At 44.2% G+C, this 144,179-nt stretch overlaps 1 protein-coding gene across 6 annotated transcripts; it reads left to right on the top strand.

Annotated features, from left to right (window-relative positions):
• Nucleotides 1-38,687: 38,687 nt before the first annotated feature.
• On the top strand, nucleotides 38,688-128,637 carry TPPP3 (tubulin polymerization promoting protein family member 3). Of its 6 annotated transcripts, none has more exons than XM_029608789.1 (4): nucleotides 38,688-38,962; nucleotides 113,009-113,206; nucleotides 122,005-122,158; nucleotides 125,849-128,637. In XM_029608789.1, exons 2-4 carry the CDS (start codon nucleotides 113,019-113,021, stop codon nucleotides 126,035-126,037), a joined length of 531 nt encoding a protein of 176 aa, XP_029464649.1. In that variant the 5' UTR covers nucleotides 38,688-38,962; nucleotides 113,009-113,018; the 3' UTR covers nucleotides 126,038-128,637. The 6 variants fall into 6 exon arrangements, with proteins under 6 accessions (XP_029464649.1, XP_029464648.1, XP_029464653.1 ...); XM_029608788.1 differs by having other exon boundaries at nucleotides 38,689-38,962; nucleotides 113,012-113,206; XM_029608793.1 differs by lacking the exon at nucleotides 38,688-38,962 and adding an exon at nucleotides 39,294-39,435 and having other exon boundaries at nucleotides 113,012-113,206.
• The last annotated feature ends 15,542 nt before the right edge of the window (nucleotides 128,638-144,179 follow it).

Here is a 144,179-nt window from a genome sequence, read left to right as displayed (position 1 = left end):
CTGGACCACCAGGTACCTGTAAAAAGTTTTTTGGGGGGTCGGGAGGGTTGGGGAAGCTAAGGAATTAGTTTTAAAGGGTCGGGGTGGGTTTAGGGGTTATTTTTGTGTGCCATTTTTCCCACCCTCCCCCAAAACGATAAGAGAACCCCACGATCAATATCGTGGGGTTTTCCTATCGTTTTGGGGGAGGCCCCCAATTTCTGATGATTTTGAAAATATCAACGATATTTTCAATCGTCCGAAGCCTGATTCATATCCCTATTGGAAACAGGATACTGGGCTTGATGGCCCCTTGGTCTGACCCAGTATGGCAATTCTTATGTTCTTATGTTGATCATGTTTATGGTTTTCTATCTTAAAAAGTACTTATCAGATTTTTCTGAAACCTGTCAGACTAAAAGGGATTGAAATTCCTACCCATCTGGCAAATTTCAGGGAAAAAACCCCAAACAAACAAGTAAACCCCTGTGAATGAATAAGCAGATGACAAACTGAGAATGAGGACCTGTTGGACAGTTCTTGCCTCCGTGGACCTTGTGGACTCCCTGCGCTGTGGCCTGCTCCCGAGACACTCTGGTGAATCCTCAGCTCTATGATCTCTCCCTCCTCCTGGTGGTCATGCTGTTCGGGTTTGGACTCAGATATGTTCCAGCCTCCATGTCAGAACCTTTCCAGAGCTTGGTCCTTGTCTAAGTCTCACATTTTATCTTCATTCTTGTGTCTTTTGACTCTGGTCCATGACCCTAATTTGTGGCCTTATGTTCGCCCCTCTCTTGGGCCTACATATTCTGGGTTCCTGTTTTGATGTAGTTTGTTCCTGTCTTCTGGACTGGTCTTAATTTGTTTTGAGTGTCTTGTTTCTGCTGTGGCTCTGTATTGCTTCCATGGGCGCCTTACTGTTCCTTGGTTTCTGCAGGGGTGCGTTTTTCCTCATCTCCATGCATCTTCTGCTGTTTAAGTCCCACCAACCATTAGGGACCAACATGAGGGGAAGGTGGCCAGTGCAGGCAGAAGATATCCTGTTCCTGTCTTGTTCCAGCCTGCCTTGTCTGGGTCCAGCCCCACTCCTCTTCCTTGGGACACAACCCCAGTGCTATGACCGCCGGCCGCGGCCGGCCGTGACAGGCTCAACTCACGTCATGTCATGTCTGGTTCTCTACCCCTGGTACACTCGCGGCGGTGGCCAGCCGCTGCGCTCCTTCTGACTCCCTGCACTCCACGTGGCTGCTGGGACGCCGCTGACCAGTGTTCCGATCCTGGGCCTCTCTAGGCACGTGCGCACGCCATCTGTCTGCCCTTTAAAGGGCCAATGGCGGGAACTCCGGGCTCGCCCCTGGCTGATGACATTACTGGCCCGGAGTACTTAAGCTTCACCTCCAGCCACCACTAACCGACTGGGCAACGAGTTCCTTGGTTCCTTCTTGGTGCCATTATCTATCTACGGACCAGTTGTTCCTGTCGTCGGATCTCTGCGCTTCTCCTTCTGGGTTCCTGCCTCTGCGCTCCCTGCTCCGCGGGTCCTGGCTCAGCGCTATTCCACTTGGACTCTCTCAGCGCTTCCCGCTCCTTGGGGGCCAGGCTCAGTGCAACTTCACCCGGACTCCCTCTCAGCGCATCTTCATCAGGACTCTCTCTCTCTCTCTCTCTCTCTCTCAACGCTTCCCGTTCTGCGGGCCCTGGCTCAGTGCTACTCCATTGGGACTCTCTCTCAGTGCTTCCTGCTCCTCGGGGCCAGGCTCAGCGCAACCTCATCTGGACCCTCTCGTAGCTCCTCCCGCCCCATGGGCCCTGGCTCAGCGCCTCTTAACCTGGACTCTCTCTCTCTGCGCTTCCTGCTCCTCGGGGCCAGGCTCAGCGCTACTTCCCTTGCGAGTCCCTACCACAGGGCCGGTTGCTCCTTGGGATCCCCACGGCACTTCTCCTTGAGGACTTGCTACAGTGCCTTCTCTCTTCAAGAGTCGGCTCAGGGCAGTACTCCACCAGACTGTGTCTCGGTGCCCCGCTCCTCGGGGCACCACACTGCGCTACAACTACAGAAGGATCTGTCACCAGGCCTGCCGTGTCCCAGGCAGTACTTCTGCACTACTACTCTTCAGACACCTGCTACAGCGGGTCTCCCGCTCTAGCCCTTTTCCAGCGTGCTACAGTTCGTGTCTCTGCATCTGCACCTCCTCTCCTCGAGGCCACTCCCACCTGGTCCTGCTCTACTCCCTTCAGAGCTGCAATGGCCTTGCACCCCCCCCCCGAGACTCCTTCACCTCTTCCCTGCGAGAGTGCGCCTGTCTCGCACTGTGCCTAACCTCTCTACCACTCTCTGCACTCACTCGCCTACTCTCTCCGGGACCAGCCACACAGGGGCACCGCTGAGTCCTGCCAGCCCCGGCACCCAAGGGCTCAACCTGCTGGGAGCGAGGATCGGCACAGGTGAAGCTCCAGCGCCTCTGTTCCTGGCCAGCCTCGCCTCCCGACAGTGGGGACCTGCGGGGCCCAACCCCTCAGGTAGTATCAACCCCCACCTCGGGCCAAGGGTCCACAATTCCTAACCCCCAGCAGTATGGCCTGACACCTGGTATGTTAGTAGTACCAGCATATCACCCCAGTTTTTTTACTACAGTGCAGAAGGAGAAGAAAAAGATGTATGCAAAGTGTTTAGATTATAGATTGCCGAATCCTCACTTCTTTTCTTAACAGGGACCACATTATGCATGTTTTTCTATGTCAGCTCCACACAAAATCAAATAAATGCTAGGGGGTTTCTTTCATGAGGTGGCTAGGAGAAAAAAAAATGCTAAATCTGTCCTAGTATTTCTAAAACAGCTTTCACAAAAAGAAATGCAACAATGGAAGCACTAAACAGCACGGGTCAGATTCAAGGGAGGAGGAAAAGAGATTGCAAAGCAAACGCATAAATATGTGGGATTTTTTTTTTTCATGCACAATTCATTTTGCCCTCGAGTGAAATGAAAGTTAAAAAAAAAATAAAAACAGCACTTACTAACAGGAGGCAATTTTAAAACTGTGCAAAGATGCCCAAATTACAGTTTGATAAATTTGCATTGCAACACCCCCCAGTCCTTAAATCTGGTCTTGTCTTTCTGCTGTCTCAGTGAAACTTTGACAGGCAGCAGTCACTCCAAGACGTACTCAGCCTCTCTCTCTCGCTGGCTTGTTCTGGGAGCAGAAGAGCCTCTTCAGATAACAATCGTGTGTGTGTGTTCATGGAGTGGAGTGGGAGGTTACAGTATCCAGTGCGCCTTGTTTAATAACAAAATGAGAAGGATCCTAGCAACACTTGCTTTGTTTTCTTAGCCGCTGCAGCAAGACACTGTGCTTCCTTATTATTATTTTCTTTTTTGTTTGTTGATGTTGTTTTATGAATTGAAGAGATTTTGGAGAGATTTGTAATAGTGATTTGTTAACTACCAAATGAACAAACAACCATTCTGCTAATGCACAATAGAAAAGTTGGTAAAACAACATGAAACAAAGGATGCCTTCTCTTCCCGAGCCTTGAATACACAGTAGCCTGCCTGATGCTCTGCGTAGCACCCACTGTGGATCACTTGCCTCACTGCCCGGGCCTTATCTGGGTGATACAACTCCGCGTATAACAGCCTAGAGCAAGCAAAGTTTGAGCTTCCCAGCTGAAACAGGCCAAGCAACACTAGGGCTGCTACCATTTCAATCCCCCTTTGCAGCAGCTTTGTAACTTTGCATTCCCGCTCCTCGTGCTGTCCCGCTGTCTGTCTGTTCTGTGCAAGGGGCGTTTGCATGCACTGCTGGCTGCTGCTCATTTACCTGTTGTGTGTGGGAAGCCTTCACTGCAACTGCCCTTGCAGAAGCTGAAATAAAGAAATAAAGACCTACACAACAACGTTTCTCGGTCACGCTCCTCCTTCACATAATCCTGTACCACTCTCTTCTGCAATTGCCTCGGTCCTCTCCTTCATGTGACCCCCTCAGTAACGTTTGCTTCTCTGTTATCCTCTTCGTTACTCTTTATTCCCATTAACCCCCCTTGTTTGCTTCTCCCCTGTCCCTTGAACCCCCTTCTAGTCATTTTCTCTTGCAAGCTTCCTCCACAGACCCCTCACAACAGCAAATGTACATTTTTTTTTTCAGCAAACAGCTCACAATCCTGTTTTTTGTAGGCTTTGCAGAATAATTAAAAATGTATGTCAGCAAGTTATAAATCAGCCTGCTTACAGTACTATGGGCAGACGAGACCAGCAAAGCAATAACGGATACGGCTAAGGCGAGGGTCAACTAGTGACCAGATTTTTCCACGCCAGCCTTTTAGGGAAGGAACGGAAGGCTTGTTACAGAAGCAGCTTCCTCACATTCAGCTAAAAAAAAATCTACCTTTTCTCCCCTTCCCCTAAACCTTCCCTGACAGCAAAGTATTTGAATGACACCGGAGACCTCTTTTATTTTCTCCCACAAACCTCCTTCTTCAGAGAGTTCACATGTTGGCATATATATGAATATACAGTAACCAGACATATGATAGGACCCAGCTTTTGGAGGTAAACTTTTGTCTAGTTCTAGGTTTTGAACATGTCTCACAATGCATATTGTAGCATTTGTAGTCCTTTTTGGAATCTCTTCCCATGGCACTATAAGTGCCATGGGAAGAGATTCAAAAACTCCAGAGCCGGCTAAAAATCTCCTTCAGATTGGATGATGTTATATATCTAAGCGAATGACCTGGCTAAATCCTCTAGAAATGTACAAAAGCTGGCAAGCCTTTCCTAATATACTGTCTCTGGGATGCAAGAACATAACAAGTGACTGTGAAGCCTATGTGTAGGCTTTAAAAATCATTAGGTACCCCAGTGTTGGAATGCAAACTTTTGTAGTGCTCACTGTCCACTGTGCAATTGTTGCTGAAATGATCACGTGGATACTGTTGCAATATTCACTTATCTCAAAATTGTAGTCGGTCTTGCCTCAGCCGACATCCTGATGTTTCGGAGGCTGGCTCCTTCTTCAAGGGCTGGATATGCGCAAGAGAGACCGGTATTCCAGTGAAACATTAGATGTTGTGACAGTGAATTTGATTACTGTGCCAGCAATGTTCAACTTGTTAAGTTTGTTTAGCGGTCTGTGAAGCTCCGTGAAAAACAAGCGGCTGCTCCCACGACTCTGTGCTGGCCAGCACAGAGTCGTGGGAGCAGCCGACTACAATTTTGAGATAAGTGAATATTGCAACAGTATCCACGTGATCATTTCAGCAACAATTGCACAGTGGACAGTGAGCACTACAAAAGTTTGCATTCCAACACTGGGGTACCTAATGATTTTTAAAGCCTACACATAGGCTTCACAGTCACGATAGCCGTATTTTTTTACAGCATCGTATGAAGGTACACTCAGATTATTGACATCCATATAACAGGTCTCTTTTTGAATTCATAATTTTTTCATGTTATATTGTTTGGGTTTATAAATTTAGAACATAACAAGTGTCATGTTGGGTCAGACCAAGGTCCACCAAGCCCAGCATCCTATCTCCGACAGTGGCCAGTCCAGGTCCCAAATACTTGTCACAATCCCAGTAGCTGGACTATTTCTTGTTATCTCACTCCCAGGGATAAGTGCTGGCTTTCCCAAGTTTATTAGGATAATAAGGGGTAGATTTTTAAAAATATGCCCACGCGTACTTTTGTTCGCGCACCAGGCGCAAACAAGAGTACGCCGGATTTAATAGAAATTGGAGCGGCCTCAGAGGGAACTTTCCTTCCCCCCTCCCCACCTCGCACCTTTCTCTCCCCCCCAGCCCTATCTAACACCCCCCGCGCCGTCCCTATGCCAGTCGCGCGATTCCCCGGCCCGGGAGCAGTTTTGGAGGCCTCAGCCACGCCCCTGAAACGCCCCCGGGCTGGAACCACCCCCATGACCCCGCCCCGGATGACGCGCGGCCACAACATGCCCTCTACATGCCCCTGACACGCCCCCTAGGAAAGCCCCGGGACTTACGCGCATCCCGGGGCTTACGCGCGCCGCCGAGCCTATTTAACAAAGGCTCGGCGCGCGCAGGGGGAACTTGAGGCAGGTTTTCGGGGGGGAACGTGCGTACCCCTTTGAAAATCTGCTCCTAACTGTTTAGGAACTTCCTTCAGGAACTTGTCCTCTTTTGAATCCCACTATGTTAGTTGCTTTGACCACGTCCTTGGTCAACAGATTCCATAAATTTACTGTGCACTGAGTGATAAAATACATCCAATAATTTGTATATCTGCTGGTTGCTACTTTTGTGGAGCATCCCCTAGTCTTAGTGTTATTTGTGTAGCAGAAGTGGACCCTTGAAACAAGGTGGAGTTGGAGCTACTTGCAGGGAAAAGCCCTGTAAGTCCCCACCATCGGCAGGTGGAGTTGGCTGACCAGGGGCCCAACTGGAGCTTCACCAATACCAGCCCTTGTTCTCTTAGGTTGAGCCCTCTGGGTGGGGCCAGCTGGACTTAGGCGCAGGCCCCTGTAGAAATGAAGATCCGAAGAAGAGAGGACATGGCAGGCCAGCGATGAAGAGCGAGTCAGGTCAGGCAGGCAGCAGGCAACAGAGTCATAAATGGGCATGGGTCAGAGGCAGGCGGAATCCAGTCAGTAACGAGGCTCAGGCAGAAGATCAGGGCAGACAGAGTTCAATCGGAGTGGGAGTACAGGCACGTGGTCAGGGCAGGCAGAAGTCAAGCAGCATCGAGGCCCAATCCAAGGTCAAGCCAGAAGTCCAATCCAGGGAGGAAAGCAGGTAGAGGACTAAGGAGGCAAGACAAGATGCTGAAGACAGACAAGGGAGAAGTGATCATGAAAACAAAGACTTGGAACAACCAGACTGCCAGGAACCCAGGACCACGACACAGAGACACAGGAGCAACACACAATGAAACAGGAGGCAGGCACTTCTCAGACGAGACAACCTATTGGCGAGGTGCTGGAGACCTCAACCCTTTATAGAGCAGAGCTTTTGACGTCATCGGGAAGCGCTACCAGGCACTTTCCTCCACTGGCCCAATAAAGGCGGTGCTGTTGGCGCATGCCTGCCCTAAGGGGGGCTGGACTCCGCGGCTTCAGTAGCATCCCGCCACACAGGAAGAGGGTGGCCTGCAGGAGTGGCACCGCGCGACCTCCCACCGCACGCGGAAGAGACAGTCCGGTGCCAGGGACATGCGGCGGGTGCCTGGAGACAGATGCTGTGACCAACTGTACCTGCACGTGGAGACCGGCCTTGACGCCAGGAGCGCACTTGGTTGGGCCCGGGCTGGAGGTAAGAATGAAAGGCCAAGGGATAGGTCTGTGGTCCGCCAATCACTACAATTTGAAAGATTCCCTATTTACCCATTCCACCCCACTCATGATTTCATAAATCTCAATCATATTCCTGCTTCTCCAAGCAGAAGAGCTCCATAAGGGAGCTTTTCCATCCCCTGTTTCATTTTTGTTACACTTCCCTGTGCATTTTCTATGTCTTTTTAATGTGATTTTATTTTCCACTGTTACTTTTTGCTTACCAATGTGCAAAAAGGAGACTGGAGGAAGGAGCTTTATTATTCTGTGAGGAAGAGAAGGGAGACAAAGCAAGACTGATGAAAATGGGCACAGTTCTGGCACGTTGCTGAGGAACTAAAAAGTCAGCGATTTGTAGAAAGAATGGTAAATGGGTGAAACATTCTGTGGCCAATACTGTGTCTGCCTTTCCTTGGAGATTACTGCATGTTTGTGTTGCTAATACACAACACAGCCTTGATGTCAGTTTTTTGTATGGTGTGGAGCACAACAACAGTAAAGCTTGGTGTCAGCATGTGATTAGGGTGGAGTAAGTATCATAAAAGAGGGATTAATTTACTTCTAATTTAGATTTAAAAGAAAACCTTGGCTGCAAAAATATAAAAAAAAATACAAGTATTAGACATGCACAGTATTTCTGAAATTGTTATAAACGTGTTCTAAAGTGTGCTATTTTTTTATCACTCACAAATGCAATTTACCAAATGTTGCAATATAATATAAAACTAGATAAACCTTGTTTTTGTGATGCAATAATAGGCTGGGATTGCTGTAGAGCTTTTCCTCTTTCCCTATACTGCATGGCTCTAAAAATCGTACATTTCAGGGCCATGCAGTATAGTCTTCCTGCCAGCAGATGACACTGTGGGAAGAAAAGACAATAGAGGTGGGGAAACCCTGTGCTGCCTCCCTACACTATCAGTTTTGCTGCTATTGAAAGCTGCAAATATGGCTGTGGCTTCTCAGCACTAATGTGGTTGCCCTGCAACGTAAAGGACAGTAAAGGAGGACAATTTGCAGAAGTAGGTGCAAATACATGCCCTTGCCAGTTTGAATCTTCAAAGGGCAACTCTGCGGAAAGTTTCCCTTGGAAACTCAGCTTGCAGGCCCATGGAAACAATATTTACAAACTGACCTCTATAAGTTAATAAATCTAGAGAAGAAAAAAAGTAAGGGATCCTAATAGCATGACCAATGGAAATGAAGTAAATCCTTCAGATAATGTCATTCCTCTAATTCAGTTCATTATTAGCTGCAGATAGAGCAGCTTAGAGATAGGATGCTGTTGAGTGCCCTTTGCTTAGGCAAAATTTGGTATGGATAAGGGTTACAGCATAGCTCTCTGCTTCAACGGCAGGGGAGAAGAAAAACAACCAATAAGGGCTGTATAACATAGTCTGGGTTAAAACAAATAAGCATGGGTGTAGCTTGCTTATTGCGGCGGTTACTACCCCTACTACCCCCTAACTAATCAAGCTTGATATTTCACTTGGATGCAGCTCCATCACTGCTCTCTACATTAATGGTGGGGGAGGAAGGGAAATAGAACCAAGAGCTAAAAGAAACAGATAAGTATGAGAGAAAAAATGTGTGAAGCTTGCTGGGCAGACTGGATGGGCCGTTTGGTCTTCTTCTGCCGTCATTTCTATGTTTCTATGTTTCTATGTAAGCACGGACGGGTGCTTGAGAGCATGAGCCCCTGTGCCACAACGTGACCTGCACAACCTGGGGCTAGCCGTGGTCCATGCCACTGGCGGGAGAAAGCATCTGGGCCTTTTCGGACTGCCGCTTGGAAGCGGTTTGAGTGTGAAGACAGATGAGCCAAAGGACTCTGAAGATGACTCTGGAGATGTGGACAAGACACTGAAGATTTTGACATGATGAAGACTCAGGACTTGGAACTGGTGCTTTTCAATATATTATAAATGATCTGGAAAGAAATGCAAAAAGCAAGGTAATCAAATTTGCAGATGATACTGAATTATTCAGAGTAGTTAAATCACAAGCGGATTGTGATAAATTGCAGGAGGACCTTCCAAGACTGGAAGATTGGGCATCCAAATGGCAGATGAAATTTAATGTGGACAAGTGCAAGGGGATGCATATAGGGAAAAATAACCCATGCTATAGTTACACAATGTTAGGTTCCATATTAGGTGCTACCACCCAGGAAAGAGATCTAGGTGTCATAGTGGATAACACATTGAAATCGTCGGCTCAGTGTGCTGCGGCAGTCAAAAAAGCAAACAGAATGTTAGGAATTATTAGGAAGGGAATGGTTAATAGAACGGAAAATGTCATAAAGTCTCTGTATTGCTCCATGGTAAGACCGCACCTAGAATACTGTGTACAATTCTGGTCGCCGCATCTCAAAAAAGATATAATTGCGATGGAGAAGGTACAGAGAAGGGCGATGAAATGATAAGGGGATGGAACAGCTCTCCTATGAAGAAAGGCTAAAGAGGTTAGGGCTGTTCAGCTTGGAAAAGAGACGGCTGAGGGGGGATATGATAGAGGTCTTTAAAATCAAGAGAGGTCTAGAATGGGTAAATATGAATTTGTTATTTACTCTTTCGGATAATAGAAGGATTAGGGGGCACTCCATGAAGTTAGCAAGTACACATTTATTTATTTATTTGTTAGTTTTATATACCGTCATTCAGGATGAACCATCACAATGGTTTACAATTAAAATCAAAGACAAACAAATGGAAACATGATAAAATAAAAATAAAAAGTTACATTAAGTTACAGATACATAATAGCAAAAATTAAAATAATTAAAAGTCATGATAGTAAAACAGGAAGAGTAGAAGGAACTAGTTTGCTGAGAAGTTAGGCAGGTTCCTCATAGGCCTTCATAAATAGCCAGGTCTTAAGCCTGAACGAAATAATTTTATATCAGCTTGTGTGCGCAGTGATACTGGTAAGAGATTCCAGATTCTGGGGTCTACGAGGGATATGGTTTTTGTTCTAACATCCCTAAGATGAGCAGATCTTATCGAAGGAATGGTTAGAAGACCCTTGCCTGCAGATCTGAGGTTTCACTGTGGGACATGTAAACATATCACTGTATTTAACTAATCAGAGAAAATCCTTTTTCACTCAATGCACAGTTAAGCTCTGGAATTTGTTGCCAGAGGATGTGGTTAGTGCAGTTAGTGTACCTGGGTATAAAAAAAGGTTTGGATAAGTTCTTGGAGGAGAAGTCCATTAACTGTTATTAATCAAGTTGACTTAGGGAATAGCCACTGCTATTAATTGTATCAGTAGCATGGGATCTGCTTAGTGTTTGGGTACTTGCCAGGTACTTGTAGCCTGGATTGGCCCCTGTGGGAAACAGGATGCTGGGCTTGATGGACTCTGGGTTTGACCCAGAATGGCAGTTTCTTATGTTCTTATGAAAGAAGCTCAGGACTTGGGACATGAAGAAGGCTCTGAGAGAGTCTGGCACTACTACACATCCATCACACCAAAAAAACCCACATACACCAACGGTGTATTCCAGTACACACCAATGTAAACAATCAAAAAACAACAAGTGTCCTGGTACTAAATTTTAAATAGCACCTAATACGCCAAACTACTTATGTATGACCCTCTATTCACGGGCAGAAATTATCAGTACTGCTCGTTTCGCATAGGGGTCACTAATCCTTTAATCGAATATAATTTTTTTTTGTTGATTTTCAAAAAATTTTTAAGCAATTGCAATCGAGAGTAAAAAACGGATACTTATCCGCACTCGGAACCCAAACCCGACATGGCCATGTTTCGGACTTCTGTCCTGCTTCAGGGGAAAATATTCAGAAAGCCAATTCAGGTGGTAGAGAACGTCTTCTTCTTTCGGCGAATTTACTCCGTGCCGGTCCTGTTTGTCAACGCGGGCTGCATTTCACCCCGCTGAGTGGGGTGAAATGCAGCCCGCGTTGACAAACAGGACCGGCACGGAGTAAATTCGCCGAAAGAAGAAGACGTTCTCTACCACCTGAATTGGCTTTCTGAATATTTTCCCCTGAAGCAGGACAGAAGTCCGAAACATGGCCATGTCGGGTTTGGGTTCCGAGTGCGGATAAGTATCCGTTTTTTACTCTCGATTGCAATTGCTTAAAAATTTTTTGAAAATCAACAAAAAAAAATTATATTCGATTAAAGGATTAGTGACCCCTATGCGAAACGAGCAGTACTGATAATTTCTGCCCGTGAATAGAGGGTCATACATAAGTAGTTTGGCGTATTAGGTGCTATTTAAAATTTAGTACCAGGACACTTGTTGTTTTTTGATTGACTACTACACATCCTACACAAACCCAGGGCTGGCCATGGACCATGCCAATAGCATAGGCACTGGACTCAAAGACTTGGAACAAGACGGAAGCTGGAACAAGAACTCCAAAGACCAGGGTCAGACTTAGGACTTTGGGCACAGACTTTAAAACCAAGGAAGGACTTCTGAAGACTTGAACCAGCAATGATTACTCTGAAGACTCTCGACAGAATGACGGTTTGGAACCAGGAACAAGGTAAGAACTTGGATTCAGGAACAAGGCAAAGACTTGGATTCAGGAACAAGACAAGGAAACCACAGGAACCAGAAGCCCAGAAACAGGAAACACGGAGGACCTTGAAAGCGCTAGCAGACCTTTGCGAAGGCAAAGAAGAACTGAATGAAGAGCCCTTTTATAGACCTGCAGGAAAGACGTCATCAGGAGTGGCTGCAGGGCTTTTCCCACCATGGTCCCTTTAAATTCTAAGCAGAGGCATGCACCATGATGGTAAATTTCAGTGGCATTTCATGCCACAGAGAAGTTGGCAGTGGTGGTGGCTTACAGCCACATGGCAGACTGGCAACATCTCTCCAGCTGCTTGGCTCATGGAGGCAAGGGCGCACAGGGGAACAGAACCAGCAGAAGCGAGCATAGGTGGAGTTGGAAGGAGAGTGAAGCCACTCGTGGGGCCCTCCTGTGAATGGATTTGCAACAGTACCCCATCCTCAAAACCCCTCCCTCCAGCTTCTTTTCTTGGCTATGGAGGGAACCTAGGTAATCCCTTACCAACAGGGGCTCAAGGGGCAGACATAGAATCTGAAGATACTTGGTTTCAGAAACTAAAGCAAGGAACCATACTGGACAGCTGGACGAAGACATGGTTGCAGTACTTGGATGAAGACAAGACTTGAACTCGCTGAAGGCTAGAACCAATGCTGAATCTGAACAACTTGAACAAACATATGGGTGCAGGCGCCTCCTGCAGATCATAGGCAAGAACAAAAACTCAGGCAGCAACAAGAGACAAGGCAAGGAAAGGCCCATCATGGGGACACGTTCACCGAATTCATGGCCTTCACAATCTGTTACAAGCACAGATGGGTACTTGAGAGTGTGAGCCCCTGTGCTGCGACTCAACCTCCACAACCCCACAGCTGGCCATGGTCCATGCTGTGGCAAGTGAACACATCTGTGCATGGGCTGGCTAAAATAGGAACATTCTTGTTTGGAAACAGGAATACACTTGTCTTGGAAACAGGAAGATGTTTGGCTTGGAAACAGGAACACTTGGAAGGCCAATACATTCCAAGAACTGACAACCAGCAACCCCTGCTGGTCTCTGGTGTACTCCAGCCACTTGAAAGCCCTTTAGGACTGCCACTTGGAATCAGTTTGAGCGTGAGGACAGACGAAGGCAAAGGACTCTGAAGATGACTCTGGAAACATGGACCAGATGCTGAAGACTTGGGACATGGTGAAGGCTCTGAGAGAGTCCGGGGTCACTGTGTGCCCTACACAACCCTGGGGCTGGCCGCGGATCACACTTTAAGTAGTAGGATAAATGGGAACCTCTGCAGCAATTTCCCTTAGGACTTTATAAAGTTGTGTTCAAAAGTTTGGAGGGGAAATTCAGCTGGAGACATCAGGAGGATGATGGAGATCAAGTGTGCCTTTCCTCCTGGAGGGAGTTTTTCCCTTCAAGGGGTTCACTCTCAAGGGGAAATTCCAAGGAGTAGGACAGCTGGTGACAGCCTGGAAGAAACTATGCTATTTCCAGTTATTGGTCACTGGTGGCAATAAATATTTACAATTTTCAGGTGCACACACACGCTTGTTATCACAATTTGCCATTAACACAATTTGTGAGGATTAAAAAAGTGTGTTCTACTACTGATGACTATAGGAAACAGTCAAGGGTATTGTCTACAGATTTTTTAAAGAGAGGATATCCGATGACCACGGTACATAAGGCTTTTAAAAGGGAATTATATTACTCTAGGGAAGAGCTCTTAAAAGGTTCCAACAAAGCATCAAAAGAGGAAGATGTTTTCACATGTGTAATACAATATATGGTGGGTATCACTGATCTTTGCAAGATCTTTAGAAAGAATTAGGATATTTTTAGGCTTAATCGCTTATTTGCAAACCAGAGTCTACGATTTGCATTTACCCGAGGAAAGAGAAATTGAGTCCAGCTTGTTCAAAAGAAGAAGTGAAACCCAGATGAGAAACAATCACAGGTCATTCAAGTGTGGATTTTGCCATGCTTGTGAATTCTCATTCACCGTGAAGAAATGTATCCATCCTATTACGCAGAAGGCGTATCTATTATAGCACTTCACCACTTGAACATCCACTTTTGTTATTTATATGGCCCATGCTACAAAGATATATGTAGGCAAGACCAAGAGATGTCTGAGGACATGGATTTCGGAACACTGAAGCTGTTTCAAGTATGGTTGAGTTGAAGCACCACTGATGACACATTCTTTGGAGGAGCAACACAAGTTTTCACAGCTTCGGTTTTTTGCAATTGATGCTGCCCAAAAACATCCGCACAGCAGAAACCATAAAAAGGTTTTAATACAGCATGATCAAAAATGGATATATGAGTTGGAGTGCCTTGAGCCAAGAGGGCTTAATCTATGTATTGAATGGGGGCACTTTTATATGAGGAACCCGTTTTTTTGTACATTTATTCGTGCTTCTTCCACAGCAGTTTCAGATGCAATTGACATTTTTCATGTACACACAAGAGGTTCTATACATACAAATGGTCTACATCAATTGTTTATCTGAGGTGGTTGATTACATGTCATTTTTTGATTGGATACTCACTGCCATTTAAACTAAAGTGTGCTGCTTGGCTGCATCCATTTTCATTTCAAGCAGTAGACGGTTTTCATCACTTTAAATGTTTGACGCATTAGAATGAGCACAGTCTGGTGAGTAATTTGAAGTTATGCTGTATCTCTTTGAAATATTGGTTTATTGATTTTTATTTATTGTTCACAGAAAAATTATAGCATTGCAGTTTTCCCTGATGCAGTCTTCACAGGCGAAACGCTGACAGCATCGGAATGGAATAAGAATAAAATGCATTGGGATGTGGCGACTTGGAATTCCTTGCTAAAGGTAAGAGGTTTTTTTTGTTTGTTGCTTTATAGAGTTCATGCTAAAGTTTTAAGGAGCTCATTTATATTATTCTTGGTTGTTCTGGACACATCACATTGAAAACTTTAAAAAATGGAAGTTTCTTAACCCGTGATGGTGCTATAAAAAAAACATTTCAAAGGCTTTCATGGCTTGAGATCTGACATCTGAAATTTTTCCTCCAAGATAAAATATATTCTATGTTTACAATTTTCACTCCAAATGCTTTATTTTTTGGCAATTTTTGCATCTAGTGGTCTTTCTTTACATTTGAATTTAAATCGGTGAAGTTAAATATTGTTAAACGCTGGATACCCCAGAAATAAAAGTTTTATTTCATTGAAGATACCTTTTCATATGATACCCTCCTTTTTCCCAAGGTGCAGGCTCAATAGAGGAGTAGGGGTGCAGGGGGTAACAGAGAGGAAAGAAGTGTCATAGTGATTTCCCTATCCAGCTTGAAAAATACTGCCCTTACCTCTTTTCCAGGTTCACTACATCATCTACATGACCATTTTTAGTTTTGTGAATGTATGAGAAACTGACACATTGGGCCCTGAAAGTAAAACTTTCCCCCACCTACAGAGGATCCAGCCCTGGGGAAAGAGGGACAGTGAGAAACTTAGCCAGTGAGTGGTTCCATCCCTGAAGAGATTTAAATTCTTTAATGGCCCCATCAGATAGCAGTCGGCACCCGGGGATGGGGTTACAATAGTTTATGGACTTTTCCAAAATAGAAAAAAAGAGACACATATTGGACATTAATCATATAAAAACATACAATACTCACGTCTTGCAATTATATTTATAAGGTTTCAGCAAGTCAGACAGTGTGTGGAAACATTTTTACCACCACCTGGTCTTATCAATCATTCACCCTTATGTTGTCCATAAATCAAAGACAATAATTGTTGGAAATTTTTTAATGCTTTTTAATATTTTTCAAATGCACTAAAAGCCAAAATTTCCAAGCAACTCCCCCAAGAGGAAATGAAAACAAACCCCGATGTCAGGTGGTGTTTCGTTAGTCACTGCTTCAGGGAGAGAAAATTCAAAAACATGGTTAGGTTGGGTTAGGAAGCGTGTTCTGTCTGGACATAGACTTGTATCTATGAGTTCATGAAAAGAAGATCTTAATGGGGGATCTCCATCCTCAAGACGTTATATAGAGAAACCATTGACGTCCCAGACGTGATGACGCAAGCCATCTACAAAGAAAAAGATTCCATCAATAAAAAGTTCATTAAAAACTAGAAAGAAAACAAAAAAAACCCCCAAAACATCCACATAAAACTCCCACTAATCTTCAAAAATGATTAGAGAAACCATATTTGTTTTCAGGATCCACCAAATTTGTTCCAGATGAGCAGTAGACTTTCCTTCTGGCTCATCTGCTATGAATGTAGATCCAGGTTCCTGCTCTTGGACATACAAGCAAGAGAGAACAGAAAACTCTGTAGCTGTGAAAAAACTTCATGTAGAATGTGCTTTCTGCAACAACAGCAGGCAGGCAATTGCTTCCACTTTTGTTTTACAGTTCTCCCACTTCCACTACAAACCTCACCCCACCAGTCTCACAGGCGGAAATGTCTGTCTCCTGATGGATTCCTCTCACTGGTCAGATATATTTATTTATTTATTTATTTTAAAAAATGTATGGCCCACGCTCGTACAGAATCATTCAACACAGTTCACAATCCAATAATATACGTAATTACAATTAAAAAATGACAAGGATCTAAACAAAGACTAGACAAATCAAAAATACTATATTAAATCTTACCAAACCTGTACAGTTAATCAATCATATATCAATTAAGAGCAGATTCGATAGTTTAAATAGCAGATTTAAATAGTTTGGTGCATTGTATTTTCTGGAGGGAAATTTCATAAACAGTGATTAACTAGGCAAATTTGGGGAAAGCCATTGCTTAGCCCTGGGCATAAGCAGCATGGAATTTATCTACTATTTAGGATCCTGCCAGGTACTTGTGACTTGCATTAGTCACTGTTGGAAATAGGATACCAAGCTTAATGGACCCTTGGTCTGACCCAGTATGAGTTAATCAAAGGAATAGCAGGATTCCCTAGAACAAAAAGCTTTTCATAATAGGCTCTTTTCCTTTTCAAAATATATTAAAGAGAAATAGAAGGCTAGATAAAGGAGAACAGTTACCCACAAAGCAACTAACTCTAGGGAATACTGTTACCCAACAGGATTTCCTGTGGCAAGTGATCTTACCAACTCCTGATGTATAACTTTTTATTACTTAAAAAAGGATGTGCAAGCTATACAAGCACATGCTTATTCTCATCTGCAAGCACATGTACAGGCAGCAATAGCAGAACCCAGTAGAGTATTCATGCAAACAAAATATTTCCTAGGTGACAGATCAGCACCCACCTGATGTTCCCTCTGTGACTGTTATAGCTTTCCCATGTTTCTTTTTCAAACATGGATGGGAGTGGGTCCCTGAACATCACACACTTCTCCAGTAAATTGGAGGCCAAGGGGATAGTGTTTTTTCTCTATCCTCTGTCATCTGTAAAACATATAAAAGAAAAGCATTCTATCCTTCTTTCATTATGCTACCTTGACCTTTTCCTTGTCCATATTAAATAATCCACATCCCTTTTAAAAACACATTTGTGTTCAAGTGGACATTGAACATGCATTGGACAAGTCTTGCTGTGAAGCTGTGAAGCTGGCTGGTGCACAAGTTACGCCTGCCTCGGGCAGGCGTAACTTTTGAAACAAAGGTAGGGGGGGGGGATTTAGTTAGGGCTGGGTGGTGGGTTAGATAGGGGAAGGAAAGGGAAGGTGGGGGGGGGGGGGCCAAAAAAAAAGTTCCCTCCAAGACCGGTCCGATTTTGGAGCGGCCTTGGAGGGAATGGGGAAAGCCATCGGGGCTCCCCTCAGGCTCGGCGCGAGCAAGGTGCAGATGTGTGCACCCCCTTGTGTGCGCCGACCCCAGATTTTATAACATGCACGCATGTTATAAAATCGGGTGTACATTTGTGCGTGCCGGGTAGCAAGCGTAATATTTAAAATAGGCCCCTAAATGTGCTTTAGATTAGCTTTAACATCCTTTCTCCCTTAGAAACTTTTAATTGCTAGCAACTCAACAAAATTGAGATGCAGACAATAGTCCATCAGCAAGAGGGGCTCTATCCAATCTTTTGCAATGAGTGCCACATGTAGGATTATCTACCAGTTGGAGAGAGAACATGCAAGGGGGTGCACATATGTGCACCTTACGTGCGCCGAGCCCGAGGGGAGCCCTGATGGCTTTCCCCGTTCCCTCTAAGGCCGCTCCGAAATCGGAGCGGCCTTAGAGGGAACTTTTTTTTTGGATAAGTCAAAGCCCTGGTCAAGATGACACAAGACTGGCCAACTCCCTCATCAAGATGTCACAAAACCAGATGTCACATGGCTGGAGATCACAAGATCCAAAGGGGGGGGGGGGTCTAGCAGTCCAAAATGAAGAAGTGACCCCCTTTCATGCTCCTGTTTCTTATGTTTGAGCTCCTACATATGCATTTCCTGGCTTGTAAAAGCAGCAGGGGAGAGGGGTTCAAAGAAGAAGCAGCAGAGGAACATGACTATTAACACTTGAAAACAACACCAGAGTTATCACTCCCTGCCCCTCCCTAAGGCCCTGCAAACAAGCTTCAGGAATCCAGAGAACATAGCACGGATGGAGCTGTCGCATCTTCCGGGTCCATAAGCCAGACATCTACAATAGTGAGACTGATGGTAGTCTTCTAGAAGTTATGGGTCTAGTTAGCAACATTTATTAATTAGCACCCTAAATAAATCAAAGCTACCCTGATGTGTATGTGCCTGAGTTCTCCTATAATATACTAAGCTTTATTCACTGTCAGTATAGGCTGTGTTAAGAATTGTAGTCTAAGCTTCTGATATAAGTGGTGTAAGTGGTATTTATTGTTCTGAGCAGCATATGTGATAAATAAAGAGATCTGATTCTGAGATAAACAGGTGTCCTTTTCTGGGCTTTTTGTAGGATCTGTCCTCAAGGTGATATAGTATCTTCTCGCACCAAGGATATGTCTCTAGGGACATGTGCCCAGGAGAAAAGGGTTAGGGCAGCCATTGTAGTTGGGAATTCTCTCATTAGGAATGTAGATAGCTGGGCGACTGGTGGACATAAGGATCACATGGTAACTTGCCTGCCTGGTGCGAAGGTGGAGGATTTCATGCATCACAATGATAGGATGGGCCTTTTTTCTTCTGATATCTTCTAGAGAAAGACATTTATATGAGAATTGGTGGTGGGGGGGGGGGTTCCTTTTGAAATGCAGAATTTAACTAATTTCCTTGAACAATCCGGTTTTGAGGTTATTGATCACCCTACATTGTTTGTATCATTAATAGTTGAACTGTTATAATTAGTGAGGTTTGGGTGGACCCTTGGACACTGTGGAAGCTGACCACACCCACGGGGGGAAGTCCCGTGAGGGGCCACAGGTCAGGCTCAGCTCTGGACACATAAACACAGATTATATCTTTATTTAAACAGTTTGAGCAGCCACCAGAGGTGGCAGTAGTGAGTAGAAGATGTAGCCCGGCTGGGCTTAGGGTTCCTCAGGGCACTGGAAGAGCGGTTTCTCTGGTAGCAGTGCTGTAGTGGAGAGAACTGAGAAAGTGAGTACAATAGAACATTCACAGAGTCCCAAGTATGGAGAAGCCCCGAGATAGGGAGAGCTGGCCCTCGAGGAGCGAGTACCAGATCCCTGGGAGCAGAGAGACTCGTTGGCAAAGTACTCACTCAGCGGTTCCACGTAGGAGATGGCACTGGCGCTGGAACGGAGGCAGGCCCTCGAGGAGCGAGTACCTGGTTCCAGGGAGACAGCTCTGAGGAGTGGACGATAGTAGTACTCACTGATGGTGTCTGTAGCGAATTCTTCCAAGTAGGAAAGGAGATGGATACAGGCAGTGGGTCAGGGAACATGGGCCCTCGAGGAGCGAGTACCGGTTACCTGATAGCGATCTGAAAGAAGCAAAGAGGCCCCCGAGGAGAGGGTACCCCGTTAGCAGAAAGAGTCCAATGGAAGCTGGAAGGCAGAGTAGCTGGGTACGGAGAGCGAATCCCATCCATAAGATCACCCTTGCTAATTCAAAGGCTAGCAATAAACTGTAGGCTTAAATATCCAGGCAGTGTGACATCATCACAGGGGGATGCCCCTGAGGAACGCGCCAATGAGGAAATAAGAATGAGGGCTGCTCAGCGCGCGCGCCCTAAGGTACCTGAAGAACATGGTGGGAGGCAGCACCCAAGCCGGTCCGGGGATGCCGGAGAGGATGGCAGGCGGACGCCGCGGTAGCCAGGCATACGTGAGGAGCAGGAGGAGTCGCCAAAAAGGAAAGGTAGGTGGAGTGAAGCCATCGGGAAGCGCCGGTCGCAACATGAACAAGATATTAGTAAGCTGATGTCTCATTATTTTCGTCACTTAAATTCCTTGATTCATGGGTCTAATGTTCGTATGTCTCCAGATATTTCTAAGTAAACCCAGGAAAGGAAAAAGCGGTTTCTTTCAATAAGACAGGAAACTATATCTATAGGTGCTTCATATCTTTTAAGGTACCCTTGTAAATGTATTGTTAAAAAGGAAAGTGTCTGTTATATTTTCTTTGTCCTAGAACAGATGAGAGCTTTCTTAGATTCCAGAGGCCAGCCATTGTGACACAGGTGTCTCATTTTGTCTATTAAATATAGTGCAGCTCATAGAAACATAGAAATGACAGCAGAAGAAGACCAAACGGCCCATCCAGTCTGTCCAGCAAGCTTTCACAGTTATTTTTCTCATACTTATCTGTTTCTGTGACCGCTGAGGTCAGGGCCCTTATTGGTAACTTTTTGGTTCTAATTTCCTTCCACCCCTGCCATTGATGTAGAGAGCAGTCCTGGAGCTGCATAAAAGTGAAGTATCAAGCCTAATTGGTTAGGGGTAGTAACCGCCGCAATAAGCAAGCTATTCCCACGCTTATTTGTTTACCCAGCCTGTGCAATTTAGTCCTTGTTGGTTCTTGTCTTAATATAAATCATATTTTCTTCATCCCCCCTGCTGTTGAAGCAGTGAGCTGCGCTGTATATGTATTCAAAGTGAAGTATCAGTCTTAATTGGTTCGGGGTAGTAACTGCCACAACAAGCAAGCTACTCCCACGCTTATTTGTTTACCCAGACTATGCAATTCAGTCCTTGTTGGTAGTTGTCTGAATGTAAATTATCTTATCTTTATTCCCCCCTGCCGTAGAAGCAGGGAGCTGCACTATATATGTATTCAAAGTGAAGTATAGTTAGTGATCTGATGCCTGATGGGAGGAGCAATCAGATAGGAGTAGCAATCTGTAATAGATCTGTTACTAGTTAGACTGCGGAATCGTAATCTTATAATATTGACTCCTAAAGAAGGAGGAGTCAGCAATCTTGTAGTGTCTCAGATATCATCTTGCTACGTAGTTTGCAATCTGTTCAGGATCTGATATAGTTGTGGGTGGATCCCTGGGCCAGTGGCAGATGACCACGCCCACGGGAGGATATCCCGAGAGGGACCACCGGCTAGGCTTGAGTATGGAGACAGACACACATAGTTCTTTTATTAAACAGGTTTTTGAAACCACTAGGGGTGGCAGTAGTGAGCTGATATGCCCGGCAGGGCTGTAGTCCCTCAGGTACTGGAACAGTGATCCAGGATGGCTGAGCTGTTGAGAAACTGTAGAAAGTGTGTAAGCAGAGTAGACAGAGTTCATGAACAGAACTAGATGACAAAACTCACATAAGGTCTCAAGGAAGCTCAGGAGCTGGAAAGGTTTAGGCCCTCGAGGAGCGAGTACCTGGTTCCAGGGAAAGCTCTGAGAGAGCGATGGTAACTCACAATTATTTGTAGCAGTGATAGCTTCCAGGCAGTAGAGAATCTTCAGATTGTCCAGGAACATGGGCCCTTGAGGAGCGAGTACCGGTTCCTATCTGTAATCTGAAAGTAAAGAAAAGAGCGAGGCCCCCGAGGAGCGGGTACCTCTGGTAAGTCCGAGGAGGCAAAGTAGCTTGGAGGAATACAAATCCTATCCCCTTGCTAACTCAATTAGATAGCGAAATAGAGACCTTTAAATATTGGAAGCGGATGACGTCATCTCAGGGGGACGTCCCTGAGGTTCGCGCCCTTGCTGGTACTTCAATCAGAGCTTGCACGCCCTAGGTCTTCAGGCAACATGGCGGATCTGCAACATCGAGCAGGTCTGGGGACACCGGAGGGAGACGGCATGGAGACACCGCGGCAGCAGCCGTCCATCAGACCCGGAGGGAGTCGCCACAGAGGTAAAGAGGGCGGAGTGAGGATGTCGAGCAGTGACAGTCGCAACAGTACCCACCTTCAAAGGGCGATCTCCTCTTCGGGTACCAGGCTTTGGTTTAGAAGGATGCATGAGGTGGAACTGATGAAGCATCTCTTTGTCCAAGATATTGGTCTGAGGCTCCCAAGAGATTAAATCGGGGCCGAAGCCTTCCCACTTTAGAAGGTATTCAAAAATCTTGCCTCTGTTACGAACATCCAGAATCTCTTTGATCTTGGAGTAAATTTGTTTATTGACAGTCATCCATAATAAAACATTATATCGGATCCTAGTACGCTCCATATAAAAAACATCAGAACATTTATAATGTTACAGCAATATCAGAAAACTGCGGTAATAACACAAACCTGAACATGAACTGCAGAGTACAACGCGTAAGACGATCTATGCTTAGGAAAAACTGTTGTTATTTTTATTTTCACCCAGTCTTTGTGATTTTTGATCCCTAGTGTGCCCCTCTCTATTTACAGAGACAGAGTTCATGAACAGAACTAGATGACAAAACTCACAAAAGGTCTCAAGGAAGCTCAGGAGCTGGAAAGGTTTAAGCCCTCGAGGAGCGAGTACCTGGTTCCAGGGAAAGCTCTGAGAGAGCGATGGTAACTCACAATTGTTTGTAGCAGTGATAGCTTCCAGGCAGTAGAGAATCTTCAGATTGTCCAGGAACATGGGCCCTCGAGGAGCGAGTACCGGTTTCTATCTGTAATCTGAAAATAAAGAAAAGAGTGAGGCCTCCGAGGAGCGGGTACCTCTGGTAAGTCTGAGGAGGCAGAGTAGCTTGGAGGAATATGAATCCTATCCCCCTGCTAACTCAATTAGATAGTGAAATAGAGACCTTTAAATATTGGAAATGGATGACGTCATCTCAGGGGGATGCCCCTGAGGTTCGCGCCCTTGCTGGTACTTCAATCAGAGTGCGCGCGCCCTAGGTCTTCAGGCAACATGGCTGATCTGCAAAGTCGAGCCGGTCCAGGGACACTGGAGGGAGACGGCATGGAGATGCCGTGGCAGCCAGCCATCCATCAGACCCGGAGGGAATCGCCACAGAGGTAAAGAGAGTGGAGTGAGGATGTCAAGCAGCGACGGTCGCAACAAGTATCAGGCTTAATTGGTTTAGGGTAGTAACTGCCGCAACAAGCAAGCTACTCTCAAGCTTATTTGTGAATGTAAATCCTTTGTCCCACATTTCCTCTTGCCGTTGAAGCATAGAGCAATGTTGGAGTCGCATTAACTGTGTGTATGTTTATTGAATAAGGGTATTAATCATCAGGTAGTAGCCATCATTCCTGCAAGCCACCCCCATGCCTCTACTCTTCATTCACATCCTCAAGACTTTATGGATCCACATTGTTTATCCCACGCCCCTTTGAAATCCTTCACAGTTTAGTCTTCATCACTTCCTCCGGAAAGGCATTCCAGGCATCCACCACCCTCTCCATGAAGAAATACTTCCTGACATTGGTTCTGAGTCTTCCTCCCTGGAGTTTTAAATCGTGACCCCTGGTTCTGTTGATTTTTTTGCAATGGAAAAAGGTTTGTTGTTGACTTTGGATCATTAAAACCTTTCAAGTATCTGAAGGTCTGTATCATATCACCCCTGCTCCTTCTTTCCTCCAGGGTATACATATTTAGATTCTTCAATCTCTCCTCATAAGGCATTTGATGAAGACCATACACCTTTTTGGTCGCCCTTCTCTGGACTGCCTCTATCCTGTCTCTGTCCCTTCGGAGATACGGTCTCCAGAACTGAGCACAGTACTCCAGTTGACAAGTTATTGCCTTTTCTTATTTTTTGTATCTCTTATAATTCTCTCCTCAGAGTTTATGCCCCTACTTTTGCTGTCTTATTAACTATGTAATAAGCCAATGTACTTAATTGTCTTTTATATTTATGTTTTTTTATTGCTCTCTTTGTTTGGCTTATACAGTATTTCACTGTTATTTTCAGTGTGATATTTGTAAGCTTGGAAACTTGATAAATACATAAAAAAAACCTTAAAAAATGTATCCAAACCAGAAAGCCTGTAAGGGCGTCAGATGGACCATTAGATGATCAAGGGGTTAAAGGGGCACTTAGAGAAGATAAGGCCATCGTGGAAAGATTAAACACATTCTTTGCTTCGGTGTTTATTGAAGAGGATGTTGGGGAGAAACCCATTCCAGAGATGATTTTCAAGGGTGATGATCAGATGAACTGAAACAAATCATGGTGAACCTAGAAGATGTGGTAGGCCAGATTGACAAACTGAAGAGTAGTAAATCACCTGGACTGGATGGTATATACCCCAGGGTTCTGAAAGAATTAAAAATGAAATTTCAGACCTATTTCAATGAATTTGTAACTTATCATTAACATCATTCATTGTACCTGAAGATTGGAAGATGGCCAACGTAACCCTGATATTTAAAAAGGGCTCCATGGGTGATCTGGGAAACTATAGACTGGTGAGCCTGACTTCAGTGCCAGGAAAAATCGTGCAAACTGTTATAAAGAGTAAAATCACAAAACATTTAGATAGATATGGTTTAAAGGGATACAGCCAGCATGGACTTACCCAAGGAAAGTCTTGCCTCACAAATCTCCTACATTTTTGTGAGGGGTGAATAAACATGTGGACAAAGGTGAATCAGTAGATGTGGTGAATTTGGATTTTCAGAAGGTGTTCGACAAGGTTCTGCATGACAGGCTTCTAAGAAAACTAGAAAGTCATGGGATAGGAGGTGATGTCCTTTTGTGGATTGCAAGCTGGTTAAAAGCCAGGAAACAGAAAGTAGGATTAAGTGGTCTCTTTTCACAGTGCAAAAAGGTAAACAGTGGAGTGCCTCAGGGATCTATACTTGGACCGGTGCTTTGTAATATATATATATAGATGATTTGGAAATGGTTATAACGAGTGAGGTAATCAAATTTATGGATGACACAAAATTATGCAGAGTAGCTAAATTTCAAACGGATTGTGATAAATTGCAGGAGGGTCTTGTGAAACTGGAAGATTGGGTTTCCAAATGGCAAATAAAATTTAATGTGGACAAGTGCAAAGTGATGCATATAGGGAAAAATAACCCTTGCTGTAGTTACACAATGTTAGGTTCTATCTTAGGAGTTACCACCCAGGAAAGAGATCTAGGCATCATAGTGGATAATACATTGAAATGGCTCAGTGTACTATGGCGATCAAAAAAGCAAACAGAATGATAGGAATTATTAGGAATGGAATGGCAAATAAAACGATGGATGTCATAATGCCTCTGTATCTCTTCATGGTGAGACTGCACTTAGAATACTGTGTGCAATTCTGGTCACCGCATCTCACAAAAGATATAGTTGCACTGGAGAAAGTGCAGAGAAGGGTGACCAAAATGATAAGGGGCTTAGAACGGCTGCCCTATGAGAAAAGGCTAAGCAAGTTAGGGCTTTTCAGTTTGGAGAAGAGACGACTGAGGGGAGATATGATGTAAATTGGTTATTTACTCTCTCAGATAATAGAAGGACTAGGGGGCACTGCATGAAGTTAGCAAGTAGCTCATTAAAAACAAATTGAAGAACATTATTTTCCACTCAGCGTATAGTTAAGCTCTGGAATTCATTGCCAGAGGATGTGGTTATGGCAGATAGTGTAACTGGGTTTAAAAAAGGTTTGGATAAACTCCTAGAGGAAACAGGATTCTGGGCTTGATGGATCCTTGGTCTGACCCAGTATGGCATATCTTATGATAAACAGTGTTATGTTAAGAATTAGTGCATATAGTGCCAAAAACTCACTTTTTGATGAACTGCTGCAGCAAAGTGTTTTGGACATCCATCCTGAGAGTCAGGAGTATTTATTTGTCACTTACATTCCTTCTACATACCTTGAAGATACAACTTCCTAGGAAAGAGAGAGAGAGATTCACCCCAACACCTTAGCTCTTGGAGGAATATCTTCTCTCCTATCGGAAGAATCCAAATCTTGGGGCTGAGGGACTGAGAGTGGATTTACCCCTGGGATCTCATGTAACCACTGCTTTCCTGGCTAACTACCAGAAGAGGGGCTATATATAAATAACTTGAACTCATTGGTTCATACACTTATGCCCAAAGAGAGACAGGAAGAAGATGTGGGGCAGAGGCACATTCTAGGCAGAGAGAGCGAGAGAGAGAGGACGGTAGAGACAAAAGACAGATGATAGGGGAGGGAGAAAGGATGCAGCAACAGGAATGCTGAGGGAGGGGTGGAAGAGGCACGTGACACATGCTGGGAAAAAGAGGTAGAGGTTATGGGGGAAGAGGCAAGGGGAGAAGGAGGCAGAGGGGCAGTGGGAAAGAGTCAGGAGGCGGGGCCGGAGGAACAAAAGAAGTGCCATGTTGGGTTCATACCAATGGTCCATTGAGCTCAGCATCCTGTGTCTGTGAGTGGCCAATGAGGATCAAGATCCTAATGCTCACTCGCAGAAGTAAGAGCTGGCAATCCCCAAGTCTTCCGGACCAATAATTGTTAATGCACTTGTCCTCCAGAACCTTACTCAAACTTTTTCAAAATCCAGTTATACTAGCAGCCTTGACTTCAGCCTATGGTAGCAATTTCCACAGATTAATTGTGCATTAACTGAAAAAAAACTTTCTTAAAATAAATATATTTTAAATGTGCTACCAGTTAGTTTCATAGAATGTCCCCTAATCCTAGTGCTATTTGATAGAGAAAATAATAAATAACTTGATCCATACCATTCATGATTTTATGAACCTCCTCATATCCCCTCAGCTGTCTCTTCTTCAAACGGAACAGCCCTAACCTGTTCAACCATTTCTTTATAAGGAACCCTTTTGTCCATCACTTTTATCAGTTTTGTTGCCCTTCTCTGCACCTTTTCCGTTTCCAATAAGTCTTTTTTTTTTAAGACTGGGCAACCAGAACTGCACGCAGTACTGAAGGTGTAGTCACAGCCTAGATTTATACAGAAACATGATAATATTCTTAGTTTCATTCTCTATTCTTTTCCAGGTCATTCCAAACATTCTGTTTGCATTTTTGACTGCTGCTGCACACAGAGCTGAGGATTTTGGCTGGTCCAGTGTCCTTTCCCTGAGTGGTAGCTCTTAATGTGGAACCCAGCATTATGTTCATATAGTGTAGTTGGGATTGTTGTTCCCTATATGCATTACTTTGCAGTTGTCCACATTAAATTTCATCTGCCATTTAGAATTACTGTTTCCCTGACTTGCATGCAGGGGCATAGCTTTCATAGTGCTCAGGCATCACCAATTTACAAGCGGGGTATGCTGTGCACCACCATCCTGAGACTCCTGCATTGGGGCAGCTCGCCAATCTATTGGAGGCATCCACTGCTGGCTGCATTTCTGCCCCAGGCTCCCCCTTGAAGCATGATTGTTCACAAACCGCACCAAGCAGCTCCCTGCCAATGCTGCTGGAGAGGTGGGAGGGGAAAAAAAAAACGTGCTTAAGCCGTAACAAACAGCGTTCAGGGCACACTGCTCATCTTCCTGCCAAGGCTTGCCGCTCTCCCTTGCCTCTTGATGGGGCTCCGCTCCTGCTTGCAGACTGCAGCTGTTGCCTTGGTTTTCCCTTCTTCTAACACCATGACTCCCACGGTCGCACTTGACTTTTCCCTCCTGGGCACTGGGGGCTGCATGTCGCAACATCCCTGTCTCAGTCCTGTGGCTGCTGCCGCAGCTCTGCATTGTGCTGCTGATGCCTCAGGCCTTGATCTAGAGTCATACTGCCCAGGACCCAGGGTCAGCACCTGATATTTCCTCTTCTTCTGCTGCAGTCAGACCAGAGCCAGATAAAGAATATTTAGAAATTAACAAAAAAAAAAAATAGAAACCACCTCGGCAAGAATGGATGGTGACAAAGAAACAAGTAGTATTCTGTGGTGACCCTTCTCTGTCCCTGGAACTGCTTCCCGCTCCTCTTCCTGCCCAGCATCATCCTGCTCCTCTCTCTTCCCAGCCAGTGGTGTAGCCACGCATGGGCCTGGATGGGCATCCACTTTGCATTCAGGCCCACTCAATCAGCATTGCCCTGCGTCGGGCTGTCGCGGAGCTCATCCCACGTGGCCCGAGAAGGAGAGGCCCGACGCAGGGCCGTCGCATAGTTCATCTTGGGCGGCCCGAGAAGGAGGCCTGTCACAGCAAGGAGGCCCAGGAGAGAGGGAGAGCCCTGTTAAAGTGCTAGGAGTGAGAAGCCTGTGAGTGTGTATGCGTGAGGGAGAGCATAGGAGAAGCCTATGTGAATATTTGAGAGAGAGCATGGGAGTGAGAAGCCTGTGAGCGTGTGTTTGTGTGTGTCTGCATATGCATGAGAGAGAACATGGGAGTGAGAAGCCTGTGTGCATGTGTGTGAGAGAATTACTGGGAGTGAGAAGCCTGTATATGTAAGCATGAGAGAGAGAGCATAGGAGAAGCCTGTGTGTATGTTTGAGAGAAAGCAAGGGAGCGAGAAGCCTGTGTGTGTGTGTGTGTGTGTGTGAGAGAGAGAGAGAGAAGAGAAAGCATGTGAAGGTGAGTCTGTATGTGATTTTGAGAGAGAGAACATGTGGAGTAGAGAACCTGAGCGGGTGTGAGAAAGAGAGAGTATGTGGGCATGAGATCCTGTGGATGCAAGAGAGAACAAGCATGTAAGAGTGGGAGCCTGCATCTGAGAAAGAGCACAGAAGAGTAAGATCCTGTGTGTGTGTGGGAGTGGGAACCTGCTTATGAAAGAGAGTATATGAGAATGAGAGCCTGCATGTGAGAGTGGGAGTCTGGCTAACAGAGAGTGTGTGGGAGTAGGAGCCTGTATGAGGAAGGAAGGAAAGAAGACAGGAGAAGAGAGAAGAAACAGAAAGAATAAAAGAGACCTTGAAAAAGAAATTAGGAAAAGACAGACAAAGGGAAAACATTGACTGCGACCAGCTGATTAGAAAAAAAAGATCAGAAAATGAAGGTAAAATAAAATTATTTTGACTTTCAGTGTTTGAAATATGCCATTGTTGGGAATGTGCATTTTTTATATATATTTGTATTTTACTTTTTCCTCAGTATTCCACTGTTCACAGAGTCTGGTTTCTTGGATTTTCCATTTTAATCTTGACTGCATATTTCTGTTTCTAATTTATAGTTTCTTATTCTGTATTAGGTAACACTGGGCAACAATGAAAGTGTTACTGACCTAAAAAGGTCCTACTCTGTAGTATCTTGATTTGCTGAACACGAATATGACCATGAAAAGTTTTTATTGGCTCTCGTTTTGAAGATATTTAATATAGTTCACTTTCTATGTTTAGTCATGTAAATTTATCCAGTAGGTCTGTAAATAAGCCTAGAATGATGTAATATTGCATAATACCATCATGCACACATCATCCAGAGTTTATTACATCATTTTCTGATGCAATGCAGTTCTACTGCCATGCTGCTGCTGAGTAAGCTGACGTTAGCAGTGTACTATATGAAGCCCAGTCAGAAAGGGTGAGCATTTGAAATATTCATGCTGGCTGACTACTGCTGGACACTCCGCAGAGATGCTCCCAAACAGGTGTACAAGAGACAAGCAAAGAAATGTAAGACGTAGTCTATGACTTCATTTTTCAAACGGTATTAACCGTAGGTCTCCTACTATTGGCATACAATTCAAGATGTAATTATATTATTGCATATTACAAAAAAACTAGAGCCAAAAAAAAGGGGCCAGTGATTGAACTTACTGGGTAAATAATTTTAGGTCTTCGGACCCTAGATACCAGTTCTGAGGCCTTGTCTCTTAATTATAAAAAATATAAAAATTGAAAAAATAAAAAAATTGAAAAATTGAAAAATTGAAATAGAAATAAAATTTAAAATTTGATATTTTGAATAAAGTATACACATTTTAACAGGGATTTAAATTGGCGACTCATGATCCTTTAACAATTAGCTTATACAGGTAATTTCATTTCCGTAACATGACTTTTGTGACAATTTGTTGCCCAGTGTAATTAGCTAATTTATAATTTCTTATTCTGTCTGTGTTGTGCATGTGTGACAGAGGTGCAGTATTTCAGCTAGTGTGTACTTTCTCTGTAGGGATTTGTAGCAGTCTGGCTTGTTTGCCCAGTAAGTGGTGTATTAGTGTTCTGGGGCCTGGTGTAATGTTTGCCTTGCTGCCTTTTCATAGATAAGGTTGCTGCTGTTTGAATCCTGAGAGTTACTGCTGTTATGGTATGGTATCGCAAGGTTCTAGGTGGGCTTTTATTATATTTTTGAAGGGGTTTGTATTACTTCACAAAGTGCTTGGCAGTAGAGGAAGTTTATTTTGCTGTTACTGAGGTGACACCAGAATCTGAATATATATTGTTTTTGCATGTTGGGTTATAATTTGAACAATCCTAATTCTGCTCTGCACCCATTGCAAATCTTAAGTTCTTATGAATGTTATGATTATTGCTCTTTTATCGTAGTTATGATATATTATGCATTTTTGGAAAGAGGATTCATAAAGGAATACATTGATATTTGTTTTATTACGTGATTGGATCTGATGTTTCTGTGAAGTGTTCTTTGTTTACCTTTTATATGATATTGTGAATTTATAAGCTGCAATACATATGAAATAAATTAATACAGATCAATAAGCTATTTTTAATGTTGGTAAGTGCATGAAACAAAATATTTTAAAGCATCACTCATGATGTATGATTGCTGTTGCAGACTACAAAGAAATCCATTGTCAGGTGCATTCTAAAGTATTATTTATTGATAAGAATACAACTAGTAGGGCTCAAACCTATATGCCTACTGCCCATCCATGTTAACCTTGGGCCCCATCAAAAATTCAGTTCTGGCTATGCCACTGTTCCCAGCATTTAACTGACTCCCTTCACTGCCCCCCCCTCCCCCCTCCCCCCACACTTGCTTAGTATCTCCCATGTCCTCTCAGGCCTATTGCTGGGCTGTCTAGTAGAGCATGGCCAGCTGTGCAGGAGGGGCACAGGTCCTCCCTGGACAACATGGCTAGCCAAGCCAGTGACCACACATAGGCTAAAGAGGGCTTGTGCTACCACAGCGGTGGCATGCAGCATTGGCACCCAGTTCTCTGATAAGGCGCACTGGTGTCATTGTTAGATATACAAAAATAGAAGGCACAATAATGCAATCCCTAAAATGGTACAGTAATGAAAAGACAACAAAAGAAAGGAGCAAACACATTTAACAATTTTATTACAATTTACACAAAAATATCCTAACAAAAATCTCTAAAGTTTTTTTAATTTCATGTAACCTAACCATCTGAGACATGCCTATACAATATACCATTACATATATACAATTCAAAACTTTATCAGCTAAAAATATCACACACCTCACTCATACATAGAATCATATCACACACTAATTAATATCATAACCTTAAATACCCAAACTAAATTTTATATTACAAAAACTAAATTTTATATTACAAAAATCCAGAATTCATTAAAAGGTAATACTTTTAATTTTCAATATCATCAACAATAATAACCCATGCTTATTAGGAGTGTCACTACTACACACCACAGAGAACCTTAAGATCACAAAACAAAGGACTTCTAAAGGTGCCGTCTATTCGGAACACACACCAAACGCAAATAAGAGAACAAATGTTTTCCATAGCGGGACCCAAGTTATGGAACTGTCTTCCATTATGTCAAATAACTGAAATAAAGAGTTTCAAGCGTGAGCTAAAAACATGGCTTTTTAGAAATGCATACGATTTAACGTAAAATCCCAAAATGCTGATAACTGCAATGTCAGTACCAGAGATTATGTTAGCAGAGCGATCAATAAGGATCGAACGACATAAAATGTATTGTTATTAGAATCAGAATCTGTCGTTGCTATTGTGTCAATCTGGAGAATGTAGGAATATGTACTAGATTATATATTTGCTGTTGTGTTGACCTAGAATATGAAAACTGACAAAGATGTGAATGCTGACCAAGAATTTTAAAGCTGACTTTGAAAACTGTGGTGATCTTCTTTTGGAACAACAGTATATAAAAGGCCTAAATAAATAAATAAAATAAATAAAAACCCTTCCTCCACAATTCATAAGCAAACATATGATTAATGAACGTACAGTATGGGGTAGATTTTTAAAGAAGTGCGCGCGTGTCCATGGGCACACGCCTCCCGGGGCACACACGTGGACGCGCATGCCGGAGGCTGCACGCAAGGGGTGTGGGGAATTATGCAATCCCGGCCTTCCCCAGTTCCCTCCCAGTCCATTCCAATTAAGGAGCGGACTGGGAGGGAACTTCCCTCCCCCCTACCTGAACCTTCCTTTCCCTTCCCCTCTCCTCCCCACTCCCTAAGTCTACCCTACCTTACTTTTTTATTTTATTTTTGAAGTTGCTGCTCCACCGGAGCAGTAGTAACTTGTGCGCGCCAGCAGTGCGCTTTCCCAGCACAGCAGCGAATGGCCGCTGTGCCAGCCGCCTCCAGCCCCGCCCCCTCGGACCGCCCATTTTTTCTGGGCTAGGCACTTTGGCGCATAACAGGGGTTACGCATGTGGCTGGGCTCCTTTGAAGATGCGCGCAGCTCGCACAAGGTCTGGCCACGCGCGTAACCCCCATTTTTAACGCGCGCAGGGGATTTACAATTTGTCCATATGCACATATGTCCGTTTGTCATATGTTTGCTTATGAATTGTGGAGGAAGGGCTTTTGAAATATATTAAACAAGCAGTTAAGCCCGTTAAAACGGGCTACATTACATTTTGTTTTCAGTCCATTTTCTAACACCGCACCCTTCTACACTTTTTCTCCCTCTCTCCCCCTTCCCCTCGTTCACTCCTCCCCTTCCCTCCACTCAGTCTTACTCACCCTCTGTCTCCCACTGCCTTCTTCCCCTCACTCTCACCTCCCTCCCCTTCCCTCAGTCACTCCCCACCCTCTCTCAATCCCATCCCCTCCCCCTCAGCCCTCCTCCACTCCCTTTTCTCTGCTCCACAACGTCTTACCCTTCCACTTACTCACATCCCTATCTCTCAACCTCGTCCCTCATTCTCCCTCTCCCCTCACTCTTCCCCCACCCCCTACCTACACCTCCCTCCCACACACTCACCCACTCTCCTCCCTCTCACTCACCCACTCCCTCCCTCCCTCTCACTCAGTCCCTCCGCTCCTCTCCCCTCTCTCTCCCTCAGTTCCCTCCCTCCCTCTCTCTCCCTCAGTCCCTCCCTCCCAGTCCTCCCCCTCTCAGTCCCTCCTCCTCTCCTCCCAGTCCCCTCCCCCTCACTCAATCCCTCCCTCAGTCCCCTCCCTCTCACTAAGTTCCTCCCTCTCTCCGTCCCTCCCACTCCCTCTCTCCGTCCCTCCCACTCAGTCCGTCCCTCCCTCTCTCTCTCTCCTCCCTCCCTCGCTACTGGCCGCTGCCGCCGCCCGCCGCTACCGCCCGCTGCCGCTACCGCCGCCGCCGCCCGCTACCGCCCGCTGCCATCGCCGCCCGCTGCCGCCGCCGCCGCTGCCACCCGCCGCCATGTTTTTTTTGTCCTTATCCTCCCTAAGACCGACGTGCTCGCCCGCACATGCGCAGTAGAGCTGCTCTCTACTGCGCATTTGCGGCACGTCGGTCAGGCTTCGTTTATCTAGTTAGATTTTGTTCTATGTATGTGCCCGATGGTAGGACACATCTGCACACACCCTGGAAACAATTAGAGGGAACACTGCCTACAACACTTGCTTTTTTTTTTATCCATGTTGTTCTTGACTAAGCCTTTACAAATGTAGCGCTAAATGTGTTAAGCGTTTGCCATGGCTTTCACCAGGAGGTTGTCCTGTTTGCTGGGGACGTGTCAGTGGCCTACCCTTTGGTGAACGGATGGGTAAGGGTTGAAACTTAGCAAAGGGTAGCAGAAAGAAAAAGGGGAAAGAACTGCAGGTCCATTTATTTATTTATTTATTTATTTATTTATTTAAGCGTTGATTGAAATTTATTTAATCGTTGGTTGAAAGTCAATTTTCCCTTAAGGGTGGGAGGTGGGAAGGGAGGAAAGTGGGGGGGGGGGAGGAGGGGGTGGTCAATGGGAATGTAAAAGAAAATGATTGCTTGCAATGGATGTAATTTTTTCTTGGTTTGCTATGCTTAAGAAACAACTGTATGCCAAGTTTTCAGTATTTGAATTGCATTTAATAAACAGTTTAGGCATAAAAAAAAAATCTAAATTGTAGATAAGGAAACCTATGCAACAAACCTAATCAATTAGGGTTAGCAAAGTAATGATTTTGGTAGCCCTGTATTTGATCTATTAATCTGTTCTTCACATTTTATCGATGGTAGCAAAAGGTATTACTATTTCGGTTTTTTTTTTCTGGTCAGACAGCCCCTTCCTATTTCTAGGCTTTACTCCCACTTGGAATCTGCTTTAAGCATGCTCCCTGCCATTTAAGACAGAGGCTCAGAGGCCTTCACTCAGGGCTGTCCAAGCTCTTCTCCAGTTTTAAACGTGTCCTCTTTCTTTCTATCCCAGCTGTATCTCTAGCTGAGGCTCACAGACCGCAGTGCCCTCAGGAACCTGGCATAAGCATAAACAGTCAGTACGGGTCACTGATCTATGAACACTGAGGCTCGTTCCCTCTTGGAGACTATGTTTTCTACACAATATCCCCAGGAAAAGGAGTTGGGTACAGGAATCAGAACTAGGCCCGTGAACAGCAAGAATAAAAGATTTGCCATACTGGGGCGGACCAAGGGGCCATCAAGCTCAGTTTCCAGCAGTGGCCAAGCCAGGTCATAAGTACCTGGCAGGATCCCAGAAGTTCAATAGATTCCATGCTGCTTATCCCAGAATGGAGAAGTAGTGTGACGAGAGGCAATCATTTTTTTTTAATTGCATTTTTGGCTTGGCAGTGTCTGTTTTCTCCTTTGAGCTATGGTGCTCTGCTCCTTCATTTGCGATCAGCTGCGGTTTCCCCCTATTTTATAACACTCCACCTAGTTCAACCATTACAGCGGTGGTCCTTAGCCAGGAGACACAATCTGCAGCTCCTTCAAGAGCCCGGCGTGTGTACATTCTAGTTCCAGCCCGCTCACTGGAGTGAAGGCTGAAATTCATTCCACCCCCTCCCAAGCTGAGGCTGTGAATGCTATCCCAAGGCATGGAAGACCTAACTGATTTGTCTTGAATGCATTACCTATCTGCATGGCAATGCACAGCGCTGCCAATGATCCTCTAGGCTAGCCCGAGAGTTGGCATTTTTCAGGACAAGAGCCATGGGGATAAGGAGGGGAAGAGAGAGTGTAAGTGGGCATGAAAAAAGGACATTGTTAGATGAGCAAAATGGAGGAGGATAAGCAACAGGCAGTGAGAGTGCAGCTGAAGGAGAGGAATGGGTTTTGGGACAAACGGGAGCGGAAATAGGGGAGGAGAGAGGCAGCGTAGAGGAAAGCAGAAGAATACATGTTCCAGAACTGAGAACAGTATCCAGGCGGGTGCTCCTGTCTAGGAAGGGCATAGCCTAGAAACAAAGGAAGTGCAGGAAAAGGAGAAAATAAGTGCAATGCAGAGATGGAAAAGAAGGGGAAAAAAAAACTGGACAGAGAAGCAGCAGGAAAAGTGGCAAAGGCCCAAGAAGTGCTACCTAAAGAGACGGAAGAAGAGGGTGAGAAAATGCCAAACACCCTCATTTCAGGAAGCGCCGGAGAAAAAGAACGGGTGGAAGGGAGTGGGTTGGAAAATGCAGGAAAAGGAATCAGCGCGTGCAAAAGACTTCCAGCTGGCATGAACGGAACTGGACTGTGGCCTGAGCAGTCAAGCTAGAGTTACTCCTGCTTCAGTCAGAGTACGTTTATTCAGCTTGGAGACCTCCCAGATACAGTTAAACACTGTCTACAAATTTAGAAGCTTAAATCCAACCTGGCTGACTAGGGATGGGGGAGGGGAGCAGAGCTGAGGCCATGTAGGGAGTGTCAGAGATCTTTACCATGATATGGGTCCCCATTTCAAGTAAAAAAAAATAATTTGGGTGAATTAAACCCTCTATGATTCACCATAAGGATATGCAAAGCTGTTCAAATTTAGATCAGACCTCAAACTCTGAAAGTTCTGCAAAATCTACAGCCAATTGGCCAAAATTTCACCAGTGTAGCAGAATGCATGGTAAATTCACATGAATCTATGGCAGGTGTTGTTGTAAAGGGCAAACATTTGAAGAACTAATGCAGCCAATATTTTGCCAAGAACAGTGGCAGCTCAGCAGTAATTCAGAGGAAGCAAACCAGGTTAAAATTCTCCTGGATCAGTGCTCTGGCAAATTTATTTATAGGGTTGCCAGTGGACTTCAGATTTTCAGGATGGGTTGACCCAGTCCTGGTTTTATTGCACTGCCCACAAAGATTTGCAGTGCTCCTATTGATTTACCTGAGAAAAGGAAGCAATGAAGTAAAATCAGGATAGGATTAGCCTGTCCTGAAGATCTGGAGCCAGTTGGCAACCCGATTTATTTACACACCCCCTAGGGCTTCATGGATTTAATTTTAGATGATGACTCTCTCCTCTGAACCCCCTGTGAGTGGAAGGCAGGTCCATGAATAGATAGCCATAAGATCTGGCTATTTCCCAGGCTATGTAAGATCTTTTCAGTTTTACAAGTAAGGCCTGGATTTATAAAAATTCACTAAATAATCGCATGTGATAGGAAAAGGAGTGTGTTTTATGGTAATAGGCAGTTTATTACAAAGTGCAGTAATACCTTTTCACAAGTTGCATCAGGGCCCATATGTGAGAGAGAGAGAGAGAGAGAGAGAGAGAGAGAGAGAAAGAAGCCATAATGCTCTCACACTAGATAGGTATTTATATCTCTATGGGAGGCCTGCCTAGTAACTCGAGGTGAGGTTTAGGTATTAGTGTAGGGGTTAGGGGCCACTTTGACATTCAAAGTGAGACGTATGAACAGAACAGTGCTCTTGTGTGAAGGTTTGAGGACCTTCGGAGTGAGGAAACTCACACAAAGATGAGATTTGTGCAATGTTCTCTCAACCTAGCTTGATGGACTCTCTACCCGGGTAACATCTCTCTCAGATGGGCTCTAATAGCTAGGTTAGCTCTCTCCGGGAGCTTCAAAACTACTAAAACCGGCATGGGCAAAAACATCGCAATGTGCAATAAAGCCCTAACGCAACCTACCGCACGGCCTAACGCTAATGAAAAAGGTGTAGTTAAAATCAGCATTAAAAGCCGTGCGATAGGGCTTCGCAAAACTGTGAGCCCAGCCCACTCCCGCACCTAACTCCTCCTCTTTTTCAGATTTGCATCGCCCCATGCGTCATGGTTGCTATCGCATGCGTTAAATGCGTTTTCCCTTTTGCATGCGAAAACTCCATAACGCGATTTAATAAATGACCCCCTAAGTTGGGGAAACAAGCACGGGAAATAGAAGGTCATGCATGCCAATATGTAGAAAGTTTGAGATAAAAAAAATGTAAGCCTAAGTAAGAGTGTTCTTATTGATGCCCTAGGCTTCCGGGCCTGTGGCAGGAGGTGACATCCACTGGCTTCAGGCTTAATGAGAAAAAAGTCTAGGGAATAGGATTATCTGTTTTCACATTTGTAGGTTCATACAGAAACAAAGAAATCCTGGCTGCTAGAGCATTTCTTTAGGATTCACAGTTTTTCATGTTATTGAAGCATGCGAAGCATAATGATCGTGCAGCTGCTGATAAACAAGAACATTCCCACTGTCAGTTTCTTTCCCATCCTTTTTCCATCTCAACCCCTCCCTTCATTCCAACTGCTGCCCTCTTTTTTCCCACTCACTACATCTCCCTCCCTAATTCTTGACTCCATCTACAGTTCAGTCCACTGCGCTAATATATGATTCCTGTACACTATTGTTATCTTCAGCCCTTCCAGGTTCCAGATGGCCACCCTGGGTGTTTAAGGAACGGCTTCTAAATGCAGATGTGAAATCTCTCCATTCTGCTCCCTGCCTGTTGTGCTGGCCGATGACGGGGCTATTAGATTGGGGGTCTGTAATGTATTGTCTGCATTGCAAGGTTGGGTGGGACCCAGAACTATAATGAGACTGAGCCAGAAATAAATCTACAAGTTTTTAAATGTAATTTTAAACACAAGAACAATCATGGGTACTTATTAATGCCACTGCATATTTTTGGAGCAGACAGAGACTGCAGACTTCAGAACATGGTGGGGCATGAGATGTAAACATGACATGGCAATGTCAGACAGGGAGAGGAGCAGTTTACCTAATCAAATAGGGCTTCGGTTCCGCCAAGCTGCTTATCTGTAAGTCATGTTGATGTGATTTATCTGTGCATGTGATTTAGGGGGTTTCGTGTAAGTATGATTATGTAATCACATCGGTTCATCTCCTGAGATTCCTAGTTGAAAATAGGCTGCAGGGGAACAGATCTGAAAAGGGGGCAAACAGTATACTGTACACATGCACACACATGCAGAGATATTCTTAGGTAACAGCGGCAGAGAGCACAGCGCTGGCACCGAGGCTTCCTCATTGCTCTCGAATTACAAACAGCAGCAGTCGGCGCAGTCTTCAGATGTGCCCCCCGCCCCCCCCCCCGGTCATGGAGCATGGGCACGGAAGGGTTAATGCAGCCCAGGAGCGTTCGCCACTGGCTACCGCTGCCCACCCGGTCCGAGAGGACGGCCAAGGGCGCCAGTCCCGCTGTTGCCTTTCCCAGAGAAAGCAGGCGCAGCCCTGCCGCCCTGACCTTGGTCACTCGGCTGCCTTCGAGCATTTTGTATTACACTCCCTTGGTGTTTCGCAGGATGTCTCTATGGATACAAGAATAAACAGAAGATAATAGTCCCCGCAGCCTTTAAAGCAGCGTTTCAGCTTTAGAGAGCAGGAGGGTGGGGAGCCGGGCTTCGCTGCCGAGACTTGCAGAGAGAGGCGCGCGCTAAGAGGTAAGCAGCGCTCGCGCCTCGTCCTGCTGCCTACAAGCGCGCGAGCTCCCGGGCGCTCCCCCGTCCCTGCGAACCATGCGGCGGTGCTGCTGCTGCTGCTGCTGCCATTTCGGGCTTCCTTTCACGTGTCCGGGATGTTCTGCTCGGCGGCCGCGAGACAAGCAAGCTGCGGCGTCTTTCCATCCCTTCCCTTCTTCTGGCTTGTGAGAGAGAGAGCGCCGAGGGGGGGGCTCCAGAGCCATTCCAAGCCGTGACAAAAGCATTGCGCGTGGGAACTATTCTAGGAAATGCAAAAAAAAAAGAAAACCCAACACAATGTCTAATTTCCATACTGCAACCTCCAAGGCATGCTAGTTTTCCTGTAACTGACAGACGGCAGCAAGCATTTCAATCTGAGATGCCACCGTCGTGCAATCGATAAGGGCGTTTGCTCTGTGCAGCTTCCTGGGTCCCTGTTGTGTCCGTGCTTTCCAGTAAGTGACAGGGCTGTGTGTGTGCTGGTGCTGGTGGGGAACAGCTTATTGGTCATAGCTGCTTTTGAAGGCTTTTGATTATCGCTTCGTGTTAGTTTGGCAGGAGATGTCATTCCAGAGAAGGAGAATGCTTTTATGGCTTAATTGCTTCTTGTAAATACGCTGTGTATTTGATGTTATCTGGAAGCTCTGTTATAAATTCATTAGGAAGGCCAGGATGGCTCAGCTGCAATGCCTGACAGCCAGGCAGAAGGTTTCTGCTGGGGGCTCCGGGGTTGGGGGAGCCCCTCTCATATTTGGTGGAGGAAGTCCCTGTCATCTAGTACCAGAACGCTCCCTCCAAGGAGTGATTAGGTGTGGGCACAATTTTTTTTTTTTCGTGTGAACACCAATTTTTATTAACCAGCAGTTTTTGAGCGCCATTATTAGCAGCATTGCCATTCTGTATTATAGCAGAAAGTGACCATGTAAAATCTGTGAGCGATGCTCCTAAATGTATGCGCAGTGGCTCAGGCGCTCAGCTTAGAGGGAACTGTGCACCCGAGTGGTACCTAGGAGGCCATGCTTAGGGTCCATGAGGGCAGATTTCTGACAGGAACCCTGGGGCGTGGCAGCTGGACCAAGGCCCTGTCACAGCAGGGAATCCACTAAGCAAGCTGAGAGGGCGCCATGTAATAGGGCAAATATCAACAGAGGTCAGGAGGAAAGCATGCACTTAAAGAAGGAATCGTGAAGTCCTTTCATTTTCCGGTTAACTTACTAAACTGTGTCACATTGCTGTTCTATCTAGGAAAATAAAAGCTCAGCTGAACTTTGTATGGCTTTTCTCGAAACCTCACCGGCCTCTTCTTTAGAAGTCTTTCATTTCGTTTTTTTAGTTACTTTTGTGCAATAAACCAACATTTCCCATCACATGTGTTTTTAAAACCTGGCAAAGCATTAAAAGATGAGTGTGTTTTTGTTAAAAATGAGTATTTCAACTTTATAAAGTCTGCTTTTGGATCTAAAAATAAAACCCCCGCCCTGTAACTTGTCCTAGCTTTTGTTGTGTTATGGTCATTTCTCACATGCTGAATTTCCAGAATATAATTATGTTTAATTATTTTATTTAGAGCACAATTTCTAAAAGCCAATAGAATTCATTTCGGGGTCTAAACTTATGGGGGGGGGGGGGGGGGAAGGGCCTTTGCCTCTCATATTTGGTTCCGGCCCCATCCCCTAGCAGTAGGGTCAGGCCACATCTGAGTCTGCCCTTAAAAGTGCAGCGGTTAGAGGACCTAGAGATACAGGTGATCCTCTGCCCCGTAGGAGGCTAACTTGAACAGGGAAACTACACTGCCCTTGGGCTAGTCCTATAAAACTTTCAAGACATCTAAGTCTTTCTGTTTATCTTGGGCAGGTAATTATCCCCCCCTCTTCTAGCATCTTCAAAGTTCAGGGATGCCCAACCTCAGTGGAAGCCTATTTACATAATTGCTCTTCAGCAGCTTGTATAAAGTAACTGCCATAACCACAGAGGGAGAGATAACCAGGACAAGGAGAGAGTGAAAAGACAGAAGATACAGATTCTTGCCAGAACTTAAAGGGTTTTCTAGCCACTGCAGTAAAGACCAACATAGAATGGGGTAAGGGATGTTAACCTTGACGTCCCCTCTGCCCAAAAAAACAAAAACAAATTTGTGGCAACTCCCCTGCTTCATTTTCAGAGTGGTTAAAAAGCAGACACTGAAATAAGCAAATTAGTTACGCTTAAGAAGGAGCTTTAACAGGTCCTGCAAGGTGTCATCAGAAAGATATTCCCAGGTCTGCAAACGTGTACCATCTAAAATCCCCTTATTTTTCATAGCCTGACATGCCTGGCATAGTGCTTCATCCTCATTTAATCCAGAGTAGGGGTTTAACCCTTCCCTGCCCGGAAAGGGGGTAATTTTGTGACATTGGGAATAAGTTAACTGGCAAATATGCGCACGAGTTACACCAATTTTTAAAGCAGATTTACGTGCATAAGTCCATTTGGAAAATTAACCCAGCAAAGTGACGTGCACACAGTTACACCTGCCCTTTGGTGCACAGGGATTTGACCAGATAATTTCTGCACAAGCTTCTTAAAATCAAGAAGTATATGCCTTGGTCCCAATCCCACCCAGACTCCGCCCTCTGCCGAAAGTTTGCCTGCAGATTGTTTTACACCATGTAGCAGTCACGCAGTTTTCTAAAGGGCTATTTTTGCAGGTAAAAAACACTACTTCACCTGCAGAAGTCCCTTTGAAAATTAACCTGAAAGAGAGTCACTTCCAAACAGCAGAAGAAAGTCAGCAGAAATACGCAGAAATGATATCAGTTCTCAAAGCATACTTACGTCCACAGAAGTGCACAGGCTTGCTTTGAAAATTATCTCACCAAATCTACTGCACCCGCGTTGCAGCAGCTGCTATTACATGTGCCAAAATATTTTGGAAATTCACATGCCTCCTTTTTAAACTAAAAAGTCTATGTGGAAGTCCAAACCCCACTCCCTGTTCAGTCTAGGTAATCTTAGGTGTGAACATACCATACACCTGCATAGCAAGCAGACTTCCACCCATAAAACACTCTTTCCCCCTCATTTGTCCCTTTAAAAATGAGCCACAGAATTGGAACTGTCCAACCTGTAACCTGCACCATGTTTTGGTAATTCTTCCGGGGTTCAGAAGGAGAGGAAGAGGCTGAGTGACATGTTGATGGAATCTGCAGGGACAATAATCATTTCCCAGTCCCTAATGCAGGGCTTCCCAAAGCCGTTCTGATGAACTCCCACGTCCGGTCTGATTTTCAACGTCTGCACAATGAACGTGCAAGAGACATTTTCATATATGTGCACACTTATCTCATGCACATTCATTATGGAGATGCTGAAAACCTAACTAGCTCTGGGGTCACCAGGACAGGTTTAGGAAATCCTGATCTTGTGACAGTCTCTCCTTCTCTGCCCCCATTGCTTTTCCTTCTACTGCTGCTAAAGCAGACAACTTTGAAACAACCTGACAACCCGTTTCTCTCCTGTTGGTATTGGCTTCTAGTTAATTGTATAACCAGCATAACATTTTATGAAAATGACATGGATATTAGATCTAAATTTGTTCTTAAAGTGAGATAAATAATTTTGGAGTTTGTACAGTAGATTATTGCTGGTGTGGGCAAATCTGAGTTATATTTATAGGTAAATTGCTATGACAAATGCCTTTTATGGATTTTCTTGTAGCTCTGCCTTTTTTTTTTGTTACTTAATAAACCTAATTTTGATGTCTTTTGGTTTCACTCTTAAGGTGATTCTGAATAACTAAGAAGTAAGCAGATAATCCATTCTTTGCCAGTTTTAAATTTCTGCACAAAAGTTTAAAAGAAAGAATTAATGATCATCAAAATTCTCTCCAAATTCTTCCTATTCTTGTTTGATAGCTTTAGTCTGGTTTTCAGTGGTTCTCATCCCCTCCTGGAATACCCCCTAGCCAGTCTGGGATTCAGGCTGTCCCCACTGACTAGAAATTGCAGGAGAGAGATTTGCATGCCCTGCCTCCGTTATTTGCAGATAGATACATCTCATGTATATTCATTATGGTTATCTTAACCAGACTGGCTAAAGGTTGCTTGAGGACTAGGTTGAGGACCATTAAGGGGCCAATGTACTAAACTGCAAATGGTTTCGCAGATGGGAGCCTACCCATGCAAAAAATGTGCAGAATATCCTGAAACGTGCATTAACATCGGTTTCAGGCTTGTGTGTGTTTTTATGTGCCTTTTTGAAAAAACATCCACAAAATCTGCCTTTTCACATAGTCCGCTATCTATGCATGTCCTGCAAAGCAGTGAACAACGTGCAGAGCCAAATTGCCTCCAACCTCTTGGCATGCAGGTTTTCACAGAAAAGATAACTGCACTTCAAAAAAAGATATCAATACCTCGGTGAAATGGTGGTTACCTTTTCTTGCTTGTCCCAGATCTCAGGTTTGCGTGGAAGCTGTCTACACAGTTTATTTGCATGCATAGAAAACTTCCCTCCAAATGAGGCTGCTAACTCCTGGGAAATGCCATGGGTTATTACATCAGCTTGCAAGACAGCGGATCAAACGTCTCCTTATTAGAATTACTATTGCTGTTAATCATTTTGTGCAGCACTACTGAATGTAATAGCAGCAGATGTATGCAGCACTGTACAGAGACATACAAGAGACAATCCTTGCTCCTTGGAACTTCCAACCTAGTCAAGACAGACAGAGAAGAGATGTAGAGAAAAAGCAATTAAAGAGGCTTTGAGTTAAAACCGTGAAGGAAAGTACTAAAAAGATTCTGCAAAAACACGTAACTGGGCATCATACTTTTCAGTATTAAAACTTAAATGATCTCTGTTCTACATTCCCATGTAGTTCTCATCAGGTTTCAGTCCTGCATGGACTGTGATGGGGGAACTGCTCTGCTAGCCAAGCCCCCGGCAGGGATCCTGCTTCCTTCTGCACCCACCTCTTACAGGAAATGTGAGCGGATAGGACACAATCATTCATAAAGTGAGAGGTGGCACTGCAAGCCTTTTGCAGCCTTGTCACAAGTTGCTGGGCTTGCACGTTGGTGGTGTCCCTAGACGGAAGGGCCTCTTAGCCAGTTTCAGCCCTCGAGTGAAGCTACATTACAATTATTCACTAGCAGGTCAGCCCGCAGGGTCAGGGGCAGTGCTGGGCATTGCTATGTGGAAGGTCCCAGGCTCAGTCCCTGGGACCTTCCACATAGCAATGCCCAGCACTGGTCAGATGCCCATGGAGCAGGGACTCTCTCTTACGTGCATCTGACCAGCGCTTCATAAATGATAAACAGTGATAGCAGTGGCTGGATTCAGGGCCTTGTTTGTAGCTTTGCGAAAGAAGCACTGGTGCATGGACCCTGGCCCAGGACCGATGCTGAAATGACCAAATGTTATCTGTGATCTCACTCTTTGCCTTTCTGTGCCTAAGAAAGGAAGAAAATCCAGAGCTAATGATGTAGTAAAAGGCTTGTGGTGGCAATGAAGGCCGCACGTTTATAGTGATATGCTGGGGTTTTATTTTCCTGCTTAAGCTCAGATATAAATTGCAGGTAAAAAAACAATTTCTGCCTGTCACACAGCTTTGACTTTTTTTTTATCTAAGGTTTTTAATTTCCTGAAACTTTAGGAAAAGAAATAAATCTACACAAAGAAATTATATGTTTAAAAAAAACCCAAAACACTGCACGACTGTTGTCCAGGAATGATAAATTTAAGACTCGGACACAAATTTCCACAATGCCTTTTGCAAAAGATTTTGCTTGGGTAAGTTTTTTTTTTCCCTGTGGAAGTTTCTGCCTTCCTGATGTTGCAGGGAATTCAGTATCTTGACCAAAGTTGCACTGTTTTTTTAAATTGTGCAAGCAAACTGACTAGACATGGATTGTTTTTTTGTTTTCACTTTTTTGCACTTGTTATTGTCTGAAATGTAGATCTGCAGCCGTAGATCATGATCTGAACCTCTGCAGGATCATCATGTTCCAGACAAAACATTATAATTTTATCATGGAATGTCCTTAAACCAAGGAGCCTCCTTAGCAGGAGAATTTTCTCTTTTTAACCAGCTCCGTTTCCTCCATCTGTAGCCTCTTGTAGCACAAAAGCCCATGTCTAATGCAGCATGGCGTGCATTCTCTGGGGCAGAGGCAGCGAGGGTGGGCGTTGGTGCTTGCAGCAGAGTTCTTCAGTCTGCAATTTGATGTCACTTCCTTGCAGCTGCTGCTCCTGCTGCAGCAGTGTCTTGTATCGAAAAGGGCTTTCTGACCTTCCCAGCCAACTGTGCTTGAACTTGCAAGCGATGTGATGTCATTATGTCAACATGCTGACTTCACTGCAGAAGCAAGTCAAGAAAGCCAAGGGCTGTGAGAGAGAAAATACTTGTTCCAAAGCAAATATTTTTGGGGGCTTATCAAGAAGAAATAATACAGTCCACCCCGACAAGCAGCAGACTCAGGCATGGCGTTGCTAAAGATATTTTTATTCTGAAGAATCCCCATTAGGATTTTAGTAATTATGTGTTTCTAGACATCACTGTGGCTCTACCTCAGGGAGTCACTGAACATATATGAGAATTGGTATACCAGGCAGGTGATTCCCAGTAGCATATTTGGTTAGTCTGATGGGAGACAAAAGACTCATTATATTCAGTCTTCTTCAGCTACATCTGGCATCTCCCAAGTGGTGAACCAGAGGCTAGAAAACGTTGTAGCAGGTTTTGTCTTCCAGGGCACAAATTGCCTTGATGATCTTAAAAACGCTTTCTCTCGGGCTAGCACCATGACGTAGGCTGACGTGGGCACTATGGTGAGGGGATCTGAGATCCGATCTCCTGTTCATTGAAGTTTGCCAGGCTTGGGTGTGTTCGGACCTAGGAAGGGGAGGAAGATACAGTAACTTGAGCTATGAGTGGCACCAATGTTGCACTTTGGAGGAGGCACAGGCCAGTAAATGTGTCCTGAGCCAGATAGACATGGGTGTCTCCACTGCTTACCTCTGGGGGCGGGTGAGCGATATGGAAAGGACCTTCCTACTGGGATCTGCCAGGTGCTCACCTTTCCATATCCAAGCTCAAGGCAGGTACAGTAGGTGTTTCCCGATCTTAGAGGGCTCAAAATCTAAGTGCCTGCTTTACTAAACTTTTTTCTCATCAACAGAGAATGAAGAAAGAATGTAGTAAATCAGGCCCTAATTTTGTACATGAGACAGTGTAAGATGAAGTGAGTGATTTGTCAAAGGTCACAAGGAGCATGAGTGGTAGAAGAGGGCTTTGTTTTGCTTCCCTGCTTCTCAGCCTGCTGTTCTATCCTCTAGGCCAGTGGTTCTCAACCTTTTTTCTGTCGGGACACACCTGATAGACAGTTTCCATGACACACTGAACACATGACAATCACAAAGCTAACCCCACCCCCGATCCTCAGTAATGGGAATAAAACAGAACTAGAACATTCCCTGTACAACTCACCCTACAAAAAAGATAATCTGGTTCTGGTGTTATCTCAATAACAGCAACACAAGCTCCCTCTACTACCAGGCGCAATAGCCCTACTTATAAAAAGACAGTAGCTCACCACCAATGCACCTACTGAGAAAACACAACAAATAAGGTGAGGTATTTTACTAGCCTACATGCTAGTTAAATACCTCATCTTGGTCACACACAAAACCGACCTTCAACAAGTACAGAAAGTCCACAAATTATAAACATGGAGACAGAAACTGGAATGGAAACCCAAAAAAGTCACTCTGCATGCAGTACAAAACTGGAGAAATGGAAACAGAAATATAGCACCTAACATAGTACCAGAATCTGCAATAATGCACACAAACTAATCTGCACAAAGTTACACCCGTATTATGGCATGCACTCAAATGGTAACAACCCTACCTATAAAAAGGCAACACTACAAATATTAAACCAGGCCCTAAACACCAATACACCTCCCATTAGGAAAACAGAACCAGCCAAGCTGTTATAGATTCCCACACAGAAATAATTGTAAAATATATGAATAAATGTTTCAAAACAGTTGATGAATAAAATAACATCCAACAATTAGAAACTTATTAACAATTAGAAAATTATTTAAAAAATCTCCAAATACAAATAAAATATTTCAAAACAGCAGACACATCACATAATGCCCAATAATTAAAATGGCAGTCAATCAAGAAAAATAAACTTAAAAAGACACCTTTACTTACCCTGTCCAGCAGTTCTCCTACTCCTTTCCCTTGCAGGCTACACCAGAAGCAGCAGTAGCTGCTGAAGCTGTCCTCATGATCTTCTTCCTTAGGGACTATAACCAGTCTCTTCTCTCTCTCACACACACACACACCAGTCACATCCTCAGGACCAGTTTCTATCTCTCACCAATCATCTTCCTGACCTCTCTCTCACACACACACCAGTCACCTCCCTGATCAGTCTTTCTCACACATACACACATCACCTCTCTGACCAGTCTCTCTCAATCACACGATGCTCTCTCTCTCTTATACACAGTAGGGATGTGAATCATTTTTCTGATGGATGAAAGCATCGTATGATATTTTCTCATCCGTCAGGTATTGGGGGGTCCCCGAAAGTGATAGGAAAACCCCACGAAATTTTCGTGTGGTTTTCTTATCGTTTTGGGGGGGGGCGGGAAGAAAGGGCACACAGAAAAACAACCCCCAAACCACCCCAACCCTTAAATCGAATTATTTAGAATCCCCCACCCTCCCGACCCCCCCAAACTTTCCTAAAGTACCTGGTGGTCCAGCAGGGGTCCCGGGAGCGATCTCCCGCTCTCGGGCCATTGGCTGCCACTAATCAAAATGGTGCCAGTGGCCCTTTGCCCTTACCATGTGACAGGGGCTATCGGTGCCATTGGCACTGGTCACATGGTAAGGGCAAAGGGCCATCAGTGCCATTTTGTTTACTGGCAGCTAATGGCCTGAGAGCAGGAGATCGCTCCCGGGACCCCCGCTGGACCACCAGGTACTTTAGAAAAGTTTTGGAGGGGTCAGGAGGGTGGGGGATTCTAAATAATTCGATTTAAAGGGTTGGAGTGGGTGAGGGGGGGGGGGGGTTCGGCTTGGAACAGCCGAAAACAAAAGTGTTCAGAACTGCGGGAAACAAAGATTTCCCGTGGTTCTACGAACCCGATACTGGAAACGAGTCTGGTACAGATTCACATCTCAAATATTTATTTATTTATTTTAAATCTTTTCTATACCATCATTCAGTTATATACCATCACAACGGTTTACAGAAAGGCACATATAAAAATACACAGGCTTTCAATCACAGATGAAATTTAATGTGGATAAGTGCAAGGTGATGCATATAGGGAAAAATAACCTATGCTATAGTTACACAATGTTGGGTTCCATAATAGGTGCTACTACCCAAGAAAGAGATCAAGGCATCATAGTGGATAACACATTGAAATCGTCGGTTCAGTGTGCTGCGCAGTCAAAAAAGCAAACAGAATGTTGGGAATTATAAGAAAAGGAATGGTGAATAAAACGGAATATATCATAATGCCTCTGTATCGCTCCATGGTGAGACCGCACCTTGAATACTGTGTATAATTCTGGTCGCCGCATCTCAAAAAAGATATAATTGCGATGGAGAAGGTACAGAGAAGGGCTAACAAAATGATAAGGGGAATGGAACAACTCCCCTATGAGGAAAGACTAAAGAGGTTAGGACTTTTCAGCTTGGAGAAGAGACGACCGAGGGGGGATATGATAGAGGTGTTTAAAATCATGAGAGGTCTAGAACGGGTAGATGTGAATCGGTTATTTACTCTTTCGGATAGTAGAAAGACTAGGGGGCACTCCATGAAGTTAGCATATGGCACATTTAAAACTAATCGGAGAAAGTTCTTTTTCACTCAACGCACAATTAAACTCTGCAATTTGTTGCCAGAGGATGTGGTTAGTGCAGTTAGTGTAGCTGTGTTTAAAAAAGTGTAGCTGTGTTTAAAAAAGCTGTGTTTAAAAAAGTTCTTGGAGGAGAAGTCCATTACCTGCTATTAATTAAGTTGACTTAGAAATTAGCCACTGCTATTACTAGCAATGGTAACATGGAATAGACTTAGTTTTTGGGTACTTGCCACGTTCTTATGGCCTGGATTGGCCACTGTTAGAAACAGGATGCTGGGCTTGATGGACCCTTGGTCTGACACAGTATGGCATGTTCTTATGTTCTTATGTTCTTACATGCTCAATTTCACTTAACACAAGCTCTCAATCACACACATGTTCTCTCTATCTCACTTACAAACAGGCTCAATCACACACGTCCCGTCTCTCTCTCACAGCCACAGCCAACCAAAAACATGCTCCATCTCTCTCTCGTGCATATACACACAAGCATCCTCCCTATCTCACATACACACCACACACACACAAACACTCTCCCTGTCTTACATACTCACCACACACACACACATAAGCATCCTCCCTGTCTCACATACACATCACACACAAGCACCCTTCCTATCTCACATATACACCACACACTCACACAAAAGCATCCTCCTAGTCTCACATATACACCACACACTCACACAAACACCCTCCCTGTCTCACATACACACCACACATACACACAAAAGCCCCTCCCTGTCTCACATACGCACACACAAAAGCACCCTCCCTGTCTCACATACACACCACACGCACACACAAAAGCACCCTCCCTGTCTCATATACACACCACACGCACACACAAAAGCACCCTCCCTGTCTCATATACACACCACACACACACAAACACAAGCACCCTCCCTGTCTTACAGACACAGACTCACTCCGGCCCCTAGCTGAACTGCTTGTCTTCAGCCCCACCGGCCTGGTCTCGGGCAGCTGTGGTTAATGTCTCCGATCTTTGGGTCTTTGGCCCCGTCGCCAGTCTTAGTTTCTTCAGCCTCACCGGCCTGGTCTTTGGGGGCCAGCAGTGCCAGTCTTCGTTTCTTCAGCCTCACCGGCCTAGTCTCCAGAGGCGGCCAGCAGCATCGGTCTTTGGGTCTTCGGCCCCACCGGCCTGGTCTCTGTTGGCGGCCAGCAGCGCCGATCTTTGGGTCTTCAGCATGCTGGCTACGGGTAGCACACGACACACCTGCCGGCGTGTGGTGACACACTGGTTGAGAATCGCTGCTCTAGGCTACTCCTCTACTCCAGTCTACTGCTAAGTGAGGTGGACTGGCCACTGTTGGAGTCAGGATGCTGGGCTCAATGGACCCCTGGTCTTACCCACCATGGTATTTCTTATGTTGTTCTTATGTTTTCAGTTTCAGAGTTTGTTAGAATGACTCAACTAGTTTAGTTCCTGTTGCTTGAACAGCTGCATATTGCAATGCTTTGTAGACCCCTGCTTGACATCAGTGGTGAAATAATAATGGCACACGGAGTACAGGATACTCTTCTTCCTGCATTTCAATTGCTATGTTTAATTTACCTAGGAAATTACCTTCTGTACACTGGAGTGCATATTACTATAAAACTATTCCTACATATAGACATAAGCCTGTTGCATATGTCCATAGATGTAGATTTAACCTGAAAGCTCTTTGCAGCTTCAAAAGATGAGGCAAATCCAACTCATCCCAGTGCTTTGCAGACTAAACCACCCTGGCCAGATTCAAGGCTTGGGAAATGTCTCATAGTGCCATTTGTGCATTCTTTTGTGTGAACTAATGAATCTCAGGGGTGTCTCATTTTCCTTCATACTCCAAACCTGGATCTAATAATCAAGCTACTATTAGGTTATTTCTAACCCCAGAAGTGTGACTCAGTGACTTGGGTGGTTCACACTGAAGTCAGTTCTTTGTTGCCGCAGTGCCTCACCGCATTGCAGCCCAAAAGATGATGCAATAATATACAAGTTCCCAGGAGTCATGGAACATCATTCATCAGTTTTATTCCACTTTAGTTCTGAAATGTCAAAGGACTTGCATTTTCAAGGAAGTCTGCCAGCTGTATGCACTTAGCTGCACTATCCTTCAATTGAATGCAATCAATTTAATGTCTGTTCTTTCAATGGGACATCATCATTTTCCGTACCTTCCGTTGCTCTCCACATCTTCACGTTTTAAAGACTTCCAATACTGATTAAAGATCTACATTATTAATGCAATGGTGGATCCACAGTTTTCCCAGAATTTGCCAGGGTTGCTTTACATTTTTATAATAAAGGACCTGTTCTTAAAGAGGAGTATCATGTGGCAAGTTCTCACGGAATGTATGAGGACCCTTGTACGTTGCTATTCATACACACATGCGTTTATTTATTTTATTTATTTAAAATCTTTTCCATACCGTCATTAAGTTATATACCATCACAACGTTAAGAATTGTATTGGGTAATACGTTTTAAAAAGTGCCATAAACTGTTCCGGTAACATCATTTCACAATAAAGACTATTTGATGAATGGACTAAATCTTGTCCTATTAGATATGTAACAATTTTGTTTACATATATGACTCTTTGGACTGTATCTTTTCCTTAAAGTTATCGGTGAATATTAAAATGAAAACACACATTTTGATCTAAGAACGCATTTGCTTCTGTGACCCGGCTTTGCCTGTGACTATCATGTTCCCCAGTTTTCCATCAGGGGCAGTGGGAGGGGATTTTTGCTTTCCCTGGCTGTAACCCCGCCTTCTGGGGGGGGGGGAGTCTTCATTGGGGTATAAAACCCTCCTGGAGCACGCTGGGTGATTTAGTGGGCTGGAGAGAGAAGGAGGAGGAATTGGAGTGCTGGACGGTCCTGGGGGTGCTGACACCAAAACCAAGGCAAGGAGTGAGGTTTGCTTTTGAAGAGATTTTCTTGGAGAAGATTGATCAGTTTGGATACCTACAGTATCTGAATGCAGTCCATTTGGAAGTGCCGAAAAGTGGAATATAAATAAATAAATTAAAAAACCAAACAAACAAATAATAGAGGGAAGGATGCCCCCCCCCCCCTCCGAGATCCTGAAGGGCTGCATCGAAGATCTTTCTGCCCAAGCACCCAGCAGCAGCAGCAGCGAGGGTGAGGAGAATCGTTGACCCTTGAGGAGAGGCCTCAAGGGACTGGAAGGTTTTTAATAGTTTTGTCTTAGAAGCTGAGATGTTTGAATTATTGGACTTTGAAGATTTTTTTGAGCTTGGGGATATTTTTCCAGCGTTTGATCAGTGTACGCTGGGACCTCATTGCAGTCACCCTACCTTTCCAGGGGAGGTGGGATGGCGGCACAGTAAGGAGACCCAGAATGGACAAGGAAACCATGGTTTTCTTACTTTGATATTCCTTATGCTGTTTCGAACTTTTACCATTTCATCTTTAAACTGAAGTAAACCATCTTGATTTTGAACACCATGTGGACTCTTTTTGATTTATTTTTTTCTCCTTTGCCCTTGTGGAATGGACGGAGAGTGGGCTGACTGCTATTGGACAATTTTTGTTAATAGCCTCCTCTTTGGTCTTATTCTGGGTTCTCCTAACCTGGTGAGCATCTTTCAGCTGCAGTGTGGACCTTTGGATCTATACCAGACTGTCCGCGCCGGGGGTCCAGGAAGTTAGCTCCCCACCCCACCAGACTCGAACCCCAATAAACCATACCGCCCTGGATGATATCATCATCACTGACAGGGGTACCGCCACATTTCATAAAGGCTGCCGTGAGAAAAGAAACTCCCAATTTTGTGCTAAATCTGGTAATAAATACAACTCCCTTCATAACCTCTCTATCCATACCCAGACTGTACTGAATCCAGTTCCCTATAAACTCTTCTTGATAGCCTCTGGCATTATGCTGAATCCAGTTCCCTGCATAGAGTCTCTGGCATAACGGCCGGCACTGTGCTAAAACCAGCTCCGTGCTGTCCATCACCAGAATTTGTAATAAATCCTGTGCTTTGTGGTCCAGCCTCTCCCTTGTAGCCTCTGGCATTGTTCTAAATCCTGTTTCATGCACAGCCTCTCCTCTGCCATATCACTCGCCATGCCTAGCCTTTTGGCAAGAAATTCCGTCAGTATTACAAACCAGAAATTCAAGAACCTGCCCATGTCCGATAGTGACTAACTGTGCTAATGAAGAGGGATTTTACATTGCGACAAAGTCACAAGTCAGAAAACCGAGTCAAATCCAAACTGTTTAATGTCAAATAGTAACAGTGTTCGTTGTTATGACAAAGTAAGCAAACAAGTGCAATGACTTTGGCATTTACAAACAGGTGCTTAAGTTGGCATAACCTTCTAATGAAGTTCACAATTAGAATTTTGTACTCAAGCTGAATGTTTCAATGCTTTTGATTCCCTGGTCTCTCTCAAAAAATAACTGAAATTAATTTTCTGAGATGTAGCACACTGACAGGTTTTGTGAAGGACAACGTGGAGAAAAGTTTTCAAAGGGGATTCCCTTGTAAAAATAGCATGTGCGCATGTAAATAGCATGCATGGATATGTTATTTCATAAACATTGAGAGTATGTGCGTATTTTCCATTTCATGCATACGTTTTACTGGAGTTAAAAAGAAGAAGAGGTAGGCTAAGGAATGTTCTGGGACATGGTTCAGCAGTACATGTGGTATTCGCTGTTTGGTTAAGAGAGTTATGCAGATAGATCACTGAATTTATTTGTACACTTTTACACCTGCTAATTGACTGGCACAAGTGAAATCTGACTTCTCTGTTGTCTACGTTTGAGGGTGGGAGGTGTGGGAGAACAGGTGGCACTTCAAGATGGAGTGCTAGAGGGTGGAGGTGAACTGGAGATGGACTGGGTGAACTGGCGGAGGTATCAGCGAGCTGGCGATTTCAAGTGCACAAACAAGTGATTTCAAATTGGGATGCGTGCATTCTTTATAAAACACCTGCCTGCATGCATAAGTCGTGGTTATTAAGCCTAACATATGCAGGCATATATTTATGAAATAGGTAAAGAACGCATGGGAAATATTCCCACATATTGAAACACACACACACATACTTTCAGAGCAGAAGGGCCTGGTATTTTATAAACTGCGCAGCTCCTGCCTCTCACTTTATAAAATACTAGGAGAAATCTCCACGTGTCCACTTGCACGTGCAAATGCAGTACTGTGAACAGGCTTAAAAGTTAGGTTCATGGTGTGTCAATTTTTTTTTTTAAAGAAAAAATAAAGCCCCATTTTTTTTTCAGTCTGGGAAATAGTAAGTGAATGCAAATTACATTTTAACACAACCCTGCATTAGACCCCCATAATTCCAGTATCGCTGCTGGCTGCCAGAATAAGATAGCAAACAAATTTAATAAGTGTAAATTGATACAAGGGATGCTTAGGGGTTAAATTCCAGAGCTTGGCAGACAGTCCCTAATGACGCCTTCCTTAAGGCTAGTCTGGATTTGCCCGCCGTCCGGTGTAAATTTGGGTGGAACGTGCAGGGGGCGTGGGTTTTCTGTTTAGTTGTGGCGAGGAAGGAAGAGTTTGAGAGAGGACTCTTTCTAGGCCCCCCTGACTTAGGTAAGAGGGAAAAGGGTCTTTGCCATTTAGGCCTCAGACCTGCAGAGACGGCCCCCTTCCTCCCACACGGACTTCCAGTTACCTAGGAAATCCACGCTAGGGGTGGAGACAGTGAGCGTGCACAGGATCTGAGGCCCCGCATTGCATCGATGTGCGCTGCTGCCAGTGCCACTGCAGCTGCTGTGGGTGTGGATAAGTGCCCCACTTGAATCCCTCCCCTCTCTGACGCCAGACACAGCATCAGGTGGAAGGGGTACTGTTCCCCCTCATCCCTCACACGTTAAAAGCATCTGTTTAGTTTGCAACTATGCAGGCTACGTGAAGATTACCTGCAAGAGGAGCAGCATTATTGTTGTGTTGTATCTGGTATTCAAAATTTAATAAAAATATTATTCAAAAAATGTTTCATATAGAATTAGATTTTAATATTTTATAGGGTGATTTTATAACTGTGCAGGCAGGAGTAAATTCTGTGCATGTAACGGTTCTGCCTGATATGCAGCCTCGCTGCCAGCAGAGGTCCTCATGGAGCTAACTTTGCTCTCACTCTAGCTACCTTCTTGAGAGCTCCATGACTCAGCAGGCCAGCCCTATTTAGCCCTACCTTTCTCACAACCTGGTCCATTGTCATAGAGTTTCTTCGGTTTCTTGTTTGGCCCAGCTCTGCCTGTTCCTCACAGCCCTTGGAGCCTCCTGTCTTGCTACTTTCCTTGCCCTGGGGCCTCCTTGGCCTTCTGTCCTTGTCTCCTGACCTTCGTGCTTTCTAGCCTTGCTCTATTTTGCTTTTTTGGCTTCAGGCCTTCCTACCTTGTGGCCTTCCTTCTTGCCTTGCAGCCTTCAAACTGTGCCTTGCCTCACTTTGTGGCCCTCAGGCCTTCTAGTTCTTACCTTATCTTGTCCTTGGGCCTTCTTGCTATTCTCTTGCCTTGCCCTGAGGCCTTCAGGCCTCCTGTACTGCCTTGCTCTGTCTTGGCTTCAGGTCCTTTATATTCCTTGTCTTGTCCAGACCTGTCCATTCTGTGTGTAGTACTGTCCCATCCATTTCTAGTTCTGTCCAGTCCTGTCCTCACTGTGGCCCCAGTCTCCTCTGGGCCTTCTGGGTCTTCAATTCCAAGCCTTGCCCATGTCTCCAGTTCCAGGTCTTGCCCTTGTCTCTGGTTCCAGCCTGTGCCTCCGGTTCCAGCCCTGGCTTCCAGACTCAGTTTACCTCCAGCAGAACCTAAGTCCTGCTGGCCACCGGAACCCAAGGGCTCAAAATGCAGGGGAGGTTGCAGGTCCAGGCAGAAGATCTTGTCCAGCTTTGCCCTACAGTCTGGTCCTACTCCTGTGGGGGATCTCCTTCTAGCTGGTTCACCAACTTCGTGGCAGGGCATAAATTCTCTTTGAAAATGTTCGGCTAAGTATCCTTCACCACACACCACAAAATAACCTGCAGACTACACCTGCTTTTTGCAGTTTATATTGTGAATGAATTAACTTATGTGCACACTTTAGGAAATACAAAAGCATGCATGTAAGTTTCAGCTCTGCCCTAACTCTGTGCCTGGAACGCCTGTTGCCAGTTTCAGATCTCCATGGGCACTGTTTTCGTGGGCAGTTTTCAAAGAGAAGGTATGCTCAGGGCTGGTGGAAGCACTAGGCCTGGGCCTGGGGTGCGGCGCCGCTGATGGCCGACATGAAGGCTCATGCGGCCGTCGGTGGATCTCATCCCACTGGAGGCTGAGCAGTGAACTACTGCTGTGCTGTCTGCCGGATACACCCAGCAAGAAGAACGGCAGAGCCGTGGTGGAGCTCACGTCACCACTACCCGAAGAAAAAGGTTGCGTCTAAACGTGCAGGTGCTCCTCCTCCTTCCTGCCCGTACTGCCCTGGAAGAAAAATGTTGCTGGAGCCGTACGGGCAGGAAGGAGGTGGAGCAGCAGCCACGTGCAGAAGAGGAGCAGCTCTTACGGGCAGCCGCGTCGCAGCAGCCTGAGAAGAGGAGGAGGCCCGGTAGTAGGGCCACTGCCGCACCACGGATCCCACATTGCGGGCGGCCCGAGAAGATCAGGGCCACTGCAGAGCCCATCCTGCGGCTGCCCGTGAAGAGGAGGCTCAGAGGTGAGAGAGAGGCTGAGGGCCTGTAGAGTGTGTGCGTGTATGAGATGAGTTGAGAGATTGTGTGTGAGAGTGAGGACCTGAATGTTTGCAGAGACAGCATGTGAGAGCCTCTGTGTGTGTGAGAGAGACAGAGTGTGACGGTGAGAGCCTATGCTTGAGCAAGACAGCATGTGGGAGTGAGAGAGAGTCTGTGTGTGTGAGAGTCAGACAGCATGTGCAAGAGAGAGAATGTGTGTATGAATGATTGTATGAGAGAGAGCAGTGACAGTGAGAGCCTGTGTGTGTGTGTGTGTGTGTGTGTGTGTGTGAGAGAGAGAAAGCATGTGAGAATGAGAACCTGTGTGTTTGAGGGAAGAAGACAGATGGAGAGAAAAGAAATAGAAAAAAACGCAATATAAAAGGAATTGGTAAAAAAAAATAAGAAAGGGAAGTTGGGGGAAAAAAAGCCTGTGACCAATCAATTAGAAAACTAAGATCAGACAGCAAATGTAATAAAAAAATAAATTACTTTTTACTGATTGGCACATGTAATCTTTGGGAATGTGCAAGAGTAGCACTTTCTCTATGCGGATCTCACAATGTATGAGATCAGCATGGAGGAAGTGGAAGCCCACGGGGCCTGCACAGAGGAGGCAGCAGAATGGGCTTCAGTGTCAGTAGCAGCAATCAGTGCCTCCCCAATAGCCACACGGCAGCAGTGACAGTGGCAGCAGAGGAATGAGAGAGGCTCCGAGGTTGCTGGCAAAAGAAAGAGAGGGGGGTCTGCCTTTAGTGTGTGCATGTGTATGAATGGGAGTCTGCCTAGGGGTGTATGTGTGTGTGAATGCATGGGTGCCTGCCTGAGGGTGTGTCTGTGTATGAGAATGAATGGGTGTCTTCCTGGGGTTTGTATGTGTCAGAATAGGTGCCTGCCTGTGTGTGATGCATGTGTGTGTGTGTGTGTGTGTGTGTGTGTGTGAATGAATTGGTGCCTGCCTGGGGGTCTGTGTGTATGAGAATGACTGGGAGCTTGCCTGTATGTTTGTGTTTATGTAAGAATGATTGGGAGCTTGCCTGGGTGTGTGTGTTTGTGTGTATGTGAGGGAGCCAGTGAGAGTGAGAGCATGAGTATGCATGAGAAAATCCAGGAGAGTAAGAGTATGTGTGGGGGTGTGTGTGTGGAGGGGGAGAGAGTGTCTTACAGCCTGAGAGTGTGTCAGTGTCTGTGAGAGCGAGAGGTTATGGTGGGTATAAGAGCATGAATGTGTATGTATGTGACAGTGTATGTGAGAGAGAGAATGGACATGTGAGTATGTGTGAGAGAGAGGATAACCTCCTAATCCTCGACAATATCAGGATGACTGGAAATCAAGAGCTCCCATGTATGGACAGCAGGGGTTTTTAAAATCCTTATTAGTTTTAATTATTGGGTGTTATTTGATATATGTATATGATATATGATATATTCCCATTCTACAAGCAATCATTCTCACAAAAATAGATTACTGCAATGCACTTCTATTGGGCCTCCCTGCTAACGCCATAAAACCACTTCAGATGTTGCAAAATGCGGCTGCAAGGATCCTAACCAAGACTAACAAAAGAGAACACATCTCTCCTATCTTAAAAGACCTACACTGGCTTCCCGTTAAATTCAGAATACACTTCAAAGTGCTTTCATCAATCCACAAGGCACTACATAACTTTGCCCCACTCGAGCTCAAAATCCCTCTCAAACTACACACCTCTACCAGGCCAGTGAGACAAGCCTACAGAAACAACCTTCAGATTCCACCGATAAGATCATCATTAAGTAAAAGAGCCTTCTCTACAGCCGGCCCCAAACTCTGGAACACTCTCCCGTCAGACCTCAGATTAGTGCAACGCCCCACTATATTTAAAAAAAGACTTAAGACTTGGTTATTCAATCAAGCGTTCTCATAAGCAACAGCCTGCCGAACTATTCATGCCAAGGACCCTTCTTTAGTAACCCCCCAGAGAACTATATAGATCATATCCAGAACTGTCAGGCCTTCTTTGAATCCTTAACAGACTTAAATCCATTCCCAGATTGATACCTTGCTTCTTTGTTTTAGCCTACATTAGGCTCTGTAGCATTTACGTTATGTTATGTTATTACCCCATATAGCTGTATCCAAGTTACTTTTACCTGTTCATTGTAAGACATTAACTTGTCATTGTTCTGTTCAGAATGTAAACCGAATTGATCAGTAGCTCTGTTATTGGAAAATCGGTATATAAAAGTGCAAAATAAAATAAATAAATAAATATATGGTTTCCATTTCAGTTTTTTCTAATTTGTGCTCCTTTATTTTGTATACTGTATTTGGTGAGGGTCTGTCTCTGCTCTGTGTGTGTGACCATGATGAGAGATTCTGCTAGCATAGGGATCTATAGCAATCTGGTTTGTTTTGTTTCCTCAGTAGGTGGTGTATTGGTATTCTAGGACCCAGTGTAATATTTACCCATGCTTTTTCACAGGTAGGGTTATTGTTATTTGAGTCCTTGGTGTTATTACTGTTATGTTACGATGGGATTGCAGTATAGATTTTGAGTGTCTTTTTTGCTGGGTTTTGTGTTAGTTCACAATGTGCCTGGCAGTGGAAGGTGTTTGTGCTGCTGTTACTGTGAGGTGACTCCAGAATTTGAAAATATCTTTTAGTATAATGAGCTGTAAGGGAAACCTCCAAGCTCCATTGTTTGGGGGGATTTCAGTGGATGCACAGAGTTACAGAACTGGAGGTGCAGGATTTATATTGACATTCTGTCCCTTCCTATATATTCCAGACTTCACTCTCATAGCCATATAGAATTATTTGTATGAGGCTATCAAATAATTTTATAGTAGTTTTACTAGAAGTGTGAAACTGGTCAGCTTTTTAAAATTATGCAGAAGACCCTTTGGACTTTTTTATTAACACTTTTTTTTTTTTATAACCAATTTTAAAGCAGGATCCATGCTATAGAGGTGGGTGTGATGAAGAAATGTCATTTTGGCTCCCCCTCCCCAAATTCTTCTGTCTAGAGATGCCACTGATTTTCTGTGACCTTAAGTATTAGTACAAGAAGGATTAAGGGGGGGATGCTGGAGAGGCACACAAATGTATTAGCCCCCGGGCGCTGGAGACCCTTGGTGCGCCACTGGGTGCGAACCATATGGGGCCACAAGCGGCGGCAAAGAGGAGTGGAGATTTGGCGGGGCCGTGAGCAGTGCCCAACCTGCTCGCGACCCAGAAAAACCACACAGTCGGTGGGCGTGATCGAGAACGATGTAGGAGTCGGGGCCGAGACCAGGGGGGGGGGGGGCGCAAGGGAAAAGACTCGCCTAGGGCGTCTAATCCCCTTGCACCGGCCCTGGGTACGCTCTTACTTTTCTTCTGAGAACTGGTGCACCTGCTCGCACGGTTTTGAAAACTGGCCCCATAGTTCTAATACTTTAACTTTTAATGCCATTACCACTCTAAAAATAAAGATTAGTATTCACATTTATTTTCTGCAATGCGGCTTTTTTACATTTTGGGGCAGATTTTCAGAGCCCTGCTCGCGTAAATCCGCCCAAAACCGGGCGGATTTAGGCGAGCAGGGCCCTGCGCACCGGGAAGCCTATTTTACATAGGCCTCCCGGCGCACGCAGAGCCCTGGGACTCGCGTAAGTCCCGGGGTTCTCCGAGGGGGGCGTGTCGGGGGCGTGTCGGGGGCGGGCCCGGTCGTCGCGGCGTTATCGGGGGCGTGTCGGCAGCGTTTTGGGGGCGGGTACGGGGGCGTGGCTACAGCCCGGGGCGGTCCGGGGGCGTGGCCGCGCCCTCCGTACCCGCCCCCAGGTCGCGGCCCGGCGCGCAGGAGGCCCGCTGGCGCGCGGGGATTTACGCCTCCCTCTGGGAGGCGTAAATCCCCCAACAAAGGAAAGGGGGGAGTGTAGACAGGGCCGGGCGGGTGGGTTAGGTAGAGGAAGGGAGGGGAAGGTGAGGGGAGGGTGTTAGAGGATTCCCTCCGAGGCCGCTCTGATTTCGGAGCGGCCTCGGAGGGAACGGGGGTAGGCTGCGCGGCTCGGTGCGCGCTGGCTATACAAAATGATAGCCTTGCGCGCGCCGATCCAGGTTTTTTAGTAGATACGCGCGGCTCCGCGCGTATCTACTAAAATCCAGCGTACTTTTGTTTGCGCCTGGAGCGCAAACAAAAGTAGGCTATTTGCGCGCCTTTTAAAATCCGCCCCTTTGTGTATAATTCTTCATACTACTATCACTTTACGGGCCTTATTCAATAAAACAGTTTTTTCTCCCCATAGGCATAGAATGGGTAAAAGTCATTTGAAAAGCTTTAGCAAATTCAAGTTGGCTTTTAATATTCCCAAAATAAAAATAACAAAGGAAGGTCTGGCAGGACTCCGGGCAACCTGCTTTATTAAGCATCCTGGGGTAGCTCTGAGATCATCGGTAGGCGCATTACTCCATGTTAATATTAAAGAGGTGCTTTGCATGCATTTCAGTGCAACACAGTTCATTTTTTACTTTATATTTTATATATTTTGTAATTTTTAATATTGTTTATTATTTATTATTTTATACTTAGATTTCTATGCTTTTTTTTTTTCCAATGATATTGTACACCGTTTTGACTAAACTCTGTAAAGGCGGTATATAAACATTTTTAAATAAATAAAATAAATAAATAAATTGATAGTTTCCTCGTGTCAGGGCTATTTTTTTTTTTTAATGGTAATATCATCAAAGCTCACATGCGCCTTGCTGATTTCGTGTGATGATGCTGTTTTTAAACGCTGTTAAACACCAGATTCAGCGTGGTTTAATGTATTTTGCTGCGTTAGTTTAGTGAAAAGTCCCTAAGTGTGCAACCATCACATCGTATGTAATGTTTTCCACTGGTTTTTTCCCTAATTGATGTTAGACTAAGCAGTCCCTGGCTGCCTGGTTCCAGCTTAGATCCATGTCTTTCTAAATATTGTGATTAAATATGTATTTGTGCTCTTCCCCAGCCTTTGCAAGCATCCCCCACCATGACTGAGCTGTGAAATATTCAGTACAGATGAACGTCCTCTGGTTCTGATGTCATATTCATTCCAGATTGTCTGCTTCTTTCCTGCCGTGCTCCTGGGATGTGCCTTTCTAGTATAAAGACCCATGCCCAATATGTGATGGAGGGTTTCTGATTGTATCTCTATCTCCAGTCACGATTCCTCATCATCCTTTTCTTACTAGCTCACTTTAAAAGCTTTTGAGTTTGGTTTTACCATCTTTACGTGAGTTATTGTTTTGTCCTTCCCCTTCCATGATTTTAAAGGCCCTTCTTTTTCAGATTTCGTTTTGACTGACTCAGATAGGATGTACCTTGGTTTTATACGTTTTCTTCTAGGCAGGTATGCTTTTTGTAAAATTTATATATTACTTTTAAATACTTCCCGGTTCTTTTTGGCCTTTTATCCAAAAAATCGAGACCCTAAGTTATGCATAAACTTAAAGTTGACCCTTTTAAAAAATGTACTATATCTTCTGTTTTTTCTTTCTCATGCTTTTTTTTCTGCATTTGTCCGTATCTCAAATGATACAATATTGTGGTCACTTTTCCCCAAATGTCCTGTGACTTATGCATTCTTCATAATTCTCATTTCGTTTGTAAAGACAAGACCCCAAACTGTATATAATCTGCTGAAAGACAAAGTTTTTCATAATATCCAGAAACCTTATTCCTCCTGTTTACTTGTTTCTTTATCCAAGCACATTTCCAGATCATTAAAAGTCCCTCATTATAATTAGTTGCCAGAGCTTGATTGATCAGGTCATTTCAGCTCTTGCCTTCTCTAAGAATAACTCAATCTCTGCATGGCCCCATATGTGCGCACATAGGGGCATGTGAAGATCTACTATAGTATTCTATAAAATGTGCATATCTGGTCTGCACCGATTATAAAATATGCATACATCTGCACCACCCCACCCAACACATATGGGGGTTTTTTTTCCAGTTAATGCAAATATTATTAATGCAGTGAAAGTACATACTTTCTCTACCTATTTTATAAACATATATATGTATATTTTATGCATGAAAAAAAATAGATCTTGTATGCCTAAAACCCTGATTTACATACAGAAGTAGGAATATTTTAAAATATGCGCGTGTACTTGCAATCCCCAGTTTGCCAATGCCTTCACCAATTCACCCGGTCCAGCTCCAGGTCACCAAGACCCTCGTACCACTGCACCCTAAGCTCTCCCCGGTTCACCCAGACCTCCTACCCAAAAATAGCAGGCAACAAGCGAGTCTATCCATTGCGCTAGTTAATTAGCAGCTGTAAAATTGTGTGACTAAGTTGCCTAAGGTGGTGAGCAGGCTAAGCCCAGTCGTCAAGGTCAAAGTCTCGACAGTCAACTCGTCTCAGCTATCCCACACCCAAGCAGTGAAGGATCAGGAAGACCGGTTACTTGGTTTTCTTTGCCCACCAGCATATGAACACTATACTTGCTCTGAGCCTTTGGATGTGATCAACACCGCAGAACTGTGCTGCGACCTATCTGAGTTCCCTCCCCCCACTGTGCCTTGCCTGGATCCAGTCCTATATGGGCAGGTGGGCAGGAAAAGACTCCTGAAAGAAGAAGCTAGTGGGTGGCCTGGCCCACACTTATACTGGTGGTCACCAGTCCACCTCCCAGCTTCATCCTCCCTCCTTGATTTGCCCCTCCCCCCACCCCCACCCGCCGCCAGTATCTGGAGGCAGAGCATCGCCTCAGTTGTGGCCTCTCACCCTATTAGGGGTTGGGTCGGCTCCTAAACAACGCTCAAAAGAACGCCACTTTTTAATGTGACTAAAAGTACGCGTTGCGAACCCCACGTGTATTTTCTACCCACTCTGAGGAGAATCATTTTTTCACAGGTTAGTTTGCCCGCTTAAATGGCTTTCAAAATTGTGCATATACCAAGCTTCGTGCTTAGATGCAGTTCTTCACCATTAATCTTTCGGAATGCTATCTAGTTAAATACATTTTTTCATTTTAATCCTTAAAGAGATTTCCTGACGGTGCACACTGTGAAGCACGAGGGGGGCATAGTCAGTATTTGGTACTGTTTAAGACTCATCATACGGCAAGATGAGATGAACCTGCGCACAGTTAAACAGTAAGACGCACCCTCAGCAACACCCATTAACTTATGCTCTTTGTGAGTGATGCCCAGTCATGCGTCGAGCAGTGCGTGTCCGCAGGTAAGAGATTTCGAACATTTTATTTTTTGACTGCATAACCAAAACGTATATGCATGCCACCTCACCTGCATTGTAGTTTTTCTATCAAATAATTGTTAATCTAGCGTGGCAACGAGGCCAACAACTTGTACATCAAACTCTTGTTTTTGGTAAAATCAGTGACAGCAGTCCTGAGAAGGGCCTCGTTATTATCCACCATTTCCAAAGAAACACAGTGCTTATTGTACTCAAGTCAGTGTTTTTCTGGTCCCCATGGTAATTTGCAATACACAACAAAAAATAAAGGAGACAATTGTATTATTTATGAGCTTGGTCACATCCTTGAGGATGGTGATACTGGTAGGGCTGTGAGGTAATTTGCAACACAGCCTGCAGCAGAACCTGCCTTGGGACTGATTTGCTCCTGAAAAGTATGGGAGCAGCGAGGAAAGGGAAGTTTTAATGACAACTAACAACATTTCATTAAACTTCCGTTTGATAAGGAAACTGAATAGATTACATCTTTTGGCCCAGGCAAACTGTATATGTTTTGATTCATTACAAAAGGTCCTTCACCAGCTCACCGCAAGTTTGTCTCTTACTGCTTTCAATATCTTTAACACGAGAGTTCTTCTGTCTGCACAAGAAGTTCCTCCTTAACCATAATTCTGTATCATCTTTCTCTCATTCGAACACTAATCTTACATTCATAAGTTCGGTCTGCAAGGTTGGTTTCTTCCTTGATCCAAAACTATCCTTTCTACCTTTCTTCTCCAATATCAGTAGATCTGCCTTTTCAGTGGTGAAGCAACGTTTCCAGTGTCCAAAGTGATTTTGGCTCTACTTATGCTGATGTCCTTATCATGGTTGTATTTCTTCATGCATTGATTTGAAAATCACCCTCTGCATCATGTCCATCTTGAGGGGTTTTTCCACACTCGTTAACCCTTTGCAGCTGGTTCTTGAACAATGATCCTTCACTCTCATTCAGTGGCGTGCGGTGAAATAACAGGGGATTCAGTCTCGCTTCCTTAACCCTCTCTCCACTACCATCCCACCCCCCTCTGAGTCAAAAGCACTCTCGGTCCATCAATCCCCTCTCCCCTGCCACAAATCATGCCCCCCCCCCCCCCCCCCCCACAAACACACTCAGGTCTCCAGTAGTCTCGTCCCATCAACCCCCCTTCTTTCCAAGACACAAAAGATACTTGGAACCTATATAGCATTAGGCCTATTGTAATATATATTGGGTATGGGCTTGGCCTTCAGAAAGCCATAAATAAACAATTGCAATATAGTAAATCTCCCATACCAAAACATCACTAACTGCCAGCACTCAAACAGTAACAACCCTGACTATGAAAAGACAACACTGCAAATATTATATCAGGCTCTAAAATACCAATACACTGCTATTAGGAAAACAGAACAAGCCAAGCTGCCTAAAAATACCTATAAAATAAAAAAAAAACATGTACCTAAAAATATTGTACAAAAGCGTTTAAAACTATATAGGTCCCTTCTTCAGATGGAAGATCAGAGACATTCATATCCAAAGATGGGTTCTGTATTGTCTCAGTAGCTCATGTACAGTATTTTTGGATAATACGTACATAGAGCCAATAACAACTAAACACAGCCTGCCAAAAATACAGTTCACCCAAACAGACAGATCTGCAGTATGAAAACATTAATTCCTAGGACTCAAACAGCAACAACCCTACCCAGTAAAGAGCAGCACTGCAATTACTACATCAGGCCTCAGAAGACCAATAAACCTCCTATTGACAAAGGAACAATTACATGACAGACTGTTATAGACCCCTGTACACAAACCATACACTAGCAGAAGCCCTCACTTCGGTCACACATACAGAACATCTGGATAAGTGACCGAGGCGAGGAATTCTCTTAGAGCATCTCTTCTGATCAATCCTGTTTCCACTTGAAAATTCTTGCAGTCACTTACTGGCTCCTTCTCTGAAGAATTCAGCTCTTTTCCCACTCTCTTAACCTCCTCCTAGGTACAATAAGAAAATATCCTGTCCCAAGCTTTCCCTGGTTGGCTTCTACCCATTTTTGTGCATCATCTCTTGCTTTCTCACCTTAAAATAGACTTATATTGATTACATCTGTGCGGCCTTCTTGTTTCCTTACTTTACCTTGTCTCTGGTTCTTTTTTCTCCTTCTTAAGGTGGATTTTGCTTCCATAGATATTTGGGTAACTTGCTGATTCATGTTCATCTCCATATTTTGTAACTGCCCAAGTTGCTTTGAATCCAAAGTTCTACAACAAATAATGCTCAAAGCCATTTCGTGTGACTGTGTCAAGAGCAGGCAGTGCTATGATTTGGTAGGTAGAGTGGAAAACGAAATTAGTCAAGGTCTACGCCTCTTGTTATCTTACAGTCATCTTTAGGTTGTAATTCAGAGAAAGACAAATATCCACTGCACATTTAGCAGAAAAATAAAAAAAGATTGCAACTTAGCCCAAATATAGTGATTAGCAATAGTCTCTAGAGCAGCATGTTTCCTTACCGTGGTTTACATCATATCCAGTGATCCCATTTTGCTGATCTAACAAGAGTTATCGCAACCCTACAAATATTCTGTGGTTTTAGAAGGGAACTTTTGGCACCTGTGACTTTAATGTAGGAATACATAATTAAGTATGTTGCACATGATACCTGAGAAAGAGAGAAACAAGATACTGTAGTTACCATTGATCCTGTGAAATCTACGTTGGCCAAACACAGTGAGCTACAATTAATATGCAATGACCCTTTGGGTTTCATTACAAGTGCGCTCCTATTTCTGATTTCTTTTTGAGCTAGGAAAGGATGAGGCAGTAGAGGGGGGGATTCACCATTGTGGATCAGCTCCTCCGCTGAGGCTGCTGGAATGGCCGGCCCCCTCCTGCAGCGTAGATAACCCTGCCACTGGCAGTCTTAGTTTGAGGTTGAAGGTGAAGGAGTGATATTTCTCAGCTGCAATTTTGTTCCCCTACTCAGGTACTAAGCCTCCTGAGCCAGATCAACACCTGCAGTGGGAAGGGCACTGGTGCTTTCCATCGTTGGCTCTAGTAGTTTGGGTTTTTGGATCTTTGGACTTGCTTTTGAGGTTTCTGTTCCGTGAGAATCCTGAGAGCCTTGGCTGGAGGATTTTAGGGTATCTTAACGGTTAGATCAGATCAGGAGGTGGGGGGGATTTCTCTGCTCTCCCTTCCACACACCGTGGGTTGGATTAGAGGTGACCCCACTGCAGGAGGTTTCCGGATTTTTCTATTTTTGTGGAGTTTTGTCTTGAATTGCCAGGGAAAAAATGTGGGGTCTCCCTGAAGTGGGAACCCCCTGAGAAAAGCTGCTGTGTTCCTTGCTACCAAGACTTTTCCCCAAAAAAGACCCATCTTTGTCACCTGGAGAAGAGTTCTGTGAGAACCTTTGTTACTTTTGGAGGCCCCCAAAGGAGTCTTCATCCTGGGGGGAGGTAGAAAAGGGGAATTGTTTGTGCAAAGTCTGTAATCTTTAGCTATCAGTATTTTGGGAAGGGTTTTATCCACCCAACTAAGGATAACTTGACGAACTGGGGACCTTACTTTTTCCGAGTCATGGAGGTTGAAAGTTTCCCTGCCCAATACTGAGAGGCAGCACTTGCCACCCTTTCATATCCAGATCTGACGGGCAAAGTGCCAGTTCTGACATTTGAGAACCTGTTTGGTAAAGCTTTACGTTGGACACTTCACCTGAGCCTCCCGTGAATTTATTAGCACACACTTCACTTAATAGTGAAACGTGAACTGCTGCCTCCCGAGGGCACTGAAATAAGAGTCACTCCTGCCCTCCTGGACCTTGAAGGGTTTATCCCCCCCCCCCCCATTGGGAAAAAACCCTGTCCCGGGGCCTGGACTGTGTTGGAGTGAGAGAGCGTGGAAGGATTTAATCTCGGGCCCCTCAAACTGGAGAGGGGGGGTTACAAATAGATGGCTCTTCCCTCTCTTAGTTTCTAGGGTTAAACTCAGGCTATTTCTGTTGATAATTTATTCCTTGCACATTGGACAGATCAGCAGGTTCCAAAGCTTGCCACATCTCTGCACATTACCTGTCCCTGCCAGGCTGCACCCAATTATAATGAAACAGAACGGAAATAAAACAAAAAAGAAAAACCCCGCACGCTCCTTCTTGTTAACAAAAAAACAGGAAACAGAGCTTGGCTTATTATTTAATAAAACGTGGCATTTCATGAACCACAACAGCCCAATTTCCCCTTCCCCCATCCAGTGGCGTAGCCAGAATTGATTTTTTGGGTGGGCACAAGGTTAACATGGGTGGGCACAAGGCATGCAGATCTACTAGTTGTTTTCTTACTGATAAATAATGCCATATACTGCAGCCTAGAATGGCTTTCTAAGTAGTTTGCAACAGCCATTATGTGTCATGTATGAAACTTTAAAATAATTTACTTCAATTATTTCAAGTATAGAAAACAATCAAATCCAATCATATAATAAAACAAAAATTAATGTATTCTTTCATGAACCATCTTTGCAGAAACCCAGAAATCTTCATAAATACAATAAAATATAATTAATCATCAGAACAGGTGCAGCACAGAGCTAGGGCAATTCACATTACAAGTAACATGAAAAAAAAAATTCAAATTCTGGTGTAATCTCAGCAAAAAATAACCCTCCACTGCTATTTTGTGAAGTAACAAACTCTTGCAAAGAAAGAGGCATCTGGAACCTTGCCAAACAATCACAGCACTGACTCTCAGGATTCAAACAGCAACCTTATGAAAAAGCAGCAATGCAAATACTACACCAGGCCCTAGAACATTAATACATCACCTACGGGAATAACAGAACAGGCTGGACTACTACTACAGAGAAACTATATGCTAGAAATACTCATTTCTGTCACAAACAGGCAAAACTGAGACCGACCCTTACCTAATATAGAAATAAGAGACTATAAATTAGAAACAGAAACATGCAGATAAAGCCAAAATAGAAAGCCTGAGAAACTAAAATGTCTGAACAGTGGAATACTTAAGAAAGAGCAAAATACAAAAATATAAGAATGCACATTCCCAAAGATGACATATTTAAATTGCTATATGCCAAAAAGACTCTCTACAAAAATTACATGCAGTGATAACAGCGAAATATAAATCTCTCAAAAAACTGCTGTAGCATTACAATTTTCACCCAGCTGGGTGGAAGAAACGCTGGGTGGAAGAAACGCAACATCGGCAGACGCCGCCATCCCATGCCGTCCCTAGCACCATCTATTTCGGCCCCCGACGAAGCCACGAGCCGAAACACGGATCCAGTGTCGGGCTTTTTCTATGCTAGCCTCATCTGAAAAACATGGCGTTTCTTCACTTAAGTTAAGTTCATGTCAATGTGACTTACTATATCTTTACCACCAATAAGTGACAATTTTTATTCTCACGGAAGCATAAAAAACACGGCAGCATAAAAAAATATATAGAGCTGTGACCTATGATTATAAACGTGGGCAAATACAATTTATGCTAACTTAGCATTACTAATTATGCCGGTTTATGAGGTCTGGTATTTCAAAAAAAATTTCTCTCACTTGAGGTGACTCAGAATTCTTGTTGTTAAAATTGTGATGCTACAGCAGTTTTTTGAGAGATATTTAAATTGCTAACATCTCTCTCTCTATATATATATATATTTTTTTTTTACCTTTGTTGTCTGATCTTTGTATTTTTCTAATCAGTTGGTCCTGGTCTCTCTTTCCCATTTTTTCCCTTGTCGCTCATTTCCTAATTCCTCTTCAGTGTCTTTTCTACTACTGTCTTCTTCCCTTCCACACACACACACATATATACATAAATGCTTTCTCTCACAGACTCCCTCACACACTCAGGCTCTCACTCTCATATGCTCTCCCCCCCCCCCCCCCCAAGCTCACATTCTCTGCAGACACACATACAAGCTCTCACTTTCTCACCCCTCCCCAGGCTTATATTCTTATGCACACACAGACACACATCCAGGCACCCATTCTCATCCACACACACAAACCCATTCTCTCATTCTCACCCACACATACACACATTTAAGGTCCCATTCTCACCCACACATACACACTTTCAAACACCCATTCTTACCCACATATTCAAGCTTCCATTCTCACCCACACACACAACCCAGGCTCCCATTCTCACCCATATATATACACATTCAAGCTTCCATCCTCACCCATATATACACACATTCAAGCTTCCAACCTCACCCACATATTCAAGCTTCCATTATCACCCACACACATTCAAGACTCCATTCTCACTCCCATACACACCCAGGGTCCGATTTTCACCCACACACACACAACAAGGCTCCCATTCTCATCCTCACATACACATTCAAGCCTGTGCACAGTTTCCGCTTCCTCCCCCCAGAGCAGGAAGATCAGCTGGCCTCTCCTGCTGCCACTGGCCTCCTGCTATCTTCGGGCCGTATGGCCGACCGATCTTCCTGTGTGGGGGGGGGGGGGGGGAGGAGAGCGGAAGCGCCGCGCACAGTTTCCGCTTCCTCCCCCCAGAGCAGGAAGATCAGCTGGCCTCTCCTGCTATCTTCGAGCCATACGGCCGACCGATCTTCCTGCTGGGGGGGGGAGCGGAAGCTGTGCGCAGCGCTTCCACTCTTCTCCCCCCAAACAGGAAGATCGGTCGGCCGTACGCAGGAGGCCAGTGGCAGCAGGAGAGGCCAGCTGATCTTCCTGCTCTGGGGGGAGGAAGCGGAAACTGTGCGCGGCGCTTCCGCTCTCCTCCCCCCCCCCCCCCCAAACAGGAAGATCAGTCGGCCATATGGTTGTAGGACCGCTTCCCCACGTGTGCCGTGATGGCGTGCCAAGCATGGGTTCTCCTCTTCACTGTCGCGGGGATGGGATCCCGCGACAGCCTTGCAGTTCTGGTGTCAGTTGGGTGGGCCTGGGTCTAAATTGGGTGGGCAGCTGCCCACCCAGGCCCACCCGTGGCTACGCCACTGCCCCCATCCAGCTTCTGTTTCCCCTCACTCTCTCTTGCCCCTTCCTCCTTCAGCTCCATCTTCTTTCTCCAGGTTTCTTTCCTCTCTGCATCCATCAGTTCTTCTCTTGTTCCCTCCTCCTGCACCTCCAGTTTCCTCTCCTCACTCCTGCTCCAGTTTCCTCTTCCTCCAGCTTCTTCCCTGTCCGCTCTTTTTCCCCACCCACATTCCTTGCCTGCCGTTCTCTCTTTCTCACCCCTAGGTCCTTTTCCTGTCCCTGTCTCCCTTACCTTTCACATGACTCTCTCCCCTTGGGGCTGCAGTAGTAACGAGCATGGTAGTGGTAGCAGTACAAGGACACGGTGACCATGCAGACCTCTTCCCACCCAGTTCTGTCCAGCTTTTCCACCCCAGCTCTCATGCACTTTCTCTCTGTTATATAGTAGTGTTAGTTACTGATGGTCAGCTGTTTCTAGAGTGGTTAGTTAACTGTCAGATGGCTTCTAGCCATTGTTATTATTTTATGCCTGAGAAGTTTCATAAGAACATTAGGACATAAGAAGTTGCCTTACAGGGTCAGATCGAGGGTCCATCAAGCCCAACATCCTGTCTCCAACCATGGCCAACCCATGTCACAACTACCTGGCAACAGGGCTGGCGTGTCCCAATAGGTGAACTAGGCGATTGTCTAGGGCGCCAGCTATTATGGGGCGGCAAAGAACAGCCATGTCAGGCCATGAGTGGAGCCCATCCCACTCACGGCCGAGAGAAGCAGAGTCTCGGCGGGCCACCAGCGGCGCCTCTGTTTGTGTGTGTTTGTGTGTGTGAGTGAGAGGGATTGTGTGTGTACGAGAGAACAATGGTGTTAGTGAGAGAGAGGAAGGGAGCCTGTGTAAGGATGCGTGTGTGAATGAGACAAGGAACCTAAGGGGCATATTTTAAAAACCCTACGCGCGACGGGCCTATTTTCAAAAGGCCCGGTGATGCGCGTAAATCCCCGGGACACGTGTAAGTCCCGGGGTTTGCAAAAAGGGGTGGGGTGGGGTGGGGGCATGGCCAGAGGCCTCCAGGGGAGGCTGACGGGTTTGTTTTTTTTTCGGGCTGGGGGGGCGGGACAGGTAGGGGAAGCGAGGGGAAGGTGGGGGGGGGAGGGAACAGTGAGGGAACGGGGAAAGCCAGCTGGTCTCCCCGAGGGCTCAGTGCACCCCTTTGCGCGCGCCGACCCCTGACTTTATAATATGCATGCGGCTGCGTGCGCATGTTATAAAATTGGGCGCACGTTATAGAATCTACCAAGAAGAAAGGAAAGGCCTGTTTGAGTTGATGAGGCCAGGGCCGGAGCTGGGACCTTGCCTGGGGAGGAGGGGGGCGGGCGCAAAGCAGAAGGGTCGTCTAGGGCGCCTAATAGCCTTGCACTGGCCCTGCCTGGCAAGTACCCAAAGAGTAAATACATCTCATGCTACTAATGCTGGTAATAAGTAGTGGCTATTCCCTAAAAGGTGAATTTTAAAAGCTGGACGCACTCATTAATTAGTGGATGCATGAAGACGTTGGGCTCGCGCATGCCAAGTGGATTTTAAAAGCCACCTGGATATGTGCTTAAATGCCACAGTGCTCACATCTTGGAAGTTTTCCAAAAGGGACGGGGTGTGGGCATAGTCCGGGTGGGGCATGGGCGTTCCGGGTCGTGCGGCTGAGATGTGCGTGTAAATACTTATGCCCCCTGCTGCAAACCTTTACTTCTGCTATGGATGCCATGTAAGTTATAAAAGAAAGATAAATAGGCAGATCAGCGGGCTTTAAAGGGTCATGGATAACTGGGGGCAGTGAAGGCTATTAAACCAGGGGGGGTTGGAAGCTCTCTCTCTCTTAACTGGGAGAACTGGGGATGAATTGGTAAAACTGTAAATGTCGTCGGCGCGCGCCCCTTTTAAAATCCCCTGATTTACGAGGTAGAGGCGGCATTTGCGTGCAATTGCGCATGCCCACTTAAAATTTGGTGCACATATGCATGCAACCAGGTTATTTTATAATGTGCGCATAGTCACATGCAAGTTATAAAATGGCCACGTTCCTGGATGCAGGCCGACGAATGTGTGTACATGTGCACCAGCATGCCAGTTTTAAAATTCACCTTTAAGTCAACTTGGTTAATAGCAGTTTATGGACTTCTCTTCCAGGAACGTGTCCAAACCTTTTTTAAACCCAACTTTCATAACTGCTTTAGCCACATCCTTCGGCAATGAATTCCAGAGCTAGGTTGTGCGTTGAGTGAAAAAGAATTTTCTCCTTTTGTTTTAAATGTGCCCCATGCTAACTTTGCCCCATGCTAACTTTCTGGTGTGTCCCCTAATCCTTCTATTATCTGAAAGAGTAAATAACCAATTCACATCTACCCGTTCTAACCTCTCAAAAATTTATAGACTTCTATTATATACCCCTTAGCCATCTCTTCTCCATGCTGAACAGCCCTAACCTCTTTAGTGTTTACTCATAAGGGGAACTGTTCCATCCAGTTTATCATTTTCGTCACCCTTCTCTGTACCTTTTGCAATTCAACGATATCTTTTTTGAGATGCAGCGTCCAGAACTGCACACAGTACTCAAGGTGTGGTTTTACCATGGAGTGATTATAAACGTATTATAACATTTTCTGTTTTATTCATCATGCCTTTCCTAATAATCCCTAATATTCCATTTGCTTTTTTAACCGCTGCCACACACTGAGCCGAGGATTTCAATGTATCGTCCACTAAGCCGCCTACATTTTTTTCTTATTTGGTACCTAACATCACGTAACTACAAGATGGGTTATTTTCCCCATGTGCATCATCTTGCACTTGTCTACATTACATTTCATCTGCCATTTGGATGCCCAATCTTCCAGAATCACAAGGTCCTCCTGCAATTTCTCACAATTTGCTTGTGATTTAACAAATCTGAATAATTTTGTGTCATCTACAAATCTGATCACCTCACTCATTGTTGCCTTTTCCAGATCATTTATAAATATATTAAAAAGCACCGGTCCAAGTACAGATCCCTGAGGCACTCCACTGTTCACTTTTCACCACTGAGAAAAATGGCCATTTAATCCTACTCTCTGTTTCCTGTCTTTTAACTAGTTTGCATTTGCAATCCACGAAAGGACATCGCCTTCTATCCCATGACTTTTTAATTTTCTTAGAAGTCTCTCATGGGGGACTTTGTCAAATTATTTCAGAAAATCTAAATACACCACATCTACCAGCTCACCTTTATCCACAAATATAGCAGATTTGTGAGGCATGACTTCTTGTGTCTGGCTGTGTTCCCTTAAATCGTGTCTATCTGTATGTTCTGTGATTTTGATCTTTAGAATAGTTTCCACAAATTTTCCCAGCACTGAAGTCAAGCTCACCAGTCTACAGTTTTCCTGATCACCCCTGCAGCCCTTTTTAAATATTGGGGCTACTTTGGCCACTCTCCAGTCTTCAGGCACCATGGATGATTTTAATGATAGGTTACAAATTACTAATAATAGATCTGAAATTTTCATTTCTGAGTTTTTCAAAACCCTGGGGTGTATACCATCTGAGCGGAGCGATTTCATACTCTTCAGTTTGGCAATCTGCCCCACTACATCTTCCAGGTTCAGATGATTCGGTTCTGTTCATCTGAATCATCACCCTTGAAAACTATTTCAGGAATGGGCAACTCCCCAACATCTTCATTAGTAAACACCAAAGCAAAGAATTCATTTTGTCTTTCCGCAATGGCCATATCTTCCCTAAGTGCCCCTTTAACACCTCACAGGCTTCCTGCTTCAGGTATATTTTAAAAAGTTTTTATTATGAGATTTTGCCTCTATGGCCAACTTCATTTCAAATTCTCTCTTAGCCTGTCTAATCACTGTTTTACATTGACAACAGTCTCTATTGGATAAGTTGATCCTTCAATCTGTAAATGCTGAATAGCAAGTGGTGCAGTGGCTGACTGGATTACAATGTTATGAATGCTAAACAAAAGTTAGCTGCTCATGGTGTGGTGACTTGCAGAGGAGTGACTGGACTAAATGGTACCGTGGGCAAGGGTTGATTTTGGCACCTCTTTTCCTTTTGGACTCGGGTGCTTGACATTGGTTGCCAATTGTACAAAGAGCAAAATTTAAGCAACTAATGTTAGTCTTTCACTCAATAAGAATGGCCCTAAATATCTTTGAGAAAAGCTAGTATGGTACAAAGCTGGCCATTTGCTCTGCTCCTTGCAAGGCTGTTTGTTAGCTTTGGCCCCTATCAAAAATTGCATCTTATGCAGTATTCAGATTCGGCCTTTTCCTTTGTAAGCTCCCCCCTCGGCCAGGGTTCATCTTCCCAGCCCCAGAGAGCACTGGATTTGCTCAAGCGGGTTGGGAGGAAGGCTGTCTCTGGGTCCTGTGGACTGGGCGCAGGCTCTCTTGCAAGGCCAACTGGGCAGAGGTTGCTTCAAAAAATAGCACCTAGTCTACATGAAGTTTGGTGCTCCAAACAGAACAATCTTTACTTGAAAAAATAGCCAGTTCAGCCAAGAAACAACATTAAAATTCCATAGTAAAACCAGAGGGGAAACAGTTCAGATACAAAAATGTACAGTCCAAATGTCCTTCACTCAGTTTCCTCTAGAAAATTCTCATTTTATTCCCAACAGGTGCAGAAATGACCCTAGAAAGGTTCTTCCCGTTCCTTCAGGCAGGTTGAAGTCTTCTATTCCGTGCACTGGAGCTCCAAGACTGAAACAGCCTCTTGCTGTCCTTCTGGCTCCTGCTCACTGGCTTCAGGTCCACCCTTCATCAGACTTCATCAGCTAGAAACAACAATACAGTCTCTAATCTCCAGTCTCCCAAAACTCCACCCTGTGCCTCATGGGGGGCGGTTTTATGCCCCACAAATGATCCCATTCCCTTTGGCCACCCCCTTGACCTCTTTCTGATCCTCCCCCTTGACCTCTTTCTGATCCTCCTGAGCTATGAGATTCCTCATAGTGAAAGATAGGAGAACCCTGACAAACACCTCTGACCCATAGGTGAACCCTCCAAGCTGGAAGATTCCACATTTTAACATATAAAACACAATCTACCACCATTTAGTGGCCAAGCAGGGGCCACACTCAGTAGTTGCTATAGATGTTAACTTATAGATTGATGCCACCTTCTGGCTGATTGTTATATTTCCCTGTTTTCAACTTCCTTTCTTTGTTACTTTAACCTTGTGTGTTGCTTGCTGGATAATAGAACAAGGCACCTGCCCACTAGCAGATTTCAATTGTCTTTATTTATTGTCTATTACTGTTTATAAGCTTTGGACATCAATATGGTTATTAAGGGGATTAAACCTATTCGATGCATTGTTCATAGCTTGACTTTGCTCCTTTTTGGATCACTTTATAATATGTATTCAGCATTGTCATCTATTTTTGCTTTTTGCTTCTAGTATTGTCTCCGTTCGTTCTAATAGAAATCTAATAAAATTTAAAACAAAACATAAGAAACATGGTACTAGAAATATCTGAACCTGCATTGCTTCCCTACATCCGAAGCAGAGAGTTTCCAGAATGCAGTGAGCTCAGGAGCTGTGAGCAGAAGGCATTAAGGCAGGGCTTGCAGTGACATTGATTGGCATAGGAACGCATGTGCCCTCCTGTAGACATTGAAGCACGAGAACATTTCTGCTTCTTGGCATCAGCTAAGAGTATTCCACCCCCTGAAGGCATGTAGGTTAGTGGTGACTTAAGCTGCAACTGGGAAAAGTCCAGGGCAGGATCTGAAGACTACTTTCTAGCCACGGGCTTAAATGAGAAGTCAGGCATAGTAATGCAGGCATCTACATTGAGGAGGTTGATGGATGCTGAAAGCCGCCATGCTTTTGTGGACAATTTGAGCCCTACAAAGGAACAAAGGATATAAAAGACATCTTTGATGCATTGGAAGCCTATTTCAGAACTGCAAAAAATGTAATATATTAAAGCTACGTATTTTGTTTGCTGCGACACAAGAGGTAAATCTTTAAGTCAAGCATAAGGCATCTGCTAGGGATTTGCTTGAGTTGTATATTGGTGAGCCAATCTGCATGAAACCATCACCGGTAGATTGAATGATCTGTTGGAGACTGGGTACATGTCCACAAAAGGCACATCCTGCTCACATCTGATAGATGATGAAGGAACTTGATATTGCCATATTTGTATGGATCTGCGAGTAACTGAGCCATCCGTTTCAAAGGCTGCTTTGCACAGCACACAACATGGCTTGTCTGAAAGGCCAAGAAATCCCTCCTGTGCAAGTACATAACCAAGCATGGATATTAAAGAATCTGTGGGGAATAGTATTGATTGGACACCTGAGCAAACATGGAGCCAAACCCCATTATGGCTAGGAGAGATAACAGCCCACTGATGCTACAGATCAGCAGCTGCAGGCACAGAAAAGCCCCATCTACATTTGCAGTGGTTGACACTCAAAGCCTCCTAAGAGACAATTTACAGCATATTTTACAATAGTAAGTTGTGCATATACTGAATTAAAAAAAAGGAGATGTTACCGATGTTAACTTATAGACTGATGCCACCTTGTGGCTGATTGTTCTGTTTTACTGTTTCCTACTTCCTGGCTCTGTTATTTAACGTCTGTATTGCTTGTTGGATAACACAAGTTAGCACCTGTTCACTAGCAGCTTTCAGTAGTCTTTATTTCTGCATTTGAAACAGTAGCCCCTCAGGTCTGCAATGCCTCGCAATTACTATATTATTTTAAAATTTTGTAAACAGGTGAAGACAGGGTTGTTCCCTGGGTGAAGTAGTGGACTGAAAAGTGCTCATCTATTGGGTTTTGCAATGTATCAGCAGTACATTTTGTTTATATTTTTATGCTTTCTTATTGTTATGCTTATTTTTATTTGTTTGAGTTGCTGTGTACTTGATGTCTGTTTTTTTGGGTTTTTATTATGTATTTTAATTTTGTAAATGACAGGTAAAATGGGAATTAGATCAGATTCAATATCTTGGCTTACATACAATATACATAAAAATCTGCATTTTTGGTATTCCCTTAACATTATACCTATTCTCAGAGGATTCCAGGGGAATCTTGATAGCTGGTTGATGCTCCCTGTGTCATTTCAGGGGTGCATAGCTTTAGTGAAAATGATTTTGGCCCCGAAATTGTTATATGTTTTGCTAATGCTTCCTCTAATTTTACTCAAGATAGATATTAAGTGGGTCAACAGGTTATTTAGTTCTTTCTTTTGGATGGAGCAAAAAGGGAAGGCTCTCTTATTTGACTTTGATGTCCCTTAAGACGGAAGGAAGAATGGAGGTCACAAATTTAAAATTTTATAGTATGGCGGTCCAGTTACGGGGTTTGGGAATTGGCTTTTAGATCAAAGCAATTACATAGAGTTGCAGTTTGATAAAGCATTGTTTTTCCCTTTCAGTTTGAAATTTATATTACATGCTCCTGTAGTGGACTTACCTGAGAAAGTGTGATCTTCCATGCTTTATCAATCTATGAGCATAGTGTTTTGTTGGAAGATTTATGGCCTTGTCTACTTCAGTATCTTATTTTTTTTTACCTTTTGCGGGTAAATCAAATTTCGCTCCTTGGGCTATCCCCTTACCAAAAAGAATGAAGTAAGTCTCAACTGAATGGGGGTTATAGGGCCTTATTGACCCCAGTACGCAGCTGATAAGATCTTTCCAATATTGTAAGAAACATTTGGGATTTCATGATTCTAATTTTCTATTACCAAAATGCTGTATGAAGTGGACCTCCCAATTGTAGTTCCATCATTTAGTGCCTTTGCTGAACCTCTATTTGTCCTGAAATTGTTCTGTTAGTTATATAGATTGTTACATCATTACCAGGATTATAAAATCTTAAGGATTTTAGCAGTGGTGTGGGATTTTCATGCTTTGATTTATGCTACCACAATTAATGTTAACCCAAGGGACCTATAATTAAGAATCCTCCACAGGATTACTTTTGCACCACACGGGTGCAACTGATAGGTTTGATTGCTTCTGATGAGTGTCTCAAATGTCTAGCTCCCAAGGCCCCTTTACTTCATTATTTATGGGAATTCCCTTTGATCATGAGGTTTTGGGAGTCTTTATGAACCATAAATCCATCCTTAAAACTGACGCGTTTTGTCTTTTGTGTTGTCTGGATGGGAAAAGTTTATTTGGAAAAGTCATAAACATTTTTTAGTGAAATTGTGTTATATTGCCAAACAATGCATATTACTTATTAATTACTTATTTATTAATTACTTATTTATTAATTAATTAGTTATCTGATGCCTTGCTGACCTTGGATATGTAGAGACCTCATAGATTGGACATGTTCATTATGGTGTACAAGACAGCTTCTCAGAAGAACACAAAAGTGAGGGATTTATTCTGATCTGTTGAGCATCCTTACTTCCATACTTTGCCAATTTTTCTGCAACAAAAGTATCGGCTCTAGTTTGAACTGGCTACCACCTCTTTCCTTTCATTTCTATGTTGAAGTAATCTACTGATTGTGCATGCTCAAGTTTTGTTCGTAACATGATACAGACTTGTCTGGGAAGATACTCTTTCTTCGATACATTTGCTCCAATGTGGGGGATTGGTTTGTTCGGGGATAAAAGCTGAAAATAGGTAATGTTCAAAGATTTTGTACTGTTACTTATTTTTCACTCTTTTTATTTGAAAAAATATGATAAAACCCCTCACCCCATAGCCAACCCCACACTTCTTCAAAGAAGAGACTGCAAGTTTTTCCATTTACGAAGACAGTAAGATGGGTCCAGTTGATGGTTTTATAATCTTGACTGCATCTCCAGGCCAGTCGGAGGAGGCCCATCAATCAGCAGACCTGCCAGTGGTAACAGTGCTAACAGCAGCAATAGAAGCTGTAGCTGTGGAGGTGGCATTATCTGGAGGAGAAAGCAGCATTGTGATGTTAACTTCTATGGAGGCTGCTAGTGCTGCAGAGGCTGATATGCTGATCTGCAAGAGAATCCAAACTCTATGGGATCCCTCCCCACCCCTATGCCAATGTCTTCTGCTCTAGGACCATGCTACAGCCCATGGATCAGATTTCAACAAAGATGGTGGGCTCTGCAGGTCCCACCATTTTATTGAAAAGAAGCATCCCCTGGAAGCTGGGCCACTCACCCTAGCCCACCCTCCTGACCTCTCCCCTAGACTTACTCAATCTGGTCTAGTGGGGACCTGGAGCAACACCCTACACTCTGGACCCAGTAGAAGCCAATTTTTACCAGCCCCTGTCATATGATAGGGGCAAAGGACTTGCTAATACCATTTTGGAAAATGGAGGCTGCCAGATCTGGACCATAGGGTGTTGCTCTAGGCCCCCACTAGACCATCAAAGCAGATTTGGGTAAATCTATGGGGGGCGGGGGTGTGTTTCAGGTGGATGGGCTATGGTAGATGATGTGGGGATTGCTTTTCAACAAAGGGGAGGGTTTGGGGGTGGGCCTGCACCAGAGTTTCTCACAGCTGTCTCCTTTATTGGGGGAACTTTGGCTGCCTCCAGGGATGGCAGGGACTGGGACAGGGTATTTCTAGAGATCCCCAGGGTGGGATATTTGTCATGACCAATCAGGTTTTTCCCAGGCTTTTTTTTTTTAAAACATTTTGTTAGGATTCAGATAATAGTGTACAATATTTCCAAAAGCTAAAAGAAACTAAATAAAACAGGAAAAATCCTGAATGACACAAAACTTGTTTTCCAGACAACACAAGATAAAACAATGGGCCAGATTTTAAAAGGGTTACGCGCATAAGGTACGCGCGTAACCGTTCTACAACGGCCCTGTGCGTGCCGAGCCTATATTGCATAGGCTTCCGGCGCGTGTAAGTCCCAGGGCTTTCTTGGGGTGGCGTGTCGGGGGGGGGGCGTGACGCAGTCGGCGCGTCATCGGGGGGGGGGGGGGCGTGACGTGGTCGGTGCATCATCTGGGGGCGGTGCCGTGGGCATGGTTTCTGCCCGGGGACGTTCCGGGAGTGTGGCCGCGTCCTCCAGACCAGCCCCCGGACCAGAACATGGCGCGCAGCAGCCAGCCCGGCGCACGCAAAGTTACGCCTGCTTCTGCGTCAAAGGTGGGGGGGGGGGTTAGATAGGGCCTGGTGCGCGAACAAAAGTACACGCGCGCGCTGTTTCTTAAAATGTACCCCAATATGTTTTGACCTACAAAACCTTATAATTATTGCATGCATAAAATATATGCACATATATCTATAAAACTGGTGTAGAAATTATGTATGTCCCTGAATTATTCTTTTAATAAATTGTATAATAATGAAACATACGTGCATACTTTCAGAGAGGCGATATGCAACTTCTGTTGCAGTTTATAAAATAACTTTAGACTTACCTACTTATGCGTGTGAGTGCTGAGTTGTGCTTACTATTGAAAATTATAAATTACTCTCCCTATGTTTCAGCAGATAATACATCTCCTCAGCAAGATGTATCCCTAATACCGCGGCTTGAAATGTCTTCTATGGAGGGTGACATGAATGAGGGAACTTTATTAATTACTTTTGTTTTAGAGCCTGATAAGAATTTGGTTGTGCGTCTTATATAAAAAATATTACAAAGTTGAATATAGGCTGCCGTGTTAGACATTTTCTGGATGTTTCCAAGAGAAAAAACTTCTTGGTAATGTGGTCCAATGTTTCTAACTTGGCTGCAAAATGTATTCTAAAATTCCCTACTAAATGTTGTATTTCATATAAAATTGTTAAATTATATCTTCTGGAAACCTACTTAACTTTCTGACTTCCTATGAAAAGAGTCACTATCTGAATCACATTTCTTGAGTGATGTTAACTCTGTCAAATCAGAAGGCCAAGGATTTAGACTTTTATTGATTTGGATGTATGGGGGTTTTTTTTTCATATTTGGCATGTAAGATTAGCATACCCATCTATTAATATTCTAATTTGTTATTAGGTTTGTTTTTTATTAATTATTCCCCACAGCCCCCCCCCCCCCACTTGCTCTATATTTGAGGATTTCTGCTAGGATTTCTTATTTATTTTTTCTTAATTTATATTATGAAAGTCCTGTGGAATGTGGCTATGTGTAACATTCATATTGAAAAATCAATAGTCAGTACATTTTTAAAAATTACCTGTGGGTAAACAAACAGGGAGAAAAAAATGACTTTCCCCAGCTACGCAATGTTAGTGGTAAAGAGGACCTGAATGTGTCGCCTCCTAGGATTCATAATTCAGAATTCTAATCTCCTTTTTATTTTGGTTTTTGACCTTTATCAAACAACAGATTTTTTTCATTGCTGTCTTGTTTAAAGAGAATGACTTGCTTCAGAATTTAAGTAAAATATTGACCAAGTGGATGACAGCATCATCATGGGATATGCCCGCAGAACTAAACTATCTGTGGCTGCTGGTAAAGAAAAAGTAAAGAGGCCATATTCAGACACAGTCTGTATAGCAAAGATAGGGCCTCATTTTCCAAGCCGCTCGCACGCGATAAGGGACCTTTCGCACGCGAAAAGTCCCTTATCGCGTGCGATACCAGGATAGGGGCAGAGTCGGCCCCGGAAGAGGAGGAGTCGGGGCGTCACCGGGGCCGACTTTGCGCCGACGCCACAGACAGCGAAAAGGTAAGTGCCTTTTCGCGTCCTATTTCGCTCCCAATAGCTACACCTCCTATGGTGGCGCTATTGGGTGCGAAACCGGCGGCGATCGCACCACGACGGTGCGATCGCTGCCGGCTAGCGCAGGCCCGCCCCCCGTTTCGGCCCCCCGCCCCTCATCTTCTAAAGTATCGCAGGCCTGCGATACTTTAGAAGATGAGGCCCTTAGTCAGATAAAGTTATCCAGCTAACTTTGGAGGCATATTCAATAGTGCAGCTAACTTTATCTGGCTAACGTTAGGCCAGCTCTTTGGCAAAATCAAACTTAGGGCTGGATTCATCATTTTTCGCAGAATGATGAATCCCACGAAAAAGGGGGCGGGGAGGGCGGGCCGTAAAAGGTGGTACTGTTCTCCGTGCTACTGACGGCAATAATGCTCCTCACATCATCGCCGGCGGCAGTGCCACGGCCGACTCCTCCCCCCTCCCCGCCCCCTCCCCTCCAGCTAATTTACACCCTATCGCACGCGAAAAGGCCCTTTTCGCGTGCGATAGGGGTTTAGCGTGTGCGTTAGGGCCTTATCGCGTGCGATAGGGTCCTAATGCATGCGATAAACATTTAGTAATTAACCCCCTTAGCCAGTTAAGTCACCTGGCTAACTGTATCAGAGTTAGCCAGGTGACTTAGCCGGCTTTCTCAACTCCTCCCAGTTATGCCCCCTCAGAACATCCCTAATTATCGGGTAAATTCTAGCCCCCTAACATATTAGCCGGCTAGAATTTAGCTGGATGTGCCAGCTAACTTCTGAGTTGGCCAGATAAATGCTTTTGAATATGGACCTCAATGTTTCTGTTGTACCCCCTGAAGTATGAGTCGCTGAGTATCTGCTGAACTGTCCATTCCATGATTTTGATTTGCATACCTATTACCTTTGCGTGCAGTGCATCATAATTACATTTTGGGGCTTATGCACTAAAATTTAGTGCTCATGCACAATGCAGTGCTCTACACTAACACCCTAGCATTCATGCTAAACTGTCCAAAATAACTTTAGTGTAGGTATGTTAAATTCCTCATGTACATACATGTAAATGAAATATGTGAGATACAATTTATGCTTTAGCACTCATTCAATAGTGCTGTATGCTTTCCTCTAAGCACTATTTAGTCTGTGATCACCAAGATTTAAAATTTAACACCCACCTCCATATAGGTGTCAACTTTGTAACTCACAAGCTAATTGCAAGGCTTAGCTACCTTGGTGCATTGTGGGATCAGGATGAAGGAGATGTGGATAGTATAGCAGGAGGAGTTATTGGACATGTGGAGAAGAAGGCAGGAGAAAGACAGGAGGAGAAAGGACAGACAGATGAGGGGAGGGAGGCTCTAGGGCAGAAGGAGGGCAGGAATAACAGAGGAGAGGAGCAGAGGAGGCAGCAACCATGGCCAAGTATCTTTGTGCTCTTTTCTCAGTTTCCTCTTTCGATGTTCTGGTATTGATGTTTAATATGTTTTATTGGCTTAGGGGCTACTCAAAGGCTGCTAACCTTATTTTCAAATTTGAACCTTTCCTGTCAAGGATTTTATTGTGGAACATACATTAATTTTCCAGTGTGTGTTTGTGTATGAGAGGGAGCCTGCGTGTGTATGTGTTAGTGGAAGCCTCTGTGTGTGTGAGCAGAGCTTGTGTGTATGTGTGTGCTCCTGTATCTGTGTATCTGAGTATGTGTGTATGTGGTGGAGACTGTGTGTATGTGTGAGATAGTACCTGCATGTGTCTGTGAGCCTCTCTGTGTATGTGTTTGTATGAGCCTATATGTGAGTGTATGTGTGTGAGTTGGAGCTTGTGTATATGTGCATCTACCTGCGCGTGTGTTTCTGTGTATGTATGTGAATGAGAGTTTATGGGTATATGTGTGGCTATGTATATGTTTCTGTATGCGTCTACGGTATGTGTTTGTGTGAGCCTGTATCTGTGTGACAAAGACTGTGAGTGAGTCAGTTGGACCGTTAGATGATCAAGGGGTTAAAGGGGCACTTAGAGAAGATAAGGCCATCGCGGAAAGATTAAATGATTTCTTTGCTTCAGTGTTTTCTGAAGAGAATGTTGGGGAGATACCCATTCCAGAGAAGGTTCTCATGGGTAATAATTCAGATGAACTGAACCAAATCACGGTGAACCTAGAAGATGTTGTAGGCCTGATTGACAAACTGAAGAGTAGTAAATCACCTGGACCGGATGGTATACTCCACAGGGTTCTGAAGGAACTAAAAAATGAAATTTCAGATCTATTAGTTAAAATTTGTAACATATCATTAAAATCATTCATTGTACCTGAAGACTGGAGGGTGGCTAATGTAATCCCGATATTTAAAAAGGGCTCCAGTGGTGATACGGGAATCTACAGACCAGTTAGCCTGACTTCAGTACCAGGAAAAATAGTGGAAAGTGTTCTAAAGATCAAAATCTCAGAACATATAGAAAGATGGTTTAATGGAACAAAGTCAGCATGGCTTTACCCAGGGCAAGTCTTGCTTCTCTTTTTTGAAGGGGTTAATAAACATGTAGATAAAGGTGAACCAGTAGATGTAGTGTATTTGGATTTTCAGAAGGCATTTGTCAAATGTCCTCATGAGAGGCTTCTAAGAAAAGTAAAAAGTCATGGGATAGGTGGCGATGTCCTTTCATGGATTACAAACTGGTTAAAAGACAGGAAATAGAGGGTAGGATTAAATGGACAATTTTCTCAGTGGAAAAGGGTAAACAGTGGAGTGCCTCAAGGATCTGTACTATGACCCGTGCTAAAAATGAGCTGGAAAGGAATACGATGAGTGAGGAAATCAAATTTGCAGATGATACAAAATTATTCAGAGTAGTTAAATCACAAGCAGATTCTGATATATTGCAGGAAGATCTTGTGAGACTAGAAAATTGGGCATCCAAATGGCAGATGAAATTTAATGTGGGTAAGTGCAAGGTGATGCATATATGGAAAAATAACCCGTGCTGTAGTTACACAATGTTAGGTTCCATATTAGGTGCTACTACCCAAGAAAGAGATCTATGCGTCATAGTGGATAACACATTGAAATCGTCGGCTCAGTGTGCTGCGGCAGTCAAAAAAAGCAAACAGAATGTTGGGAATTATTAGGAAGGGAATGGTGAATAAAACGGAAAATGTCATAATGCCTCTGTATCGCTCCATGGTGAGACCGCACCTTGAATACTGTGTACAATTCTGGTCACCGCAAACAAAAAATGATATAGTTGCAATGGAGAAGGTACAGAGAAGGGCGACCAAAACCTTAAAGGGGATGGCACAGACTATGAGGAAAGACTAAAGAGGTTAGGACTTTTCAGCTTGGAGAAGAGACGGCTGAGGGGGGATGTGATAGAGGTGTTTAAAATCATGAGAGGTCTAGAACGGATAAATGTGAATCGGTTATTTACTCTTTCAAATAATAGAAGGACTAGGGGGCAATCCATGAAGTTAGCATGTAGCACATTTAAAACTAATTGGAGAAATTTTTTTTTTCACTCAACGCACAATTAAACTCTGGAATTTGTTGCCAGAGGATGTGATTCATGCAGTTAGTGTAGCTGGGTTTAAAAAAGGTTTGGATGAGTTCTTGGAGAAGTCCATTACCTGCTATTAATCATGTTGACTATTTCTTGCTATTACTAGCAACAGTAGGATGGGATATACCTCATTTCTGGGTACTTGCCAGATACTTGTAGCCAGGATGCTGGGCTTGATGGACCCTTGGTTTGTCCCAGTATGGTAATTTCTTATGTTTGCCTATCGTTGTGTGCATTTCTCTGTACGTGTTTCTGAGTGTGCGTGTGTGTGTGAGTGGGAGAGTAGGAGCTTATGTGTGAGTGTGTGTAAGAGTAGGATCCTGTATATGCACATGTGTGTGTATATGAGAGTGAGAGCTTGGGTGTTTGTGTGAGTGGGAGCCTATACGTATGTGTCTGTGTATGCATGGAAGTGGGAGTGTCTGTCTGTGTGTTTCTGTATGTGTGTATGTGTGTGTGTACCTGTGCATCTCTGTGTGTGAGTGGGAGTCTGTGTATATTTAACATTTATTAATGTTGTTTAGCTTTTTGCTTTGTTTAAAATTACTTCATTATTGACGTTTGAATGTATTTAGACTAAGGAATTTTACTTCCTGCTTATTCTGTTTCATTGTAAACCGGTTTGATATGCATTTTATGCAGGAAAATCGGTATAAAAAAACTAAAAATAAATAAATATATATATATATATTTGTGTGCGAGTGGAAGCCTGTATGTGTATGTGAGAAAGAGAGCCTGAGAGATAGGGCTTTACAGGCAGAGCTTATTGTCCTTGCACAGTGTACGTTCCAATTTTCAGGACACCACCTGGTAGCCACAAAGGAACACAAAAGTGTGTCTCACCAAGTCTTTTATATACAGTATAAGGATGTGCATATATTTTATGCACACAATGATTGTAATAATTCATGCATAATAACCCATAATTAAATGTGGAAGCAGATGTTTTATAAAGGATGCACGTACTCTGCCTTTGAAAATACTTACTTGTACATGTACTTAGAATCACCGATATCCCACTAATTCACCTAGACCTTCCAGCATTTCACCCTGAAACCCTACCAGTTTATCCAGTCCTCCCACCCAAAAACTACAGACAAAAGGCAAGTCTGTGATCAATTATGCAAGTCAACTGGCAGGTGTACAGTGTAAGGACAAGTCTGATAATGTATACGGATCTGCCACTTAAAAATATATCATCTTGTGCACATCTTTCTGAAACCCTGTCCCAAAATTCCCTTTTACTGCCCCTTATTGCCTTGATAATATTTACACGCAGCACTGAAAGTATGCATGCACTCTCAATGTGTATAAAATAGTATATACTCTGCTTATGCACATATATGCTAATTTTATGCTCACAAACCCCACATAATTCTTTGAAAATGACTTCTTAAATGGTCAGTAGGTAAATCCACTTCCATGATATCCCCCACTTTTATCAACTATTCCTCTAGGGATTTGTTTGAACCCATAAGAACTTAAGAACATAAGAACTTGCCATGCTGGGTCAGACCAAGGGCCCATCAAGCCCAGCATCCTGTTTCCAAAAGAGGCCAAACCAGGCCACAAGAACCTGGCAATTACCCAAACACTAAGAAGATCCCATGCTACTGATGCAATTAATATATGCCCATCAATTTCTATTTTTGCATCCGTCTGCGATTCCTATATTGATTTCTGCATTCTTTTGTAAAACCAAATAATAGAGATGTGAATCGTGTCCTCGATCGTCTTAACGATCGATTTCGGCTGGGAGGGGGAGGGAATCGTATCGTCGCCGTTTGGGTTTTTAAAATATCGTTAAAATCGTTAAAATCGTGAACCGGCACACTAAAACACCCTAAAACCCACCCCGACCCTTTAAAATAAATCCTCCACCCTCCCGAACCCCCCCAAAATGCCTTAAATTACCTGGGGGTCCAGCGGGGGTCCGGAACGACCTCCTGCAATCGAATCGTGTTGTCTTCAGCCGGCGCCATTTTGCGCCGCCATCAATGGGGACATCAGAACTACAAGCCCCTGCATGCAATAGGGTAAAACCAGAAAGAGGCGGCAGTCCTATTTCAAAGAGTTGGGGCTGCAAAAGCAGAAAGCCCCATGATTTGTAGCGTACCAGATCAATTCCCAGAAAAAAAAAGGAACTCCAGACAAATCTTAGTACCAAAACCCCCTCCTGTACTCCTTTATCCAGAGCAGAAAGTCTTTTAAAAGGTCCTTCGCCCCACCTCTATTTCCAGTCATTTTATATTCGGACACGAGTTCCACTGGGCAAGCAGACTGAACGGTGCAGCTAAATAACGGGAGTAGAAAGATGGTAGCCCTGCACCCACCCCACCCCCATTCCTATATCTTGTAGGTATTTACCCTAATTCTCGCCTTTTTAGATTTCCATAGGGAGAGTAATTATAAAAGGGAGTTCTGCAGTGTTTTAGGTGCAGAAATGGCCTTCTGCAAAGTTGCCTGCCCAATGTGCGGTTAAACGTATGCGCTTTTGCCTTGCACGCTCCTAAGTATACCCGGACTGAGTGGAGATATTCCTGGAGGCAGAGTTTGGGACGGCTTTGGACTTACACATATACAGGTGAATTGTAAAAGAGATGCACGCACACAAAGTAGCAGATGCGCATGCAAATAGCACTTAATCACGCTGGTGCTATTTTATAAGCCCCGCACAAAGGGCGCACAAGTACCGGAGTGCGAATTGCTTTGCTCGTGTAAAGAAGGAGTGGATTTGGGACAGCTCAGGGGTGTTCCATGGGCCAACATGTGCACGATAGAATGCAATCTTTATAACTTGCGCGCATACGGCTGTTACCGCACAGATTCACTTCTGCTAATTATCAAGTCTCCTTCTAGCTAAAAAATGATTGAGTGAGGAGTCTGGATAAACCGGGGGGTGTAAGCTAAAGAAGCAGAGGGGTCTTGATGACCTAGAGATAGACTGGGCAAACTGGTGGCCTAAGTGGTAAAACTGAGAATTTCCTTCATGCGTGCATGGTATAAAATGTGCTGACTTGCGGGTGTAGAACGCCGACAACTCCTAAGGAAAATCCGCAAACATTTCCTCGTGTAACTGCTTAAAATTGGGAGCACACCTACATGCAAGCAGGTGTATTTTGTATAATACTCGAGGGCGATATAAAACTCATGCATGCATGTCCCTGCTTGTTTTAAATTTACCCTCAGAGTTTTGAAAATTCAAACGTATGCACATAAATTTTCTCGAATAAATGTTTGCGTATGAAATAGTAGGCGTAATTATGTGGAGGTAAATTTGATGGGATGATTTTCAAAGGGGCTTGTGCACATAAGGTCGCTTTGAAAATTGATGTAGCTTATATATATATTCGCTACATAATTTAAGTGTGATATTAGAAAATGACCCTCGTAAAATTCACTGTAATTTTCTTAGGGGAAGAAAAAAGGGATCCTGGCACACAGAGTAGAGGACATACACAGAATATGTAAAAACCAAATTATTCTGACTGCATGAATGCTGCCTAAGCGGTTTGCCGTACATAACATGCTCCTTCCTTAACCCTGACAATAGGAAATTAACAAGGGGATACAGCTCCTCCAGTTTAGCAGTTTGTAGTATACCTAAATACTTTATTTTCCCTGTATTTCATCCTAGAGGGCATATCATTTTAAATTTCTCTAAACTGACCTTATAGTCCAAGAGGCTACCAACTTCCTCCAACTCAACTAACTAACAGGCCGATACAGTAAAGCACGGCCGCGGTTACCCTGCTTCTAACCCACTTCTAACTCACAATTTGGCCGCGTAAGTCCAACCCGCGATTCACTATCCCTTTTAACCCATCCTTACTGCTTCTTTAAATCAACCGGTAACCCTTTCCGCCCGCAGCATGTATATGAGATGTAAACGCTCCGATTAGCTATTCCCTCCCATACAGCAATGTGCGCCCAGATTATCTCCTTTTTAACCTGTAGTTTTGCCACGCGTTTAACCTGCTAACTTACCGCCTACCCTTACCCCTGCGTTAGTATGGAGCGTCAGGTCAGAGGCGCGAAATTTCATGGGCAAACGACCCCCTCACCCCCCGGGACCCTTACCCTGGCGTTAGTATGGTGTGACAGCAATAGGCAGGCTCCGGTCAAAATCCCCCCCTCCCGAAGCAAGGCGCAGGGCGAAAATCAGCTCGACATGTCATTAAAACAAAAGTAAATAAAGTATAATAAAAGTAAACTTACTGTATGTGAATTTTCTTTGAACAGTCCTCTCTCTCCTCCTCCCGAGGTGCGCACTGCGGCTCCCCTGCCTCCCGGGGGCAGCCGGCGGCGAAAGCGGCGGGCGAAAGCGTACGAGCGGGTGGGTGAAAGCGTATGGGTGAAAGCGGCGGGCGAAAGTGAATGAATGCACGCCCGTACGTGGCGGGAGCCAGCGGGCGTGCATTCTTTCACTCACCTTCACCAGCGGGCGTACATGCATCCATCCAGCGGAGGGAGCCGGCGGGTGTGCATACATCCGGGCGGGAGCCGGTGGACGTGCATTCATCCAGGCGGAGGGAGCCGGCGGCGAAAGCGGCTTCCAGCAACCCCCGCCGGCGAAGGTGAATAAATGTGCGCCTGTGCGTGCAATTTGGGAGCTCAAGACGTGACGTCACGACGTTTGACGTCACGGCATGTGACGTCGGCGTTCGTTAATGCACTGCCTTGAGCGCCCAAATTGCATTCATTCACCTTCGCTGGCGGCGGCTGCTGGAAGCCGCTTTGGCTCCCCTGCCCCCGCCGGTGAAGGTGAATGAATGCATGCCTGTGTGTGCAATTTGGGCGCTCAAGGCAGTGCATTAGCGAACGCCAACATCACACGCCGTGATGTCAAATGTCGTGACGTCACGTCTTGAGCTCCCAAATTGCACGCACAGGCGTGCATTCATTCACTGCTGGCGGGGGCTGCTGGAAGCCGCTTTCGCCGCCGGCTCCCTCCACCTGGATGAATGCACGTCCACCGGCTCCCGCCCGGATGTATGCACACCCACCGGCTCCCTCCGCCTGGATGAATGTACACTCGCCGGCTCACTCCGCCTGGATCAATGCACGCCCGCCGGCGAAGGTGAGTGAATGAATGCACGCCCGCCAGCTCCCGCCGCGTACGGGCGTGCATTCATTCACTTTCGTCCGTACGCTTTCGCCTGCCGCTTTCGCCGCCGGCTGCCCCCGGGAGGCAGGGGAGCCGCAGTACGAGCGTCGGGAGGAGGAGAGAGAGAGAGGACTGTTCAAAGAAAATTCACATGCAGTAAGTTTACTTTTATTACACTTTATTCACTTTTGTTTTAATTTTCGCCCTGCTTGCTTCGGGAGGGGGGGGGGAGAGGACTTGCAATCCCCCCTGGTACCTGTCATTTCAAACGTCATTTGAAATGACAGGTACCATTTGAAATGACGTTTGAAACGCACCCAGGATACTGTATAGGCGCTGTATAGTGCTCTATACAGTAAAATGAATTGCGCGGGCCTAACGCTTCACGCATGCGGCTTGCATTTGCATGCTATTTCAATACAGTATCGAGCGGTAGGTGATCCGAACCGTGCATGCGGCAAACGCGGGTGCGCCCGGCCGTAACGCACCTCTTCCTACCGCTCCTTACTGTATCGGCCTGTAAAACTGCTATAGACATCTCAGTTTCTGCTCCATTTAGTATGATGGCATCTGCACATAAAGCCAGTTTTTGCTGTATTCCTACGTTCAGCTCTAAAGTGACAAAATAAAGGCTGCATAACTCACATAACGAGAGGGGGGGTCAAGGGGCAGCTCCGTCTAGTTCTTCCAACAAGTTGAAAAAAGTGGAATCTGGTCCCATTCACTAATATTTCTGCCTCTGGTATCTCGTAAAAGCTGTCCCCAAATCCCAAAACAAATCTTAACACCTCATACTTAACTTAACAGGCTGCGCCACTTAATCTAAGGCCTCTCTGCATCCAGGAAGACCAGAGACAAAGCCTCATCCCTCACTTTAGCTTTCTGTTTTACCCAAAATGTGCAGAGAAGATCACCAGCAGAATGCCTCCCACCCCAGTAAAATCCACCTGATCTCTGTGCATGAATATTGGAAAGGTTCTTCTTCCATTTCTACAGCCAGTATCTTAGCAAGGATTTTAAAATCTGCATTCAATAAAGAAATTGGACTGCATGAGGCTCGATTTCCTTTAGGTCTTCCCTCCTTAAGAATAACTAAAATGGAAGCGTGGGTGGCCTTCACTGGTCAGGAAAGCGATCAATAAGAAATTTTAAGTAAAAATAAATAAACATTCCAGTTTTCATCACATTCTGAAAAAAAAATCGTACTAATACTGCTTAAATCAGCTCTCTTCTGATGTATATAACCTTTTCTAATATTCCATTTTTTGCCTGTCCCCACAGGGGCTGAAACCGTCTCCCCCTCATCTCGCATCTGCTTAATATTTTGCAAATACCTAAGCTCCTTCAACTGCCATATTCCTGTTGGTTTTCAGAATACATCCTCTCATTAAGCAAAGAGATCAACTAACTACTTGCCTCATCATAATTCTCTTCTTAGACCTAACCCCTAGATTCATCAAAATGCTATAATATCCCATGGATTAACGCCCATGGTAAGAAAAAGATGTGTGTTTGTGGTAATTTTAGAATTACCAAACCACGTGCTAAGATAGTGTTTGTGTATCGTGGGGTGCAGTAACGTTTTTGCATGAGTGAGAAAAAGAGAGAGAGACTATTTATAAGGCCTTCATCGTAGTCAACTATTTATCTCTCTATAGGAGGGCCAGCTAATAGCTCAAGGTGAGGTGTTGGTGGTCGTTTAGGGTTTAGGGGCCAGTTTTACATGCAGAGTGAGACATACAATTAGCACACTATACCCTGGTGAAGATTTGACGTCATTTGGAGTGAGGAAAGTCTCACAAAGATGAGATTTCTGCAATGTTCTCACCCTAGCTTGATGGACTCTATAACAGGGTACTATCAAGCTAGGGTGCGATAACACAGTAGAAATCTCATCTTTGTGAGACTTTCCTCACTCCAAATGACATCAAATCTTCACCGAGGTGTACTGTGCTGTTCATATGTTTCACTCTGCATGAAAAACTGGCCCCTAAACCCCCAACCAACACCTTTCCTCGAGCTATTAACTGGCCCTCTTATAGTGACATAAATAGTTGAATACTGTGAGCCCTGTCCAGAGGTGCTCTCTCTTTCTCTCTTCTATTAAAAACTTGCAGTAGTACCTCATTTTAATGAATCCCACCCCTTCAAAAAATTAGCATTCACACTATGCAGTAACTTGATTATCGCATGCATTATGGCATTAACGTGTTATCACGTGTGTTAACACCATAACGCATTTTGATGAATGACCCTATAAATCTCTTATGGGTATATTTTAATTGCCTAACCTTTTTCTCCAGTTCTAAATGGTTTTTTCTCTCCCTTTTTTTTTTCCAATAGCAATAATCTGTCATTGTATAAATGCATTTCCTGCTTCCCTTGAAGTATCAATATCCGTCTCATCTTGACTATTGTCAAAAGCTAAGTGAAAAATGGGATGAGTATTATATTTTTTTTCTCTTAGCTTTTGACAGCCCTGTGAATCTTTCTAAAATGATACATTAAATTTCTCTCTCTTCATATATTCAGAGGCCCTTCCTCACTCCAAAGTGAAAAAAAAATGCATGCATTATCTGATATATTTATTTATTTATTATATACCGACATTCGATCTGAGATGTCACACCTTTGAGCTGTGCCTCTACCACATATCTGTGCCTCATTAGGATTCATAAGGAGTGAGAAAGGTGGGAGAGAAAAACCTATAGTCCCCATCTTTCGATTGCATGCTGCAGCAGACATCCACCAACTGTCATTCTCTCATAGACGTTTTTAAAAAACCTTGACAAATCCTTCTTTTTAACATGCTGAGGCTAGGCCCAGATCTGTCCAGAATATGATCCAAGCTTTTATAATAGTCCCCTCCCACTAGAACTGTCCCTCTCTCGTCCTCAGATATCACCATCATCGAGTAAATCTTGAAAAAGGGCTTTGACTCAACCTTTGGTCCATAAATGTTCAAATTAAACTCTACCTATCAAGATTTCCTTGTATTAATATACACTGCGTCTCTTCTCAGGATCACTAATCCTCCTTTTACTTACACAATTTACTTTTTCGGCTGTTAGAATTACCACACCTTTTCTTTTCTTCCCCCGTATGAAACGGAATAACATTCTCCAAGTCAGCCTGATTTCAATTTATTATATTTCAGACTTCATAAGAGTAATTCTGTTCCAACTTTAATTTTCCTCAGAGCCATGAGCACTTTTTTTTTTTGTATATACATTTTTCAGCCCTTTGACATTTCAGGAATACAGTTTTAGTTTAGACATCAGAAGGGGGATCACTATCAGCCAGCAAAGCCTATTAATCTTTGAAAAGTCAAGATCACTCTATTGATACCATCCAGCATTGCTCTTTGGAAAAACATAAATCATTATCCAAACTGTAAAGATATTTTCAGATACCCACTACGATTACTATTCAGCTCACAGAAAGCAACCCAAATTCCCAACTGGAAGACAAATCTTTCCATACTCAACGCACTCAAGCTGCTTCCTACACGTCCCGTACCAATATCCAGATAGTTTTCAACCACTCCATCTTCTCATGTTCAAGTGCACAGAAATGGAAAAATCCACCTAACAATTTAATGGAAAAACAAACAGCAGCTGCTTGCATCTTGATTTGCATAACTCCAACCCCTTCTACCCATTCTCAGAGCAGGCCTATTCCAGCATTATCACTGAATATCAAAAATTCAAACATATAGCCCAAGAATTGCTCTCACTGTACATAACAATCAACTAGTAAATCCTTTAGAAACCACTTCCTCCTTATTTTTCTATCATGCGTAGTCCCAAACCAGGATTGCAAGATCAGAATCCAGCAGCTCTCTCTAACCGAATAGCAGGAACCCACCTCGAAGAGAAAAAGAAGCAAAGCCAGACCCTCAGCAAAATTCTTCTGTTTCCATATCTCTTCAACCTCTCCAGATAGACAGAGTTAGTGCATAGATGGATCCGTCTCTTCTAAGAAGGCTGCCCCCAGGAATTTTGTGACTGTTAGGCCACAAGAATCCTGTAATAACTTGTTCCCATGCTGAAGATGTTTCCCTTTTCCAATGCCACTCTTCTTCCGTCTCCTTCAAAAGGCAGGCATTATTAGCATGCGGGCTCCCCTGTCTTACCAGACCGTTAATCACTGATTTTAACACTTCTTCCTGTTCTAAAAATGCCCTCCAGACCTCATTCACCTGCACTCTCATTTTAGCAGGATAAATCAGCCTGAAATAAAGATTATTCATATGCAGACTTTTCCATACCTCTCCAGGGGCAGCTCGTTTTCTCTTCGTTTTTACATTGTAGTCAGAGAAGATCAATGCTCAGTAATCCCAATTCTATCACTTTTTAAAAAAACTCGTTCTTTCTCCTAGAACATCATCCTTGCCCATTTCACCTTCTGTCTTTGAAGTTCTAGAGGCCAACGCACTTTTGCAAGCTAAATTTATCAGTTAGCTTCACATGTCAAAATGTCAAATAGCGAAAATTATTTATGATAGCATGCACTACTTTTCCATTTGAGCGTGCAAAGCTGTTTTTGCCACATATTTTGGTTTCACAAATAGTAAAATTTCACATGCAGTTTTACATATGTGAAATGTTATTAATAGCTAGTGAGTTGCTGTGATGCAAAATTATGCAAAGCAGCTCATTCATGTAAAACTATATACAATTTGCTACACAGAATGCTTTTTAACACACGCAAAAATAACTACACATCACTAAGTTACAGTTAAATTTTTTTTTTCCTAAATTTTGCTTCCTATTCTTCCACCAGGCTTATTTGCATGGGAGAAAAATAGCCCAGGAAAAACATAAGTGCCATACAGAGTCAAACTAAATGTCCATTGAGCCCAACATCCTGTCTGCAACAGTGGCCAATCTGGGTCACGAACACTCAGAAGAACCCCTTAATAAAAGGTGTGCAGGGTCAAAAAATGTGTTTCAATGTATTCATTTGCTACACAGGTCACAGTAATTTGTCAGGTTTCTTTGAAACGAAAGGAAAATATTTGTTCATTTGTTTCATTCATTTTACATTAAAGTCAATGGGGTTAGGCCCCATTGACTTCACTGTAAAACAAAAAACAGGACGAGCCCAGGGCCAATGCTGGGACCCAGCCTGAGGCTGCGTCCTGTCACAGAGGTCTGGGCCTGGACTTATGCCCAACACATGGGTCCCATTGCTGAAGCCCAGGCCTAGGATGGGCACAGGTTAGTGCATGAGCCTCTTAGGAGGTAATTTTCAAAAGGATTTTCTGAGTGTAAAACATAAATTCAGTCTCTTTCTCCCAAACATAAGAAGAAAAGAATTGCCATACTGGGTCAGACTGAGAATCCATCAAGCCCAGCATCCTGTTTGCAACAGTGGCCAATCCAGGTCAGGTCACGAGTATCTGGCAAGTTCCCAAACATTAGATAGATCCCATGCTGCTAACACCTAGGGATAAGCAGTGGATTTCCCCATCTCTACCTGGGAACCTTTGATTTCTAGATGCCCTGAGATTGTCATGGATTTGCAGGGGGAGGGGTATTACACACAAACTTTCTGCTCTCTCTCTCACATGCTCAATCATACACACACACATATACAGGATCTGTCTCATGTTCAGGCATACACACACGCTGTCTCTCATACTCAGTAATACACATACACGCTGTCTCATGCTCAGTCGTATATAATCATACCCGCTGTCTCACATGCTCAATCATACACACACATGCTCTGTCTCATGCTCACTGATATACACATTCACCCTGTCTCACATGCTTAATCATATGTAGGTATACACACACACACACACACACACACATTGTCTCTTATGTTCAGTCATACACACACATGCTCTGTCTTTCATGTTGAAAGATACACATACATTCTGTCTCTCATGCTCAATCATGTACGCCCACACACATGCTCCCTGTCTCTCATGCTCAGTCTCTCTCACACACACACACCTCTGTCGCTCTTTCACTTGTTTCCCCATCTGTAAGATCAAGGGGCAGCAGCAGCCTCCTCCTTCAGCCCGGACAGCCACTAGGCTCTTCCTCTTGGCTTCTAGTCTCTGGCCCTGCTACTCCTCCTCATGACTGTTGCCAGAGAGAGAGAGGCCGATGCTGCTTCTTTCGGCCCCACGGGTCATGCTCCTCTTAACTGCTGAGAGGTGAGGGGATGGGGAGGCTGATTCTGCTTTCAGCTATGCTGGCTGTGCTCCTCGTGGCTGCTGGGTTGGGAGGCCGTGGCTGCTTCTTGTGGCTCTGCAGCCGCATTTCTTCTGACTGCCTGGGTGGGGAGGGGAAGGCTGGTGTTTCTTTCAGCATGGCGGGCTGTGCTCCTCGGGACTGCTGGGTTGGGAGGCCGTGGCTGCTTTTTGTGGCTCTGCGGCTGCATTTCTTCTGACTGCCTGGGTGGGGAGGGGAAGGCTGGTGTTTCTTTCAGCCTGGTGGGCTTTGCTCCTCGGGACTGCTGGGTTGGGAGGCCGTGGCTGCTTCTTGTGGCTCTGTGGCCGCGTTTCTTCTGACTGCCTGGGTGGGGAGGGGAAGTCTGGGTGTTTCTGTCAGCCTGGCGGGCTGTGCTTCTCGGGACTGCTGGGTTGGGAGGCTGTTGCTGCTTCTTATGGCTCTGCGGCCGCATTTCTTCTGACTGCCTGGGTGGGGAGGGGAAGGCTGGGTGTTTCTTTCAGCCTGGCGGGCTTTGCTCCTCGGGACTGCTGGGTTGGGAGGCCGTGGCTACTTCTTGTGGCTCTGCGGCCACGTTTCTTCTGACTGCCTGGGTGGGGAGGGGAAGGCTGGGTGTTTCTTTCAGCCTGGCGGGCTGTGCTCCTCGGGACTGCTGGGTTGGGAGGCCGTTGCTGCAAGCTGTAACTCCGCAGCCACACTTCTCACTGCTGGGACAGGGGGTGTGGAAGGCCAAGGCTGTTTGTTGCAACTCGGAGGGCTCGGTCTGCACCTTCTGACTGCAAGGTGGGGGGAGGCTTATGTTTCTTCTTTCCGCCGAATGGGCTGCTCTGCTTCCGACCATGGACAAAGGGAGGGGCTGCAAAGCTTCCTTTTGAGCTGGGCAACAGCACTGGTGAGTCCCTCCCTCCCTTTCATGAGCAAACGTGATGGAAGGCAGGAACACCAGAAGCAGCTCTTGCCCAAAAGCTGTATGGGGTGGAGGGGGAAACAGATCTTTAGCCAAACTGTGAGAGAGATGGCACCCCCCCCCCCCCCCCCAGTAGAGGGAAAAGGAAAAAGGGACAGAGGAGCTCTAAGGAGGGTGAGAGAGGCCCTGAGAGAACTGCTGGGAGGAGGAGAGGTAGTGAGGGCTGGGAAGATGGGAAGGTTGACAGGTTTCAGGGAGTGAGCCAAGAAGCACTCTCAGATTAGCACCACCAAATCAGGGCAAACCCAGATTTGGTCCCAGCAGGAAGCAGCTGGCTCATCCCAGGCAGAACCAAGGCACAGGCAAGGTGCCAGCACTAAGTGGAACAGGCTGGCAGAGGTCAATCAGTGTTACAGCACAGGCAAGGGCCAGTGCTGGCAGAGTCATGGAAGAGAAACTAAAAGTAGCAGGGCAGCCACCAGCAAGCATGGACCCAGAGAAGCAGCAACTAAGAATGCTAGCCAGCCTGTTGCCGTGACACGAGCTGGTTGCACAGGGTTTGCTTATATATCTAGTCAGGAGATGATGTCATCAGCCAGTGCCACAGGAAGTCCCGGCTGCAGGACCTATAAAAGGAGCTCAGGAGTGCAGAAAGCTCTAGATAAGATTCTTGTGTGTGGCAGGATGCTATGGTAGAGGTAAGGGGGCATTACAATCTGATTATAAAAGGAGATGCTGTCTGGGGGGAAGAGAAGCTGAAAGAATGAATTCTGGATGGTAACGAGGGAGATGAGGTACTGGGAGCTGTGTGGGATAGGGAGAGTAAAACCTGGGCTGGGAGAGTAACAGAGAGGGCTGAGCAAGAGGACCTGGGTTGTGAGAAGAGGAAAGTAGCTGAGAGGAGGTAAAAGAAAAATAGAAGCTGGAAAAGGAGACATGGCACTGATAAGAAGAGTAGCACAGGTGAGTGGTTAAGTGAAGGTGAAGAAGAGTGTAGTAGAGGGACTAGGAAAGAAACCGTGTGGTTAGAAAAAAATGGAGCTGATAGGAGAGGTAAAGCAAGAGAAGGGTTTTGAGAGAATCATGGTGGAGAGAAGGGACATGAGTGAGTGAGGCGAGGGATGAAAGCGGCAGGCGGAGAGAAAGATGCACACATGGAGGAAATAGCAAAGAAATGAGGAAGACCAGAATATAAGCTTTAAAAGAAAAAGGAATGAGGAGGAATAAAGGAAACAAAGAGAAAGCCAAGAACAAGCAAAGACAAGAGGATAGAGTCAAATTACACACACAAATTTAAAAAAGATTTTATTCAAAGTTTAGGGAACATTTCTGTGCTAGCTGGGCAGTGTCAAGGATGAGGGACAGGCAGTATCTGGCCTCTTCTTCCAGGCTTGCAATAACCAAGATAAATAAGGTATTTCACTTAAATGATGAGGAAGGGGAGGCGGCTGTGGTGGCTTGTGAAGTGATACAGGCTCAAAATTGTCTCTTAACAATTAGCAGCTCTATTATTGATAGGGGCTACAGTCAGGCTTGAATTAAGGGGGAATGAAAGTGAACATCATTCTCCTTATTCACAAAAATAAATACATCATTTTCCTGTTGTATCCCAAGAGAGACAGAAGTTATCTCTGGGGTTTCCAAACTGAGAGCAGGGAGCAGCACATGCAGCTGTGGCTCTAGACAGGCCTGGATTAGCAAATGGGCCCACTAGGCCTGTGCCTGTGGTGGCAAACATCTGAGGGGGGCAGCAGGCCAGCTAAAGATTTGCTACTTCTCAGCTCAGTGGAGAGCAGCATTTTGCTTCCTGCTCCAGGCTTTCCCTCTCAGAGAGAACAGAAGGGGAGGGGTGAGGCTGGAGTAGATGGAAGAAAAACTGCCTCTCCTCTCTATTCCTGCCCCTCCCCTCCTGTTTACTGTAAGGGAGAGAGGTGAGACCAGGGAACATAATAGAGGGCAAAGAGATGTTGAACTTTCTCTGCTCCCTAGTCCAGCCCCTCTGCCCCTGTCCTTTAGGGACATGAGAGGAGGAGGTGAGCCGGGAACAGAGAGAGGAGAGCAAAGAAAGGCAGTGCCTTAGACCTTCTGCTCTGTTATCCTGTATGAGGGGGGCTGCAAAATCCTTAATCTGTCACTGGCCCTAGAGCTGAGGGGATACTGACTGCTGAGCTGCCAGGGCTCAGGACATGCAGGTTTGGCACTGGCTCTGGCCTGGGATCTGTGAGTGCTGGGAGAAGTGCTGCAGGGGACAGGGAGGCAGGAGCAGCTCCAGAAAAAGGAAAATGTGCCTGGGCTCGGGATGTGTAGAGTAGGGATGGGGTCCAAGCGTGTGGAGGAGGATGAATCACAAACTAAGAGGTGAGGTGAGCCTGCCAATGAAAGATAGTCTAACAGCTGGTGAGGGGAGGGAATCAGTAAGGGCAGGAGGGAGGAGGAGCAGCCTAGTGGTTAGAGCAGTGACCTATGAACCAGGAGACCAGGGTTCAAGTCCTGCTGTTGCTCCTTGTGCACCTTGTAAGCCCTCTGAGGAAAAGGAAATACCTACAGTACCTGAATGTCAGCATATTAAAAATAATAATAAATAAATAAATAAACTAAGCTGGCACAGGGAGTGGAGGGATGGGAAGAGAAACTGGTAGGACGACAGGTCAGTGGGAAATGGGGATGTAGGGGGTAGAGATGAAAGGAAGATATTAAACCCCCTCCCCCTAGATTATAAAATGCAAAGTCTGCCCATGCAGGAGAACTAAGTGCAAAGAGGAGGGAGGAGAGGAAGAGAGATTAGGAGAAGAAAAGTGGTGGAGAGAGTGATGACAGAGGAGGTTAGGGGAAAAGACTGGTGTGTGGATGGGCTGTTGTGGAGGAAATGGGGCAGGAAAGAGACTGGTGGGGAGTGGTTGGGGAGAATGACTGGTAGGACTTTGAGTCTCCCCTAGATTTTGTTTTGGCCACATGAGTCTTCCCTATATCCACATTACCTGCTCCTCTCCAGGCTGGTTATTCACATTCACAACCCACTGTGTTCTGACTTTTTTTTTTTTTTTTTTTTGCTGGGGGGCACTGAAATTTGAGTCCAACACCCCCGGTCACTTTCAAAGGGTGGCTCCTGTGACCACATCTTCTCATTCTGTTTTTTTCAAGACTTACACAAGGAAATGACAAACACACATACACACATGCTCCTTCGTTGATCTAGTCACGCATACGGAAGAAATAAGAGACAACACAAGCCGCAAAGACCTCTGGTTTTCCCCTATCTATTGTCTTTTTAAACCTCCTCTCTGGTATCCTTTTATTCTCCCAGTTCTCTCTACAGCACAGACAACCAGCCCCATCGGCCAGGCTTCCTTCTATTCTGTTTTAAAGGAAGGAGGCGAGCCAGGAGGAATAGATGGAGCATGCTCAGTTTAGCACAAGCATGCTATTTTGTATGGCAGGTGCACATTATTAGTATTCAGGTGGAAGTAGCGTAGTGACGGTGTACGTCTAAGACAGCATGCATGAACTATAGATACTGCACTTTAGAAGGCACACTAAAACATTTTGGGAATCACCTAAGAGTCATTTTAGTGTTCCTGCTAAACATTTTAGCCAGTGTGCACTAAATTTGTAGTGCATGGGCTCCTTTGTATTCATACCCAGAAACAGGCTCCTGGACCTTTACAGCGCATGCTGAGACGTGCTGCTTTTCCTGACTTCAGCATGGGCCATTGAGGTGCTGCCTGCTTTCTGTATGACCCCCCCCCCCCTCAGAAAACCTTACCACCACAGGGCTCAATCACGCGAGTTAGCAACCGTGAATTTGGGTGGCAATTAATATGTATTATGTGACAAACCTTGCACTGTTACTATTTGGGATTCATCTCATGCAAATTAGTGAAAGGTCCTCATCGTGACAAGCAAAATGTAGCAACGGATGTCTCTGGGATGGGCATTCATTCTTTTCATTGTTTGAATGAGGCTGGGATTCTTGGCTTCTGATTGGGTGATGTCGCTTGGATGCCAGTTCTGGATTCTGCGCTCCGGGTACCAGCTATCTGAGTACGGTCACTCTGAAGAGTCCTAAATGCTTATTGGCTGAATGGTACTGATGGAAAGGGACAAGGAGTCACTCTAGTTAAATAATTATGATGGCGAAACTCAGCTGCGGCACCATCAGATGCCACCAGTTTGTTGTCAAGGGGCACTCACTAGGCCTGATCAGTTTGAGACACATATGGGTGGTAAAGGATGAGCAACATTGGGGGGGGGGGGGGTTTTAAATCTAAACTCTGACTGTATACTTGATAGTGTAACCTCACCAATCGATCACGATTACCATAACCACCATTAGGCATGTAGCTAATTGGCTTAGATTTTGGTGTGGTCAGAATGCAGCTTTTCATAATCACATGCTGTCACATCTCTTAGTAACTGCTCTGGTACTACAACACTAGCTTTCAACAGCTGCTGTAGTATAGTCAAATAGTCAGCATACTACTCTGATGTTTCTGCACAATTGTTTTATTATAATGCCACTACATTATATTTCTTAAGGGAAGTTAAATCAAGAGCACAGAAAACTCTGAAGTTACAGGTACCTAGCAAAAAAAGTCTTTCACGTTTAACAAAAACTTAAAGGAAATATTCACATCTAAGCAATCATACCCATATCCTTTCATGAACCCGGGTGAACACTTATGCCTAGGGTAGCCAGCTCTGTTCCTTGATAAACACAAACAAGCTTGGTTTTCAGATTTGCGTGCACTGCCTCCATTGTATGCACATCTATCTTATGCCTATTTATGGCGAATATCCTGTTTGTAGCTCTTGGAGTTGACCATCCCTGGCCTATGCAGTTTTGCTGGTACAAGCTGTCAGCTCCCTGGCAGTGCTAGATAGTACTGCAGTAGGACTGGCAAAACCATCTCCATATTAATATCTTGGCACACTTCCCTCTTTCATGGAACAGTTGTGTGAGAGAGAGTATTTGCTTGGCTTTGCTTTGAGTAGCTCCTGCAGACACAAGCTATTAATTGTCAGTAAGTAATAGCCCACCTGTTAGGAATTATTTCTTAACTATCTGTGGGATTTTTTTTATTGAAAGTTATTCAGATATCATAAAATACTACATCACATGTGCTCAGAGTGAATCTATCTTAATATGAAATATCTACAGTTAAAATGTATGAAATATTTCTATGGGTGCCCACCACCCACATGAGTGGGGCCAGAGATAGAAGCAGCACCAGTATGCCACCCTTATTCCCCTGCTCTTCCTCCCAGCTTGTTCACTGTCTACCTAAATGCTCCATCTGTGCCCCACAGTGGTGTTTGCTTCTGCTCTAAACCAGAGACACACGCCCTGCAGAGTATGTGAGGACATTGCTGCTATAAATGTTAAAAATCCTGCCTTGTGTGCTACATTTTCAACATAAATCAGACAATTCACTATTTATACCATGCAACCGAGTTGGCATAAAACGAACTCTGTACAAATAACATGCTGAAAAACACACTGTGCTTTCTAATATAATTAGCCAGGGGAATGTCTAATACACCCTGCCCATTAATGTAACTAATAAAAGAACAGTTAACATAGTGCATAGCCACTGTGGGGATCTTGGCACATTTTATGCATCTCACAACTAATTAATAAATATTCAAGTGTCATTAAAAACATTGAAAGTTTTCCAGCAATGATAACTCAACAGGAACACTCAATGAGAAATAACCTGTTTATATTCTGCCCACTATAAATGAGTACAGCGCTGTCTGGTGACTTCATCAATTATGAGTAATATTCATAACAGATAAAATACACTAAGCACATAAGCCATTAAAATGATGTAGTCCTTGTATATAGCCAGTATAGTGTGCAGCTACTCTTCTGAAAGAGCTGATATAACCTTAATTAGCATCGTTATCTAGATTGGAGTGGCCAGCTCTGGTTCTGGAGAGCCTCAAACAGGCCAGGTTTTCAGGAAATCCACAATGAATGTGCAGGAGTTAGATTTGTATGCACTGCCTTCATTGCATGCAAATCTATCTCATGCATATTCATTGTGGATATCCTGAAACCATGGCCTGTTTGAGGCTCTCGGACTGGAGTTGGCCCCCCCCTGATCTGGATAAAAGTGAAACTCTTGGAGACCAACCTGTGATTTTATGACCTGCCTAACTTATGTATTTCAGAAATGCATAAATTATGGCAGTTTTGAAAGCAAACTTATGCACATTATTTTGCTTTGAGAATTACCCTTAACTTACACAAACTAATCCACACAACATTACACCTGCTAATTGTAGGGCATAACTTATGTAACATAACATAGGTGCATATGTCTTAAAAGCAAAAGTATGCACATAAATCCCAAATCTACCCCAAGTTCATCCCCAGAAAAGCCTATTTACTGTGCACATAAAAGTATATGTGAAATTGGGATATGTACACATTTTTACGCCAATCAGGCTGCCTCCATCTCACCAGTCACCACCCTAACCAGTCTGTTTCCCACCGGTCACTCCATACAGACCACACAGTCACCGCTCACACCAGTCTCTCTCACAATTATAGCCGATATTTTGTGTTTTATTCTCTGTGGAGGGAAGCCAGCAGCATTATTAGGGCCCTTTTCCCTTTGGAGGGGTTTGGGGTGGGGCTCTGGCAGCAGGGATTTAAGACTAATGGGGAATGGGAAGTGAGCCAGGAGGCCTCGAACGTGGCAGTCTTGGAGCCATCCATTTTGGGGGCGCAGAGCAGGCCGAGACAGCTCTGGCCTGGGTAGTGGCAGAGCCAAGCCGTCACAATGAGGCGAGGCTGGCCCACTTCTCAGTTCCGGTCATTAGGGATTGTCTGACTCATTTTTACAAGGAGTGGGTCAAAATCACGTTGGACCAGTGGGTTCTAAGCATGATAGGACAAGGCTACACTTTTTAGAATTTGCTCAGCTGCTCAGAATCCTATTTATGGTGTCAACCTGTGCCTCAGCAGAGAAGAAGTTGATCATTCAGCAGACCATACAGCGGCTGCAAATGCTGGGGGCCATTATTCCCATTTCCCTGGACAAGCAGGGGATGGGATGTTCCATTTTGTTGTGCAAAAAAAGGAAGAAACCTTTTGTCCAATTGTGGATTTAAAGAAGGTAAAAGTAGCTCTAAGTTTTCCATTTCCAGATGGAGACTCTGAGGTCCATCATAGCAGCAGTGAGAGGCTTCCTTGGATCTGATGGAGGCGTATCTGCACATAGGGATTCACCCGAACCATCAGAAGTACCTCCAATTTATGATGCTGGGGAGGCATTTTCAATTTTGGGCTCTCCTGTTCAGCCTAGTGACAGCCCTGAGGACCTTCACCAAGGTGATGGTAGTGGCGGCAGCCCTCAGAAAGGAGGGCATGCTGGTCCACTCCAATCTAGATGATTGGCTCATTCGGGTGAAGTCAGAAGACCTTTGCAGACAAGCGGTGGACATGGTGGTGCAACACCGTAGTTCGTTGGGATGGATAGTGAATCTGTTCAAGAGTCACCTTTCTCCTTCGCAGGTTCTGGAGTTCTTAGGCATGCACTTCAGTACCTGAGTGGGGAAGGTTTTTTTTTCACAAAGGAGCAGATTGTCAAGCTGTGGACTCAAGTTCAAAACCTATTGGAGACCCGAGTGCCCAGGGTCTGTGATTACTTGCAGATCCTCTGTTCCATGGCTTCGACTTTGGAATTGGTCCCATGGATGTTTGCCCATATGAAGCCTCTACAGAAAGCATTGCTATCCTGATGGGATCCAATTTTGGAGCAGTTTCATCTTCCACTACCACTTATGGAGTCTGCTAGATCCAGTCTTTCGTGGTGGCTTGGTTAGAACCATTTGTGCCAAGGGGTGGACATCAAGGTGCCACAGTGGATGGTAGTGACTGACACCAGTCTCTCTGGTTGGGGAGCTGTGTCCCAGTTGGTGCAAGGCCAATGGTTGGTGGATGAAGCAGCCTGGTCTATCAATTGCCTAGATACGAGAGCGGTACAGTTGGCCTTGCAGGAGTTTCTTCCTCTTTTGCACAACTATGCAGTCAGAATCCTGTCTGACAATGCAACGATGGTGGCCTACATCAACCACCAGGGAGGAACCAAGAGCCGAGCAGTTGCTCTGGAAGCAGAGATGCTGATGTCTTGGGCAGAGCAACATCTGGCCTCGATAGCGGCCTCGCACATAGTGGGATGTGACAATGTGCAAGTGGATTTTCTCAGCCAGCAAAGTTTGGACCTAGGAGAATGGGAGCTCTCGGAGGAGGAAATGATCCTAATTTCTCACAGATGGGGCATTCCTCATGTGGATTTTATGGCAACTCAGAGGAATGCCAAGGTGCCGCAATTCTTCAGCTGGAGAAGAGCATGGAGTGGAAGCAGCAGATGCCCTGGTTCTTTCTGGGCTGCAGGACATTCTGATCTGTTTCTACCATGGCCCCTGGCAGGCAAGGTTGTGAGGAGAATAGAGGTCCATCCAGGAAAGGTAATTCTCATGGCTCCGGAGTTTCCATGAAGGCCTTGGTTTGCAGTTTTGATCTATCTAGCAGTAGACAGCCCCTTGAGACTGGGCCATCTGCCAAAGCTTCTACAACAGGGCCCTATATTTTCAGATCAAGCAGATCACTTTTGCCTAGTGGCTTGGCTTTTGAAAGGAAGCAATTAAGGAAAGGATATCCTGAGGATGTTTCTATTCTGTTGCATGCTTGTAAGACTTCTGCTTCCTTGGCATATGTCAAGGTTTGGAGAGGTTTGAGGCCTGGTGTATGGAGCGGGGGGGGTTAATCTTCAGTGTTGCAGATTCTGGCATTTTTGCAGAGAAGCCTGTCGAAAGGGTTGTTTTTTAGTTCCCTGAGAGTGCAGGTGCTGACCCTGGGCTGCTTGGAGCAGCCCTAGATGTGCATCTGAATGTGGTACATCCCCTCCAAGGAGCGAAGCACTGCAACCCTCTGTTCATCAGGTGTGCCCCTCTTGGAGCCTTAATTTGGTCCTCAAGGGCATGTGTGAGCCCCATTTGAGCCTCTTAAGAGGGCCACCATAAGATCTGACTTTGAAGGTGTTTTTTGTTTTTATTTATGGCAATTTGTTCAGCCAGAAAGGTGTCTGAGCTTCAAGCCCTGTCTTGCAGAGAACCCTTTTTGTGGATTTCGAATTCCAGTGTCTCTGAGGACAGTTCTGTCTTTTTTTCCAAAGGTAGTTTCAACGTTCCACTTAAGTCATTCAGTGGAGCTTCTGGCCTTTACAAATTTGGAGGTTAAGAACATAAGAACATAAGAAATTGCCATGCTGGTTCAGACCAAGGGTCCATCAAGCCCAGCATCCTGTATCCAACAGAGGCCAAACCAGGCCACAAGAACCTGGCAATTATCCAAACACTAAGAAGATCCCATGCTACTGATGCAATTAATAGCAGTGGCTATTCCCTAAGTAAACTTGATTAGTAGCAGTTAATGGACTTCTCCTCCAAGAACTTATCCAAACCTTTTTTGAACCCAGCTACACTAACTGCAGTAACCACATCCTCTGGCAACAAATTCCAGAGCTTTATTGTGCGTTGAGTGAAAGAATTTTCTCCGATTAGTCTTAAATGTGCTACTTGCTAACTTCATGGAATGCCCCCTAGTCCTTCTATTATTCAAAAGTGTAAATAAGAGTCACATCTACTCGTTCAAGACCTCTCATGATCTTAAAGACCCCTCTCATATCCCCCCTCAGCCATCTCTTCTCCAAGCTGAACAGCCCTAATCTCTTCAGCCTTTCCTCATAGGGGAGCTGTTCCATCCCATTTATCATTTTGGTTGCCCTTCTCTGTACTTTTTCCATCGCAACTATATCTTTTTTGAGATGCGGCGACCAGAATTGTACACAGTATTCAAGGTGTGTATAATGCCTCTATATCGCTTACCATGGAGCGATATAGAGGCATTATGACATTTTCCGTTTTATTAACCATTCCCTTCCTAATAATTCCTAACATTCTGTTTGCTTTTTTGACTGCTGCAGCACACTGAGCCGACGATTTTAAAGTATTATCCACTATGATGCCTAGATCCTTTTCCTGGGTGCTAGCTCCTAATATGGAACCTAACATCGTGTAACTACAGCAAGGGTTATTTTTCCCTATATGCAACACCTTGCACTTGTCCACATTAAATTTCATCTGCCATTTGGATGCCCAATCTTCCAGTCTTGCAAGGTCCTCCTGTAATGTATCACAGTCTGCTTGTGATTTAACTACTCTGAATAATTTTCTGTCATCTGCAAATTTGATAATGTCACTCGTCATATTCCTTTCTAGATCATTTACATATATATTGAAAAGCACCAGTCCAAGTACAGATCCCTGAGGCACTCCACTGTTTACCCTTTTCCACTGAGAAAATTGACCATTTAGTCCTACTCTCTTTCCTGTCTTTTAACCAGTTTGTAATCCACGAAAGGACATCGCCTCCTATCCCATGACTTTTTAGTTTTCGTAGAAGCCTCTCATGAGGGACTTTGTCAAACGCCTTCTGAAAATCCAAATACACTACATCTACTGGTTCACCTATATCCACATGTTTATTAACCCCTTCAAAAAAGTGAAGCAGATTTGTTAGGCAAGACTTCCCTTGGGTAAATCCGTGTTGACTGTGTTCCATTAAATCATGTCTTTCTATATGCTCTACGATTTTGATCTTGAGAATAGTTTCCACTATTTTTCTTGGCACTGAAGTTAGGCTCACTGCTCTATAGTTACCCGGATCGCCCCTGGAGCCTTTTTTAAATATTGGGGTTACATTGGCCACCCTCCAGTCTTCAGGTACAATGGATGATTTTAATGATAGGTTACAAATTTTGACTAATAGATCAGAAATTTCATTTTTGAGTTCCTTTAGTACCCTAGGATGCATACCATCCGGTCCAGGTGATTTGCTACTCTTTAGTTTGTCAATCTGGCCTAATACATCTTCCAGGTTCACAGTGATTTCGTTCAGTTTGTCTGACTCATCACCCCTGAAAACTATCTCCGGAACTGGTATCTCCCCAATATCCTCATTAGTAAACATGGAAGCAAAGAATTCATTTAGTCTTTCTGCAATGGCCTTATCTTTCCTAAGAGCCCCTTTAACCCCTCGGTCATCTAATGGTCCAACCGACTCCCTCGCAGGTTTCTTGCTTTGGATATATTTTAAAAAGTGTTTATTATGAGTTTTTGCCTCTATGGCCAACTTCATTTCAAATTCTCTCTTCACCTGCCTTATCAATGTTTTACACTTAACTTGACAATGCTTATGTTTTATCCTATTTTCTTCAGATGGATCCTTCTTCCAATTTTTGAAGGATGATTTTTTGGCTAAAATAGCCTCTTTCACCTCACCTTTTAACCATGATGGTGATCGTTTTGCCTTCCTTCCACCTTTCTTAATGCGTGGAATACATTTGGACTGTGCCTCTAGGATTGTATTTTTAAACAGTGTCCAAGCCTGTTGAACACTTTTAACCTTTGCAGCTGCACCTTTTAGTTTTTTTCTAACTATTTTCCTCATTTTATCAAAGTTTCCCTTTTGAAAGTTATTGCGACTTATGCAAAAGATTGTCAGATCACGTTTTTGTACTAGAGTGGTGCAAAAGATTGTCGGATCACGTTTTTGTACTTGAGTGGTGCAAAAAGGGTCAGAAAGTGTCAAAGATCATGATTGTGCAGTGGTTGAAGGCTATTGGGTCTACATATATCTCTTCTGGTCGTCCTATTCCAGAGGGGTTAAGGGTTCATTCTACCTGTTGGTAGAATGCCAACTGGTTTTGCCGCAAGAGATTTGCAGGGCAACTACTTGGAAGTCTTTACATACTTTTGCCAGGCACTACCGATTGGATATCTGGGCTCTGGACGTTGACAGCTTTGAAAGTGTTCAAGTGGGACCTCTTGCAGTCCCACCCCGATTAGGTAAGCTTTGGCACACCCCAGGAGTTTGGACTGATCTGGATAGGTACAGGGAAAGGAAAATTGGTTCTTATCTGCTAATTTTCATTCCTGTAGTACCACAGATCAGTCCAGAATCCTGCCCAGTGGTGAAGAGAAGTTTGAAAGAGTCCGCTAAATCTGTCTCTTGTTCTTGAATAACTCTGAAGAATGGCACAGGTTTCTCGTTTAATCCTTTCAGTAGAGTTTTTGAATTGCATTATACATTTTACTCTTTCCTCTGCTCATTTCAGGGAATTTGATAGTGTTGAGTGTTGGAAACCTTTTTGACTTTTTATGCTTGGGTACTTGGTAATACTGAGGAGATGCACACTAGGTTAAGAGGCGGGATATGAAACTTTCGATGTCTCCATCTGCTGGAAGGGAGGCATCCTCTGCTTAGGAAAGGGCCACTCTGCAGCCTTGCGGGCTAAAAATGCCTTGTGCATCAACAGAACAAATTCAGGTGAAAAAGGGAGAGGCACCATCAGCATCCTCTTCCAGAGAATCAATCTCCTGCTCTGACTGCCCCCTGTGGGCCCTATTGCAAAAAAACATTATAAACCTGACCACAGTAACAATTAACAGCATGCACTTTTCAACTTTGTAGACATTAAATAAATCTTGAAAGATGACTATACCAGATAATTACACTTGGCAATCAGTGCTGGAAAGATCATAGTGGAGGTATTTCAAGCAGTAAGGAATACGCGTTCTGTCTCAGAACATGAACATAGGCTAGAAATGCAGTAGGACTCAAGGGCCTAAGCCAGAACTGTCACCAGGGAGCAGGGCACAACAGGCAAGGGTTGTCATCTGTTATCACTACTCCTGCTGCCCCCCCCCCCCCCTGCAGCTGGCTATATGGCACTCACCTCCACATTGGGACAGGCTAGGCTGCTATTGGCCATGGCCAGTCTGGGGAGCACATTTCCACATCTGGGAGTTAGGGCGAGTATACAAAAGGGGGACTACAGTGTGCATCTCATATCAACTTCTTCCATCTTCTAGTACCTCAGCTTGGCACCCTGGGTGGGTGTCCAGCTATAGAAGTGGCTCTAACCTGAGCTATTCTGTCTCCTCTCTGCTCACATGCCCTAGAGCTCCTTATGCTCCAAGAGACATTTCACCGCTGTGAAAAAAAAAATCCAACTTTGCTTCCAATTCTTGAGGTCTTGGAAACACAATCTAAATCCTTCAGTGGAAATGTAAGTTTTTTGAATGACTGCTTCTGGAGTATCCTATACAGGTGTATCCTTTTTTTTTTTTTTAAACCTGACACCATTATGCTTTAATTTTAAAACTCTGAAAAATACAGGTCATTGCACAAGTTGTAGGTGACACCTTTTCACTGGACTAATTTACTACATCTGTAACAAACATTCGAAAGCTATGCGATTATCAAAACATTTTTCCCTCACTGACCAGTTCCATTTGTCCACCCAAATTCACAGGTCAAAGGGGCATTTCCGAAGGTGTTCTTGCAGCAGATTTTAGATTTTGCTTGTCTGCATGGATTCTCAGTGCTAAGCAGCTAAATTTAGCCTGGCAACTCAAATCACAGAAATGGCTGCCCTAAATCTAGCCAGATTTAGAATACTTTTCAGCTGCAAATCTAGTCCATTAGATGTGGCTGAATTTGGCTAAATAAGCAGATAAAATTATCCAGTGGCTTAGTGAAAATTCCCCCCCAAAGGAACTTGATGGGGACATTGGTTTCCTCACTCATTACCAGACATATAGGTGAAAAGCACCGTTAACGCATGCGAAAAAGCCTCTAATGCATGCAATAGCACCATAACTTATGGTGTGATGCAAATCAGAAAAAGAGGAGTTGGGAGTGGGCTTACTGTTTTGCATGGCTTTAGCTACACCTTTTTCAGTAGTGTTAAGACATGAGAGAGAGAGAGACTAGCCATAATGCCCTCATCCTAGGTAGGTATTTCTATCTCTATGGGAGGCCCACCTAGTAACTCGAGGTGAGGTTTACATATTAGTGTAAGGGGTTAGGGGCCACTTTGACCTAGGTTGAGAGAACATTGCACAAATCTCATCTTTGGGTGAGTTTCCTCACTCCGAAGGTCCTCAAACCTTCACAAGAGAGCACTGTTCTGTTCGTAAGTCTCACTTTGAATGTCAAAGTGGCCCCTAACCCCCTACACTAATACCTAAACATCACCTCGAGTTACAAGGTGGGCCTCCTATAGAGATATAAACACCTACCTAGGATGAGGGCATTATGGCTAGGCGTGCTCTCTCCTTCTCCCTCGAGGCTCTGATAATAAGCAAATTGTGATAAACTGCCTATTACCATAAAACACATTCCTTTTTCTATTGCATGTGGTATCTAGTGCATTTTGATAAATCCAGGCCATAGTTCTGCTGTAGCTGTAAATTCTGTTTCCTCACCTCTGCAAACACCATCTTCACTCCCCTTCACCCCCAACAATCTTTTTTAATTTATAACTTTTTTTTTTTTGAGTTTTGAACACAAGTACACTACTTTAGCCATTTGGTGGTGAGATCCCTTTCATGGCTCTGTAGTACAACATGGAAAATTTGCATTTTCCTCAGAAAATCTCCACCCAGCTCTGCTATCTAAAAAGGCAATACCTGGGCTGTACATTTTGGCTTCCTTTGGTAGATGTGCCAGTGTTGGGGATGAACAGACCAGACCTTAAAAAAAAACAAAAAAAAAAACTTGATAATTGCCACAAGTAATCTTTTGACCCCCACAGGCAATGCCATTATTACATGGGAGCCATCTGGGAATTTCCATTGGATTCTGCAACCTTTTACTTGTCTTAAACCTACTCAGGGACCTCTGGTTCTATGTAAAATGTGCAGACGTCTGGGCTGAGTTCTGATTCCACAGGGGATGTGCTGCTGATATGTCTCTCTTCCCAGTAGATAAACCATGGCTGAGAATTCTGAGTTGACATCTCTGGAAGACAGCTTTCGAAAGTTTGCAATCTATGGAGATACTAAGGCTACGGGACAGGAAATGAATGGAAAAAACTGGGCCAAAATATGCAAGGACTGCAAGGTGATTGATGGGAAAATGGTCACCAGCACAGATGTGGACATCGTCTTCTCCAAAGTCAAGTAAGTGTCAAATGCATTATAGATGTAAAATGTATAGGTGCTTCTTATTTAATACATTTATATACCGTTTCACCAAATGCAAGAAATGACTGAAGTGGTTTACAATATTTTCAAAAATGAAAATTAAAAAGTAACATAAATTAAATGAAAAACACAAATGAAACTAAAAAAACAAAAGAATAAAATTACATTAAAACATCATGATCAATATCCAATAAAAATAAGAATAAAAATAACTTTAACAATTAATTTATAAATAGAAGTTAAAGCAAAACAGTTTACAGAAACCTATTTGATCATATCAACAGATGAGCGACTAACATACCTAGAAATCTAAGCAGTATCTGGATTACTGAAAGCTTCTTTGAAAAAATGAGTTTTTAGGGCTTTTTTAAATTCTTTTTTATTGTAAATTTGTCTTAAGGGATCAGGCAAGGCATTCCATATTATAGGTCCCGCAACTGAAAACGCTCTTTGCCTGGTGACGTTTAAGACGGCATTTTTTACTGAGGGGACTTCCAGAAGATTTTTTCCTGTTGATCTAAGATCCCTAGAAGGTTTATACATTCTAAGTTCAGAACAAAGCCAAATAGAATCAATATTGTTTAGTAATGAGTGAATAAGATTAAGAATCTTATATTTTATTTGGTATTTTACCGGCAGCCAGTGTAACTTCTATAATACTGGAGAGATATGTTGCCTCATCGGTGTAGCTGTAAGTAATCTAGCGGCAGAATTTTGAATAATTTGAAGTGGCTTAATGGAGGATTCGGGTAAGCCTAAATATAAACCATTGCAATAGTCTATGCCGGATAGAATTAAAGCTTGCAAGACTGATCTAAAGTCATTAAAAAAAAATAATAAAGATCTTAATCTTTTTACCACATGTAATTTAAAAAATGAATTTTTCACAACCTTAGGGACATCATCTTAGGGAGGTACAGTACACAATTTAATACCCCCATATTTCCACCACTGCTACACAGGGTTTCCAACAATTCTATGCCATAAGAGGTAGACTGAGCCAGTCCTAATTTTATCCTATTGCATACATGCAGGTGCAATGCTACTTTTCTTAATAAAATCAGAATTATAACTGCATGAATGCCGTGAGATGAAGACCAGGAATAAATTAGCCTATCCCATATGACAAGGAATTCAATGCATATCCAGTATAACTCTCTGCTTCAACGACAGGGGGAATGAAGAAAAGTGGATCTATATACAGACAACCAACAAGGACTGAATTGTTTAGTCTGGGTGGACAAATAGGCATGGGTGTAGCTTGCTTATGGCGGCGGTTACTACCCCTGACTGATTGGGCTAGACGTTTCACTTAGATGCAGCTCCAACACTGCTCTGTCATTAATGGTGGGGGTGGAAAGGAAATAGAACCAAAAGGTTACTAAGAGCCAAGAGAAACAGATAAGTATGAGAGAAAAAAAAGTGCGAAACTTGCTGGGCAGACTGGATGACTGTTTGGTTGTCTTCTGCCATCATTTCTATGTTTCTCTGTTAATTGTTAGAAACCCTAACGTGAACAGCCTAATGTGTTTTGTTTTGTTTTTTCCCCCCAAGAGTGGTTTCCTAAATCCCTTTGAAGGGTCGGGGTCAGGATAAATGTTGAATTACTGTGAGCACTGTGACAGAAATGACAGCCCCTAGAGCTTCTGGTATTGAGCACTAACATTACAAGAAGTTCTACCCAGAATTAATGGAGCCTACATCTGTGATCCATGCATATGAGTTAATTCAAAAACCGCATCCCTATCAAAATCCTCATAACCCCCTGACATGTCCTGAAAATCTGGTATAGTCAGGACACCAAACCCAATTTAGTAAGGCAAGGCATACACACGGATATACTGATCTCATCCTCCTTTTCCTTCAGAAAGTAGACTAATAATGGACAGGAAGGGAAAAAACAGGCTGCAGAGGAAGAAAAGGTCAAATCAGCATAACACTGGGATCTAGTTGTGTGGTGGGGAGGTAGGGTAGTCACTGCCATGTCTCATGGACATCATCTTTGTGAAAAACCATAAACATTTCCATGTTTAAAAATCTGATCTTCATACTATGTCCGGCTACAAAATTCTTATTGAATCCGAGGTGTGTTTTCATGTGTCCAGTAGAGTTTTCAAAGAGTTTAATGGATTGATCTCTAGTTTTACTTGTGGGCAAACCGTCTCATATTAAATTAAGTACGCTCTGACTCCCCAAGTATTAAGGTAGCATGACCTTACTGAATGTTCAGTATTACTACTGGCCAGTGAGATGGGTGTCTTTGCTGACTTGATCCTACTCAGCAGCGAGAGTGGTTGGACATGGGAAAAGCTTCTGCTGCATGCTGGGATCTAGCACATCTGCTGTCCTCATCTCACCTTCATTGTACTCGTCAAATATGGAGATAGGCACGGATGTCAAAGGCAATTATATTGCTCCACTTTCTCTGATCTCTTGACATTTACTCAGTTTCTACACACCTCTTCTTTGATAACCTGGCTGAGTGGGAATCTAAAGGCCTAAGGTTTATAGGTTAACTAAAGACAGATGATTGTGTGCTTTTTTGAACACCTTGTTCATTAGTATAAAATTTGAGTCCTCTAGGTTCATTTACCAAGCCTTAGAAAGGTCCCTAATTAGGCAACAAGAGTGCTGTTTTAGACAGATGAATTCAGTAGTTGGCCCTTATTAGAAATGACCCAAAAGTGAATGGTATAGCTGCTATATACAGGGTATTATCGATTGTAGCATGGCTGATCAGCTGGACTGAAGAGTTGCATATTCACTTCAATGATGATGCTTGGTGTGTATTATGGGAAGATGCTTACCACATCTCCAGTATGCCAGAAGAGCTGATCTCATAGTTTGTTGCACAGGATATGTAGGTTATTCTATTGTGCCCTTATGTCTATATGATTCCTTTTCTGTTGCCTTTTTTATCTTTGCAGGCATGTTTGTTCAGTCATCATGTTTTATTTCATTATTTACTGTTATGATGACTTGCTATGCTAAGTGTTAGCTTGATGAGGTTTTTTTTTATTGCTATCTATCTTGTCGAATAGTTCTGAAAATCTGATCTTCCTCCCTTCCCCTCTTTGGAAGTCAGATCAGAGGCAGTGATGAGTGTGGCTGCAAGGGGTGGATATAAGCATGCACTCCCAGTCTCCATGGCTGCTGCTCCTCTACCTCCGGTCCTTCCTGATTACAAAGGAAATGCACACCATGGAAGATGGGCAGCTGAGAGGGCATGCCTGTTATATCCTGACCTGCTTACAGCACTGTGCCCAAGAAACTGAAAGGAACCTGAAGAAGAGCGAGAATGGAGAGAAAGCTGGGAGCGGGGTGATAGAGAGGAATCGGAGGAGGAAGAAGGAAATGGCGAGGGATCCAAGGGTAGGGGAAGAGTAAGAGGAACCTGGCGTTGAAAGAAGAGATGGGAAGGAACATGTGGGCCTGTGAGGAGAAGGAGAGAAGCCTTTGTGGGGTGGGGGTGAAGTGGATAGATGGGGATCCATTTAAGGAGAATAGGAGATGGAGAGGTACCTGAGGCAGAAGAGAGGGAAACAGAAAAGAAGGTGAGGTAGAGAAATGGCGGGGGGGTGGGGGTAGGTGTAAAAGAACCTGTAGTGGTAGAGGCTGGAAGAGGAAGGAGGAGAGAGGGAAAACAGAAGGGAACAGACAGAAGGAGGAAATAGTAGAGGAACGATGCACCATTACTATCTACAGTACTCCCCCCTCCCTTTTTTTTTTTCCAAATCCTAGATCTGCCCGTGTTGGTCATGATGGCCAATAGGGGGGTGGGAGGAGAGTTTTGAAAGAATACAGGTAAGGAGGATGAATGAAGAAATGAGCAAGGGCAAGAAAAGAGGTAGGAAAAGGAATCCAGGGAAACAGAAAGGGATATGTAGCACCTTTCCACATACCACTTCTGCTTAACTGGTTCACAGACTCAATAGATTGCTCAATCCGTAATGAAGACACCGCGCAGTAGCACAAACGCTCTCCTCACACCTCTGGCCTGATTGGCACTGGAGATCCACCACCCCGAAGCCCGGGTGCTTCAGCCTGGGGGCCCTAACACTCCCAGGGGCTGGTGGCAGGAAAAGGAGCTCATCCCTCATAGCACACAGGATTTAATACGCTAAGCACGAAGACACTTTACGATGATGCCACTGTACCTTAATACTATAGTGCGCCCCTTTGCTGAGAGAGATCGTTAGAGATCTGCTATCACTCTAGTAAGCAGGGGAAAGTTTGACACACACACACACATCTATTCTATGTCGATGGGAATAAAAGCTTAATAAAATGAGGTCCTTAGTCTCATTTTAGAAAATATAAGCTGTAGGATTCCTTCTTTGTCATAACAAAAACAAGTAGAGGAAATCACTTTTGATGTAAAGGTTTGAATGTTAGCATTGTTTGATCATCAGTATCTCATATGATAATGCTCAGGTTCATGAGGATCTAAGGGTAAGAATGTCGGAAGGTACGCCATCCATCTTGGCAGAAATTTAATTTAAAAAAATATTAATTCTGTGCTGGTACCATATTGTACAGACAGTATATTTCTAGCGAAAAGAATGTGATAAGCATTGTTATCTCTGGCTGTGACTGTCTGCCTAAATGTCTTATGAATATAGTGTCGCAAACAGTAAGGTTCTGTGATATAAGTCAAATTTCCTGAAATCAGACAAAACAAAGGGCTTCATGGATGGGTAATTTTTTTTTCCCTGCAAGCCCTCTTGAACTGCAGCATTATATCTAAGAAAAGAGACGGCATCACCCATATGTTCCGGTTCAAGAGGGATTATGGGTAACAAATGTGGCAAGGAAAAATGGCTCATGTATTTCTGAAGTTTCAGGAAATTGAAATGGTAGCAGGATGTATATTTTACCAGGGGTAAAAGGGGTGTGTTCCAGACTGCCAACAGTGGCTCACTGATCAACCAACAGAGCCTGGGATGTATCTCGACTTTTCTCTATGAAACAGTGCCTGATCAATCAGGCATCTTGAGACAAGTTACATTTCCAGAAACTAGACAGAACTGATAGCAGCCGTTCTTTTTCTCTACAAAATTGATACCCATAATCTTCCCTGACCTTCACGACAGCATCTGATTTCTTCTGTGGATCTCAGGATAGGCTCTGTAAGCAGTATGGCTGCCCTGGGATCACACTAGGAAAGCAAAGCACTGCAGACCCGACTAACTCTGGGTTAGATGCAATAAGTTGCCATGTCTGATACCATAAATAATTTGACAAAGTGCATTTTTTTCTTTTCAAACTCACACAATAAAAATGGTTTCAACCAATCTTACCAAAGTTATTGTGTTTTTCAGGACAATCACCATAAACAGGAGGAATGTCAGTCTTTGTTCTTACTAATTATAGATATGGGATCAGTAGAATGAATGAAGCACTCATCCCAACCTTACTGTACATAGTACTGTCTGTATAAACCATCACTTGCTGGGCTTACGTATATATATGTAAGCCCAGCAGAAAAGATGTCAAGTGATAATTGAAAGCATTGGGGGAAACAGGATTTCTGAGAGGAAAATGACTACAGGAAAGCTGCATTGTCTGTACTGTACAGTATTTCAAAACTTGCATACAGTGATAATCAACTTATAGCAATTAAAAACATTTTTAGAAGTGATATTTTTAAATTCCTGTGAACTGCTGAGATCAGCCATGTGAGTAAAATAGCAACAATCATTTGCATTGGATCCGGCTGGTTCATACTGGTTATGTCACAAATGCCATTACACACACTGCATGCACCAGATGTGAGGTCATTTGTGACACCCTTTAAAGCATGGCTGGTATGGGTAGTTCAGGGATATTTCAGGGCAACAGCTTAACAAATACACAAAGTGATTTGATAGGACTGTAGTCTAGGGGTTACAAATGTTACTATCTTAGGAGTCCACAGGCACACGTCTATCCCTGGGCCTAAAGTGCTCATTACATCCCACACCATTCAAAGAGCTGCAAGCCTACAGGATCCTTCCATGGGGCTAGGGAGGGGAGGGCATTCTCCTAGTCCCTCGGTGTTTTCTTGTCATCTCTAAAGTAGGCAGTAATATTAGAAAAGGATGGGTATTCTAGCACAAATTTACTGAAAGATGTTATAAAAATAAAACTCAGGGGCTTTTTACAAGCTTCTTTCTTTGTTGTAGAAATCCAATATACAGAATTAATTTAGTAAATCTGACTCTGGATATTCAGTCATAAAATCTCCAAATGGCTTCCTCTCTATTCTAAGGGTAGATGGGTTCTTTACTAGAAGATGCTTAACCTTTGGTCAGATACCCCCATCGTTAACTCCCATTTTCCATGTCTTGACTCGGGTGTCCTGGTAATCCTGTGGTACCTGAAGGATACCTCTATTCCAGCTCCTAGCTACCAAATGGCTAGTTGAATAGTCTGATCCTCTCTCCTGGGCACTCTTACTCCCTTCTATTCCTTGATTTTGTTAAATAGATGCTGTCTCTCAGAGGGAGACTGACAGGAAACAATCTTAAAAACAAAAAAATCTCCCAATCTGCAAAATGGAAGGGTAGAAACAACTTCAAAAGCCCAAAATCCAATTCTCTTCTCTAAAAAAGGAAAACTCACAAAAGAGAAAATATGAATTCTCTCAATCTAGGTCTTCCTACCCAAAAACCCAGGAATTTAAACATACTCCTCACTTTCTAAAGACCAACTAAATATCCACACATCCACAAGCGGGATTGTACTTATGGGAGCACTGTAACAGACAGTATGAGCTACAGCTTCCTTTTCTGCTTTCCAACCTATATTTTACTAGGAAACCTGATTTGGGGGGGCAAAATATTTTTTGATATTTCATTTATTACTTATTTACTGCACCAATCAGACTGATACAGTTTACAACACATTTTTTATTTATGCATTTTTAATATTACAAAGCAAAAAATCTTTGTACAGCAACATTGGAGAAATAAACAATTCAAGAAAAACATAATTTACTCAAACATAATTATCTCCAAAATGGAAACACTAATCCAAAGAGGATTAGAAACATATAGAGGAGATAAATACAATCAGTACAATAATTCACATAGGAAAAGGCAGTATATAAACACCCCAACATATCATAGCCTAGGAAGATTCATGGGTAGTTAAGCGGGCAGTCTTCTTGGCCTCCAGGAAGTCCCGCAGTTGATCTGGACTGAAAAAAATCAATGTATAGCATTCATCTTAAGAACACACTGGCAAGGATATCGAAGAAGGAAACTTGTGCCAATAAGCAAAACATCTTGTCACATATTCAAACAGGCTTTACGTAGCTCTTGAGTGAATTTAGCCAACAAATTAAAACCATCTAACATTAAGAATAAACAATAAAAAAAAAAAGAGAAACTGATATTTCTTCCATTTCCTTATTACACTTATTCTGCATAGCTGTTTAATCATTTGGAAAAAGCCAAGTTTTAGCTTTCTTCCTGAACAGTAAATTTTGTTTCCAAACGAATCTCCCTAGGCAAGACATTCCAAAGCTCTAAACCTCCAACTGAGAACACTTTCTCTTGTGACTTCCTCTTTTTTTGCATTTTCTTCCTCAATGGATTCTGCAAAAGACCATTCACCTTGAATCCCTTTTTGGGACATAAAGTTTCAACAATTGCTTTAGATACCCAGCTCCTTTACTTTTCAATGTCCTAAAAATCAATTCCAACACTTTAAACTGAATACAGCATTTTCACTGGAAGCCAGTAAAGTTGATGCATCAATGGAACAGCCCTAGTTCTTGGGCAACTATAAATGGTCCTTGCTGCTGTATTTTGTACTGTTTAAAATAGATTTATCTGGCAAACCCAAAACAGTGCATTGCAATAGTACATATAGGATATGTATTATGTGTATATGTTTAAAATACTATAAAGTAAAGAGTCCATTACTTTAAGAATTTTCAAATTAAAAATGTATCAACATGGGAGCATACAAGAACTTAACTCTTATACACTAAGGGCCTGATTTTTAAAAAGTATGTACTGGAGTAAATGTACTTTACTGAAGTGAGATTTTGAAATTTGTTGCAATATGCCATTGAATTCTCCATAGGACTTTCTCAAGTAAGTGCACTTGAGTAAATGGCTTTTGAAAATTGTTATGATAGTTATATTTACATTAATTTTATTTTATTTAAGGGTTTTTATATACCACGGCACGTTAGAAAACATCACCTCTGTTTACAATGAACAATAAATCAGCAACAAGCTTTACAATCCAACAAATTTAGAATGGTACATAACGGATATACGGTAAATTAAAACCAGAAAATAATTAACATCAAATAATCCATAGGAGGTGCACTTAACAGGTGGAGGATATATAACGATACAAATATATATAATTTGGGAATATATAGCAGGAAATGTAAATTACTTGGGAGTCTGGAATTAATTGACAGATTAAAGGATCAAAATAGTCTTTACAAAAGTAAGGGTAGTGCAAATATATAGATCAAAGAATGTGTTTGATACATGCATATCTCCTTTGAAAATTGCCCTCTAGAGTGGGTTAAGAGTGGTGAGCCAAAGCAGTGGTGCCAAAGCCGAGACTGGGCAAGTGAAAGATCAGTATCCTAGAAAAAGGGCAAAGGAGGACCCAGCTTCATATTGTTATAGGAAGATGACGGTGTGTGGAAGGGGGAGGGGGTCAGAACCCTCAGCAGCCAATCACAGTACAAGGATTCTTCCTTCTACTTTTTTAAAACAGGTATGGCTATCTAATATGTAACTAAAAATGCTTGCACATTCCAGACAAAAGTCAGCCAGAGTAATTAATTTTGAAGAGTTTAAAATGGCCTTGAAGGAGTTGTCAGAAAAGAAGTTTAAAGGCAAAAGCAAGGAAGAAGCCTTTGAAGCGATAAGCCAACTCATCGCTGGAAAGGAACCAGCCAGTCTTGGAGTGACTGTAAGTAGTCTTATTAATACTTTCACTGATTTTTGGTAAACATTAATAAGCCTGAAGAAAATCTACATTGTTTCGGGAAGTTCTCCAAACCAGGGCTCAAATCCCCCTGCTGCTCCTTGTGACCTTGCAATTCACTTTACCCTCTTTTGCCTCAGGTTCAAACTTAGGGGTAGATCTTATAAATCTACGCGTGCGCGTACTTTTTTTCACGCACCAGGCTCAAACAAAAGTACGCTGGATTTTATAAGATACGTGCATAGATACTTGTGCTCGCCGGGGGTACACATTTGTGCGCCGAGCCCTGCGCGCGTTGCCCGTTCCCTCCACCCCCCCCCCCCCCCCCCCCCCACCCCCCGGCCCTATCTAAACCCCCCCAACTTTATTCAAAACATTATGCCTGCCTCTGGGCAGTAGTAACTTACGCGCACCGGCTGTCTGTGTCGGGGCCCCCAGACCGCCCACACACCCCCGAGCAGACACCACGCCCCTGGCCAAGCCCCCGACCGCCCCTTTTTGCAAGTCCCGGGACTTACGCGCGTCCCGGGGCTTGCACGTGCCGCCGAGCCTATGCAAAATAGGCTCGGCGCGCGCGGGGCGTTTTAAAAGGGTTACGCATGTACCTTATGTGCGTAACCATTTTAAAATCCGGCCCTTAGAGTGTGGACAGGGAAATACAGTGCCTCAATGTAATCCCACTTTTTGGTACTGCAAAGCAAATATAAATGAGACAAAATCTCATGGGATTGAAACTGCATCTGCTACAAAACCTTTGGCAGACATCTTGAGTTTGAGAAAATAAGAATTTTTGGATAAACAAAGTGCACCATTGATCTCAGATACTGAATTTCAGCTAACGTGAGGATACATATGAACCCAGATGTCCTCTTAAATTTGAACCTGCCTTAATATCCACCAACCACTCAAAAGAGAATTTAAGCTGATAGGCGTGGAGGAGCAACCTAGTAGAGTGGGCTGCAAACCAGGGAAGCCAAGGTTCAAATCCCACTGCTGCTCCTTATGACCTTGGGCAAGTCACTTCACGCTCCTGGGGACAGTGAAATACCTGAATGAAACTCACCTTGAGCTACCAAGAAAAGATGTGAGCGAAGTATAAATAGGGCCTTAATCTATTAGAAATATATATGCAGCCTTCTAAAGAGAATATAAACCCACCTGAGGCAGGACTCAGTCCTACTCTCCATGCGTTCCCCTGGAAAGTCTCTATCCAGCGTTGGTCTGTCCTCCTGGCTTTGCTTCTGCTGGAATGAATTTTTCCTCCCCTTCTCCCTGTTCCCCTTTGTCCACCTCCTGTCCTATCAGTAATTCCCCCTCATCCCTTCCGGTTGGGATCCACCCCTGCCTTGCCATAGGACTTTCCCACCTGTCTGTCTTGTCTGGGGTGGGCCTATCCACCTGACAGGCCCCTTCCTGTTGGGACTTAGCTGCTTTGTTCTTGAGAACCCTGGATGCATTCTTTCAGGCTAATTCTCTTCTGCCTCATCTAGGGTGGACAGCTCTCTTCCTTCTAGTTGTCTTCCGAGTAAGGGGGAAATCCCTTACTCCTTCACACATGCTCCTTCATTCGCTTATGCTCAACTATATAGACACAAACATGTTTGTTCACTCCCTTGCTCAACTATATAGACACATGCTTGCTCGCTCTCTCTCTCTCTCTCATGCTCAATGAGGCACAAATACATGGTTTCTGTCCTTCCCTCTGGAAGGACAAGGGGCAGCAGCTGCCTCTTTCAGCCCCCAATACCCACTGCACCCTCTTTCTTCTAACAACCAAGTGTGCTGCTCCTGCTTCTGACTGGGGGGAGTGAGGCTGATGCCTCCTGCAGTCCCATTGGCCACACTGGTCCTCACTGCCTGAGCTGGGGCCAGGAGAAGGAGAATGCGTCTCATGCCAGGGCACCCCTGCTGGAGGGCACCAATGGCTGAGGTCATATTGACTGTAGTCATAGCTCTGCTGTAAGTTTTGTTTTTTGTTTTTTTTTTTTACCTAGGGCACCTAACATTCTTACATCGACCCTGTACAGATAGAAACCAAACCCACAGAAGGGCTGATGTGCATTTAGGGGCAGATTTTAGAGGGTCAGCGCACGCAAGGGGGTGAACACTTGTGCACCTTGTGCGCGCTGAGCCCGAGGGGAGCCCCAATGGCTTTCCCTGTTCCCTCCAAGGCCGCTCTGGAATCGGAGCGGCTTTGGAGGGAACTTTTCTTTGCCCCCCCCCCCCCCCCAATACCTTTGTTTCCGAAGTTACGCCTGCCCCGGCCAGCTGCCGGCGCACCATCCCCTGGTACAGGCTGCTGTGCCGGAGGACACGTGACCACCGCCACAGCCGCGTCCCGGGGCTTGCGAGCGCCGCCGAGCCTAAGCAAAATAAGCTCGGCGCATGCAGGGGTAGGTTGTCGGGGGTTACGCGCCTATCCCTCTGAAAATCTACCCCTTAGTGCAGAGTTTCACAAAAAAAAAGAAAAAAGGTTAAACTCCTAATGAAATAAGCTAATGGTATGCTATTGTAGTGGGAGTTTAAAAAAAAAAAATGCACCCAAATCAGAATGTGCATAAAGAAAACGGTTAGCATGTAAAAAAAAAAAAATTGTGCACATAAACCATGATGTCTGTACACAAAAAATTGCTTTCTGTACAGAGAATTTTTGGTGCATGTAAATGATATTTTAGCTGCAGAAACCATGATTTGTGCATATAAACCATGACTTATGTACCGATGTTTTCAGGGCAGGAAGCATGAACAAAGTACAAACTGTTTTCTGCAAATAAAATCCTGACTACAGGTCCCAGTACTGCCACTCCAGCTTCTGGCCAGAGCCTTTTCTTAGCCCTGGAAACTGTACTTCACCTCAGCCTAGGAATTAAGTTTCCTGTGCTAAGCGAAAAAGGTAAACCAGCACTCCTGTCTTCAAGGAGGGGGAAATACCTAATATCATCAGCATGGCATCTGCAGGAGAGGACATTAACTTGTATGCACAGTTTTTGTGTGCAAAACTTCTTGCTCTATTGACACTAAAGTTTGAGCACAAAAAATAAGCACACAACTGCAGATTAAAGTGTACCCGCTGCTGAGTGCACCTTATTACATCAGCTCCAGATTTGGAAACCAGAACTCTCTCTCAAGCGAATCTAAAACCATTCTACATAAAATTTATTCTTTTCACCTGACAGAACTTAATTCCCCTGAAAAAAAATCATCCTATGTGAGAGAGAACATTTAATCCCCAGTATGAGATCGTGTGTCACAGATGAGAAATCCTTTAATGCCGCTGAGAAAAATCCCATCCCATCATTGCTAGAACCTTTTAGGCCTCCTGAGAGACAGTCTTAAGCCTCCACTGATACCTCGGTCACCCACGACAAAACCTGTGCCATTCCTCATTCCACATGTGCTGAGGCCGGTCCTGCTATGGTGTTTCAAGCAGTTTAAACCCTCCTGAGCCAGACCCCCCCCCTACTCTAACACAGTTCCTGCACCCTACCTGTGCTCAGTCTGGATCACTGCAGTTTGGAAGGTGGATCCCTTCCCTCGCTTGTGGACTGTGGTTTATTTGGGCCACTTTTCAAGACAAAAAAAAAAGTTTGACCCTAAAATGAAGACTTGGAGGTTTGTTTTTTTTAATTTGCTTCTCATTTGATGTATTCCTGTTTTGGTTTTTTTTTGTTTCAGAAAGCAGCAAGCGGTGGAGCTGTGGAAAGACTGACAGACACCAGCAAGTACACGGGATCTCACAAAGAACGCTTTGACGAGAGTGGTAAAGGCAAAGGGAAAAGCGGCCGAGAGACAGTTGTGGAAAACACGGGTTACGTTGGCGCCTACAAGCATGCGGGCACTTATGACGCCAAAGTGAAAAAGTAAAGATTGTTTATCTGCTAAAGCCTGTAAAATAATCCTGTTTGTCTTCCTAATCTGGGATATCTTCCTACAGTAACAAAAAAAAAAACCCAACCCACCAATGTATACCAGTACGTATTACTAAGCCTCCCCTCTCTTTAACCCTATGGGACACAAGCAGTCTGGCATTACAAATAAGGCTTTGTTTAGAAGTGTGATAATATCCTGGAGAGAAGCCCTATCTATAATGGATCATTCCCCTCCCACACAACTTCCCTCCTTCCCCCATAGATTTCAGTGAGAAATGTACGTACCCCTCTGGTTCTCTGCCTTTCTTCCTGTCACTTTGCCTGTCTGAATAAAAATAATGGGTTCTTAATACCAGACATAACAGCTTAATTGTGCATGGCATGCTATAGTCCAGTCCTTTCACTGGTAGTCTTGTGAATTCATTTATTCTGGTAAGGGGAGACCCTCCCGGTAGCAGGAGCAGATTAAGAGTCCAGCAGTAAGGCCTTGATACTCCCAAGATCTGTCAGAAAAGATTTGGGATATATTTGTCACTGGAGGAAGAACCACTCTGGCCATGCCATTAATGCCCTTCACTGTATCCATAACTAGTCATAACCATCATTATCTGCATCCAAAAACTGTGTTTTCGTCATTGCCAGCAGCCCTCCAACCCTGCTATGGTTACTTCTACCTGAAGCTAGCATAAGTCCAGGTGGGGGCCACTGTTGTACCCATTACTTCCCATGGGAGCAATTTTGAAACTTTTCTATAGAGGGTCAGAATCCAAAAAAAGCTTTTACTCTAGTAAATAGCATTCACAAACTAATTTTAATCACTAGCTAAAGTGAGGGAGGTGAGAGGAAATCCTGTATCTGACCACACCCTCTGCATGCTAGCCTCATTAAAAAAAAAAAAACCCCTTCTGATAAATGATTTTAATAAAAGACTGCTTCTGTATAAGAAAGGCAGGATGTATGATCTGATCGCCCTACTTGACCTGCCAATTAGGTAATCATAAACGTGCTTATGTGTTATTAAGCCAGTGATTTGTGTTCTATGACCATTTCGGTAAATGTCTAGGCTTAGACAGGAAACAGTTTAGCTCCCTTCCTTTTAAATATGAACAAATCCCTTCTTACTGATGGCTATGCGAGGATTAGATAAGACAAGAACCAGTATTGTTTGGGGCGGGGGGCAGATACATGCACTCCTTTATGAATGCCAGGGTTTGCCTACCATCACCAATACATGTGAAAATTGCTATATTGCTCATGAGAGAAGAGAGGCCAATCCTGTTTGTGCGACAGTCTATTTCCTGAAGAAGCAATGAGCCTGAGGATGCTCTTCCTGTCCTAGTCACACAGTTGGTCTTTCTACATTCCCCTTATCCTCTCCCTCCTTTCAATAGTTGACTCTGTATTGTGCAGTATATGTATATATCTATATATATAAGATGATGGAAGGGCATGCTGCCAGAGGAGAGGCCTAGTGCAGAATGGAATTTCAGACTTGTTAAAATCAGTTGTGTGTGACGGGAATGATCCTTCTTGATATACAATGCTCCTGATAATGCACTAAAGGGCAGAGAGACTTGTGCAGTATGGATGAGGCACACATTTTCTTTGTTCCGAATTCAACATGCAGGTGATTTATTTATTTAAAAGACTTACAGTCCGCACTAGTCCAACAGTTCAAGGTGGTGATTGGGGGGGGGGGGGGGGGGGCGGGCATGACGGTCATAGAAAGTTAAAACCATGCCAAACTGAGTTGCTCCCTATCAGGGCTCTTAAACTAAAAACTGAGCCACTATGTATTTGCAACTCTGAAAATCTTGTCCCTCTGCGTGGCATTGTGTATGATAATAAGCTGAGGGCTTTCCTGATTTCAGTAACATTCTTTATAATTCCTTATCCATAGAAAAGAACGTTTCCCACCCTGAACAGTAGACTTCTGTTTTGCATTTCATTTCTTCCCATTGCTGCCAACGGAGTTGGGCCTTCACTGGTTTAGAGCTTACTTAAATAATGCCGCAGTAACTTAAATAAAGGGAAGCATTTTTGGCTTCTTCCCATAATTTCAAGTCACCATCACAGGTGCGGCCTGCCCGGAGTTCTGTCTCTGCCCAGCTCCAGCTGACGGTGCCCTGCATCTCGGAAAAGGAATAATGAGGCTCGTGCATCTTCTAATGAAACTGATAATGCATTAAACAAGTAGGAGCATGGAGGTTTATTTGGCTTTTCTTGATGTATGCAGAACCCCTGTCCTGTGTTTTTCTTAAACATAAGTTGTGATTATTTGTATTAAATAAACTCAGTTTTAAATGTAAATTTTAATAATGCCTAAAGTTGGGCGAATCAACATCTAAGGCTTTGACCAAGCTATTCTGACAAGAAGCTGAAAGAGACCCTTGTGCTTCCTTCCCATCAATCAATAACACCTTCACATGGGCTGTAGATGATGCAAACTGCAATACATGGCCCAGATTTCTACTGTAAAATAAAGTACTTCAGTATTTATAGAGGTATATCATTGTATGTACTACTTTCTCTGTGCTGTCTCTCTCTTTGAAACCTCCCTTCTTACAATAAATGTAACTTTCTGTCTTTTTGTAACTTAGTATGTTGTTGTGTTTACCAAAACCATCCAGCACATTTGTTTTAACTAAAAAAGAAATGAACAAAAATGTAGTAGGTGATACCTTTTCATTTGACTAGCTCAATACATTTCTGCCTAAAATGTGGAAATAAAAAAAAAAAAATTGGTTACAGTGATAGCTTTTCTAGCACCAGACACAATGACTTTGTGGGCACAGCTATAGGCGCGCAGACCTAGACAGCTACAGCAATGGATTCCCAATCATTCAAAGACACACAAATAAACATGCACAGGTACAAGCTTGCACTCACAGTGCACAAAGGCACATGTTGTAGATATACAGTATGCAAACAGAAACTGAGATGCACATTTACCTCCAGGCACACATTGCACAGGATCAGACACCCTTACAGGAGCAGATGGGATCCGGTGGTTGGAGCACTGAGCACAATGGCGTGAGTTCCTCTCTAGGTCTGACACCGCGTGACCTCAAGCACATCACTTTCACTTCTTGCCCCCTGGATTACCCAACTCTTAACTCTGCCGTAATATTGTTTCTTCTCCAGTCTGCCTTTTGGATGCTTTGATGCGGTGCAAACAACAGCAATCTGCATCCAGTCCCTATATCCCAGCAGTGGCTGCATTCATGTTTCTGTACTATTCCAATTTTTTTTAAAAAAAAAGCATACCGGGATCCGATTTCAATGAATGCAGTTATTGCTGTATATGTGTGGGTGCTACCCATCGTATATTTTCACAGATGTGGAGAAGAACGGGAAAAGGATGAGCCCGGGAAGGGACTGCAGCAGTAGCCCACCCCCCCCCGCCCTCGGTTCCCAGCTCGGGCAGGCTGCAGGAAACTGGTGTGGGCCACTGTTGCCACGGGAACTGCAGACACAGAAACATTTGAACACCTGGCTCCGAGCATTGCACTGTTTTTGTAACCAAACATACAAAGACCCTGGCAACGCTTGTTTGGGAGTTCATGCATCCAGTATCTACGGCCGCTAATGAGAACCAGAGCCTGCAGGAGTCAACTGACGCGACCTCATGGCTCCCCCCGTCTTCCCCGCGCGAAACCAGCGGCCGCCCGGGCCCTGCCCACCGCCAGATCCCTGACCTTTTCGCTCAGCTCCAGGGGCTCCTCAGGAATGGCAGCCCGGCGTGCATTCACTTTTTTTTTTTTTTTTTTGCAGTAAGTTATGGAAAAATAAAACCCAAGGTGAAGGTAGAAACTCCATAGCAGAGGCTGAAAGATAAGCATTAGGACTATGAATAGCCGCAGTTTATTCGTCAGACATACTGTCACCATCCCCAGCTCACAGACCTGCCTCTCCCACTGCCTGCTGGTTAGATGCTCTGGGTGTTTTAGGTTTGTTATTAATCCTTTCTACCTACTCTAGCATTACATGTTTGGGAAACAATTTGGGAGGGGATACTTTTATTTTCCAGCTGAGGCAAAGTCTATTAATATATGTGGCAAATCAGTCAGCTTAGGCAGAACAGGATAGATGTGGTCTGAGGGGCTGATGCACTGATCTCAACCTGCTCTGGAGTTGATTGAAACATGGAACAAAGATTGGTGAGACAGTCAGTCGGGCTTCAACCATTACTCCTTGCATGCTAAGTTTTGCTGTTAGAACTTTACAGAACAAGGGCAGGGACGGTCAGCAAAGGGGAGTGTGCAAAATTGGTCCTTGAGGCTGCAAACAAATTTCATTTCAAATATGCACATCGATTGGTTTCTTAGACCAAGTGAATACAAATTTAGTTCATGAATATTCATTGTGGGTATCCTGAAAACTAAACTGATTTGCAGGCATTAGGAACTGGATTTGCACAGCCCTGGGTTAGAGACAGCAGCTGTTCTAGACAGAGCAAACGGTTACTTTTAAAGTGTAGAAAAAAAACAGATGGCAAGTGGTGTTTGTTACTAGACCTGTTTTAGAAGCATACTGTAATCACTGTAAGCAGAACTTCCAAGCGTTACTGACAGGAAAAGGGGGAAGGATCTCTAGTGCCGTCATAAAGTCTGGGCAATCACCAATTCAACAACCACCTGAGAGTTTGTCTCACCACGTAAGAATATTGAAATAGAGGACTGCAGAAAAGTAACATTATAACACAGTGTAAGTGCACTCAGAGAATCATAATCAGGGATGTCACTCTATGGGACACTGTCACCATACCACAAAAGAAACACAAATCCATCACTTTACAGCACAGTATCACTGCAGCCTAAAGAAAGATATCGCTGCCTAGCCTAGTGGTTAGGGCTCTGGTCTCTCTCTGGTTCAAGTACTTATACCTTCTTACCCATAGCAGTCTGCTTAAATCTTGGAGTAGGAAATGGCCTAGTGGTTAGAGCAATGGGTCAGAGCAACCTGTGGGGCAGATTTTCAAAAGGGTACATGCGTAAGATACGCGCGTAACCCCCGAAAAGCTGCCCCTTCCACCCCCTGCGCACGCCGAGCCTATCTTGCATAGGCACGGCGGTGTGCGCAAGCCCCGGGACGCGTATAAGTCCCGGGGCTCTCCTGGGGGGCGTGTCGGGGGGGGGGGGGCATGTCGCGGCCGGCGCATCATCTGCGGGCATTCCGGGGGCAGGGCCGTGGGCGTGGTTCCGGCCCGGGGGCATTTCGGGGGTGTGGCCAAGGCCTCCGAAACTGTTCCTGGGCCAGGGAATTGTGCGCTGGCAGCTGGCCGGCGCACGCCAGTTACGCCTCCCTCAGGCAGGCATAACTTTTATAATAAAGGTAGGGGGGGGTTAGATAGGGCTGGGGGGTGGGGAAGGGAGGGGAAGGTGGGGGGAGGCGGAGGGAACGGAGGCAGGCTGCGCGGCTTGGCGCACGCAGGCTGCCGATTTTGCGCAGCCTTGCGCGTGCCAACCCCGGATTTTAAAAGATACGCGCGGCTACGCGTGTATCTATTAAAATCCGGCGTACTCTTGTTTGCGCCGGGCGCGTGTACTTTTTAAAAATCTGCCCCTGCGGTTTCTGCCATAGCCACGGGCCAATGCAATACCATGCACTAGCTGATGTGCGTGGCTAAACATGCCATTGGACCTGCATTTTGGACATGCGTCCATAACCCCCGATTCAATATGGGGATTAGTGCGTCCAAAACGTGCGTCCAAATCACCGCATAGCTAATAGTGCTCATCACATGGAAATTCATGTAGGTGAGGCTATTACCTAATCCCCGCAATCCAATAAATTTTCCGAGTGGCCAATGCGCCCTTGCAACGCAGCAAATTTTATGGCAGCCCCAGGCATGCCATGCTCAAAGGCACATTGAAAAAAAAGAGAAAAATCCTGCCGTCAATGATTCCTCCTAATAGTAGGAAGAACCAAATAAAACAGTATTTATTTAAATTAAAAAAAAAAAAGTCTTAAAAAAATATTTTGGACGTCCAATAAACACACGGGATTCAAGATACACAATCCAGGCCGTGAGTCTTGTGTGTGTGCCGGTAGCGGGGGGAATACGGTCGCTCACAGATTGAGCACCTGTTTGCCCAATTCACTTGACAGCCACCTCTCCTGTGCCCCCATTCCGCGGAGGCGCTAGGGATGCACATTTGTCCCTAGCACCTCCTTTTTAGGGCGACCCCCTCATTTAAATATTGCATCGCGTGCCCAAGAGAGGTGGCCGGACGTGCGTTAGGAAAGCAGGGGCCTCAACACCGAGCGCCCGTTCTCGGCGCACATTTTTTAATCAGATTACTTGATCTCCCATTGCCTTAAGTACCTACGTAGACTAAGCTCTTTGGAACTTATCATGCTTGAATACTTATCACCATTATACAGCTCTGAATGTATCCAGCTGCACTAGAAAAATAAGTGTTATTATTAAGTTAAAAGAAGTTACTGTGCCACAGCAACCCTGGAGCTCTGAGGGAGACATATCATGATAACATTTACAGCATTATGGGGATTCGCCCAATAGCAGATATACATTTAGGGAGATGAGAAGGAAGGGTGAAATCTGTGGGTATCAAATTTTACTGTAGCTTGAGTCATAGTAATGACTTTAGCTGGAGCAAAAATGTAACCAAATAACATTATGGTTATTCAGCATTTGCCTTGATCACTAAGGATGATGAGAAATTGAGTTCAGTTGGTTAGTGGTTCCCAAAGTGTAGTTGCAGGGCCTCTGGGATAGAGGTCCTCCATACATTATATAGGTGCCTCATGTTTGCCGACTAGTTTTGGAGAGGGAGCATGCTGCTGCTGCTGTTTCTATCATTGCTGGCAGGTAGGATTGCTAACTCTCCAGAACTGTTCAGAGTCTCCTGGAATTAGAGTTTAACCTCTAGGACACTAATGCAAATAATCCTGGAGAAAACCTAGGGAATTCTTGAAAACAGTTTCATGTATTCTTGGAGGTTATATATAATTTAGTCAGTGTTTGCAATGTTAAGGCTTAAGGAGTTAGAGAACATGAAAAAAGACACAATTGCAAGAGACTCAGCTCTGTACGATAAGCACAATAAAGCATAAGCTGCCTGTAGCAGGTGTTTTCCAAGGACAACAGGATGTCAAGTCCTCACCTGTGGGCGATGTCATACAACAGAGACTGGTGCAGAAGATTTATTCAAAAGCTTCTAGAAGCTTTTGGCATGCTCAATTGAGCATGTGCAGCTTGCTAATAGTCAAAACTATTTTGGTGGCAACTAGACGCTTTCTTTACTTTTTCCACTTTTTTTTTTATACGGGCAGCCTGGCAAACAATAATGATGGTGTTATGACTTTGTTGGAAATAGTGAACCCTGGACCGAGATGAGTGATGTCTCTGCCCACAGGGAAGAGCCCTGTGGGCCTCACCATCGGTGGGCTTGGTCTCAGAGACGTAGAACAGAACTGTAAAGAGCTTTTATTAGGGAGAAAAGATAATGCATAACCCGAGGAGCGGGAAATGCAAAAAGACAGTTCTTGAGCAGGAAATACTCAGGGTAGTACTGTAGATGTGAAGGTCCGGTAGTGGCTCGCAGCGCGGGGCACACCAGGAGATTCCTGTAGACTGGTGGAGATACCTCTGAGAGCAGATGCGGTAGTGGCCCACCTCAGGACAGACTGATCAAATCTACTGTTGCATCAGGAATCCCTATCCAATGAGATATGAGTAGATGAATTAGCAGAGGTCAGAAGATACAGGAACCAGGTAAAGGATCTTGAGTAGCTCAGGATAGGTAGAAGAGGTAAGCTGACGAACGATAGTGGTACGGGGTACACCGTGGAATCCCAGCAATGTAGACAGCGTAGGAAACTGAAGAAGGTACTCACAGAAGGAAGTTCCAGGAGCTGAACCCGAGGATTGGGTTAGGAAAAGTCCAAGGCAGAAAAGCCCTCCGAGGAACAGATAGCCAAAACGCGGAAGAGCCCCCATGGAGCGGATATCCAGAGCGTCCCAATGCCACGAGTAGAACTGGAACAGAAGATCCCAATGTGGAGCAGATTTAACAAGAGAACTCCTTGCTAATTTGTCTTAGCAGTGGGCCAGTCGGTTTAAGTATACCAGCAGGTTGATGTCATCGGGAGGGGATGCCCCCGAGTTTCCTGCCATGACGTAAACAAAAGGAGGCCCTGCGCGCGCCTAGGTGATTCCAGAAGTAAGATGGCGGTTGGCAGCACCCATGGCATCCTGGAGACGCTGGGGAAGTCGGTGTTGACTGGCGGAGGTAGCCACTCTTCCAATGATAGACGGTGCAGGGAAAAAAGAGGTGAGCATGAGAGGTTGCAACCTTCTGTGACTGACGGGCACAACAGATGGGCTCTATAGGGATAAAGTTGGGTTCTAAACTTCAAATAGACTCCTCAGGACAGACTGATCAAATCTACTGTTGCATCAGGAATCCCTATCCAATGAGATATGAATGCACGGATTGAACTCTACATTTGAGCTTTGCAAATCTCTTCCAAGCAAGTTGATTTCAGATGAGACACCAATGCTGCCATGGCTCTAATACTTTGTGCTTTGACATGTCCTACCAGATCTAGGTCTGAGTGGGCATAACACTAGAAGATGAATCTGCTAACCAATTAGATAGGGTGAGCTTGCAAAGATGGTTCCAGATTTACTGGGGTCAAATGAAATAAAAAGCTGGGTGGTCTTTCTAAGGGCTTTAGTCTGCTCCAGAGAAAAAGCCAAGGCACTTTTGCAATTCAAACTTTTGCAATACCTTTTCACCTTTGTAGATATGTGGCTTGGAGAAAAATGTTGGAAGGGCAAATAACTAGTTAAGTTGGAAGTCAAACATTACATTTTGAATTTTAGTATTACTACCCTTAACTTAAGGCTTGAGGGTAACCTGCACAGAATGGTAATTACAACTCTTAAGAAACATAGGAGTAACCTTCATGGAGCAGCAGTTACTACCATAAGAAGTTGCTGGGCAGACTGGATGGACCATTTGGTCTTTTTCTGATATCTTTGCTATGTTACTATATCACCTTTGGTAGGAATTTAGAATGCATGAGCAGAACCACCCTGTTGTTAAAAACAGAGGAGGCGAAAGAGACAAGGGAGATATGATAGACTTTTAAATACCTGAAAGATATTAATAATACACAGGAGTCAAACCTCTTCCTATGGAAAAGAAGCTGTTGAGCTAGAGGTCATGATATGAAAAGCCAAGGAGGTAGACTCAAGAGCAACAGCAGGAAATATTTCTTCACAGAAAGGGTGGTAGATGCATGAAATGTCCTCCCAGACAAGGTGGTAAAGACAAGAATGGTAATGATATTCAAAAGAGCATGGGATAAACAGAGGAATCAGAGCCCAAGTGGCTAGAGGATGGAAATGAAGAAATGGGGAAACCTGTGGTATCTTTAGGTGAAACATTTCTGCCCGGAGGTAACCTGCATGGTGCAGCAGTTACAACCTTAATCAGAAAGCTTAAGAATAACCTGCATGGAGTGACAGATAAACTCTAAACATTTTGCTTGGCAGACTGGATAAACCATTTGGATCTTTATCTACTGTCAGTTGCTATGTTACTATATGTTACGTGTGCTAGCTTGCATGGGTTAGAAGGAGGAAGATGCCTCAACCTGCACTTGCATATACCTGTGTGGGCTTGAAGAAAGTAGAAGTGTGCTTGCATTGGCCTACATGGGCTGGAATAAGGAAAAGGTGTGCTTGCATTGGCTAGAATGAGTTGGAAGGAGGAGGCAGCACATGGCTGCCCTCCCATAAGCCAACACAGAGGAGGAAGCTGCAGCAGTGGGCCAGCAGTGTCGGACAAAAGGCGGGGTGGGAGGAGGGACAGGGAAAGAGAGTAGAGGGGTTGGGAAAGAGAGGAAGGGTGGTGGATAATATGAAAAAAATAAAAGGGGACCATCTACATAAGTTTGCCACAGGCCCCTTAAGTGGTTAAAGCGGCTCCGACTGAGATCATATGACACAGTGGGAGACTTCATGGGAGGCTTAAACTGAAGCAAGTCCTACATAAACCAAAACACTATTGAAGGGTTTGCTGTTTACATGGTGGTGGTAGGTGCCAATTGGATTGAGATGAGTCCTAATAGAAAGTCTTCAGACCAGACTCTGAAAGATATAGAAGTATTCAAACAGTTTTTTGTGGAACAGGAAAAAGGGTCTAATGCCTTTCCTTCACATCAGAAGGTAGGCTGGTGGTGTGGACTGAGCTTGCATCTAGCTAGCAGACAAGGCCTCAGTGAGGACAGCTCTTGTCTATTGGATCCTAGACCTGGATGAACTTCTGTGTCTTGGAGAAGCTTTCTTGCCCAATGCACTAGCAATTAATATCAAGGCAATGATACCTAATGTCTATGTCCCTCTGGGAATTGGCATCAAGGCCTCTCTGCCAGATGTTCCTGGAGTCTCCAGCAGAGGTTGGACCTCAGTCTATAAGGCTACTGAGGCTGTCAATGTTGATGCCTGTCTTCTTTCAGCCTGTCTCTTGGATCCTTCTGTCCATCAGGTCTTGACAGGAATAGCATCCTCTCGGAATTACATTGCCACATGTGAAACAGCCTGAGATAATATGGTCCTCCTCTAGGTAAAGCACAAATCTATCATGGAGATCTGTGATAGACATGATGAATTTTCTCTACGGGCACTTATTGAAGCTGTTGGCCTTCTTCATCTTCTGGTACATAAGTCAAAAAATAAGCAAGGCAAAATCAAATGGGTCAGTTTTAAACAAAATCCCAACAGATGCACCAATGTTGGTGTGCTTGGTGGTTGACAAAAATAAAAAGAACTTGAAAATGATTGGTGAAACCAATCAGTTAAAAAGCAAACAGAATGTTAGAAATTATTAGGAAGGGATGGTGAATAAAACAGAAAATGTCATAATGCCTCAATATTGCTCCATTGTGAGACTGCACCTTGAGTACTGTGTACAATTCTGGTCACCCCATCTCAAAAAAGATATAGTTGCAATGGAGAAGGTACAGAGAAGGACGACCAAAATGATAAAGAGGATTGAAAGGCTAAAGAGGTTAGGGCTGTTCAGCTTGGAGAAGAGATGACTGAGGGGGGATATGATAGAGATGTTTAAAATCATGAGAGGTCTACTCTAGAACGGGTAAATGTGAATCAGTTATTTACTCTTTCAGATAATAGAAGGACCAGGGGGCACTCCATGAAATTAGCAAATAGCACATTTAAAACTAATTTAAGAAAATTCTTTTTCACTCAACGCACAATTAAGCTCTGGAATTTGTTGCCAAAGGATGTGGTTAGAGCAGTTAGTAAAGCTGGGTTTAAAAAAGGTTTGGATAAGTTCATGGTGGAGAAGTCCATTAATTGCTATTAATCAAGTTGTCTTAGAGAATAGCCACCGCTGTTACTGACATCAGTAGCATGGGATCTGCTTAGTTTTTGGGTACTTACCAGGTACTTGTAGCCTGAATTGGCCACTGTTGGAAACAGGAGGCTGGGTTTGATGGACCCTTGGGTCTGACCCAGTATGGCAATTTCTTATGTTCCCATGTTCTTACTTAATGAGACTAAGAAGGGTGGAATCGAGAGAACTGAGGCCCTGTGCTAGAATAATTAAGTTTTTAAAATTTTTCCTCACAGAAAATGAGAGAGAGAGAGAGAGAGATAGAAAGAGAAAAGTACCATGACTGTGGGGCTCGATGGATAAATGAAGACCGAGGTAGCTCTGGGTGATAAAGTGAGGCAGGTCATGCTGCACATGCTCAATCGAGCATACCAAAATCTTCTGCAACTTTCTGGTAAATCATCTGTGCCAGGTTCCATCAGATGATGTAAGAATTTCACATCTTGCTTGAACATTTCTTAATTTTTTTTTTTTACTCTAATAAAAGCATTTTGACTGTATCAGTCATTTTGTGATAATATACTTTTAGGTTTTTTGTTAGGACTGAAAGGAATTAACTAACACACATCCTCACACCATTTAAATATGCAATACAACTCATAGTAAAGCCCATCACCGTTTTTCAATATTATGTTTACGTAACACATCTGAACTTCCCTTGCACATATACATTCTGACACAAATACACTGAAGCTTATTTTCCTCAGGGGCAAACAAGAAGAAAGTTGGTATTCCCATAACAAAGAAGCTACAACAAATCCAGTGGTAGTGATGATGACGGTAGGGACCTGGAGTTGCATCTGAAGATGTGAAGCTTGAAGGGAGAAATTGAGGAGGAGGATAGGAGATGAGAAGAAGAAAAGAAATAATAAAACTATGGCTGCTGGTGGTTATCCCAGAGGAAGAAAGGACCATGCACAGGTAAATGTGGGCCTATGATTTTGTTTTGTTACAAGAGGGCTTTCCAAATCTCTTCTGGTGAGCCCACATCCTATCAGGTTTTTCAAGACATCCATAATGAATATGAATAAGAGAAATTTGCATACATGGTTTTATCAATGTGTGCACATTTACCTCACGGGTATTCATTGTGGATAACCTGAAAAAACAACCAGCTGGGGAGTCAACAGGACATGTTTGGGAGACCCTGGGCTGGAAGTTGTGTCAAATAGCCTGTTGCAGTGTACACATTTTGTTAGAAGCTGCGTGTACATCAAACTCTTATTATAATATCACTGATACAGTAAAAAAAACAAAACCAAACTGAAACATTGTTACATATTCAATTTCTATTCCTCCAGATTAAATTTTATAATTTTAGAGTGAACTCACATCAAACTGCAGTGCTCATTTTGCTTCCACTTTTTAGGGGGGGGGGGGGCGGGGGGAGGAGCAGGGAGTTGGGGGTGTCATGAAACTGTAGGTGAGGCAGATGACAAGATGAATGTTTATTTACAAAAAAATAAATTCCTGCCTGCTAGTAGTATTATTACCTATATTAATGCACTAGCACCAAAAACCTTCAAATCTTATAGTTATTGTTTCAATATGTGATTTTATATATATATATATATATATATATATATATATATATACTCTTATATGAATATAGTGAAGGGACATCATATCTTGAAAAACTCTATAGATGAAATTCTCAGAGAAACCCACACAATCTTGTAATCGCAATTCTACTTCTTTCAGCAATTATTGATGTAACCGTTGTGCATAAATCTGGTTTGAAATTGAAACCTTAGGCTGCTTTTCCACTACTCAACACTTGTTCTGTAGCAAAACAACTTTCATATTTTGAAGTCCAAAGCTGTACGACATTCATATATGAAAAAAAACATTATACTTCCCTAAATCGAGATGCCAGACTGCACCAGAAATGGCCCCGCGTTTCAAGTAACTGCTTTAGGAGTGCGCGTCTGCTGACAAGGTAACCTGATGCAACAGCAGCTCAAAGTAAATCCATCAGTGCCCCTTCATCCACAGAGCTTTTCCCTATATTCAGATAAGAGCATATACAGGGGATTAAGCGCTCTAGGCACCTTCTGCCTTGCGCCGCCCCCACCAGGTCACACCTCCCCCGGTCACACCGATACACCCCTGCTCCTGGTTGAGGCTCGTGGTCCCGACTTCTACCTTTTGGATTTTTGGAGGCAGGAAAGAATCTCCTCTTTGCCGCCGCCGCTCACGGACCAAAAAACCGAGAGGTAGGAGTCGGGGCCACGACAGGGCGGGGGGGGGGGGAAGTGTTGGCACAGGGGGGGGGGGATCGCACCAATACCCCCCTCCCCCACCCATAGATACTTCTCAGGAATCGCCTCCTTCATGTAGAACGCGTCATCGGAAATGCTTTGCTAAAATAAAAACTATCTCCTTTTTAGAAAAGAGGTGAGCGGCGACCGCCACTCACGGCCCCACATGGCTCGTGCCCTCTAATGGTGGGAGCCCTAGGCACAGGCATAGCTCAGCTAGTGCATCCGCCGGCCCTGAGCATATATATATATATATATATATAATGAAAAAACACTCTTCACAGAGTGGGATACAGACACAAATTCTCACTTATTACCATACAGCATCATCAAAACCAAATAACTAATATTGAAAAATATTTTATTCCACAACATTGATTATCAAAAGTCACTTATTAACAACTTCAATATATTGCACAGTACATAAATTGCATTTACGATCACATTTAAAAAGAACATCCCTACCCATTAACATCCATCCACAACCATACCTAATCACTCATTCTAACAACACAATCATACAAAATACCTCACATTTATTTCATCAATCAATATCACAATTGGTTTTTAACAAATAGCAAATGTTGCTTACCTGATGTAACAGGTGTTCTCACAGGACAGCAGGATGTTAGTCCTCACAAATGGGTGACATCGAGGATGGAGCCCTGTACGGAAAACTTTTCTGTCAAAGTTTCAACAAGCTTTGACTGACACTGGCACACTGGGTGCACTGAGCATGCCCAGCCTGCAATTATCCCTGTGAGCCACAGGTGTCTCCCTCAGTCTCGTCTTATAGCTAAAAAGCGCAAGCGAAACTAAAATAAAAGTATACAGACCCAACTCCGCGGGGTGGCGGGCGGGTTTCGTGAGGACTAACATCCTGCTGTCCTGTGAGAACACCTGTTACATCAGGTAAGCAACATTTGCTTTCTCACAGGACAAGCAGGATGGTAGTCCTCACAAATGGGTGAGTACCGAGCTGAGGATGCCCGGGAATGCACCAGATACACCGCAGATGCGCAAAGGCATAACGACTGGAAATGGGAACGGAGGGCATCCGCAACACCATAATGGGTTCGTGGAAGGATGTTGGGTAGTGAATTGAAAAAAGTAAGAGTAGGCGGACTGGCCAAACATGGAGCATGCCGGCTAGTCAAATGTAAGCAATAATAGGCTGCGAAGGTATGGAGAGGACTCCAGGCTGCAACCTGATAAAAAAGTACAAGCAGCAGTAACCAAAGGGAAGCTGTTAAGGCTAAGACGGACACAACAGTATGTGGATACCCACAGTGTTGTAGTGAAATGTCTGCTTGTTGGTAGGAAAGGAAATATAGACCACTTAATCAGAAGGATTAGGTCTGTGTGGCCACTGGAAGTAGCAGCTTGACCCTTGCATGAAGGAAAGAGTCAAGTGGAATTCACATGGAATGCAGTGCAATGTAGATAGAATGTAAGCGCAGCATTACTGTCCAGGAATGTGGAAAACCCAGTCTCTCCCTAGGGCGAGAGAGAGAGGTTAGGAAAAATTAATAGAGTATTTCCTGAGGAAAGGAGATACAACATCTACCTGAAAAGGATAGAAAGTTGAATGCGTAGAACTACTCAGTGGCAGAGGAACGGAGTCAGGTGAGTATGGAAAGAGTGCATAACTCACGGACCCTGCTGGCAGGAATGACATTAAGAGGGAAAGAAGTTCCCTTGCCAAACTGTGGAAGAGAGAAATGGAAAGGCTCAAACGTAGAATGTATGAGACTTATAAGGAGAATATATATGTTCATTCCGTGATTAGAGAAATAGAGGCGGCTTGATCAGTGGATAATCCATGGTAAGCCGACTCAGAGAGGATTACCGAAAACGGGAACCCAACTCCCAAACGATACACCTCCTAAGAGAAAGGTGTATCTATGTGGAGGATGTCTGGAGAACAGAATCCGAGGGAGTAAGAAAAAATGGTGGAAAAGTAAAAGGGGTAATACCTCTTTTTTTTTTTTTTTTTTTAGCGTCAGGAGGTAAAGCCTGCCATATTAAACGGCAAGATTTATGTTTAGAAGGTTTTGTGACGCTACCAGAACCTAAGAACATCAGTAAGTCTATGATTTGGGACTGACTGGTGAGAGAATAAAAGGTTACTGATATGATGGATTGAGAAGTATGGGAAAGCATACTGATCTCAGTCAGGGAGTGGGGAAAAGAATACTGAACCCCATCCCAGTTCAACATTAGAAGAATGCTGGCTACGAGAGGCAGCAGAAGAGATATATTGAAGAGGCCTTTGATGGAAGAAAAGGCATCTAAGGGAACGCATAGGAAACATGTGCAGGGAGCAGAACCTGTGCATCGTATGGAATGATGCAGACGCCGAGGAAAGTTTAGTTAAACTCAGCGTTAAAAGATTTGCCCTGTACACATGTAATTGAGACCATTCGAGAGGATAGAACCTACGTGGAGAAGGTCTGATAGAGCGTTCATTAAATCTCTTAGATATGTGGCCCAAGGACGCATGAAGTGAACAAGGGCCAAGGGTAGAGCTGCGCAGCTGTCTAGCAGAGCAGCTAAGAGGTAATGCGTGCTTATGAGTTGGAAAGCACATTGTCCCTATGCTGTCTGTCTGTATGCACAAAGAATTGTTGCAAAAGCAGTATTGGAAGGCATAAGGGCATAACTCATGGGTGCAACGTCCAGGAAGTTTATGAGAAACTATGCTGGAGTGCAATAGATGCATAATGGGTTGACAGCTTTCAGGAGAAACTTTATAACCCTAAGGAATTGCGAGCATGAGTCGAAGGAGACTAGGTCCTAGTTCGAACTGGGATAAGAATCAGGGACGAAAGCAATGAAACCACTTAGGTCCATTGAGTATAGAATGTCACTGAATATAACCCATAGCAGTTTTGAATTATGAGAAAAATGCATAGTGGGAAGAAACCCCATAGCCCAACCATGAAAAGTTGAAAGGCTGAGGTTATGGAAAATATGCGCAGGGACATATAACAATGTATCAGAATGTCTGTGCGCATGCTGGACAAGAGGGTCTTAAGACTGTGGTGTCCAGAAGTGTTACAGAAGGGATTTATGGCAGTGACAGTAATCCCAGTTAGTAAATGTATAGTGAGTCCTGAAAAAAGTGAGAGCTCCTTGCATGTACTGAAAGTGGTTAGCAGTAGTCTATGCAAGGAAAGTGAATGATGTTACACTCCGCAGAGAAAACAGCATTCACCAACAGTGATGCAAGAGACAGTTCACTTACCGAAGCTGGTGCCAGCGGCAGAGCTTGGGGTTGTAATGTTGACTCACCATAAAGCACATAGAAACATTAAAATAATGTACTTACTGCAGTATGGAGTGATGGTAACCAAAGATACCATTGTACCTGTGACGTCTAAAGAAAGTTGGATTTTCTTAGGTCCAGGATGTGCGGAGAGTAACTATTTTCTGTTAAAAGAAAGAATAGTGCAATTAAAACTCCCCAACCCCCCTCCCTTCTCCCCTCTGCACTTCGTAGCGCCTGGGGGAGTGTACCGGGACTTTGGTACAAGGTGGGGTGGCCGCTCTGATATCTGACCAGATGGGAGACCAGGAGGTGTCCCAATGGAGGATATCATGTAGGCTCCTGCAGGTGTGTGAGCGGTAAGTGGTACCCGCATTTCTGTATGCTGTACAAGGAGACACTGAGACCTGTGGCCAGGCCTCAAGGTGGACTTGTACATGGGGCAATGGTTGCTGAATCTCATGTTTAGCAGATCAGCCAATGCAGCTGGACCTTGGTTGGGAGGGAACCAAGAGTCAGAGCATTGGTCGGCACAGGGACTTGTTTACTGACAAGAGAAGAAGCCCTGCTGCAATCCCAAGAAGATAGAGGGGTTCTCCTGATATTGTGGCTAACATAGCTAACATAGCGATATGTGACACTAATACAGTTCTAAAAGGCACATGACCCAGAACTTTTCGAACCACGGTCCGAATGGGAGAACACAACTTTATGGGAATGCCGCCGAAGCGGGTACTTACCATCCGACGTGGATCGCCGCAAGACGAGCCGGTGAAGATTGTTGACTCCGACGGTCTCCGGAGTCCTCGAGGGTAAGGCCGGGGACGTAAACATCCATCTCGCTCTGAAACCCGGTATGGTGGCACAGGTACAGAGGAGACAGGCCAGGCGTGAGTGGCGTTTAGACTGCTAAGTGTAACAGATGGCCATAGTCCCACACCACTTGACGGTGGGGCACGCCAGGAACAGAGGAGCCCTAACGGAACTCATGTTCCCTTCCCTCGTCCCAGCGGCTCGATGTGTCGTGACGCCAATGCAGAAGCTGTCGGACCTGGATCCGGAAGTTCTGGATCACCAAGGACTGCCAAAACTGTAGGAACAGTGCTGATGGCAGTGGTGATGTCGCTCTGCCCGAGCGTTGTCCAGCCTGGAGAAGGATGGCACCGATGTGCTGGATGGCGTCAGCGGCGGACGATCACGATGTCGGCGATGATG

This window comes from Rhinatrema bivittatum, chromosome 7 (genome assembly GCF_901001135.1).
Source record: "Rhinatrema bivittatum chromosome 7, aRhiBiv1.1, whole genome shotgun sequence".
Taxonomy (NCBI): Eukaryota; Metazoa; Chordata; class Amphibia; order Gymnophiona; family Rhinatrematidae; genus Rhinatrema; species Rhinatrema bivittatum.
Note: the sequence above shows the minus strand (reverse complement) of the source record. Positions and strands in the feature narration are given on the sequence as shown.

What these genes read in the sequence shown, in the direction of transcription:
- TPPP3 (XM_029608789.1), top strand. Translation starts at nt 113,019, where the DNA reads ATGGCTGAGAATTCTGAGTTGACATCTCTGGAAGACAGCTTTCGAAAG. An exon ending in ATCGTCTTCTCCAAAGTCAA is followed by an intron (nt 113,207 to 122,004) that starts GTAAGTGTCAAA and finishes TGCACATTCCAG; the next exon opens with ACAAAAGTCAGCCAGAGTAA. An exon ending in CAGCCAGTCTTGGAGTGACT is followed by an intron (nt 122,159 to 125,848) that starts GTAAGTAGTCTT and finishes TTTTTGTTTCAG; the next exon opens with AAAGCAGCAAGCGGTGGAGC.